The following is a 143228-nucleotide window of genomic DNA, read 5'->3' on the forward strand; positions in this document are numbered from 1 at the left end:
TGGCCCACAGCGGCCAAGGTCCTCAAGTGGCCTTCAGGGGCCCGGGTCTGCCGTGTTCTGCCCCCCACTCCCATTTCTGCACTCTGGTAGCTCCCTCGTTGTTTTGGGGAAATCGTTCCTGCCTCAGGGCTGTGCCTGTGTCCTTCCTTCAGGAAGCCTGTCCAGCCTCCCCTAGACACGGTGTCTGCCCACCCCGCCCCACAGACCGTCTACAGTCCCCTGGGCCGGCACTAGGCCGTGTCCAACCCCCCCACCCTGCCCCACAGTCCCTGAGTGTCACCCGGAGCCCCTCACTCACTGGTCTGTCTCTATGCCAGGGGTCCCTGGGCCCCCGCGGCAGGGTGTCCTGCCCATCCCTGGGACTAGCCCACGGTGGGTGGAGCCACACGAACGCTCTGTCGGGGAGCAAGCTGCGCTCAGCCTGACATGACAGAAACGTAGTCATCTGGTGTCATCGTGGAGGGCTAGCTCTCAGGATCCTGCCAGACAGGCACCTGGACGGGAGGTGGGCTCCTTGCTTTGGGACGTGGGGTCCGTCCATCCCTTCCTCACCCTGGGTCTGCCCTGGGACAGTTGGCATGGGGTCACACACGGGTGGCTGTCCTGGGTTCCCAAGGCCAGCTGGGCAGAGGGTATGGCCAGATTTCCCAGGTGGGAGGTGGAGAGAAGGCCGTGGCGCCGGGACTGCCCAGTTCCCTCTGGGATGCGCGGGCTCTGGCTGGGAGTCTCCCGGATCCCTGGCCTCTGGTGGCTGCTTCTCCAAGGAGTGTCCTCATGTCCAGAAGGCCTTCCCCTTCCTGCCCTAGCTCAGCAGCCCACGGTCACGGGAGTGTTAGGCGGCTTGCCCTCCACAGGGCTCTCGTGGGGCTCAGGACCCGGAGAACGAGCATTCGAGCCTGCAAAGAGGAGACACCGGCTGATGGGAAACAGACAGGGTGCCTCACCCCCTCAGCTGAGCTCGGGGGACATCCCGCGCATGAGGAGCCTTCGTAGGGCTGCAGCCGGTGAACGAGAGCCTTTAAGCGTGTTGTCGCCGAGTCCCCGGCGCAGGTGGGAGTCCGGCCGGGAATGAGAGGAGGAGCCTTGGCGGTCAGGCTCCCTTCAGCCAGCGAGGCTGTTCTCTGGGGCTGGGGACGGCGTATGGGGCCCAGGGTGTCACCCGGGAGTGCTGGTTAAGAGCATCGCCCCAGTAAGCCGGGAAGCCAGACTCGTCCCAGCTGCCCGAAGCGTGATTTGGACAAAAACACACAGTGGAGAGGGTTTCGTGCCGCCGTGTTCACCCAGCCCGCGGAGAAACCTGGCAAAAGGGGAGCTTGAGGGTCTCGGTCGACGTCTGTGCGGACGCACGTACGTCATGTGTATGTGACATTTCCCTGCCCCCGATGGCATTGCCAGATTAATTCAGAAAATCCTATAAAAGGGCTCTATTTCAATTGACTTAGAGATAAGTAAGCATTTACATATAAATTAAATATTCTTAAAATTCCCAGAAATATAGGAACAAACCTAAATGCTTTTCAAGTTTATGGGCTTGGGTAAATCTTGGGTAAATAAGGTTAGTTTAATATTGCTGGTTTAATAAAAATTAAATTGTCTTCTGAGTTATCAGCAGTAAGTACCCTAGGAACACACAGTTTTAGTCGACTTGGGTTTCCTAGTCAAAATAAGGTGATAGAGCCACGATCCACTAGATGGTTAACATTAGAAAAATGATAAATTCCACCTACGAATGAATGTCTGAGAGGCCACGAAAGTGAGCTGCTCGACACCCATTACTTGATACACATCAAAGAGAGCAGAGAAGCAAACACGGAAACCACCCACGTATTTGATGAGATGCTTGCCCGAACGCACCTGCTGTAGAAACAGTTAACAGACCTGGCAGGACGCTGGCTTTGCGGGGAGAGTCAGCCCACGTCTGTCCCACGTGACGTGGCCGGAGGGGAGCCGCAAACGTTCACTCCAAGCCCGAGCTCAAGGTTACTCGATCACGGTTCCTTATATTTACAGGATGGAGAGACACTAAACGCCCTTGCGTCTGTTAATAAGCACGTGCTTTTTGCTAAGTTGTAAAAGCGTACTGTAAAGATTCTGAGAGGCGTGTTCGTGTGACGTGCGGTCCCGCTACGGAAAGCGGGAGTGTGGCAGTCGCCCCCTGCCCGGCTTTCTCTGCGGAAGAAGGTGTGCTGATGGTGAGACGTAATCGATATATGGAAATGAAACTGCCAGAAATAATAAGACACACAACTTTGTGCGCAAAGTACGCAGGGAGAGCAGGGTGTGTGTTCGATGAGGAAAAGCACACGAGGTACAAAGGAAGGGTTTTGCTCAGGGAGAGAAGGAGTCGCTGTGTGCTTCCGAAGAAGAAAGTGGGAAAGCGCAGGTCGGGACCTGCGTGGTATAGGTATTGCAGATTTGCAGAAAAGGAATTGTATGTGTGGTCAGGTCGGCCGGGAGCAAATGGGTTTGTTTATTAAGCTTTTAGAAAATGAGCTTGTTCGTGCACTGATGGAAACCGGGGCTTGGTTTTCTTTCTGTTACAACAATGCGTTCTTGCATTATTGTCTGTTCCTCAGAAGAGACTGTAAAGGTTTTTTTTCTTTACCCTGGAGTTAAACTCCCTAGAAGGTAGATTCTGTGTTTTATCAGAATAATTGTCATGCTCTGTGTGCACCTCGTTAGATCTTTGATTACTTACGGGAGGCTGAGTATGGTTTCACCGTGACCCGCGGTCCTGCTTCAGCAAGTGCTCAAAGCTTTTGACATCTTTGACAACTTCCCCAAATCACATCCGAAGTGGAATTTTGACCTTGAACTGACCTTGAGATTTCCCGGCGGGGAATCTGAAAAATCTCTGAGGATTTGTTCTTTCACTTTGTAAAGGAAGAATTGTAAAAAAAAAAAAAAAAACAAAAAAAACAATAATTTGGTTTACTGACTGTGCTGCATTGCACAGAAAGTGTCATCTCATAAGAACGGAAGCTTGGGGGAACCTGGAAGCCTTTGTCGGTTGAGTGTCTGACTCTTGGTTTTGGCTCAGGCCACAGTCTCAGGGTCATGGGATCGAGCCCCACGTGGGGCTCCGCGCTCAGCGGGGAGTCTGCTGGAGACTGACTTCCTCTGTCTCTCCCTGCTCACACTCTTTCTCTAAAATAAATGAATCTTAAAACAAGAAGAGGAGAGGCTTAGCCTTCTCTACCTGGTCTGTATGTGAACATGTTATCAATGTAGGTATTTCGGAAAGTGCGTCAAGTTCATAGCTATTTGCTGACAGCCTCCCTGTCCTTGATGGACCCGGTTATGTCAATCGGCATATGCCGTGTGCCCCGGAAGTCACCAAACTTTCCTGTCAACGGACTCACAGACATTTCACGTCTCCCGTCACACAGCTAGTCTATTTTACTCTGATTCTGCTCTGACGTGTTTGCAGCCTCCAGGGAGGCAGGCAGGCATTCCCATGAAGGCTTTCCTGAGGTCGGAGGCTGAATGGACCTGGCCTGGACCCATCCCCAGAAACTACAAAGACTATTTATTCTCAGAAAAAGAAGATGACCTTGAGAAAGCATTTAACCTTTCTGGTTCTGGGTCCTGCCCCATGGAAGTTGTGGGGAGGTCAAGCTCAACTCCCCACCAGGAGCCAGACCAGCTAGTGTAAGCTCAGCCAGGTCTGCTGTGGACAGGTGTGCAGGTTGTTCACTGCCCAACTCAAGAAGCACTTTCACATAAAGTACTGTGTGAATCACACCTCTCAGAGCTGAGCAGTACAGGACCTATGCAACTGAGCACAGAGGTCCTGGTGCCTCCATCCATCATAAGCCTTCAGTGGATACTGACTGTGTGTTCTGCTCTTTCCAGGGAACAAACTGGGGACAGGTGTGTGGCCTAAACCTTGCTCTAACAGTCTGGCTGGGATGGCTAGAAGATATCACTGGACACAAGTCATGGTGTAATCATGTGAGGTCCCCCGGATGGGCCAGACAAAGAGAACTAGGTGTCCTTGCTGGCAGCTGCATGGGTGTGGCTCCTACTATGAAAATCTCAGGCTGGTCTCACTGAGCAGCTTGTCCTGGATCATTCAGCAGGTAAAGGCTGAGGCCAAGGAAGCCTTGGGTCTGTTCTTCATTCTTCCAGGCCTTCCTGGTCAATGCCACTCCGAGAGCAGGAAGCTGGGATGAGAGATGTCACTTTCCAGTAGGCCTTTCATGGGCTTATTCAAATCTACAGGCTTGGAAGTGGATTTGTAAGGACTCCAGCTATGCTTATTCCCCCCCAAAATGAAGTTCACATCCAAGGCTAAGTGATGCAAATCTCTCTCTCTCTCAGTCAGTTCAGATGAGAGAGAAGAGTTCACAGGCCGGACTGTTTTCACACGTGCAGGTTACGCGTGTCCCCTGGGGAGCATGTGCTCACACCTGTACACAGAGACGTGGACACGCACGGGCACGGATGGTTATTCCCCCAAGCGCCTGCGCAGGAAAACGCTCACGTGACCAGCGGACGTGGGCCTGTGAGCTCAGAATAAGGCCACACACAAATGTAAGCAGACAGGTGTGCTCCCAGATGCCAGCTTACCTAGGCATTCAGGCCCCGAGTGTCCTCCTGCAAAGAGACACAAGTGGCCCGTGCGTACACAGGCGTGTGCTCACACTGCAGATGGCGTGCTCCTCATGGGAAGTTCCCAGTGGCTACAACTCAGACATTAAAAGCATCAGTAAAAGAAGCTGTCAGAGGTTCAGTTGCAACATTGATTTTCGTGGTTGTCAGAGCTGAGTAAATAAAGCCCAAGTGACATTTAATACTGGGTCTGCCCTCCAAGGACTGGCACTGGCGAGGAAAACCAGTAAACATTTATAGCCTTCTTTAATGTGGAGTGGCCTTCTGTGAGGGTCAGAGATGTCCAGGACTCTCCGGGGACCTTGGGGTCTCCTAGTCTGTGTGTTGACCAGTCTGTGTGGAGCAGATACTGCTTTCTGTTCCTGGGAAGTCATCCAGAGCCGGCTGAGGGCCCCAAGGACTACCCAGGTGCAGGTGGGGTCCACCGGACCTCCACGTGTCCTCCTTCTCCTGCTTCCTAACGTCAGAGATCATCCTGAGTTAATCACCAGCCTGCCTGGGCCCTGACCACCAATGGTTGGGCTGAACGGTGTCCCCAAAACTCAACCATTGAGTCCTAACCCCGAGGACCTTGCTGAAAACCAGCACCTTTAAAGACGTGGTTAAGGTAAAATGAGGACATAGACAGGTCCTTATCCAGTGTGACTAGTGTCTTTGTAATAAGAGGAGACACAGACATGCAGTGGTGATGGCGTGGGAGGACGTGGGGAGGAGAGGTTGTCTACACGCCAGGGAGTGGCCGGAGGACCAGGCTTGCCCATGCCTTGCTCTTGGCTTCTGGCCTCCTGAGCTGTGAGAACACGCATTTCTGTTGCTCAGGCCCACCGGTCTAGGGTGGTCTGTTGCAGCAGCCTGGCGGACTGACACACCATGGAACAACTGTCAACTCTATCATTCTACCCCAGACCGACCTTCAGACACGGGCCCATGTTGGAGGCCTGATGCTGGTCACACCTGAGCCCTTACCCCGAGCCACGTGTGGCCACAACCTTTAAAGGTTGATCCTTTAAGGAGCTCTGAATAGTAACGAAGACGTCCTGTCCATTTACTGACATGGCTCCCTTCGCGTGGGTCCACGTTCACACTTACACCATCTCCTGCCCTCCCGCCTGTGGGTTCTCCTCCAGTGCTCCTGCAGCCCCGGGAGCAGACGGTGGATGTTCACATCTGCATGTCTTCATTCTGCCGTTGCTGCGGAGAGATATGTTTGCTGGGTATAGAATGTTTGATTGGCGCATCTTCTCTCAGGACATCGTAGCATCGTTCCAGGAGAAGCTCGTATGTGTTGTTTCCGGCGAGAAGTCTGCTATCACCCTCACCTCTGTGCCTTTGCACAAAACGCGGCTCTTCCTTTTCCCAGTGTTCTCTTTGCCGCCCTGGCTGTGAGCAGTGCGACTGCCATGTACAGTCTGTAGTACTGTTCTTTTTCTGTGCATGTACAGTTTCTACCAAATTTGGAAAGTTTTCAGCCCTGACTTCTTCAATGATTGTTTTCTGTCCCTGTCTCACTCTCTCTCCCCTCTGTCACTGTCTCTGTCCCTGTCCTCTCTCTCTCTGGCTTTGGATGCCTGGGTCGGGCTGCTGCTCTGGTTCCTGACTCACTTGTGCTCTGTTCACAGGTCTACCCTCCGTATTTCCTTCTGATGGCTTCTGTTGCTGTGCTGTCAAGGTCACTGACTCTTCCTCTGCAGTCTCTCCTCTGTCATGAACCCCGTCCAGCATGCCGCTCCTCTTAGACATGCCAGCTTTCAGCTCTAGGGTGCAGCCCCAGAGGGCAGCTTGGCACCTGGCCTAGCATTGCCATTGGTTTTGGCAGGAGGGGGACGGTGTCAGTTGGATGCCTCTGGCTGTTCAGAGAGATGTCAGGGGTGCAGATGCAGGGAGCCCAACACAGGACTGCAGCATGACCCCAGCAAGAGAGGCCTCAACAGACATGGGACGATTGCTCCAAGTGTCTGTTGTCGAGCGGAGCCAGCCAGATTCTGGGCAGAGGAAGAAGTGGGGTCAGAGAGGAAGACATGGTCTAGCAGGTTCCATGATGGGCTCAGGTCCCAGGAGACCAGGTGGGGCAGCCAAAGGGCTCAGGCTTGGGGGCAAGGCCAAGAGTTGGTCTGACCCACTGAGGTGGGGTCACGTTTATCTAGAAAGTGCTATGGGACTTGATCTGCCCTGAGGCCATCAGTGTGGCCAGGATTCCAAGTGGGCACTTGGCCACCAGCCTCCTGATCATTCCATGAGGCTCAGGCTGCACCTCACCCAGGCAGGAAATCAAAGGGTGATGATGTATAAAGGAGCGTTTGCCTGGTCCTACAGTTTGAGATAGCAGCCCTGGGCTGCAGCCTGAGCTCTGAGCCTTCTCATGTCCCTTATGCTGCAGGAACCCTCCCACCACCATGGAGGCCGGGATGCCCACATTAGGCCACGCACAAAAGCCAAGGAACTCTTTGCAAACTGTCTGTTGGTCGTTGACGATCAGATACGATGTAAGGGTGGTGAGAGGGAGAGTGGCGAGCGGGACAGCATCTCAAGAAGGGTTTGCTTTTCCACCTTGACTCCTGAGAGGAATGAGCGTGACGGCGTGCTGCCAGCATTCGAGAACAGCGGAGAGCAGGGGGCCTTCGGTGTCTCTGGCTGCTCTCCATCATCTGTCCTCTCCGCACACACAGGGGAGAACCAGAACTTCCTTATCTTACGGGCTCAGTTTCCCTGACTCCCCGCCCGTCCTGCCTGGAGGAAGAGGCCCTCCATCCCAGCGCTGTCTGTTGTGGCCAGCTCCAGTCCCGGCATGAAGGTCCGACCTCCAGTCAAGTCACGGCCCGGACAACCTCCATCCATTCACTAAACATTTGCTGAGCACCTACTGTGTGTGTTCTGGGAATTCTACCGTGATCCAGACAGACACACACACAGAGGGCTCACAGGTGTTTTTCCAGGGAGTGAAAGTTGCTGTGAGGAAAACAAAGAGGTTGATGCCCACATGGGCAGAGGGATGGCGGGCAGCAGGAGCCCTCAGCTGAAGGGTCCTAAGCTGGGGCACCTGCAGCCTGAGTGAGAAGGAGGAGCCACTCGGAAGACCCACCCCTGGGGCCCGGCTGCCCTCCATTGCCTGGGCAACTGTCCTCTGTCAGCTACACATCCTAACTCTCTGAGCCCTGGACGTGTTGCCCGATGGATGAGTGAATGACCAGAGTTGATTCCCATGACTGCTATCAGGTGGGGGCTGTTATTATCCCCATAACACCCCTGTTTCTTAGGGGAGGAGACCGTGATCTCAGGGCACGGGTCATGAGTGAGTGCCAAGGGGTCCAGGAGGGCCCGTGCCCATGGACGCCCCAGGGCATGCTTGTGGGTCACCGGAGCTCTGGGAGGACTGGGGCCATACCTGCTCCTGGAGCCCAGACATCTGTCCCGGTGTCTGGCTGGGAGTGAGGCTCTGCTGTTGGGAATGGCGGGCACTGTAGCCCTGCCAGTCGGAGCAGATGGTGCCTGCCCGAGACAGACCCCAAGCCCGAGTGCTGGCATGGGTTTCTGTGAGCCTGGCAGTGGCTGTGGGCGTTGGCCTGGCTCCCGCTGTCCCTCTGAACCATGTCACCTCGTCGCTTTCGGCACTTCACCCCCAGGCCAGGCCATGACCCAGAGGCTTCTCCAGACAACGCGCAGAGGACACAACTGTCATGTCAGGCCCCAGGCCTCCGACAGCCACCAGGAGTGACACCTGGAGAGGCTGCTCTGGGGCATGGTTCTGCCTTTCCTGGGGGTGACGGGGAGCGTGAGGACAGCTGAGCTGGCAGAGGAGGTCCCGCTGCAGATCCAAGGGGCGGAAGCCATGGGCTCTTCATGGGGGACGGGAGGGCAGCTCACAGAACACCACCAAGTCCTGTGTTGTCTGTGGGGTCTCCAGCCCCGGGCAGCAGACCTTGCGGCCTCCCCTAGAGGCGGGGGCTTGGGGCAGTCCTCACTGCGGGGTCTCTGGGGAGAGGCTCCCCATCTGTTTCTTGTGCGCCAGAGCCCATGGGGAGCTGGCGGTGATGGACGCTGGTTGGTGGGAGAGGCTGGGGGTACAGGAGAGGGGGGGTGCCAGTGCAGGGGTGCTTGGAGCTGGGGGAGGGGCCAGAACGGAGGCTGCTAGGAGAGGAGCCTCAGACAGCATGTGTGGAGAGGAAGCACGTCTCCTGTTAGGTCAGACAAGGGGTCGGGATCTTGGTGTGCTCAGGGCTCCGTCAGTACATGAGGGGGCGGCTGGTGGGGGCGGCGGGCATGTAGTCAGGGGGTAGGTGGCAGCAGCGTGACTGGGTAAGCACAGGCGATCTGGCCCTGCCCCCTCCATCACCGTCCCAGCCTCGTGCGGAGCCTGTCCAGCCTGGGCACCACCTTCTGCCGTCCTGGCATGTCCTGTCCCGCCGCCCCCGCCTCACCCCGTGCCCTTCAGCCTCCACACAGTGGCGTGGGGCCTCCTTCCTGGCTGCAGGACTCCATCTGGTCTCTGCTCTGAGTCCCCCGCAATCCTGTATCTCTGTCTTCAGAGCGTGGCCGCCCCCGAAGATGTCACGTGGTTAGAACCTTCCCTCCGGACTCTGAGCACTGCGAATGCAGGACAGACCTTGTAGCTTGGCATTTAGACATGAGTTTGGTGTCCTCGGTCAGTAGTTCTTTGGGGAGGGATTGTCCCAGCTGCCGTCACTCCCTGCCCCTGCCACTGGCTTCGCCTCCTGCTCGGGACCTCCCGTCGGCCCGGGCCCCTGTGTTCGGCAGCCTCCCTCAGCTCCCCCCAAGACAGTCAGGACCAGCGTCCCTCCCTGTCTCCAGAGGGAGGGACGCCCCCTCCTCCGGGCTCCCTGGGGCCCAAGCCCCTAGCCCACGCCCTGCTGGCCCACCTTGAGGATGCCAGGAAGGGAGCCCGCTGTGTGCCAAGAGTGGGGGCGAGCTCAGTGGACTCAAGGCCCATGAGTGCCTCTGGATACATTAGATTTGGACATAGAGCTGCGGGACCAGGTCACACCTGCCCTGTGGCCTGCACCTCACCTGGGCTGACCCTACAAGGGCTTGTCAGCCCAGGTGCACTGAACCGGGACAGGAAGTGCCAAGGACGACTCAGCCAGGGAACCTGGGTGAACAGGGCGACATCCACAGGGAGAGGCCACCCAGGATGACGGGTGGGTGCCCAGAGGAGGAGGAGCTCGGGGTTGGACCCTCGGGGCTGAGAGGCCGATGGCCCCCCGTGGCAAGATGGGGAGGAGGGTGGTCCTGACGACTGAATGAGCAGATGCCCAGAGGCGCGACGGGTCTGTGTCCCCCGTGCATGTTCACATTTGATGCTTGTGAAGAAAGGTCGGCTGGGTACGGTCTGGGGACCACGAAAACGGGGAAGTGCACATGTCCACATGGAAGTGTGCAGGGAGAGGCCGGCCGCCCTGAGGCTGCTGGGCCAGACCGCTGCACACAACGCAGTGTGTGTACCCGTGTACGTGCACGCACACACGCGTAGATGTGCGTGCACACACACGAAGCCCGTGCACACATATGGGATGTGTACACGTGTGTGCACACAGAACCCCTTCAATGCATTCACACGCATAAACACATGTACACACGTGCGTGTAGACACATGGGCGTGTGCACGTAGCACATGCGCACACACCACACACTCACACGTGAGCACACACGTGTGCACGCATGCAAGACCACACACATGGGCCATATTTACACGTGCATACACACACACCCACGATGGCGCGTGCCACTCTGCGCTTCAGGAACGGTGTACACGGCAACTTTGCCTTCACGTCTGGACTCCACCAGCGGGGGTCCTGGAAGCCCAGCCCATGGGAGTCACGTCTGCAGTTGACACGTTAGCTCTGGTCCCCGAGCTGCTTCCCTTCCCCCACGACAGAGGGCCAGCACAGGTCACAGTGGCCACTGCCGACCTGGACTTTCCATTTTGCTTAAAGACCAGGTGCAAGACGCCGGCCCTGGTCTCGCTGAATTATAGGGGCTGCCACGGCATGGCCTGTCTATGCATGCAGGCCTGCGTCGCTCCGAGAGGCTCTCTCTACTCGGCAGAGGCGACCCGCCTGAAGGAGGGACCTGGGATGGGGCCCATCGTCTGTGTCCCCCTCAGTCACACAGGGCGCGGCCTCTGTCACTGTCCCCTGGCTGCTCCTGAGGACAGGTGTGGGGCCGTCCCATGTCCCTCAAGGCCCTGATGCCTTATGAACGCAGAGGACGCTCTCCCCCACTAGCGCCTGAAACGGCACGACGGAACCTTCTCTCCTCTGCATCAAAGGCGACACGTCCTCTCTCTCTTCAATGACAAGTGTCTTGCCACTTTGGCTTTCAGCATACCTCTGAGGAGGGACACGGTCTGGAGCGGAGGTGAGAGGGGCACCCCCCAGGCCAGGACTGACTCCCCACCACTTGCCAGAGCTTGCAAGGGGCTTCTGAAAAGAGAGACCAGAGAGGAGCCCAGACCCACCTCAGGGAAGGCTCAAAAGGGGCCTGACAAAGGGGACAGGAGAAAGGAGTGTCAGCGGCAGGTGCACAGCTCGCCTGCACTGAAGCAGGAAGGCTCAGACCCTGCGTCCTCCCCGGAGCGGGGGATGGGCTCCACCGGAGGCTGACAAAGCCGGAATCCAAGGGCCTTGGAGCTCAGTGATGGCCCCCCAGGCTGCAGGGAGATCAGTAGGTTCGCATGGGGAGGAAGCCACTCTGGAGAGGGTGCCCCGTCAGGGAATTTGCATCTCAAAGAGATGAATGGAAAGCTGGCTGTCAGCAGGTCCCAACACACCAGAAGAACTGTTTGTCCCAGAGGAAGGGCAGAAGAGAACAGAAGCAGATTTCAAAACACCAGGAAGAGAAATTGCAATCATCCAGGAAGTGTGGGGAAGGCGTTTAATGCTGCAAGCTGACCTTCCTAGGGCCCCCCCACCCCGCTTACAGGCAAGCCTTCAGGGGCACCCCGGCCGCCCACCTCCCAGCCCACCTTCCAGGTGCTGAGCTGGTTTCATGGCCAGACGCTTCTGCTCCCTGACCCAGTGGTGGTCGGTGAGAGCTGAGGGCTGGCTGTAACTGGACCCCCTCCCGACTCTCACAGGGCTCCCGCCTCTGTCCCTGCTCTTGGGAGCTCATGGATGGCTCTGCCTGGTGCTCTCCAGAGCAGCCCTCCCTGGTCCCCAGAGCTCCCCAGCTCCCACCTGCTCCTCAGGCCAGAGGGACGCCACTCAGCACAGACTGCATTCTTTGCTTAACAGGTGTCTAAAAGTCTAACTGATGAGATGCCCTTGAATTTGCATGGTAAGTACTTTAGAAATGCCAACGTGGACATACACTCCCGGTGGGCTCAAACAGCCAGGGGGTCCTTGGGGAATTTCCTGAGCCCCGGCCTGAATGGGGCCAGGGAGGGCAGGGTCCAGCGCCCTGACCCTGGCAGGGGGCCCCGCTCAGCTCCCACAGCAGAGGAAGTTCACAGGGGAGGGCGCGTACTGTGGGAGGACAATGGCTATAAGGCTCCCTCCCTTGGAGATGAGAGTCCGACACTGGGTCCCATGGCCTGAGCACGGGGCGGGGGGTGATGGAGACGGGAGAGCTAAGCGTGTCAGCCCTTTAGGGAAATTCACACTCCTTGAAGACAAGCCCAGCATCAGGGCAGACGTGAAGGTGGGGGCCAGCAAGTCCCGGGTCTTTGGTGGTTCCTGCCAGTGTCACAGCTTCCTCTCGTCACTTTGCAAGGATGGGATGAGTGACGCCTGCTCCCTGGGGACAAAGTCAGCAAGGCACCGGTGGTCCAGACCAGGGCGGGCTGAGGTGGGCCGTCCGGGTGTGTAGGGCCAGCCCGGCTCCTGCACAGGGATGGAGATGGACCGGCAGCGGGAGAGTCTGGGGCCACCTGAGGTCCATGGCAGTATTGGAGGGAGGCCTGGGGCAGAGGTCAGTCACGGGGTCTGTAAGAGGAAACATCCTGGATGGAGTCCTGGTGTGGCCTCAAAGCACAGTTCAAATGAGCCGCAACTCTGGCATCTGATGTGACCCTCTTAGTCCCCAGAACAAACATTCACCAACCGTCTACTGGCCCCGGACACCAAGCTCAAGGTCATCTCCAGAACGTCAAGGATCTTCTGTGATTCCCTGGCCTGGTGCTTCTCCGAGTCTGGTATCGGGGGCAGAGGGAGGTCCAGCATCAACCAAGGTCATCCCGGCCACCCCCGCCCTCGATGCATGCCACCGTCAGGGCACGTCCTCTTGCTCTCCACCCCACCCCCAACCGCCCCAGCCTGGCGAGGGGATGGTCACATTGCTCCGGCCCCGATGTCCCTTCCAGTCCACCACCACCTGCCCGGCTCCAGTCCCTCCCGCCTCCCCACTCTTGCCGCATGTGGAGGTTGGCCAGGCCCTCTCCAGACCACGCCAACAATGCTGACCACAGACGCTCCCCTCCATCTGCCGGGCGCGGGCCTGGGCAGGGCTGCCTGAGTCCCTCACATTTGGCCACGTTCCCTGGCTTTCAGCCCCTCAGCGGGCCACGATCCGTGGGTTCTCGTCCTCTGACCTTCATGGCCAGTCCTCCCCTGGGGTCCTTGCACACTTCCCCCAAATCACAAAACCCTCCCACGGAAGTCTGTTGCCTGAGGGCAAGAGGAGACGTAGGCAATGATGGCTCCAGCTGTCATGTCTCCCAGTGTCACCTACCAGCCACACCATCTGGCGGTGACGCCAGCCCGGCCGGCTGCCGGTGTCCCTTCAGCCCTGCAATTGGACATGAGCCTGCTCAGCGGGGTTCAAAGGGGACATCTTGCTCTGGGATTGGGGTTCCCAGACCCAAACACCCCTCAGGGCCCTCCACCCGGGCCTGACCTCCTATCCCCATGTTCAAGAGTGGGGGTGCCCCTGTGGAAAACGAGGGCCCCCTCTGTCCCAGGTGGGGCCTCGTGTGTCTCTGCTGGGACAACAGAGCTGGCAGAGGTGTAGGCCACGGGCCTGACTCTATGAACAGAGGAGAAACTGAGGCCCAGAGAGAGGGGGCCTGTCCACACTGTCACTGAGCAGAGCTGGCTGCGCCATCCTTGGGCATCAGTGGCCTGCAGGAGACACAGAGCAGGCGGGGCCCACAGTTTTGGGCCTTGCTTCCCCCCACCCCCCCGCCAGCTCCAGACGGCTCTGGCTGGCAGGATGAGGCTGGGCGAGCATATGCCTGCCACAGCGGGCGACAGCTGTCCGCCATCCAGAGAGCTGGCAGAGGCAGGCCCGGGGGCGCGGGATCCGCGGCCTGTTGCCATTTATGCTTGGAAATTGGAGACATGCTCCCTGCTAAAGGCCCCCAGGGCGGCAGAGGCGTGCAAGGCTGTTAACTACCTCTGTGTGCACTGGGCCCGGGGGGCGGCGACGCGGGCCACCACGTGCTCTGCCCCCGTCGGGGAGGACGGGGCTCCCTGGTGCCCAGCAGAGGCGGGAGGGGGCATTCCGGGGGGGGAGGACGGCTCAGAGAGGAGGGGCGTCGGTGGGGGCTGGCGGATGTGTACTCAGGTGGCAGCCGCGGAGGGTCTGCAGGTGGCAGGTTCCTGGGCTGGGTGGAGAGGTGGGCACCCCGGGCGCTCGGGCACGGTGCCGGGCTCAGCTCTGTCGCAGCCATGGGCCATGCAACTCGGGGAGGGCGAAGCCAGCTGCTGACTGTTCGTGGCTAGCCCCAGCCTCTTCACCAGCCCTCGGGGTCCGTGCTTCTCCGGGCGGCCCTCTGAGCCCCGAGCCTGTGCTCCCCCTCTTAAGCCCAGGACCCCATGAAGGAGGGAGGAACTCCTTCGTCTCCTTCCCAGATGACCCATCAGAGGCCCAGAGGGGAACCAGACCAGACGCTTGTCCCTGGGACCAGAAGCACAGCCTCCTGACCCTGACCATGACCCAGGCCTACCCTGACAGGAGTCAATCTCTTTGACGTCCGACACTCTCAAGACACTGAGCTGCCCTGTGACCCTGAAACAGGGACAGTGGGGCTTCCTGGCGATTGGGGTGCTTGAAACGAGCCCAGGGCAGGGCACAGGGAGACTTGGTTTAGGCGTGAGCTTTGCTTCTTGCTCTGAGCCCCCGAGAGGCTGCTGCACTTGGAAGCTCAGTTCTGTCCCCCACAAGGGAATCGGGGTGCCCTTCCTTCCAGCTGCTGATTGTGGGACACCCAGGACGTGGGCACCTGCATGTCACCATGCTCAGGAGACGTGGCTGCTGTCCTTTTCGGGGTGCTCCTGGTGGTCGGGGTGCAGAAGGAGACATGTGGTGGACTTGGCCCCATGTGGGGACTGTGGCATTCCTGAGCCTCGTGGGCTGTCCGCCAGCCCCGAGTCCCACACAGGAAGCCCTCCTGGGGCTCGCATCGGCCGGCAAGCCAGCAAAGTTCAGGAAGCAGGGGCCGGCCTGGTGTGCGCAGAAGGAGAGACGCGGCCACAACCCAGGGAACGCCAAGGGTGCCAGAAGCCGCTAGAGGTAAGGGTTTCCTCCCTGCCGCAGTCTCCGGGGGGGCATGGTCCAGCTGCGTCCTGGCTTTGAACATCTGGCCTTCTCCTCTGTGCTAACCTGTGCAGCAGCCGCAGGGAAGGAATGGAGTCTCAGAGAGAGCCCATGGTGTTGGCGGACGCCGGGCCACCTCTCTAGGCAGAGGAAGGCTAAATAGGCCGGCTGAGCCACCAGGTACCAGCAAGATGCTGACCTTGGCTGGGGGGACTGGGGGGGCGGGGGGGCTCCATCAGGAATCACTCAGCATCACCTCAGAGGGCCAGAGGAACTCAGTGTCACACAGGCCTCCCGATCCAGCCCATCCTCCTGTGGTCCCAGGGCCCACACAGGACCTATAGCTGCTCCCTTGGGGAGCAGGGAGCAGGGAGCAAGGGTTGGCAATGTGCGAGGGCTGCATATGTGCAGGGCAGAGCCTGGAGTGGGGTGCTCTTGACATGCAGATTCTAACGTGGGACTGGGGCATTGGCTACCGCTTGGAGCAGCCTGCTCAGAACCTTGTCCTTATTGCTCAGAAGCCCTAGGTTGGGGGAGGGTCAGCTTATTCTAGGAGAGCCCAGAATAGTTGGGACAGACGTTGATGATGGTGATAGAGTGTGACGACCGTGGTGGTTCTGATGACGGCGTGGTGGTGGTGATGGTATTGGTTCTAATGGTATTGATGGGGGTGATGGTGTAGGTGGTGGCGATGGTGATGGTGATGAGGGTGGTGATGGTGTAGATGGTGGTGATGACAATGGTGTTGACGATGATGATGGTGATGATGGGGATGGGGTGATGGTGATGATGGTGTTGACACGATGATGGTGCAGATGGCAGTGATGATGATGATGGTGTGTATGGTGTAGATGGTGGTGATGATGGTGGTGTTGATGGTGTAGATGGTGGTGAGGATGGTGATGATGGTGGTGATTATGATGAGGGTGATGGTGAGGATGGTGTAGATGGTGGTGATGATGGTGGTGATGGTGTTGATGGTGTAGATGTTGGCGATGATGGTAATGGTGATGATGGTGATGATGATAGTGTTGACAATGATGACTGTGTAGATGGTGGTGATGACAATGATGATGGTGTAGATGATGGTGATGATGACGGCATTGATGGTATTGGTCGTGTAGATGGTGGCGAGGATGGTGATGATGATGATGGTGTTGATGGTGTAGATGGTGGCGATGATGATGGTGATGTTGCTGATGGTGGTGATAGTGATGGTGGTGATGGTCCTGATGGCAATGATGACAGCATTGATGGTATTGGTCATGTGGATGGTGGTGAGGATGGTGGTGATGGTGGTGATAGTGATGGGGGAGATGAGGGTAATCCCCAAATCCCTTATATCCAGCAGAGTGTGAGAGATGTATGTATGTGTGAGAGATCCTAGTGCCCCACAAGTCTACACTCTCACTGTGTGCTTGAGCCAGAGCTGGCCTGGAGCAGAGCCCCCTCCTCCACCTGAGCTCCTGCGGACCGCCTGTGAGTGCGTCGTTTCATCTGAAGCTTCACTATTTACTTACGGATTCAAGGTGTTGAACCAGGATGAAGCTCAGATATCAGCCAACCCAATCTCTTATTTTCTCAATGAGGGACAGGCTTGACCAAGTCACACAGCCAATGGGGCTTAATAAGGGCCAGCACTGAGATCCCAGTCAATCCCGCTCTCACCTGCTCTTTCTGCTGTTCTGACACAGCTGGGGAGGGCCAAGGGGACGTGAGGTCCTTCACAGTGCATTTCTCCACATCAAGGGGGGCAGGGAGAGAAGGGGCCAGCTGCAGGCCAGGTGCTGTGGAACCAGCCTCTAGGGTAATGACGTTCTATATATGAACAATGCCTCTGTCCAGCCCCTCTCCCTGCCGGGCATTCACCCCGACACCCCAAGACAGGGGGCAGGTGCAGGGTGTGGGTGGAGCAGAGAAGAAGCTGGCCCAGGGCAGCGCGCTCCTGCCTACTGGGAGGCTGCATGAAGGGGCAGAGGGACTGGGAAAACCTCACCCTGCAGGAGATGGAGTCATGGACCTCAGACTAGGGCTGACTGCGCACCCTGGGCCTCCACTGTTCCATCTGGTGAGCGGGGGCAGGACTGAGAGCACAATGCAAGGACCTGGGCATCAAGGTGCCACAGAGCGTTTGTCATGAGGATTCAGAGAGAGAATGGATGGAGGGGAGGGTTGGGGTCAGAGATACCTGGAGCATGGTGAGGCAGGGATTGGGCTGGAGAGGGTGGCCTGTGGCCGGCTCGGTACGGACAAAGCCAAGGGGACAGACATGGTGGATGCGGGAAGCATTCGGGGTGACACAGATTCCGAGGTTGCACCACAAGCGAAGCAGGGAAGGAGCGGGCAGGAGGAGCGGGTTTGATGGAGATAATGAACTCGGCTTTGGAGCCAGCTGGGACGGGAGCAATTAATCCACGCGGAGAGGGAGGGTGCCTGCTCTGCTGGCTCAGTACCTGCACCGCCGCTTGCTCTGAATGTCCCTCTAATCGGCTTAGAGATTTATGCAAAGCCGGGTGTGCAGGAGCCCTGATTGGGTTGTGAAGGGACTGTCCAGGCTGCCAGCCCTCAGTTTCTCCCCAGCACCCTGGCTCTGAGCTCTTGCTCTCTGATGAAATCCCACAGCCAAAATGGGTGTTTTAAACATCATTACGACTGGAACCAAAGGGGATTTCCACAGGAAAAAGTGCACAGGTCCAGAGGCCAGGCCACCCCGGGGCCAGGACAAGATGCAGAGATCATTCTCAGAGCGGTGGCAAGTAGGGCGCTGGAGGGACGTCATGAGTCCCAGCCACAGCTGAGACGGAGCCCTGATCCCAGGCACATAATGATCCCTGATCAAGGCTACACACTGAGCCCAGATTCCAGAACCTTGCCATAGACTGAGTCCTGACCATGACCAGACATGGGTCTCTGACCCTGGTCACTGGCTGGTCTGTGAGCCCCATCCCAGACCAAACCCTAATCCCACTCACAGTTGGAGAACTGACTCGTTCAAGACAGAACCTTCGTCCTGTTCATGTACTCAGTCTCATGGTGGTTCCAGACTGAGCTCAGACCCTGGTCACATTCTAAGCCCTGACCATGGTCACACACTAAACCCTGACCATGATTGCACACTGAGCCCTGACCCTGGTCACACACTGAGCCCTGATTCTGGTCACAGTCTGACCCCTGACCCCGGTCACACTCTGAGCCCTCACCCTGGTCACACTATGAGCCCTGACCCCAGTCACACTCTGATCCCTGACCCTGGTCACACCCTGAGCCCTGATCTTGATCACACGTCGAGCCCCGATCCTTCAAAATGAGAATAGCATCATGGATGGTACTGTCCCCTCCTGGTCTGGGCATTCTGTGGCCCTCTGGTTTTGTGACAAGGGCTGCTTAGAGTGAAATCTCACACTGTCATTCGAGTGGACAAGTCTAGGTGTCTCTGATCATCACAATTATCACATTTTACCACTGCCGTTCAGTTGTGTGTGATGAACCGAGAGGGCAGGCTCCATGTTCGTCCTGCTCTCAGGGCATCCCCAGGGCCTGGCACTGTACCCCCGCTCGGTACAAGTTGTGGACTGAATGAATGAGTGAATGACTTGATTAAATCCCAAACTTTGGGAAAGAGGAAGTTGTGTCAGATGCTGGAGGAAGCCAATAGTCTCCTCGGGCATCCTGCAGAGGACGGCAAGATCGGGGTGTGGGAGCGCACAGGGGGCGGGTATGTTAGAGTCAAAGCAGCACTTGCTAATGATGTTCGCCAGTGAGGTTAGAACCGGTGTGTGTGTGTGTGCACGTGCGTGCCTGTGTGTGTTTTGTGCCTGGCTTGGGGGTGCCACGCCCCTGTGTGTGCGTGCGTGTGCGTGTGTGTCTGTGTGATGCAGTTGGGGACTAGCATCCAGGAACAAGAGTGGGGAAAAGCCTGGGGGCGGGTCCTACTCACTGAGCCGGGGTTGGAGGGTCACCACCGTGGGTCACTCGTCTCCTGGGGAACCATCTGGGCTCTAGGGTCAGCCTGGATCGTGGGTTCAGTGCACTAGAATCTCTGCCTTCACAGTGTCTGTGGGGGCCTTGAGGCAGATGGCAGAGGGGCACTCAGGGCCCGTGGTCATCCACGTGCTGGGCAGGTGAGATCCTGACCCTCCTCTATCAGAGCAGGAAGCAATGTGAGCCCAGGGGTGCTGGTTTGCTTTCAGTGTTTATTTTTTCTCTGAAAAGAAATTAGCAAGCACATAGGACATAAAGCTTAGAAAATGTTGTGAGCATAAGTAAAAACACAGCAGTGACTCATCATCCGTGCCGCCTTGGAGTTAATATTTTAGGTTGCTCTGTATGGCTGTGCATGTTGTACACTCCTCAAAGGGGCTGGGGGAAGAGACGGTTCCCACTATCCCAGGAGGGCTGTATCCGCCTGGGTGGGATTGTGGGGGTTGGGCGTGGCTCTTTGCGGTTTCCAGGAAGATGCCGCTCTGCTGCTTTCATTTTGGTTCTTCCCTTCCAGACTATCTCCGACCCTAACATCCCGCAGACCCAACGTGTACGCATCCACGTAGCTTCCCGAGTGTAGAGGACGCGCACACTCTACTGCTTGCCGCACCCTCTTCTCACCTCAGGTTGTGCATCGTCTGGCGTAGGCGCCCCGCAGCGTGCTCACCCCTCCCCCGCTGTCAGACATCGCTTTGTTCCCAGGTGCCTGTTCCAGTGACGTCCGTGGTGACCCACATCTCTGCACGGGAGCACTTTCACCTTCCTCACAGTTGCACGGCCAGATGTGGACTCAAAACCTGCCACCCACAGGATGTCGGGGCTGGGGGCGTGTGCTGCTGGGTCCCCGGCTCCTAGGACAGAGGGGCTGTCGAGTCTGGAATCTGCAGGGCAGGCCGGCAGGCTGGGCACTCAGGTGGGGTGTCTATTACAGCCTTGAGGTCGAGTTCCTTCTCCAGGAGACTTCGGTTTTTAGGTTTTGCTTTCAGGACCAGCGGCTGATTAGACAAGACCCACCACAGCACCGAGGGCAATCTGCTTTACTGAAAGTCCACCAGTTGTGGATTTGATCATAACTACAGAATATCCTCACAGCAACGTTGGGTCCGGTGTTCGAGCAAACGTCCAGGCCCTGCAGCCCAGCCCAGCTGACATTGCTGGGACCTTTGCAGTCACTTCGAAGGGCATCTACTACCAGCCCACGCACACACACGAATGTTTGTCCTGACACATCTTCACCAATTAATGAAGTGTCAGGATTTATTAACTTAATATTAGCATCAATATCCCATTTGAAAGCGCATTCATTTGGTTAATAGAGAATTGGAGCTACTTTTCACATATTTCTAGGTCATGAGACATTTGCCAGAGCCCAGCAAGGTCAGACTGCCGTGCAGTCCTGTGCACTGCAGGAGAGAGAGATGCTGTAGGAGAGACAGGCAGGCATGGCTTGGTTGAGGGGGTGCCCTCCGGCGTGCGAGAAGTTGCAGGGATCCGAGAGTGCGGTCAGAGCAAGGACTGCTTCGGCTCGTCTCCCTCCCACTTCCACCACACCCCTCGCAGTCCTGCACCTCCGGGAATTCCAGACCACATGGGCGCTAGCACTGAGTCCTTGTCTCCCCAGGTCGATGGGGGCAGAGAGACGCATGGGGGCCGGTCCTGACTGCAGATCCCATTACCGTTCCTCACCGGTAGTGTCTTATTGGTGCTGCTTCCGAGGACGGATGGCACGGCGGCCAGACGCCCAGCACGTAGTAGGGGCTCCGTGAACCCAGCCCCCTCTCTCTTCCCCTTCATCTCACAGCTTGATTTGCCGTTAGCGTGGTTGAAAAAAATTGGGTCAGTTCCTATAATATCTTCTAACTGATTCCGATCATTCAGGCAATTGCTCTGTCATTAACCCAGATCATCATAGTCTTTGATCAGCCACCGAGAATAGTGACGCGGCAGGCGTTCAGCAGGGAGCCCAGCCCCACGCGGACCATCATCTGGCATTTGCCAAAAGCCCGCTCGAGACATTTGGCATTGGAGGGACAGCCAGTCCAAGGCACGCACTAAGTGCCCGCTTGCCCAGGTCACTCTGTTTTCCAAATTTGTTTAGCCCTGAATTTGGCCTCCTGGTTCCTGTGCTTTGTCCAGATCACTGGTGTGTGTGTGCATGTGTGTGTGTGTGTGTGTGTGTGTGTGTGCGCGCGCGTGGCACGTGTGCACGAGAGACAAGATGTTTCAGTTCCTTTAAGGAAAAAAAAAACTTGTCATGGAGGAAAGGTACAGATTTGAGAGGCCACAGACTTTCCTGGGGTAGGCTCTGTCATCAACAGGGCATGTGACCTTGGAGTGTCCTTGGCTTGTCCGTGCACCAGTGCCCCCTTCTGTAAGCTGGGCTCGGGGCTTCACATCCAGGGCGCTGGCAGGATGAGGTCCAGCATGACGACCACACTCAGCGTGGACCAGGTGTTCCGTCGCCGCTCACTGTGGCGACTTCCCAGCTCATTTCCCGCTACGACGTCACTAACTCATGATCATGTGCATCGCCTGGGAACACACTCTCACTGCACGTAACTCAGTTCCCGGATGAAGCTCAGGACGTCCCGGCCTCAGCCCCTCTCCTTTCTCTCGGGCTCCAATGCTGACACCGATTTCCCCGCTAGAAGTGAGCTCTGATGTCCTTCAGGTGTGTGGGCCCACAGTGCTGGGTTGCTGACAGCACGGAGCGGCGTCCTTTTATCCTCGAGCTCATCCCTGCAGAGCCCTGGACCGGTCTGTTTCCCCCGCACCGCTGGCGGCACCCCAGAAAAGCCAGGCAGTGGGCACCTGGGTCGCCGCTGACTTCTGTGGTTACAGCCGTGCTGCAGACGGTCCCTGCCTGCGCCCCTGGATGCTGGCCGGGCTTCTCTGGGCCTGGTGCTGAGCTGTGTCTCGAGGTCCCGTGGGCCTGTGGTTGGTGTAGCAGCTGCTGTCAACCTGCCTTCCAAAGTCCTCGTCACCAGTCCCCGGAGGGTTGAGGCAGCGTCCGACCGTGGCGTCCCTGTTTCCCAGCGCCCACACAGCAGCCAGCGAGAATTTATCGAATGGGCGAGGGAATGAGCAGACGGGGGCTTCACTCTCCTTTTGATGGGATTGTGTGTGTTCCACAGCCACACAGCGTAAGACGTGTCACCGTACCTGTCCACGCTGTCTGGCAGGGCAGGCCCGGCGAGGGCTGGGTGTGGACTTCGGAGGCTTTCTGGTGCACACCTGAAAGTAACGGAACATTGAGCATTCGTTATTCTTCCATTAGAAAATCATGACAACAAAAAAAGGCTTTCATTTTATTTCAATGTCAAGTAAATGCAGCACTTAGCAAACCAAATCCTGAAGCCCCTGACCTCTCGGTAGAGTTGTGAAACCTCACACGGCTTATGTTTCCGTCCCCGGATCCAGGCATCGCGTGCGGTGCTAATGACGGGGTCCCGGGGTCAGCTGGAGCAGCGGAACGCAATGGGATCATCAGGCCCTCGCTCTCCGGCGCGCCTCCTTCCCAGACCTAGGATTTCATGCTTTGTCCCCAGATTCTATAGAGGAATGTTAATAAGAAAGATCCATCTGAAGGCTGTCCCCTCTATCTTTTGCAAAAATGTACCCTGAAACCTTATCCACGCTGCTGGTCAGAGCTCCTTATGGGAAGGCCAGCAGCATAAGTTCCTCCTCCTCCTCCTCATGTTGTCCCAGATGCCTGTGCCGGGCCCGCTGATGTGGAAAAACACTGGCCTCAGAGCCCAGGCCTGCCCGCACCTGCTGGGACCCCCTGGACTGGTCCAGGCCCCGGAGCGGGGCTGGGGGGAGGGGAGGGCCTGGCTTGTCTGGGCTCAGCCCCAAACAAGAGGCTCCGAGCAGTGACCCCCGAAAGCTACTGATGGAAACGGTTGAGGTCATGTCACCGTTGTTTGAATATCCATGCATCGTGGCCTTGGAAAGACCCTCTTGGAGGCAACGTGTTCTCGGAGCATTTCAGAGGATCTATGGACTTTCTCTACCGACTTGGAGGGTCCACGAGGGATGGAGCCTCATTGAAGGGACTCTGGACGAGCTCTGGTGTGTCGTCACTTCCTTAGTGTCCGGGGCAGGAGGCGGTGAGGGGCGGCCCTCAGCTCCGTTTCAGGATCAGCGTCAGCCTGGGCTTCTCACTCAAGGCCTAGCCCCGCCCTGGTTTCCGGGCCATTCAGGTCAGATGTGAGCTGGCTGGACACTGACCGAGGGCGGAAGGGCAGGAACGGAGACCCCAGGATGGATCCCGTGGACGTGGCCTTGTCTGGAGAAAGCGTCCTGGCAGATGGAATTAGCTTCGAGGTCCTCACGTGGGAACACTCTGGACCACTTGGGCGACCCTCACCCAAGGGCAGGTATCCTTACAGGAGGCGGGAGAGGGGAGGGCTCAGAGAGCAGAGTGGCTCTGTGGACGTGCGGGCAGAGGCGGAGGGACACGGCAGGCCCAGAGCCCCAGAAGCTGCAGGAGCAGGAAGGGCGCCCCCGGCGGTCCTGCGCGGGAACGAGGCCCTGCAGCCCGCGGACCTGGTGCTGAATGGTGACTGCCCTGTCTGGTGTGAGGCTGGCCCGTGGCTGGGTGCTCCGGCGGCTCACCCGGGATGCAAACGCGCCCCGGGAGGTCTCGGCTCGGATTCCCCATGGAGGCTGCAGGAGGGGCCGGCTGCTGTGCCGGGAGGCCTGCCAGCAATGCTGAGGAGCCACCGGCCGGGCTTGGGCCGTGGTGTGGGCGAGAGGCCAGGGAGGGCCCCGGGCGCCCGAAGGGCTCGGAGACACGCTGGTGCACGGGGTGCCCATGGGGTGTCGGGGAGCGTGGGAACGGCCGTGCGAGGCCGGCTGTTGGCCTCACCAGGGTAATGACTGCTTCTCTGGCTGAGTCGGGAACTCTGCAGAGTAAATGCTCCCATTCATCCTCCCTCTGTGAGTCCCGTCACTCCACTCGTCTGCCGCGGGAGAATGGGCTCAGAGAGACCAGTTTGCCGACTTCGGTCACCCAGAGGATGTGCATGGGGCCAGGCTGGAAGGGAAGCTGTGACCGCCTTCCCGAAGGTCCCCGTGCCCTTCTCGCCTCCTGCCGACGCCTGCAGGGGGGTGGACAGGCACGCTGGGCCCCGGAGGGCCGGGCAGACCAGCCACGGGCACTCTGCACTCACACTCGCCAGTGACCAAGGTGCAGGTTAGTTTGCTGCTTGTCAGAGCCTTGGAGAATCAGGCTTTGAGCCCCCCAGCCTGCATCCCACTGCCCCCCAACGTATAGGCCTCCAGCGGGGGTCTGGGAATGGGGCAGAGACTGTGGATACCCCGGGCACATGTGGCTCTGGAGAACGAGCAAATCCCAGGTGACCTCGTTCACACCTGTCGCTGCCCCTCAGGAAGGAGCCGGGGCTCCCAGGTCCCCTAAGAGCTGCGAGTGGAAACCCACTTGTTTCTAACGGACTGGCTGGTTGACAGCAGCACCGTTTGTTAGTAATAGGGATAAAAGCAGAGAATCCTTCTGCGTAATCGGGAGCTCACACAGAGTATAACCACGAAGCCCAAACCCGAGTCCCACAGGCCACACCGAAGTGTGTCATGGGTGCCCCGTGTCCCGGGCTCTGCCCGAACGCTTCTCAGACGGTGAGCCCATGACCGGCCCCCACAGCCTGTCCCTAGTGGACACTCCATTCATGTCCCTGTAACGTGCCCCCTTTTGTCCTGATCCTCCTGGAAGCATCAGCTCTGGCCTTCTCGCCCCTGAGAAGCCCAGTGCGTCTGAGGCCCGTGCCCTGTGCTTGTCGTCAGGGTGCTAGGACAGCGTGTTGTGTTCCAGTCCCCAGACACGGACGCAAGTGGGCAGTTGCAAACATGACCAAGGCGATCCTCCCCCTCCCCACTTTCGAGGCCCAGCTTCCTCGCCTTTCTTCCCTGTACCTTTCCTTACTTGCCGGTCATGCTTCCCGGACCCCGTGGTATTCTGCCCAGTGTCCTCTGAACACCCATTTGTCCCAGAACTGTGGCCTGGGCCGTGTTGGGGTGAGCCAGGCTCTCTAGACTCAGACAGAAAGAGGCGGACACCTCCTCTGGGAAGCCAGCAGGGGTTGAGCCCACAGGAGGTGGACCACGATGATCACCAGGGGTGGAGCCGAGAGCGTGGGCAGAGTGGTGGCAGGGACCACAGCCCCCGGCTCCGGCCCATCCAGAACTGTTGGTGACTTAAAGCCGTCGCCCTGAAAATCAGGTTGGAAGTCAGAAGAACCGTAAGTTCTGTGCAATTTCCCGCTCAGTGGGGCTGACACATGCCCGGGGAATTTGGCATGATGAATGGGCCCTGTGGGTGCTTTTTAAGAGCCATGACTGCAAGAGAGCCAGGGGCCTGGGCCAGCCTTCCTGAGCAGATCGAGGGCCTTTCCAGTTGGGCGGCCGCCACACTGGCCTGGCCCGTTATCACTCACAGATGGTCTGCAGATAGCAAAGGCAGAGGGAGACAGGCGGGTGATGTGTGTGAGTCGGAAATGGATCCCCGGGCAGATCCCGAGCTCCCGCCAGTGCCGGCCTTGATCTGGGTGCTGGAGGCAGAGAGGTGGGCGAGGCTCAGGAGGCCCCGGCAGCCGCCGCTGGTTCAGCCACGCCCACTGCCCATCGTTCGAGGCTGTCTGACGGCTCTCCTGCCTCTGCCATCAGACCATGAACTCACGTGCGCGTGTCGTCTCCAACATTCCACCCGCTATGGCACGCCTCGTCCCTGTCTCCTGGGTCAGCGCCACCAAAGCGCCCTATCGTAGGGAGTCCTCTTTAAACCCTGATCGACCCGAGTTAAACACGGGGTGGGGGTAGCGCATGGGGTTAAACAGTGTCTCCACACTTCATATCCACTTGGAACCTCAAAGTGTGGCCTTCCTTGGAAATAGGATCCTTGCCATCGGTTAAGACGAGGTCAGAGTGGGGTGGGGCGGGCCGCTGTCCCAGTCACCGGCGTCCCTGTGCGAAGAGGAGGGAAGGCTGTGTGAATCCGGGGCAGAGACTGGAGCCATGCGACCATAAACCAAGCACCGCCCAGGACGGCGGGTCACCCCTGAAGCCAGGAGCACCCCCAGAACCCAACCCAGACAACACTGGTTTCAGACTTCTGGCCTCCAGAACTGTGAGAGAACACATTTCTGTGGCTTAAGGCTACCCAGTTTGTGGCCCTCTGGATGGGCAGCACCGTAAGACTAGTATGGAGGGTGAGGAGGGTCAGAAGACCTGCAGACGGCAGGTCGGTCGGGACAGGCCGAGCTCTGCTGTGTAAGAGCTCCCACCCCACAGCTTAACGCCACTGCGGCTTCCTTCTCACGCCCGCATAGGTTGGCAGGTGCTCCGCTCACCACAGGGGCTCCGTACCCCAGTTCTCCGGCTGACAGAATAGCCACTGCCTCTTAGATCCCGCATCCTCCTGATGGGGAGAAGGAAAGGGGGGCATTTCACAGCAGCAGGTGCACCTTCTAGCCTGTACCCACCTGCATGGCTCCAGGCAGCTACTAGGGGATAGGAAAGGCAGATCTCCTCTCCACCCAGCCCCGAAGGAGAGGAGGCCTGGGAATCCGTGATGAGCACCGACATCACCACAGCCCTGGCCAGGGCTGAGGACCATTCAGCCCTGAATCACTGAGCCACTTTCATCTCCACGTCTCAGCTCAGGACTGTGGGAAAATCATGGGACTGGTCAGATGACTTGAATCCCGGTTCTAATGAATTTTGTCACAACGCTTGGTGCAAGGCGGCCTAGGTCTGATCCATTAGTACTGGTGAAGGAATGAAGGAGGGGAAGAAAGATGGATGAAGAGACAGATGGATGTGTGGGGGAGGGACAGATGGATAGACGGTGGGTAGTTTGATAGGCAGGTGGGTGGGTAGCTGGGTGGATATAGGCATGGATGCATATAGATGGTGGATGGTAGATGGTGGATGATGGATGGATGGTGGATGGGTGGGTGCATGGGTGGGTGGGGGATGCATGGATGGTGGATGGTGGATGGATGGTGGATAGAAGGATGTATATATGGATGTATGGTGGATGGTAGATGCATGGTGTGGGTAGTTGGATGTATGTGTGTGGATGGATAGATGGTGGATGGATAGATGGATGGATGATGGATGGATGATGGATGGCTGGTTGGGTGGATGATGGATGGTGAATGGGTGGGTAGATGGGTGGATAATGGGTGGATGGTGGATGGGTGGATGGGTGGATGCTTGGGTGGGTAGGGGGTGGGTGCATAGATGGATGGATGATGGATGGTGGATGGGTGGATAAATGGATAGAAAGATGGTTGTATGGATAAGGATGATGGATGGATGGGTGGATGATGGATGATGGATGGATGGTGGATGTGTGGATAGATGGATGGATCATGGGTGGATGGTGGATGGGTGAATGCTTGGGTGGTTAGGGGGTGGGTGGATTGTGGACAGAAGGATGTATGGATGGATGGTAGATGGATGGTGTGGGTAGTTGGATGTATGTGTGTATGGATGGATGGATGATGGGTGGATGATGGATGGATGGGTATCGTTGGGTATTGTACAGATGGGTGGCTGGGTGGGTGGACAGATGGGCAGAGGGTTGGATGGATGGGTGAGCAGCTGAGTGGATGATGGATAGACAGATTTCCCGACAACTTTTCTTTGAACCAGAAGCTTTATATAAATTAACTGATTTAACCTTTATGCCCCATCTATGTTATTGTGGTTCCTAATTTACAGTTAAGGAAGCTTAGTTGGAGATGCCCAGCAAGTTTCTGGGGTCACACAGCTGATTGGTGACTGAGGTGGGATTTAAACCCCAACAAGGCTGGACCTGTCATTCATGAGTCCCAGGTGACCACCACAAGGGCTGAGAGTGGAAGAGCTGGCCCAGGTGACTGCCCTCTCCAGATCAGGGAGAGCTCCTCCCCCACAGAGCTCCTCCCCCAGGGATGTGCAACCCCCCATGAGAAACTCCTCCCACTGGAGGACCCGCCCACTGGAGACCCTGTCTGTCTGGGGAACCTGTCCACCTCCCTGGAGCGCTGCTCTGGTAGAGCCAGAGCTGGTGGCTGTGGCTGGACTGACTCGGAGAGCTGGTGCTGCTCGGTAGAGCCAGAGCTGGTGGCTGTGGCTGGACTCGGAGAGCTGGTGCTGCTCGGCGGCTCAGGGAGGACAGTAATCCCGACTCAGAGTCAGGGATCTCCGGCAGCCCAGCTTTCACGCAGACTAGGTTCGTCCTCTCGGGGTCTTTGTGTGAGGGAAGCATTCTTCTGATTCCATTCTGTTTTATACGAAGGAAAAGTATCATAAAAGGCCCAAAGCCACAGTGATTTGTCTCCAACTCATTTCAGAGTTTCAATTATCTAAATTATTGCTTTGCTCCGGCACAAAAGGAAGAGGCTCTATTTTTAAAGGCACTGGGAGATAAGTGCCGGTTGCCTCCCTGTCAACAATGCATAATAATTCTGATCAGGCGCTCATCACGTTTCAATAGTAGCAACAATGGCAGCCATCGGGGTCCCCGGGTGTTTTATTTTTAGCCTGAAAATCACAAAGGAGGAGCCAGGAGAAGATTTCATATGGCAGCCTGGGCTTCTAAATGTCGCCTCTGTCAGGCCAGCCAAAAGTCCTGGTTGGCTCCCTGGGAGCTGGGAGAGTCCTGGTGGGAGGGCTGCTTGGCCGGGAGCTGGACAGGCTGTCTGGAGCACGGCTCCGGGCATGCATCCATCCTGGATCCAGCAAACGGCGCGGGAGTCCTACAGGGAAAGGCCGGTTTGGGCGATCTGGCCTCCATTGCCCCGATAAGACATGCCCCCAAATGGGCACCAGCCCTGCAGGAGAGAGACACAGAGTACTTGAGGGGCTTGAGGCGAGAGTGGTTATCAGGGGAGGCTTCATGGAGGAGGTGTGGTCAACCTGAGCTTGGGGAAACGAATGCAGGTAGCCTGCTGGAGATGGGAGAGAGGGTGTGGTAGGAGGTCAGAGGAGCCCCTGCCAAGGAGGCCTGAAGGAGAAGGTAGCACGGGCGGGCAGGGAGCCTGGCACAGAGGGAGGGGCCGGGAGAAGAGACGGGACAGAGTGGGGGTGCTGGACGGAAGAGGCAGGCCGAATCTGAGGACTGCCCAAGCCCGGGTCTGTGTCCTTCCTCCTGACCTGATGGTTTCTCTGTCTCCTGCGCTGACGAGCGCACACCGTGTCTGTACCCGCGTGGGACAGCCTGCCGTGGGTGAAGCCTGCAGCCGCCTCTAGGCCCTTTGACCTGGCCCCGGAGGGATCCTCAGGATGGAGGGCCACTGGGCCACGGTTGGCCACGGGGCTCTGGGCCGGTGGGTGAGGCTGCTGCTCACTCGGACGCCTGTCGGGGCGAGAGCTGTGAGGAAGGGCACTTCGCAGGCCTGTTTTCCTGCTTTACGGGCGTAGACTTGTGACACTGTCGCTTAAGCTGTGGGAGGTGCCAATCGGACACATTTATAAAATCCCAAGGGTCACCGCCAGTATCAGCTGCTCACATCGCTACTGTTTCTTCTTCATGTGCGGTGCTGCGGGCCTGGACTTACTGCCCAGATCAAGTGGAGAGAGGGCGGGAGCCGACGGAGGGACCCCCGGGGCCCAGCGTTGGAGCGAGGGGCTGCAGAAGAGGGGACTTCGTGGAGGTCAGACCTGCGGACTGGTTCTCATGGGTCCAACCAGCAGTTCCAACCCCCTGCCCCAGCCCAGCTGACGAATCCAGGCAGGCCTCGCACCAGACTCTCACTGGGGACACGCCTTGTCCTTATTGGAGTCCTGGATACTGGTCACCTCGCCTCTCTGTCCCCCCTCAGGCTGGCTTTGAACACCTAAGATCCTGGGTGAGAAGTTCAGGACACGGTGCCCTGCCCCGAGGCTGCTCCTTCCGGCAGATTCTGTCCTGCCCTCCTGGGTCTGGCCAGGCAGCTCAGCCCAACCCGGCAGGGCCCCTCCCCTCCCCCAGCCTCTCCTTCCCTGGGACAGTCAAGCCGGAGCAGAGGGAAGGCCTGTCTAGAACACGGCCCAGGGTGCTCTGTATTTGGCCTCCTGTGGACACAGCCAGCAAACATGTGACACATCAGTGCACAAGCATTCAGCTCAAGTCTGGCTGCCCCTGGCGGAGAGGTGGGGCCTGGCTGAGGAAGGGCTGGCATTGGTCAGTGCCCAGAGGAGGGGGCAGGGGACGGGGCATGGTGAGCTGTAGGGGGTGGGGGGCCTTGGGGGGGCAGCTGCCCTGAACTAGACAGATTCATGAGTGAGTGACCCCAGCCCATCTCCAGACCACGATATCCCCTTTCTGCCTCTGCTCATGATAGCAGACAACTCAACAGTCAGACCCAGAAGGGAGCTTGTGCCCAGTTCCCCCTTTACTGAAAAGTGTACTTAGCTTAGTGAAGACTGGGGGTTCAGTATTGAGGTGCCACCTTTCTCTTCATTGTGGGGTCTTAGTTAGGCAAACTCCAGACCAGCCTTGTTGGGCCAGACCCCTCCGGAGGCCCCACCTAGAGGAATACAGAAGGAGATGCTGCCTGCCGCCCTCAGCAGGTGTCAGCAAGCCTTACCACAGCCCCAGACATTAGCACAGACGCAGGACTTGACCTTCTGCCCTCCTGAGTGTCAGGGAAGTCGCTGCCTGTGAGGATGACCAAGCAAAGCTGGACTTTTCTGTAAACAATCGACCGTAGCTTTGACTACGGGTGCTCGATGTGGACTGTGGACAGTCAGTGTGGTCCCCAGATGGTCAGTGGGCCCAGGATGGCCAGTGTGGACTGTGGACAGTCCCTGTGGACCGGTATAGACTATGGATGGCCACTGTGCACCATAGTCTGTCGATATGAAGAAGGAAGTCACAGGGGACATGGTCACTGTCTTCGAACCTCAGAGTCTATCCTTTGTCAGAGAAAAGAGAAGCATCTTATGGCCATCAGGGTAAACCCAGCACTAGAGCATGGGAACCCAGCAAGGCAAGCTTGGTCACAACATATAGGACAGCATTCTAGCACAAAAGCCATCCTGAGTCATAGGTAGTGAGCTCCCCACCCCTGGAGGTGTTCAAGCAGAAACTACATAAGCATGAGGCTGCTGAAGACATTCCTGTACAGAAAGGAAATGTTAGACTAAACTCTACTGCAGCCTCTAAACTCTTCCAATTCAAAGTTTCTAAGATTCTGAAACTGAAAAGATCTCACTCTTTGCAGGACCCTCCCCACTTGCCCACCCCTGTCCTCCCTCCTTCTTCCTTCCCCTCCCTCCCCTGCCCCTTCTGCTCGAGTCTCTCCTCACCATTTTTGCATCGTCTCGTCCGTGGATTCAGTTAGTGCGTTTGTGAAGGATTCTTACCCCGCCGTTTCAGCCTCTCTTCTGAGCCAAGCCCAGCTCAGCCCACAGCCGACGGCCCCCCGGGCATCTTCTCATGGACGTTACAACGGTATCCAAAATTAAAGTGTCCAAGCGGCATTATTAATCCCTCTAAATCTGCTCCTCTCCCAGGTGCACGACCTCAGGAAAGACCCCACGATCATCCCTGCATCTCAGGTCAGAACCTGGTGTCACACTTGGCCCTGGGCTGTGTTTCACCCAGCCACCCCATACAGGGACAATGGTCAGGGTGCGTGTGTCCTTTCTCCTGAACCTGCTCCCCCTCCCTCCTCACTGCCACTCCTTCCTGCTTATGGCCACCCTCACTCTCCTGTGCATTTTTTACACTGCAGAGTGACCCTGCCCCCCAAGCCCACTGGTGCCATCTCCATGCTGCACCTGTTGGGAAGGCCCTCCTGTCTCCGGACCCATCACACCTTGCTTCGAAGGCTGGGACTACACAAGGGCAAGGATGAAGCCCAGCTTCCTGCTTCCAGATCGGGTCTCTGTTTGCCTCTCCTGACAAGCCACCCTCTCTCTCCCATGACTCCCACACACCTTTAACTGTGCGGAACAACCTGCTGTCCCCATGAGCACTGTGGTCTCTCATACCACTGGACTTGGCAGACCCTGTGCTCTCTGCTTTGATGCCATCCCTCCAACTTTTCCCCCTCCTTTAACCCAGAGAAATTACTCCCTCTGCTTCGAAATGTGGCTGAGATGTCAGCTTCTTCCTCTGGAGATAGTCCCGAGTGCGTGCACCAGCACTGTACCTTCTTGGGCTTCCCTCTTTACTATGGGATCTATCACCTTGTTCTACAAACTTCCTAGCTCTCCCTCAAATGTGTCAACTCTTTGAAAGCTCTTTCTATGGCTCATCTCAAAACCTCTTTCATGAACAAATGTTGCCAAGGTTTTGTGTCTGTTTTCTGCTCCTTTCTTGGAGAAAACAAAACTCAGGGGGAAGTTTTCTTTGTTTCTGTACCATAAACATAGTGTCTAAGATGAAGGTCATCAGAAATGAATCTTAGGGCTATTCATCCTGTCCTTCAGAAAGCAGAGCCTGAGGCAGGGGTTAAGTGCTACTCTTTTTTGGGCAGTTGCAATCTTAGGGCAGCAAGGTTAAGGGGAAAAGGGACGTGAGTCAGCAGAGGATGGGAAGGAACACGTGGTGCTGCATTGTCCCCCTGCAACGGCTTCAGGACAAGCTGCAAGGAGGCCAGGAGTGTCGCTCTAGGAGAACACCAGTCAGCCAGGGGCACTTCCAGTCAGCCCGTCTGTGGAAGCCATGAGCCAGGATGCTTGGGAGGAAGGGACGGGGGTGGGGTGTTCTGCCCATCTCTCTCTCATGCCTGGCCTCCCATTGGTTGGTGCACACCTGGAGAGTCATCTCCCCTCATGTCCCTGGCACAGTGTCCTGCCCATTCGCACACTGTGGCATCTCCCCTAAGCCTGGAAGTGTTGGGGGTGCAGGCAGGTGTCTGTGGCTCAGAAGAAAGAAGAGGAGCAGGTGTTGGAGGCGGATGGAGACAAGGGAGGGGGAGCAGCTCTTAAGGTGGGTGTGTGGGCAGGAAGGAGAAGGGCCCGACGCCCCACCCCAGGGAAATGCTGGAACTCCAGGGCCGGAGCTCACCGCGGGCAGGGCTCCCGGAAGGCTCTGGCTTCTCACCGCTTTCTGGTCTGACCATGTCGGTGGCTTGCGTCCTGGTTTGGCCTCTGCACACCTCCAGCACAGAATCCTGTTCTGACCCAGCCTGCCCGAGCCCTGCTCGTTGGAGAAGAGAGACCTGTCTGCTCGCATGGCCATTGTCCCACTGCGTGTGTCCCTAAGGAGGCCTCACAGGGTGGCTGCGGCTTCATCCCCAGATCTTCAAGTCACGTCATTACTGCGTGTGCTGTCGTTACTCCCAGACAGAGGCACCCGGGGCTCCCAGACGAACGCCTGCTTCTCGGGGGTGAGGTTAGAGGACACGGAGAGCAGCGCTCCCTCCATTGTCTGGTGTGTTGGCAGGTTTCCAGAACACTCCCCGTGTCCCAGACAGTGTTGTAGGGGCCCCCATTTCAATCTGCATGCAGCCCTTTCCATCGGGGGACACAGAACAACCGTGACAGAAACTCTCACGATGACAGAGTCTGGTGCAAACTGAGGAGGGCGTGAAGCCTGGATCAGACCAGGACCGGCAGCCTTGGGGTCCCCAACATGCATGGGCTATGGGAGAAGAAGGGCAGAGTGTGTGGGGAAGGGTATGGAAGGGGCAGACGTCCCCATGGGCTGTGGGATCCGTGAAGGGACTGACAACAGCGCAGTATTCTGGCTTCTGGCTTCTGGCTTCCGTGTGGCTCCTGTCGCTTCCGCTGCCTCCCCGCCGCGGGAAAATCACGGGAATGGCTTCCGGTTACTCAGTCGTGGGCTAGGCCTGGGGTAGGACCGGGACTTGGGGCGGCTCACGCAGTCCTTACCAGGCACTGGGCTGGATGCAGGAACCGGCTCTGAAGGTTCTGGGACCTGCCCGCCGTGGCAGTTTGGACCAGGTCAGCGGGATCCTGGAGGCCGCTGGCGGTTTCATCCACACGTGGTAATTGTGGGGTGGGCGCATGTGGCCCGCACATCATTAGCTCACAGAGGCAGGCGCTGTGCCCACCTCCTCATCATCCGTGCCTGCAGGAGAGGCCTGGCATCAGGGAAGAGATGTGCCCAGAGTGAGGGCACCGGCATGAGGCAGAGGCCGGCTCCCTCAGCGCGGAGATGCCCCGATCCGTCCAGCACCTGCTCCCCAGTGAGGCATTTCACAGCTCAAGGTCAGACCTTGAGCTGTGACCTGGCGAGTCACAGGCTCTCAGGGCCTTTGGTGCTCACTCCTTCCGCCCTGGAGGTCTTCACAGATGCCCTGGGCTTTGAGCCTTGCGAGAGCCCCAGGGAGGGACGTGTGATGCTGGCCCAGGACAGAAGTGCAGGCTGAGTGGGGAAGGGCCGTATGCTTGCCCAGAGTCAGCTCACTGCTGGGGGCACGTTAATGAGAGCTCTGGAGGGGGTCCTGCCTCGACCTTCACCCATGTCCTTGGCCTCTCTGGGGAGACCCCTTTGTGTCAAATAGGACTGGAGACCCTGCCTCGAGACCATTCTCCAAGAGGGGTTCTGATACGGTTCTGGGGGACATGAACCTGAAAGCGAGTGACCAGAGTGCTCTGCCACCACCTGTGGCTCCGAAGCCCCAGGGGAGGGACCGGTCATGGTGATGACCAAGGAAGCCTGCGGCCCAGTGGTGATAAACACCCAGGGACTGCTTGCTCCCAGGTTTAATCTCACTCAGAGGTGGACGACAGGGACGAATCAGGCTGACAGGAGCTCCGAGTGCCGTCGCTCCTCACCCCTGCAGAGGGCAGGGCCTGCTGTCAGCCTGGCTCGGTACCACAGGGGCTGAGGACAGAGGGGGCAGGCGGGGTGTGGGTGCCTGGCTGGGGAGCAGCGGTGAGCAGAGCCTTTATTCCCGCTGGCGTCATCCTGGCCAGATGCACAGTGGGCAGCTCTGGTTTCGCGGGAGGTGCAGGGTGTGCGGTCCCGTGGGCTGGGGTCTGACGCCCTGTGTGTGCGCAGCTGTGAGTGACGTCATGAGGCCAACAGCCTGCCCGGGGTTGGACGGCGTCTAGTGTAAGGGTCGATTCTAACGCGCACCATTAATTCTGGCATTACTGACCCGACAAGGAGATCGCCGGCTGTCCTGACAGGCACCGTAGATGGCGAGATGCATCCTGGTTTCGGATCTGCTGAAATGGGGGCAAACATGCCCGTTCGACGTGCTACATCGGGGAACCGACGAGCAATTAGTCTGCAAAACGGCGCTAAAGCTCCTGAGAGTGGGACGGGCCGAGGGGCAAACGTGCTGTGGGGCATGGGGAGGGGCTGAGGGGATGGGGCAGAGCAGCTCGTGTGGAGTAGCAGTGTCCAGCGAGGGAATGAGCTCCCCAAACCCTGGGGGTGTCCAAACTCAGGCTCAGCGGAGTCCAAACAGCTCAACGGCCACACGAGGCTGTGCGGACCGTCCTTCCGGGCTCTTCCCCACCCGGGGCTCAGCTCCCTGGAGAAGCACCTGCCCGACGGCAGGGGTGCGGGGGAGCGGGCAGACCAGATGGCCTCGCAAAGCCCGCCCAGCTGTGAGACCCCAGGGCTCAGAGCTACCTTTCGGCATCCTTTGTTTGTCTCGTTTTTGCTTTGTTTCGTTTCTTTGACTCAGTGAGGGGTGGCGAGTGAAGTGGAGACACGGGGGCTTCCCTGGAGGCCAGAGCCTGCGTCTGTCCAGAGGGCAATGGCTCCCACTGGCTCCTGCTGGCCGCCCGCAGGGTCCACACAGAAGGCAGTCGGAGCCTCCTGGGCTCATGAGGCCCTCACTCCCTGGGGGCCCTGAGAGATGGGCAGGGGAGACCAGACCCCGTTCCCAGCGTCCCATCTGCACGAGCCCGACCTCGGGAGCAGCAGAGCTGTTGGACCCTTCTGACCATCAGCCTGATTCCGTCCCCGCCCTGCACCTGAATGCACCTGGCCTCAGCCGTTCTGCTGGACCGGCCCCTTTCCTCCCCAGCACCCAGCCCCCGTCCTCGCTGCTGAGCGCCCGGCTCTCATCTGATCCCTGTCTACGGCTTCGGTCCCCCCTTTCTGCTGGGCCCTCGTTACCACCCCTTTGGACAGAGAGCTGCCCCCTTTCTACCCTGAATCCCTGCCAGGGCCCGGCTTCGACGAAGGCACCTGGTACATACTCTCACGTAGTCTCTAGCATTGCAATGAAGGGGAAGGGTCATTCTTACGCTGCAAACCCAGAAGCCAGGGCTCAGAGGGGCCTGTAGCCCGTCCCCGAGACCTCCCGGAGCCTGCAGGGGGTCTGGACCTACCTGGGTTCCTGGCTTGGTGACGTGCCGTGCGGCCTCTCCCTGGTCCCGCCAGGGGTCTCTGCTAGCCGCATTGCTGGTGACGGCCGGGCCCTGACCCTGCCAGGCTGCCTCTTCCTGCCCCAGGGGCGGAGCCCTTGCCACTGCCCAGCTCCTTGCGTGAGGCCTGCTGAGCCAGCAGCTGAGTGTGCACACGGACACCCCTGCCCGCTCAGGCCTTGGCCGGGGCACCGCCTGCCGCACACTCCGCCTGGTCCTTCAGGTGCCCTGCCCCACCCACACCTCCGTACCAGGGGTGCCGCCTCCCAGCTCCACCTGCCCTTGGGGCCGGCTGCAGGCACACGCCACGTGTCCCTTTAGCTCCACGGAGCCGGCCTCCTGCGCCGGTCCTCAGGTCTACACTGCAGACCTCAGCAGAGGGGTCAGATCTGAGTGGCCAGAAAGACTCCTCTGGGCCCCACATCTCTTGCTCACCCCAGGGTGCCTGAGGTTCTCCCCTGAAATTGGAGGCAGAGGAAAGAGAAGGACCGCATCCCCTCGGCCTCCTGCATCCTTTCCCGTGCCTGTCGCAGTGAGCTGCTGCGGACTGTGTGGCTTGCAGTGACCACACTGTACTCTGTCGCGGCTCGGGAAGCCAGAGTGTCGGCAGGGCTGGCTGCCCCCGGGACCCACAGGGTGTGTGTAGTGCCTCCCTCGGGGCCCCGCGGCGGCCGTCCTTGGCGTTGCTTGGCCTGTACGCACATCGCTCCAGTCTCTGGCCTCGCCAGCCCGAGGCCCTCCCCCGTGTGTCTTCACGTGGCCTACTTAGGAGGACACCGTCACTGGACCAGGGCCCGCTGGACGCCAGGATGTCCTCTCTCAATTCATCACATCCCTGTTTCCAAATAAGGTCACATTCTGAAGGTCTGAGGGGACGTGAACTTGGGGAGACATTCTCCAGTCCCAGACACCCTCAAATGGCTCAGGAGCTGGAGGGAAGGGCTCTTCCAGCCTCGTAGCAAATCTAGGGCAGCCCCGAGTCTCTTACTGCTTAGTCTGGAACCTTCCAAACCCTAATGACTCCCTCATCCATGTCCTGGCTTCAGAAAGGGGACCCACGGTCCAAAGTAACTTTCTGGTCTGCCGAGGGTGCATGGCGGCCCAGCAGCTCAGGCAAGGTGAGCTCAGGGAGGAGCTGCCTCTCCAACCCTCCACCATGACAGGGAGACGCCTGGAGGACAGAGTCCTACAGGCCATGGGACAGAGCACCGAGGTGAGCGAAACCCTTTACCCTGTTCTCCCAGAGTGAGGCTGCCCTCCTGCGCACGCACCCCCTTCCTCAGGGACCTGTCCTCCTTGTCCCATGGCAGGTGCAACCCCTGGAGAACCCCTTTCCTGTGGCTCCCCTGTCCCTGTTGAGCCCTTGTATGTGCCCTACGCTCACGTGACTGTGCTCGTGTGTGTGGACCCCACACGCTGCAGTCGGGTCGTCTCTTGGCTTTAACTCAAGTATCTGAGCCTGGGGTCCCCACAAGCTCTGCTCGGGAGAGCACTGTGGACGCCAGCCTGGACAGCCAGGCCAGCCCAGCCCGCACATGCTCCCGGCTGCCGGTCCAGTTACGAGCCCACGAGCCCTCCGAGGGCCCCAACCGGGCCCGCCTCCCAGCCCTGCCTCCCTCCCCCCACCAGCCCTCTCCAGCAGTCAGCAAGGTGGCCCACATCTGAGGCCCCCGAGAAGCCCTGCCTCATCTGTGTGCACCAGGCGGCTTGGAGAGGGGGCGGACTCTCTTGGGCTCCCCGGAGAGAAGGGCAAGTCAGACAACAGGCAGGAGGCAGGGGCCACGTGAGGACGGTGAGGAGCCGCTGGGCACTGGACCGCCCTGCACACTCCGCCCACGTGCAGGATGCCTGGCAGGTGGCCGAGCGGATGGAGCCTCCCTTTATCCACCTGCCAAATGGGGGAACTCATCTTTCTCAACTCCTGTCCCTCCCTGTTCCAAAAGCCTCTTTGGGCACTGGACCACGGGTCCTCAGAGCGCGGTGGCCATGGCCCATGTGGCCGCTGGTGTGGGTAATTGGCCGTGGAGGTTGTGGCTGGCAGAGACCAGCCTGCATCACAAGTGGCCCTTCGCAGTTTTCTAGTGTGAGAACGCCCAGAGTCAGCGCGGAGTCTTGGGACGTGCCAGGGACCTCCACTGCTCTCTGCTCATTCGCCTCAGCGCAGGTCTGTGATGGAGGAATCTGGCCAGGCGGGGTGGCTCTGTCCTCTCCCAGAAGCCTGAGAACTTGCTCCCCCAGCCTTGCTGTGGGCAGGCCCCCCCCAACGCATCACCCCACACCCAGGCTGGGGGAAGGTAGGCCAAGCAGGCTGGGGCGTGGGGTGTCCCGGAGGAGCAGTCCGGCTCCTACAGGGGGGCTGCCTCCTTTGGCTCTCCTCCTGAGCAGTCGACACCCCCCCATCTGAATGAAACAGGGGCCCTGAATCCCAGAGCCAGTCACCCCAGCTCACACGCTGCCACATGTGGCCACAGACCCCGAATCCTTCCTTTTGCCACAAGGGATGCTGAGGAGGGAGGAGGGAAATCAGGCATCTCGGGGAAGTAGTGTAGCTTTTCCAGGTAATTACCTGCACCTTGAATGATCTAATGAGCCGTCCCAGGCCCTGGTGGAGCGGCCCGGGGGAGTTGCTGAATGTGTCCCTACTGTTCACACGGCGGGAGGAGTTCCTGATTTTCAGGACGGAAGTGGGTGTGTGCGTGTGTGTGTGCGCATGTGCACACATGTATGTCTTCTTGATTTTTCCCGGTGTGAAGGAGGGGCCCGGGGACTGTGTGCAGGGCTGGGCAGGGATGGTGGGAGCGTGTCAGGGGCTCGGGTGGAAAGCTGAGAACCATCCAGAGGGTCCCGGGTGCGCGTGTGTGAGGTCACCCATGAACATCGTCTCTTCGACCCCAGCCAGCCCCTCGTGCTGCTCAAACGTCAAGCCACATCTCAGTGAGCACTGCTGAATCCAGACCCTAGTGGCATTCACATTCGCTTTTCATTCTCACGGAAATTAAGTGTGTAAAGATACCATATTTACTTTAAAAATCTATAAAGTTGGGACGCCTGGGTGGCTCAGTTGGTTAAGCAGCTGCCTTCGGCTCAGGTCATGATCCCAGCGTCCTGGGATCGAGTCCCACATCGGGCTCCTTGCTCATCAGGGAGCCTGCTTCTCCCTCTGCCTCTGCCTGCCATTCTGTCTGCCTGTGCTCGCTCTCTCTCCCTCTCTCTCTGACAAATAAATAAATAAAATCTTTAAAAAAAATCTATAAAGTCTTAGATGGGATAGGACGGCTCTATTAATACACATTAAAATGGTTGTGTAAGTGTTCACTGAAACAGGTGAACTTGTCCCCCTCGACCCTTCAGATGCTGGGGACAGGACAGGACAGCATCGGGACACAGGAGGCACAGCGGGGCAGCCAGGAGCTCCTGGGGCAGAGATACCGGTCTGGGGGGCTGTCCCGGCCGGTCCAGCTCTGAGCCTGGTCCTTCTGGCCCTGCTGAGTGGTATCCCTGCACCTTCCTCCTTTTCTTTCTTTTGTTTTTTATTTATTAAAGATTTTATTTATTTGTTTTAGAGGGAGAGAGAGTGTGAGGAGGGGCGGGGGTGGGGAGCTGACTCTGAGCTGAGCGCGGAGCCCAACACGGGGCTCGATCTCACGATCCCGAGATCATGTCCTGAGCCGAAATCAAGAGTCAGATGCTTAACCCACTGAGCCACCCAGATGCCCCTCAGCTTGCTCATTTTAAAATCTCCCAGATTCCATTCCATGGAGACACGGACTCCTGCCCCTGCTGGAGGTTTCTGGGGAGCCCCTCCACTCTCCCGCATGAAGACATGCACCTGAGCGCCAGCTGCCCCTCCTGCCACCCTGAGGGTCAGGAAAACCCACCTACCGCTCAAGCAGTGGGCGGGGTGCTCTCCCGTGCTGGGGGAGGTGGGCCTGTGACTGTGGCCCGAGGACACACCTTCCCGGCTCCATGCCTGCCGGTTCCGGGGCCTTCGAAGGCCAAGCAAGGGTTGCATTAGACAGCCAGGGCCCTCTGCCCTGGCCTGGCCTCCACTGCCACGTTAGAGGCCACGTTAGAGGCCACGGCGGCATGGGAGGGACGGCACGGGAGAGGTCTTCTCCCACCCGCGTCCCGTGCCCCCTCCCAGCAGCCCTGGAGAGCTCTCGGCCCCGCGCGGGAACTGTTGCTGCTTCCAGATGCCAGCTGCGGTGGCCACCTTCCTCCTGCCTCCGGGGACGGCCCTTCCAGAGAGGGGGAGCAGGCGGCACAGTGCGTGGAGAGGCCACACACCCAGACAGGCTGGAGCCTGCACTGCCTGCCACTTCCTCTTGCGTGTCGGCCTCAGTTTCCTCCCGGACACCCTTCCAGAGAAGTGAAGGAGTCACCGAGAGGGAAACCCTCACGGCAGCTTCCCCGGATCCTGGAGCCCTGCTCCGCCTGGCTGGGAACCACGGTCACGCGGCAGGTTCCGGCGCTCCTCCACCCTCTGCCAGACGGGCCTGCCTTCCCCCTCACACACACCTGACCGCCTGGACCTGTCCGCTCCGCCTCCCCACTCCCCGGCCCCTGGCTACTTGGGCCCCTCCTCTCAGTTGGCAGATTAAATGAAGGGAGATTTGCATAGCAATAAAAAGGTAATTAAAATCACCAACACATGAAAAGCCCATTATAAGATTCCCTGGGAAGGAGGCCTGCACTGGTCAGGAAGACGCAGTGAGAGGCGGGGCTGTCACGCCAATTAAGGAGCCTGTTCTCGGCGCTGGGGATTGCAAACAGAGATTCTAATCGCCCCGGGGCCAAGCTGTTCAGCCCCGAGGGAACTCGTAAACATCCAGCTCACCATTAACGGTGACCGAAGGTGTCTCTGTGGCCCAGCGTCGCAGGCTGAGTGCAGACCCGCCGAGGCGGAGGCCGCCGCTCGCGCTTCTCGAATTCGGTGACCCTTCCCCGCGTCTGACTGCATTTCAAGGTCGGAATCACGTGTGTCCACGTGTGGGTCTATTTGTTGTTCACGGCCACTTGGAAAGAATGTGTGTGTGTGTGCGTGTGTGTGTCCGTGTGTAACCACACTGATAAAGCCAACACAGCATCCAGTTACGTCCAGTGATAATTACGTTAGAGCTCTCTGGGAACTTCATGACCGGCGGGAATTCCAGCAGCTTCTGTGTAACGACTTGCATACATGACACCCCGTCGGCCGTGATGGCATCCAGAGCTCAGACTCACGGGCCCCAGAGGGCATCTCACGGATCAGGCACCCGCAGGAATCCGAGCGGGGGATGCAACGGCCCCCACCCCGTGATTCTGCTGTGGGAAGCCGATGGAGAAGCCTCGGCCTCCGCCAAGGACCCCTTGTGTCCTACACACTCGTTCCTTGCGGAGGAGAACCTGTCAGGCTGAATGAGACCTGGCCTGCGGCGTACTGGCTCTGCCCTCTCTCCCCCTCCCCAGATGCTGTTCCCGGCCAGGGGGAACGTGCAGAGGCCCAGGGACCCCGAAACATCAGCGCTCTTCTGCTGGAACCTGGACCCATGGCATGTCCATCACCCAGGCCGTGCTCCCTGACCTCCTTTTTGATCTTGACAGGGACTGAAGCTAGACCCCTGCCCCAGCCTGGGCTGCTTGGGTCGGCCGTCCACTCACCCATCCATCCACCCATTCATTCATTCCATGGTCTGCTCACGGAGCAAACATCTCTCAAGCCCCTGCTGTGTGTCATGGGCTGGGTCCTGAGGGGTTGAAAACGAGTCAGAACTGGTGTCTGGTTTCCACGTGTTCGATACCAAATATGGGAGACGGCCTGCGCCAGCATTCATTTATTCCTTTTCTTTCCCTCCTCCCTCCCTCCCTCCTTCTTCCTTCCTCTTTCCCTCCCTCCCTTCCTTCCTCCCTGTCTCCTTCCCCCTTCCTTCCTTCCTTCCTTTCCTGATTCCTCCCTTCCTCCCTCCCTCCCTTCCCTCCCTTTCTTCCCTCCCTCCCTCCCCCTTCCTTCCTTCCTCTCCTTCAGCAAGTGTTATGGACCAAGTGCGGACCACAGGATAGTGAGCACGGAAGACAGTCTTTGCTCTCACGGAGCTTACATTTTAGTGGGGAAAGCAAAAGGTAAGTAAGGGACATGCAGAGTGGCAAACACTAGAAGGTGAAGAGAATGATTGTGGAAGGTGCTGTGTTATAATACAGTATTTGAGCAAGGCATTTGATGAGATGATATTTGAATATTGTCTCTAAAGATGAAGAGGGAGCCATGGCTGTATCGGGGAAGGGCGTTCGAGATAGAGGGTAGCAAAGAAAAGACCCCAAGGTGGGAGTGTGATTGGAGAGGGGAGGGCAATAGAAAGAAGGGTAGGATAGGATTTTAGAGAAACTGTGTATGTGTGAGAAGGTACTTCAGACCATGGAGAACTTTCTAGGCCATTGTAAGGACTTGGGATCTTATTCTGAGTGAAAGGGAAGCCCCTGGAGGGTTTGAACAGAGCGAAAGGAGACATGACTTGTACATTAGCAGGATCGTCCTAGGCTCTACGTAGAAAACAAACTGATGGGGGAAGGCGACAGAGGGGACAGGTGAGGGAAGAAGCTGGGAGAGGGAGGGGAGGGAAGCAATGCCATGACCCCCGTGAAATGATGGTGGAGGCACGAATGTGCCAGCAGACGAGTAACGGGCAGTGATTGGACGCTTCCGATAGATCTTAAAAGTAAGGTGAAAGCATTTTCTTCTGAGTTGGATGTAAGGTGTGACGTGAAGAGAGAAATCAAAACCGTCTCCAAGCTCTTTCACATAAGAAAATGTTGGAAGTAGCTGTCCTTTACTAAGATGCGGAAGAATGCAGGAGAGCAGATATTTGGGGGATGGAGACGCAATGCTGGTTACGGTCATGTTAAGTTTGACTGACTTTTAGACATTTACGTGTTAGACATTTAGACATAGGAATCACGCTCAGAGAAAAAAAAATCAGGCTGGGGTAATGGTTTCACTTCAGAAGTGAGTTTGGAGAAAAGAGCTGGCCTGGTGGTGAATCCCAGGAGAACTCCAATACCGAGAGGCAGGTCGGCAGAGGGAAAGCAGCAAAGGACACAAAGAGGGACCGGCAAAGCAGGAGAGGACGTCTGTGCAAGCCGGGTGGGGAGGGTGCGCAGAACGGTGGGAGGAGGCCCCTTGCACGCAGCAGGTGCATGACGCAGGGGGGTGACGCATGACCATTGCGTCTAGCAACGTGAAGACACCACAGGCGCTGTTCTGGTCGAAGGGTGGGAGCAAACTTTGCAGGGATTCAGGGGATAACGGAGGGAGGAAAAGTGGGAACAAGTGGAGAGGATCAATGAGGGGCTCACTGTACATGTGGGGGTAGGGCTGATCTCTGCGTGCACACACACAGGTGTGTCTGTGCATTCCACACTCACACCCATTTCATGCGTATGAGAGACATTTGTAACAGAATCCTGTGATTCAGTGGAGTGCAGAAATCCGATGACGGGGGGATAGAGGCAAGATATGGTCCACTGACCCCAAGAAACAGGCAGACAGTGGTCCACCACGTTACATGTGGGCCTGCCCCGGAGGGACACACCCCAAAGTCTCCGGCACCCGGGATGCTGTCCGTGGTGCTGAACACGGCTTGGGTCTGGCCAAGATCACACTCCACACTTGCGTGCCCAGAGGAGGTGTTCAACACATGATTTATGGTTTGGCATTTAACTACATCAGTCTGTATATTTAATTGCTATTTTATCACCCATTAAATCATGAACATCACATAATTTATTGGATGTCATCGATACTGGAGGGAATGGAATACAGGGGAAAGGAGAATGGGAGGACGGAAGGGGTTAGTTCTTCACGTAGAGGCCATGACATACCAGGCACAGCACTGGGCAGCACTCGCAGATCATCTCCTGTGGTTACCATGGCCATGCTGAGAGGTGAGTGCTTGGAACCCCATTCTTTCCGTGTGGTTCAGGGGAGTTCAGTGTGTGTGTGTGTGTGTGTGTGGACAGCAAGTGAGGGGGAGGCACTGAGTCTGGATTAGAATCCAGGTCTGTCTCCATGTCCCTGTGCACATCATGACCTTACTACCCCCGTGGGAAGATCGCTGCTCCCATCCCCTTCCTTAATGGCTTTCCTGAGGTCGGCAGGGCACAGGACAAAGACAGGGGTCAGTCTGCGCAGCCAGAAAAAACTTGGGGAGGCTCCATCTTGTGTTAATGACAGGTATCATGGAAGGAGCTTCATGCAAAGTCTCAAATTCATCTCAGATGAGTAAATTTTCATAAAGTGCAAATGTCCTCAGTCTGCTCCCACATTAAACGTCATCAATAGCTTCCCCCCAGCGGAATTACTTTCCTTCAGTGCAGTCATTCACATCCTCTGTGGTGACCAGTGGAACTTCTTCAGGGGAGATGGGATGTTGGCCGTAAGACGGGTGGCTCAGATGTCCTGCTGCAGGAAGCATGACTGATGGACCCAGCAGTTTCCCTTCTGAACCCACAACTGCGTTTGCAACAAGGCATCCAATCCTTCTTCTTCCACCTCCCCTTTTTTATAGGCAACAAATGTACAAAAGAGCCGAGGTGTCTGTGTGCCTTCACCTTCTCTAGCCTGTCCTTGATCCCACAGATGTTTCCCCACTAAGTGTCCTGCACATCTAACCCCCTCCTGGCACTCATTTCTTAATGGATCCAGACGAGCTCAGACAGGTAGAGCTAACCTATAAACAGGGCTGCTACACCAGAGCTGCTTCTTACCAAGGTCTCAGTGGCCATTGCTCTGTGTACAATGGTGTGTGTGTGTGCATGTGCATGTGTGTGCACACGGCCCTGATCAATCAGGGATCCTCATTCTAGATCAAGGTTCTTTCAACACCTGTGTTGCAAGGATTCCACTAATTACCAGAATGGACCTCACCATTATATGGCACCAATAATTGACTGATTATAAGGAAAAGGACGGCTTACCACCATCCCACCTCTTCGTAACTGCCTCTCGTTTCTCACAAAATGTCCCTCATAGGTCCCCACTTCTTAGGGTTGGGTCTAACATGGGTTGAAGGTCATCTGACCAGCTCCCTCTCTTTGCAAGCGTTCTGTGCCATGTGTCTGGACAGAGAGGGATGAGGCCCCAAGGGCTTACAGGGAAAAGGAGTCTGGCATCAGCATGCGGCCCTACGTGATGTCCTACGTCTATCTTTCACCAGAGAATCTGCAGCGGCCTCAGCTAATTATAAAATAACACTTTGTTTTGGCTGCAGTCCATGAAATTGTCATTTTTGTGGTTCAAGAACATCGAATGTCAGTGATTTGCTGTGGCTCACTGTGGGATCTTCCTTGAGAATCTTGTTGGGGGAATGAACTGAGGAGGTGGTTGGCATGGCGAGATTCAGACCCTCTTGGGTCCCTGGCCCTAATACCAGCAAATATCATCCAAATCTCTTCCCAACCAGGTCTGCACAAATCCTGCCCACCCGCTGGGGTGAAGATGCAGCATTAACTGTATTCCTAAATTCCAATCACAAAAAAGAGCAGATGTTTTCTAAAATAAAAGGGCATTTATGATGCTCCTGAGGACTTTCTTAACTATGCCAGAAGGTAGTACCCAAAGGGACAAAAGTAAACCTCAATTCAGAGGAATAAAAGGGCGGAGCCTGGGCGAGTGTGGGAAGGACTGACTGCAGAGACACGTCCCTCATCCCGGGAACCCGGGATTGCTCACCTAATCCACAGCTCATGTCGTCCACCAGGTCCCCAACACCCACCGTCTCCGTTCTTTATCCCGAATCCCAATCTCCTCCCCTCCCACCCACTTAGTTTCCAAATCGAAACCTGGGGCTCTTCCTTCTCCCTCATCCCACGTCAGCCCCTCACCAACTTCCGTCCCATCTGCCTTTGAACTCTGGATGGAATCCGTCTGCTTGCCTCCACCCGCTGTCTCCACTCCGGTCAGGGTCGCCACTGATCCCCATCCCGACGACGGTGATGGAACCCTCACCGTGCAGGCCTCACATTCTATTCCCAAGAAGTTTACCCCCACCCCAAAGCCAATGCAGCCTTGAAGGAGTAAAGCCAACCGTGCCTGAGCATCAGTAACACCCACAGTTTTTCCTGCTTCCAGAACAAAATCGAAGTCACAGAGCTCATCCCCCGCTCTCTGGCCTCTCATCTCACCCAGCCCACTGTCTCCCGGGCACGCAGAGCTGTCCCCTGATTCTTTGCCTTCAGGGGGCTGCCGATCATCTCCCCAAAGAACTCCTTCTCTCCCTCTCTTTCCCTGCCCACTTCCACCCATCCTTCAGGACTTCCTGCGTCGGTCTTTGTGCTCCCCTGTCTCAAACTGAATTCGACACCATCTGTCATCGCTGTGTCTGTGTGACTGCCTCCTCTCTTGACCAAACTCTCTGAGGGCCAGGGCTGCCCTTACATGCCTTTGTGCTCCTAGAAGCTCCTTCGGTGGCTGAAGCACAGACCGGCTCTCCTGGAAATTATGCTGTGCATGAACATCGCTGCTGTCGCCAAGCCCCGTCCCTGAGACCGCCGCCCCCGGGCTGTGCACCCCAGCATGGCAGAGCCAGGCTCCATTTCCCAGCACAGCCCTTCCACGGACATGTGGGTCCTGATAGGAGAGGGACGTGACAGGAGTCGATGACGGAGGCAGTGTCGGGCCTCATGTGTCGGCTGCAAGAGGGATTTTTAGGGGCTCTGAACCCTCTGCAGCACCGTAAATCTGGTAACCGAGGGTGAGGTTGGGCCGACCGCGTGGTGGGATCGCGCTCCTGCTGCTTCCCAACTGCGGTCGGAATCAGTCTTTACGGAGAGATGGGAGGGGTCCGTGTGCGCGTGCGCGTGTCTGCATGTGTGTGTGCGTGTGTTTGTCCATACCCCACACAGAGAGGGGGAGGAATGTGTACACATACCCTATTTATAGGGAGAAGACAGCATCCTCAAGCAGAAAGAACCACACCGGGGGCTCCCGTGATAAGGGTTTGCGTCCCCTCCCCCAGCCCTGTGACTCCGTGGGGCGTCACGTCATGGAGCTGGGGCTTTGGTTTGAGCAGATTCAAATTCTACCTCTGCTCTCTGGCCGCGAGGGTCCTGTGTGCCGCCTGAACTCTGAGCGCTGGGTTCTCTGTGTGGAAAATGGGGTTCGCTGCGAGTTGCTAGGGAGACTGAGTCTAGGTCCCTAAATTCAGAGGGTCCCCATGTCCCTCGTGGGGGCTGGGGGATGCCGGGCACACTTACCCACGCTGGTGCACGTTGCGTGCAGACGGTAAGCTGGGCGTCACCGGTTAGACCACGTCAGTCTCCGTCTCCGGCTGGCACCTCGCGAGGCAGTGAGGCCCCCATGTGTTCACTGAATCTGTCCCTACGGGCTGATTTATCTCCGATGCACCACATCCTCCTGGCGTCCCTGGGCTGCAGAACCTCAGACGGGGGACCTGCTGACGGCCTTCTCCTCTGATTAGCTCCGCACGTCAGATTGCAAATTGGCAAAACTGTCAGACAAGCAGCAACAGAAAAAAAAAAGTTTTTAATTAGTTCTTCCTAAAGATCAGAAGACGCGGTAAAAGAAAAGTGCTTGAATCCACACGTGGTTCTTTGAACTATAATTAGTCCGTGGGGTGTAAGAGCCCAGTAGCTCCCCTGCGGGCTGCTGAGAAGTTGGGAGGAAGAGGGGAGTCCAGGGGAGGCGGGGGAAGGTCCAGTGTCCAGGCGGAGTTGAAGGGTTGGGGTCTCACGTGCGTGGGCTCATCCCGCACTTCAGGGGGCCCCAGCGAGGTGGGAGGCCACACCTGGCGAGAGACAGTGTCTGCTCCCAGACAGTCCCGTCTGACGGAGGAAAGCTCTCTCCAGGCACCAGCGTCTGTCCGGGCGGGGAGCGGGAGGCTGGCCCTGCGTCCAGGTGCTCGGGGAGCGGAGAAGGAGTGACCCCAGGCGGGTGTGTCTCAGCCCCTCCTGGAACCCCGAAGAGTTAGGGTTGGACTCTGCCTGGGTCTCTGAATCTCCTCACAGGGGGTCCTCGTTAGGTAGCAGAGTTGGGGAGAGACGGGGAGAAAGGGCTGTTTGCAAGTCGGCCTGATGCCCACCTTCCGAGAACCTTCCCACAAGCCTGCCCCTTGTCACGGCCTTTTCCTTCTCCAGATTTGGCATCAGACACTAACCGGACACACCAACACGCCATGAACACACACACGGCACAGCCACGGGCTACATCGTAACCAACTTACTTCTCACCCCCGGAGCCTCGGTTTACAGAGGAGGAAACAGAGGGATCGAGCCTCAAAGGAGCTGGTCCAGGTCACCAGAGTGAGGGGCAGAGCTTGACCTACAGCTCCCGCTGTGGCCCCAGAGCCCGCAGGCTCCCCAACACCCAGCGCCCCGTTCCCGTGGCCTGTCCGCTCTCCGCCGGCCTTCGGGGCAACGCTGAAGGTTGTCTAGCAACCCTCGAACCGCCTCACAGCGGGGCAGGAAGATGGGGCCCCTGACGCTGAGGATGCCTGCAGGGCTCCCCCCGGTGCGGGGCTGGCGATCGAAGAGCTGCGATCTGAACTCAGCTCTCCGGACGGCGGTACCCGGCCCGGGTGCGGCCCCAGCACTGCCCAGACTGGACTCCCCGGTCATCTACTCCACACAACTACTGGGCATTTTAGGTAAGTGGGATACACATTCAGAAAAAATCATGAATCGTAAGCGAACAGGTGGTGAGACTTTACGAAGTAAACTCAGCCGCGTAGCCGCCAGGCAGGGGGAGAGATCGAGGTCTTCCTGGCCTGGAAGCCTCCGTTCCCATCACCAGCCCAAGGGCAGCCACCGCGCCCGCGTCACATACTAGGTTAGAACTTCAGATCTTTATATAAATTGGATCATATACCCTGTAGCCTTCTGCACAGGCTTCTTCCTCCCGAAATTATGTTAATGAGTCACCCATGTTGCTGTAAGTAGCAACACGCCCTTCCTTGTTTCCCTGTGTTACTCACACATGACTACACAGAGAGTTACTTAGCCGGCCTCCAGCTGCACAATATTATCCTTTCTATCTTTTGGTTATTATAATTAGATCTGCTCTAGATCTGCCCGCGCATGTCTGCCGATAAACACACACCGGTTCTGGTGGGGCGCATCCAGGAGTGGCAGTCTGGTCCCAGACGATGTGCGCTCAGCCGTCCTGGGCTCCGGTGAACCTTTCTTCACGGGGCTTGCTCTGATGTACCCTCCAATGGGCTGCGTATTTTTAGTTACTTCCCGTCTTAGCCAACATTTAGGATTTAAAAATTTGGCCATGCTCGGGGCGCCTGGGTGGCTCAGTTGGTTAAGCGTCTGTCTTTGGCTCAGGTCGTGATCCCGGGGTCCTGGGCGTCAGGCTCCCTGCACAACGGGGAATCAGCTTCTCTTTCTTCCCCCGCCCCTCGCTCGTGCTCTCTCTGTCTTTCTCTCTCTCTCAAATAGTCTTTTATTTATTTGTTTATTTGTTCATCTTTAAAAGATTTTATTTATTTGACAGAGAGACACAGCGAGTGAGATCACAAGCAGGGGGAGCAGGAGAGGGGGAAGCAGGCTCCCGCTGAGCAGAGAGCCCTACGCGGGGCTTGATCCCAGGACCCTGAGATCATGACCTGAGCTGAAGGCAGAGGCTTAACGACTGAGCCCCCCAGGCGCCCCCCAAATAAATAAAGTCTTTAAAAAAACTTGGCCATTCTGTGCAGTGGTACTGTTTTGTGATTTTTAATGTACGTTTTCTTGACAACTAAGGAGATCGAGGACACTTGCTCATTGTCCGGTTCGACACCATCCCTGGAAAGTTCCTGTTCGAGCTACTTGTGCCGTTTTTTAAAAAAAAAAATTGAGTTGTTTGTGTTTTTCTTCTTGATTTATAGAAGCTCTCTTTTAAATATATTCTGAGTAGGAGTCCCCTGATTGGACGTAAATCCTTCATTCTAACAAAGTATAATGCATTCGTCTTCTCTTTTATGGTTAGTGGCTACCTCGGGGTCATGAGGAAAGTGCCCTTTGTTACTTTCCGGAAATTTTACTGCTTCCCTCTTCACATTTAAGTCTCAGAAATCACGGAGCTGGGGTTCTGATGTGGTTTGTAAACAGCTTTCAAAGGGCGCTGGGTGAGGGCCGGCTTCCCCCACACGCATGTCCGTTGCCCCACGTCATTTCTTGAAAAGACTGTTATTGCCCGCAGAAGGGCGGAGGCGCTTTGTCAGAAACGGTGAGCTTTCTTTGTGGGAGAATTTTCAACTGCAGGTTCGTTTATTTTTAAAGAGATAAAGGGCGATGCCAGTGTCTCTTCTGAGAACTCTGGTTACTTGTGTACTTAAAGAATTGGTGAATTTTGTCCGAGTTGTCAGATTTATGGGTGTCAAGGTCACATTCTTTACCATCCTTCAATGTCCCCGAGATCTGTAGTGATGTCGTCTTTCTCACTTTGCGTATTGATAGTTGTCTCCTCTCTTTTTCTGATCAGTCTGGTTAGAGGCGTGCCGATTTTAGTAATCTTCGGAGCAAATTGGGTTTGGCCCCATGGGCCTCCTGGACCTCTTCCCAGTCCCTGCTTGGCTGACTTCCTCCTTGCCTTCCTGCCTGCCTCCTGCCTACTTCCCATCTCCTCCGCTCTCAACCGCTGGCTCTCCCGGGTGAAAGCGGTGAGCTTTGACTGGAAAGCCTGCTCCTCTGCTAATGCTGGTCTGTAAGCTATAAATTTCCCTCCTCCTAACATTTCAGTGGCATTTTACAAATTCTGATGTGCTCTCTTCTAGCTTTCATTCAGTTCCAAATACTTCCTAATTTCCCTTTGGGTTTCTCTGCTGATGCAATGGGTTATTTGCAAGTGCGTTATTTGGCTTCCAAATATTTGGGCACTTTCCAGAAATCTTTTTACTATCGATTTCTCATTTAAGTTCATTGTGGTACAGCACATACTTTATACAACCTGAATCGTCTTAAGGCATCGACATCCTGTTTCAACGGCCCGGAATGGGGTCTGTCCTGGTGAACGTTCCACATGCGCTTAGAGAGAGCATATGTTACAAATCTCACTCAGGCCACGTCGGTGACCAGCGTGTCCAGGTCCTCGGAGCCCTGCCCGGCTCCCTGCACCCGTTCCACCTGCAATGGAAAGACGGGGGTTGAAATCGCAGTGTTCTTGCGGATTTGTCTGTTTTCCCTGCGTTTCTAGTGGTCTCTGCTCCGTGCGCTCTGGACCTCCGTTATAAAGTGCATAAACACGCAGGATTGTTATGTCCTCCTGATGAGCCGACCCTTCATCATTAGAAATGAGCTTTTAAATCTCTGGTGACGCTCTTTGCTCCGAAATCTACTCCGTCTGACACGGCAGCTCGCTCGCTCGGACGGACGCCAGCACGGCACGCGGCTCTCCATCACGCGCGCGTCCTTCCCCATCTTCCTCTCCAGACCTTCCTCTCCAGCACCGGCTTGAGTCTGTTCGTCGAATATGAAAGCCTCTGCCTTTACTGGGGTGTTGGGAGCACTTAATTATTGATAATATTTGGTTTAATCTACCTTTTGACGGATACCTTCTCAGTTTTATCTTCTCAGCTGTCCATGTCCCCCTTCCCGTCCTCACGCGACGAAGCAGTTGGCGCCCCGGAGGCCCCGTTTGGTGCTCCCACACCCGCCACAGCGATGCCTGACGTGTTCGTCTTCTCTCTGTCGTACTGTGGATTTCACCTGTCGGTGCTGGATCTTCTTGTGTTCCTACGAGCATTTTTGAGCTTTGTTCTGGGATCCTGTTGCATTACTCAGAAATCGTTTCATCCCCTTGGGTTTTCTGTTTTGTTGGTCTGGACCCGTCGGTCACATCTGGTCTAGAAATAGTTATTCCCCATGACCGAGGCCAAATTTCTGGATAACCGTGAGCTCTCGCAGGCTGACTGTTGGGACGAAAAATATGCCCGACGTCCCCTGCCCTGGGTGAGCCCTGGGAGCCCTTCTAATGCCCTTTCTTCCCTCAGCCTGCCCTGCACTGTCCCCACATGCGTGCCATCTTACTCCTAGTAAGTCGGTCCTTCAAACCGACACCAGATTGTTATCAATTTTGCTTTAAAGTGTCACCTTAATTTTTTTTAAAAAAAGATTTTATTTATTTATTTGTCAGAGAGACAGCAAGAGAAGGAACACAAGAAGGGGAGTGGAGAGGGAGAAGCAGGCTTCCCGCTGAGCAGGGAGCCCGATGCGGGGCTCGATCCCAGGATCCCAGGACCATGACCTGAGCCAAAGGCAGATGCTTAATGACTGAGCCACGCGGGCCCCCCATAAAGTGTCACCTTAACTTTGTAAAAACCTTTTCATTGTTAGACAAAATACAGATACAGACCGTGACACAAAGAAACGCGTAGCTTACATTTCCCGGGCAAGCGTTCTGGTCACCACTGCCAGTGTGAGAAATAGAACATGGTCCCCAGCAGGGAGCCCCACCCCCAGCCTCGCCTCAGCTGAGCATCCCCCTCCCTCCACGCACACCCCTGCAGGGAACCGCTACTCTGATTTTCATAGTGATGACATCTTTCGTTAGAAACAGCTTTATGATTCACAGGCCGAGTCCCTGGATGTTACAGCGTAGCCTTGCCCAATTTTTAAAATGTGACATGCCCTTTCCATTTCTTTTATTCTGTAAGTCCCTCCTATTTTCCTGATTCCCTGCCATGATCCGCAGGGCAGCCCGATTCCCTTGCCTTCCAGACTCTCCTCAGTCTGGACTTTGCTGATAGCATCCTCAGCACGTTCCCTGCCCTTTGTACTTTCTGCATTTTGACTGCTCGATCCAGATTCTGGGTCAGACTCGGGCTTAATCCCTTTCTGAAGACATTATTTGGTCTTTGGCCAGACAGACGGAGGTGTACGATTGCTGATTGTATCTCCCTTTGCTATGTGAGCAGCCGCACATTTTTAATGCCTGTGCCCACTAATTCATTTGGAGTTGCAAAGGGGGACTATCCTAATTCTGTCGTCTCTTTTCCTATTTGTCACCTGACTTTTCAAGAATTTAAGGGAAAAGTCATCTTATGTACCTACATGCTGACCCCTTGCAGGATTACCTCCTTTCCTGTCACTGCAGGAGAGTTTCTCTGTCCGGCTTCAGGGGTGCCCGTGATGGAGACGCTCAGCCTTCATCTCCATAAAAACGTCTTTTTCTGGAACGCATTTTCCTGGTTATTGAATTCTCGGTCACCATTTAAAGATGGCCTCAGTGTTTCTGCTGAGACACCAGCTGGCATTTTTGTCTTTGCCTTTGTTTCTAGAGTCCCCTCCGCGGTCCACGCTCCTTCCCCACCTTCCCTCTGGCTGTAAAGCTCCGCGTTGGGCTACGATGTGCCCAACGGCCTTTTCCTTTGTGTTTATTTTGCTCTGTTTTGCTGAGTTTCTTGATGTGATAGACCAGTGTTTTAATCACATTGATGAAATTTCAGATTCTATAGACTCAATGTTTCCTTCCCCTTCTCAGTCACGCCGGCTGTGTCACTTCCTGCTGTCCGGTACGTAATGCTGCTCAGTTTTTTATTGTGCCTCGTTTTCTCCATGCTCGGGTGTATTCACGTCCACAGCAATTCTGAACGACAACAACAAAATTCAAAATAGAAACCTGTCCTCAAGTTTACTGGGCTTGCCCTGCTTTTCTTCGGAGTCAGGTGAGTTTTCCCATCCGCTTCTAGAGCTTTGATAGCTCTCCTAAAGTTTCCCAGCCTCTTCCCTCCCCATGTCCACTTCCACCTACAGATACATGAGCAGTTATCGCAGACACTCATCATCAGGGAAATGCAAATCGAAACCACAATGTGTTACCACTCATTTTGGCTAGTACCAGGAAGATAAGAAATAACACGTTTGGGTGAGGCTGTGGAGGAAAGGACGGTCGTTCACGGCTGGCGGGAACAGAAATGGCAGAACTCCAGTGGAAAAAGGTATGGAGGCTCCTCAAAAAATTAAAAACAGAAATACCCCATGACCGTGTAAATCCACTTCTGTCTGCCTACCCGTAGCAAACAAAGATGCCAAATTTGAAAAGATATATGAACCCCGAAGTTCACTGCCATGTGATTATAGTAGCCAAGCTATGGAAGCAACCTGTGTCCGTCAATGTATGAGTAAATAAAAAAGCAATATATAATTTAAAAAAAAAACAGTTATCGCAGTCATTTTAAAGCTCTTGCCTTCTAATTTCAACATATGGACCACATGCGGATCTGTTTTTATTAACCGTTTTTTTCCTTTTGACCTTGTACGACAGATCGCTGCTTCATGTCATGTTGATCTCTTTTGTTTTCTTTTAACTGAAATATAATTAACATGTAACTTTGTGTCTGTTGAAGGTGTGCAGCTCTCTGGTTTGATGCATTTGTACATTGCGACATGATTACTACCGTAGCATTAGCTAACACCTCTATCGTGTCACATAATTATCATTTCTTTTTCCTGCTGGAAAAAATTAAGATCTAGTCTCTTAGCAACTTGGAAGCTTAGAACACAGTGTCATTGACTGCGACCCCTGTGCTCCGCATTAGCGCTCCAACACTACCCCTCTACCAGCTCCAGCTGTGTGCCCTTAGGCAACACCTCCCCCATTTCCGTGGTCCCCCTCCCCCGCCCGCCCCATGGTAACTTTCGTTTTCGTAATGGACGCTGTGGACGGGGAGTCATACATTCTCCAAATTCTGTTATCTTGTCTAAGAGTGTTAAATTTTGTTCTGGAAGATAATTAAATTACTGGTATATCATCTTGGGCCTGTGGTTGTGCTGTGGGGCTCAGCTGTCAGTCTAAGACTCGGGTCTGAACCCCAAGCCCCTGCTGGGGTCCCAGGCGAGTGCCCAAGGTGCTCATCAAGGCCCTCTGACCGTGCTTCTCCGACACTGGGCACTTGGCCCACTCGGTCTCCTGGCTGTGCTTTGGGGAAAGCTCCTTCCATGGGCAGTGTGGGAGCCAAGGATTTGATAGGACTTTGCATACAGATTTAGGGTATCATCCTCCAACCCAGGATTTTTCTCCTTTAATTTCTAGCCTCCTTTTCAGTCCTAAATGTTGATGTCTGACTTCCCAGCAGTAAGACTGCGGATTTCCTTTCGAGGTCTAACTCGACTGTGCTGGGAGGACTGGGCATTCAGTCCCTCAGGAGAAAAGCCAGAGGGACATCAAGCCTGACTGGACTGATTCCCTTACTTATGGGCAGTGGCATATCCGTGTCTGTTTCTGATGCCTCTCCAAAGCCTTCCAACAGTGGTTTTTGTATTTTCCCTGGATTTAATAATTGCCGTGGACCCATCCCGTTGGTCTATATGTCTGTCTTTATGCCCAGACCACATGATTTTTGATTACTGTAGCTTCGCAGCAAGATTTGAAATCAGGAAGTGCATTTTGTTCTTCCTTCTCAGGATTATTTTGGCTGTTTGAGGTCCCTTCAGATTCTGTATGAACTTTGGGATGGGATTTCCTATTTCTGCAAAAAGAAGTCACTGGGATTTTGATAGGCTTTGCATGGGATCGTAGATACTGACATTTTGGCCATAGTAAGACTTGTGACCCATGAGCACGGGGTGTGTCTACACTCATCTGGATCTTCTCTCATTCCGCTGGGCAGTTTTGACCTTTTCACGGTACCTGCCTTCCTCCTCCTCGCTTGTCCATCCCCAAGTGTTTATTCCTTGATGCTGTCAAAAGTAGGACTGTCCCAGCGATTTCCTTTTCAGATCACTCTTCGTATGGAAAGGAAACGGAGCTTCATGTGTTGACTTTACTTATTTACTTACTTTCATAAGAGAACTTGTTTATCTATTTTCTCTAAGACTCACAACTGTTATGACGAAACACTCAGTCAAGTTGGGCTGACCTTGTCTTATATCATGTTCGTTCGAAGCGCCGTTTTCAGGATTATCCCCACATACTTCCTCCTCGTTACTCTATTTCCCTTCCTGAGTTACGATGCTCCCACTTCAGATCCTTTCCTCCTGAGTTCAGATCTCGCGGGTGGCTGCGGGCAGCGTGCAGGGCTGGTGGCCGTGGCCCCTCTGTGGACGTTTGCACCTAGCAGGGGCCTCGGTCATGGCTTCTCCATGGAGCTTGGGGCCATGGGCTGGGGGGCCACTCCAGGCGTGAGGCCGGGTCTCAGGGGTTGCAGAAGGCTGACCTCGTATCGTTTGGTCTTTGCCCCCAGTCTGCACTGTGGGGGCCTCTCCTGAAAGCCCGGCGTGCTTGGAAAGCTCTATCTTTCCAGTTTTTCCTTCTATTCTTTTCTTGGCTTCCTGGCCCTGAGCCACTGCTTTGTGCCTCTTACGACCCCGTGAGGCTTGGGATTTGGCAAATTCCCCAAGGGAACCATTTGTTCAAAATGGTGGGCTCACTTCTGTGAGCTTCTCTTTCCTCAGGGACCTTGGCCCCTCCAGAGCTGACTGCCTGGAAAGTCCTGAACTCCTCTCTGGTCCTTCCAGACCCACAAGACCCCCTTACTCGACTCTCTGCTTGGACTCCCCATCCTGCAAATCACAAATGTCCCCAGAGGAGCTGCTTTACCTCATCTCTCTGTTACCTCCTCTCGGGGACATGAGGATTGTGGCCATCTTGGTCCTACCCCAGCTCCTTCAAACGGCGGTTTATCCTGCCTCTGGTCCTGCCCTCACAGCCGTCGTCTGCGGGGGTTGGTCTGGCGTAACGTACGCTGTGAGTGGAGGGCATCTGTTTCCTCTAACTGACTTTTCCCTATAACCAGCGTACACGCTTCCGTGGTCTGGTTTTTCCCATATTTTCAATTTCACACAAACTAGTTTGGTCCTGAGCATACTCTCGGGGTCCAGCAAACACAATTTTACGTAGAAAACAAAAACGAGAGCAATTACTTGGATAATTTCAGTAGAAATCATCTGGGTTGTGTTTACCCAGGCTGCCTGGGCCAAGTTCAAAGAAAATGAGGACTAATTGGGCAGCGTTCTAGAGTGGGGACAACAGACATGTTTTCAGTCTCCATCATGACCAACCGCACATGTGCCCCGTGGCACTGGCTTTGTTGTTCCCAGAAAGATGGGGGTCCCCGTGTGCGGACACACTGGCCTCTCCCAACTCGGAAACCTCCCATGCTGGAAGATCCAGGGGCAGCCGTGAGGAGAAGCAGGTGTGTCCCCTCCAAGGTGAGGGAGCTCACGAGGCTCCCGAGGGCCCCTGACATCACGTGACGGCTCTGTCCTTCCAGCATCCTCACGGCTTTCAGGGGCTGGTATGGAGGTCAGACTGACCTGGTTTGAGTTCTTGTTCTAACCTGAGTGGCTTTGCAGAAGCCACCAAACTTCTCCAGGCTCCCATGTATACATTCCTTGAAGGAGAAGGGCCGTCCCATCTGGCCGTCCCCAGATGCTAGTCATGAAGGTCAAAGGGACCGTAAGCCAAGCACAGGCCATGACCAGCACAGCCGGGAGGCCATGTCCCTCCCCTTCTCTCTCTCCTAAACTATGCTCTGCCCCTCGTGGACCCCCGTGGCAGGCTGCTTTCACAGGCCTGTCCATGTCTTGCCAACAGAGACTAGGGCCACTCCACCCCGGGCAGAGGGCCTGGCACGAGGAGGGACTCCGCTGGCTGGGAGGGGACTTGCTCACGTGCATGGGCCACAGGGGCAGTCCGTGGGCACCTTCTCTGTGCGGGGCTGTGAGCATGCAAAGGAGGTGACAGACACGGGCCTGTGAGTCCTCCCAGGGAAATGTGGTTACCAGGGAAACGTGAAGAGTGCTCTGCAGGCACTGACCGCCAGGCTGTGGGGGGGATATCCCCCTGCAGAAACCGGCCTCCACGTGGAGAGTGTGCGAGGGGGCCCAGTGGAAAGCCAGGGAAGGGGGCACGGGGTAGGACGCCGACGGGTTCCTGAGCCACTGGTTGTCCAGAACAACATAATCCTCCCCCCAGGCCCTGACAGCTTCCCCTGTCCGGAGGGGTTTCTGGGAGACTCAGGAGAAGACATGAGCACAAGTTGTGGGTAAGCAAAGACCCCCATGAGCATCAGGTGTGAAGGACGGTGTCCCAGGCAAGCCTCCCGAGGGCGCTCGCTTCTCTTCTGTCTCCCACACAGCTCTGGCCTCTTGACGATAATCATGGGATCTTGAGCCGCAGAATTCATGTCTTCCCCTCCGGGCTCTTGGGGAGAACACGGGGACAGCATGAGCGCACACTTCTGAGAGTTGCCAAGGGACCCTAAGGGTACTCGGCGCACACGCTTCTAGGAACGATGCTGGACACCGCAGGAACAATCATTATCTTCTTATTTTCATCATTGCCGCCTCAGATGCTCCGGGCCTCTTCCGTCTCCCTGGGTCCCCAGCTCAGCACTCACCCATAGCCCAATGGCTCCCATCACTCAGTCCACGGCATGGCCCACAGCCTTCCCACTCCCAAGGAGGAGGGGCTCAGGAACCCTTCAGGGACAGGAGGGGGTCCTCCAGGCCATGCCTGTGCATGGGTCCCCTTGACCAGAAGCAGGCACAGAGCTCTCCGGGGGGCCAGGTGGGGTCCTCCGTGTCACTCGGGCCGTTGTTCTGATCGGGCCACCTTAGCTCCGTCAGTCTGAAGAGAGGGCCATGACCTGACTCCCCCTCCCCAAATTCCCGAGCCAACACCCCAGTAGCTGGGGCTGGTCATGAGACCCAGGGCACGAGACCCCGCCATTCCCAGGGGGCAGCACCACCAGTCCGTGCTCTGGAGGGACACCCTGCCAACAGGGCTCCTTGTGCCGGAGCGTTTAGAACCAGCGAGCACGTTTCTCCCAACTCTCTGTGGTTTCCTACTGGAGACAGCCGGCTGCACTCTGAACCAGGCTCACGGGCTGCTTGTGCCCAGAGCCCAGGCACCTGAACCGGCTTTGCTCCCTCTGCCCTGCCCTTCCCACTGGGAGGAGGCAGAGCCAGGAGGAGACATACTTGGGAGGCGCGGTCGCTGCTCACTGGGCAGGGGGCTGGTCGGTGTCCCACCCCACACTCGAAGCCTGTGTCTTGGTTTGGGTCCCCAGAAGCAGACCCTGCGTGGAGGAGCCCGAGCCGACACTGCTTGTTTGGGAGACACTCTCGGGAACCAGCTTCGGCGTGGAGAGGAGAGACAGGGAAGGAAGTGGCAGCCAAGGGTGCATTTCCAAGCAGGCGGCTAAGGCAGGCAGCCGGGGCTCTGGGCACGGCCAACAAGAGAGTTGGGGTATTTATATGCTAAGTGATCAGTAGCCAAGGGCTGCTCCTGGGGCGGATTCCAGGCTCCTGTGGCCTGTGCACGTGGGAGAGCCCTGGCAGCCAGAGGTGGCTCAGGCGGTGGAGCTCCCGCAGCTGCAACAGTGAGGTCCAGCGGAGCTGGCTGTGGGGCGTGACTGCATGGCCCGAACTCCCCTGCTCAAATGACCCTTAGAAGATCCCACTCCCCAGCTCACTGAGCTGCCTGCTCAGGGCATGGCGAGGCAGGGGAGCCAAGGAGAGCGAGGGAAGCCACAGGGAACCAGAGTGCTAGGAGGACAATGGCTCCATCCCAGCCCCCATCCAGCATCACCCCCCCATCAGCTCCAGCCCACTGTCTGCAGCTCTGCCCCACCCCCTAGCAGCAGACCCTCGAGCTGGGTAAGTTGGACCCAGATGGTATCCAAGACACGGAACTGCCCTGGGGTGGGGTCTTAGAACACATGGCCTGCAGGCTTTAGGGAAAGGGCTTCTCTCTTCCCTCCCCTTACTTCCGCCTCTTGCTGTCGCATCCTCTGATCACCTGGGAAGCTGGCCTCGTGCATTCCGGGTGTGTCCAGACACAGAGCTCCTTGGCTGCCTTCAAGTCCCAGGCCAGACGGAGAGGCCCAGATCCAAGAACCAAGCAAGGGCTTGAGTGGCAGGAAGGTCTTCGCTTTCCACCCCCGCTGCCCACCTGGGCTCCCCAAGCTTCCCTCCGTAGCACGTAGACCAGGAGCCCCTCGAGGCAGACTGTGCTGGGGAACCTGACATTCAGGCATCCGGGACACAGGATCCCTCAGGCTGACCGTGCCGCATGGCCCCTCTGGTGGGGGTTGGGGGTGCATTCAAGGAGAGAAAGGGTAAGATAAGGCACAGGGATGTCCTCTGTTGCTGGGGATAAAAGCAGAATCACCCAAGGGCTCCGGGTGGCTCACCCAATGAAGCTTCTGCCTTCGGCTCAGGTCATGATCCTGGGGTCCTGAGATCGAGTCCTGCCACGGGCTCCCTGCTCAGCGGGGAGTCTGCTTTTCCCTCTCCCTCTGCCTGCTGCTCCCCTGCTTGCGTGCTCTCTCTCTGTCAAATACATAAATACAATCTTAAAAACAAACAAACAAACAGAATAAGAGTCACCCAGAGGGAGCATTTAGTCCCACGACCAGTCCTACGGCTCAGAGCCGGCGTAGCTGCGTCCCTGGCCTGCCCGGAGCCCGTCCCAGCCAGAGCAGCGCGACGAGGGAGGCCGGTTCCTTATTGGGAAGCTCCGGCGGGAGAAGCCACTGCCGGATCAGGCTGGCGCCTATCCCTGTGTCTTCCGGACACGGGTTCCAGGTTCTGACGCTTCCAGCCACGGACGACTGTTCTGCTCTCCCTGCCCCATTGCTTCTCTTGAGAAGGTGGACAGGGTGAGCATCCTGCCCGACCGCCTGCCCCGGACACACACACACACACACAGGCACACACACCCCTTCCCCGAATGCATCACCGGCTCCCACTGGCCCCGTCTCCGCACAGCCCCCCTCCCCCAGCGGCCGCGGCTTTTCTCTCTCGGGCATCCTGTCACTCTTCTTCAGACGAATCAGAAATGACAGACTCAGGAAGTGTCCTTGATTTGGGACAGGTCTTGGAAGGCACCAGACCCCGTGCTGGCTCTTACGTGCAGGAGAGCTGGAGGCCCAGGGGTCACGTGGGACGGGCCTGAACCCATGGCCCAGCAGCAGCCACGTCAGACCTGGAGAGGACACGGCCTGACTCCGGGCCGAGCCCTGGAGGCCAGTGCACACCCCATTCTAACCTGTCCACATCGTGGTCCCAAAACCATGGCCCCGAGCTGATGGAGTGATACAGAGAGCGGCGCTTCCCTTCCCTGTGTACGAGGAGCGGCCTCGGGGCCGCTGGGAACAGGGAACAGACGGCTTTTCGGTCCACCTGCCTGGCCTGGGGAAGCCATTTGAGCGGCGGGCAGGGTCTGGGGGCAGAAGACCCTGGCAGCTCTGCTGACTGACTTGCAAGCAGATCTGGATAAATAGGGAGGTGAGCCCGTGCAGATTAATGACTGTTTTCACGTCCTGACTCCCTGCAGTGGGTTTGAACGCAGCCTTCGGCCAAGCGTGGAGCGGCCCCCGTTGCCTCCCCTTCCAGCTGGTGGTGGGCGGGGCACTTGGCCGGCTGGCGGGATGTGGGGGAAGGAGGAGGCCGGCAGAGCAGGGGTTCACCTGCTGAACGGAGGCCTCGAGAGGCAAGGCAGGTTTCCTGCTCCTTCTCCATCCTCCTCCCAGCCCCAGGAGGGTCCACGGGTCCAGAGAGAACAAAGACCGGTGAACAGCTCTGAGCCCGGGCGGCCAGGCCCAGGCTACCCAGGCAGGATGAGCCCAGCACGTGGGCACGACGTGAAGTGCTGGTTTTCGTGAGCCATGGGTGCTGCTTGTCACGCACACCTGTCCCGGCCTTTGCTGACCGAGACAGCTCTTCTTGGGAGTGGGATAGCCGGAGAGTGTACAGATGCCGACTTTTCCTAAATTCATTTATGAATTCAACACATTATCTGATCAGACTCTCAATAGGAATTTTTGGAACTTGAAAAATGGATTCTAAATTACATTTAGAAAAATAAGCTCTATGAATAGCTTCACACGTTTTGAAAAGGATGAGCAAAGTTTGGCGCGTGAGGCGAGCTCGCTCCTGGCGTTCGGGATGCAGAGCAGGAGCGGGGCGCGCGGGCCCGTGTGCCTGCAGTGAGCTGGGCGTGGGGGCTGTGGAGGACACCCCTGCGTGGGCGAGAAGCTGGCAGACGGCAACAAATATTTGGGGAAGGGGAGGTTAGTTATTAAATAGCGTGAGAAATTTGGCAGTTCTTCACGGAGAAACATAAACTAGGTCTCCCACTTGCCACCATATTAACTGAATTAACTCCAGATGGATTCAGTACATACGTAAGAGCAGTAAAATGACAATTTTTAAAATACAGGAGAATATCTTTGTGGCCTTGGGGGGCAGAAGCGTCCTCTTAATCAAGACCGCCCAGCAGAAGCTGTGAGGGAAGCGACTGATGAGCCTCTCACAGCAGAAAGAATTTTCTCCTCCCCTGAAAGACGCTGGGACAGAAGGTGCCCCCGGGGAGGCCGGCTGCAGGGCGCGTGCCTCACACGGGGCGGGGGCCGGGAGGGCAACAGTGCTTTGCAACGTGCTCACGGGCGAGAGGCAAAGGATGGGAAACACAGTGGAATCTGGGCATCAAATAGGGAGACAGTTCGTGGAAGGGAGTCCCGCCGGGCCACCAGGGCATGGACAGTGAACACCACCGACCAGGAAAGTCAGAGAGAAGGCCACTGTGTGGCCATCAGGGTGACAGAGTCAGAGACCCTGTGGAGGCTGAGGCTGCGTGGAGGCGGGCGGACCCTGGGGACCCACATGCAAGTCCTCAGTGAAATCACTCGTCCACGTGTGCGGAATCTTCAAGGGGCTTTAGTCTCTGGAGAAGGGTTTTCCTCAGTGACCCCAGGGAGGAGGTGGTTCCCCATTTGCCCACACCCTTCCTTGGTCTTTCAGTCCAGACCTGGGTCTAGTGCTCCCGGCCCCTTGTTGATGCACAGCCAGGACCAGCCCAGGTTTTGGGGACCCTCCCTGGACCAGCCTGCAGCCTGGACGGGGGTCAGGGAGAGGGGCTGGGGGAGGCCTGCCTCTCCCCCACCTGCTCAGTGTGTTTCAGAGCTGTGCTGGCCCAGCAAGAGGAGTCCTGCCTCAGTTTCCTCACAGTGCATGGTCAGGATCCGGGCAGGTGAGCCCCAGCCAGCTTGTCTGGGGACCTGTTTATGGCCGGGCTACTTAGCCCCAGCACTGGCTGTACAGGCCAACATAGCCATCGGAGCCTGCCCGTCTGACCTCCAGGCTGTCCCTGGCTACACTCCCATGCCGTGCCTGACAGTGGATCTTCTCACACCAGACCTGCCCAAGCCGGGTCCCCAGGCAATGCGGGGCTTTCCTCACTGAATGGGACCATCTGGGGACCTCAGCGGACCAGCCCTACTTCGGACCTCCAGCAAGAGGCAAGGCCACGAGGCCCCGTCACGGAGTGTTCATGGTTGGAGATGCAACGTGACACCAGCTGGGTTGGTGACATCTGATACGTGGCTGAAGGCTTCACGAGCGTGGATTTACCATCCTGTCTCCCCTACCTGCCGTCAACACTGGTGTGTGCAGGGCCCCGAACTGACACCGAGGCTACGCTGGGCTGATGGCACCGTGCCTCCTCCCCCGTCCTTCTGCCAAGAGCCCCCGCTTCACATCTGCTACTTTGCCTCACCTGTAGCCCACACCAGGGCACCACGGGTGACAAGACCAAGCCCTGACTTCATCCTACTGCTGCTTCAGCGATGGGACAGGTGCCCTGGACCAGTGGGGTAGGCTCAGGACTCACACTTTTCAGAGGAGAGACCCTTAATTTCGTGTTGAACTGGGACCTGAAGTGGTGGGAGCTTGGAGCTGCTGGGGCCACATGTAGAGCCTACAGTGCCGCCGACGTGGAGGGAGGACCGAACCGAACACCAGGTGGGACGGGCTTGGAGGACATTCTCTGAGCTCCTGGATCCAGCTACGCCTGAAGCAGGAACATCCTTGACTATTTTCAGCTACTGTCTGAGCCAGTTTTCCCTCCTGCTTCCCTCCTCCCCGCCTCCCTCCTGCCTTTCACCCTTTCCCTCCTCCCTACCTTCACCTGTGTGTGTGACATCTGTTTGACTTTGGTCACCTTCATTTACAGCAGATGGAGTCCTAACTGATTCATCTGCAAATACACAGTTGTTTCCGTGACCCACATGGGCTCCTGGGTGAGGTTCCGACCAGGCCTCCCCTCCTTGGGTCAAGCATTTCCTGGCTGCGCTTGGGTGTCCAGGGCCCCCATGCAGACCCCCTCCACTTTGTCCTCCTTATTTTATCTGGATGGGCCTGGCAGAGAGGGCAGGTCTGTGCTGAGTGGAACGCTGTCGGCAGAATGTCGGCTCAGTGGAGGAAGGATGTTTGAAAGCCCTGGAATCCAGAGCTGCTGCCGCTGGGAGAGGCAGTTGGGTTCCTGCCCTTGGGAGGGCTCCAGCAAAGCAGGCTGCCTTGTGCTGGGATACGGATGTGGAGCTGCTGCTCTGGGAGAGAGGGGATGAGGTGGCCCCTGGGCCGTTCCTAACTTGTGTGTTCTCAAAAACCTTGGCTTTTGGGAACTTTGCATGTCCTTCTGTGTTTTCTGGATTCTTCTACACCAGGCTCACGCTGGCGGGAATATGTCAAAATCCGATGGTTGGCAGCAATGACAGCCCACAAGGGCCCCCCACTCGGAGCTGGCATTTTACAAAATGCTGATGTGACCGCACGTCTGAATGTGTGGCCAGCAGGCTTGGAGGAAGACAGATGGACCCAGGCCAGGCCCGGGCTGTCTCTGGCTGCCCGGGCCCCTCTTGCCGTCTGGCGCGGTGGCTATTCCAGGGCTCCTGGAGGCAGGGTCTGCGGGCCCCGGGGGAGCAGGGATGTGTGTGGGGGAGGGGGACATCCATTACAGCCTTGACCGATGCACAGCACCTCCTGGCGAGCCTGCGTCTGCTTCTCCTGCGAAAGCATATTGTCACCCTGTTTCCAAGATGATAAATGTCACAGAAAGAAGTGGAGAAGCCAGGACTCTGGTCCAGAACTTTCTAAGATCCCCCCGTCCGCTTTGGATGGATGCCCGTGGCACCTGTGCTCCCCCGGCCTGGGTGGGGCCCGCCGCAGGTGCTGCCGCTCTAGAAGGTGGGGCTGAGTGAGCGTCTTGGGGAGCAGAAGCCGCCAGAGTGTCCCGGTCTGCGCAGTTGGAAACGGGTCTGAGAGGAGGGATGGGGAGTGGCCCCGAGTGTGCAGCCGGGTTTTAACGCCAGAAGAATCCTGGGTGTAGCAGGGAGACCCCAGGCCCCGGGGTGAGGTGAGCACATGTGAGGGAGTCTCTGCACGTGTGCCGGGGTGAGCCTGTGCGTGGTCGTTGATAACCACACGTGTGCATGTGTGCGGTACATGTGTGCATGCGCCTGTGTACACTTGTGTGCATGCATGTGCATGTGGGTACACATGTGTGCTCACTCATGTGTGTTCGTGTGCATGTGGGGCACACACGTGTGCATGCATGCTCGTGCCTGTAGGAGTGCCGTGTGCACATGTGTTTGCACACGTACGGGCCTGTGTGTGCATGTTAGCACATGTGTTGAGAAGGAGGCCGGAGCCTCAGTGTCCTAGCGGTTGGACAGGCCAGGGAAGTCTGGCCTCCGTCCCTCCCACGTGGAGTCAGAGCTGCCGGCCTCCAGGCAGGAGACGCTGCGAGGTGAGTCACCCCCGACAGGCCAGGTGCAGGGCACGGGACAGAACTCGAGCTCACGGGGTTGGGAGCTGCTTCTGGGCGCGAGGTCAGTGCACTCTTGCCTTCCCCACACCACCCCTGGGCAGTCGGAGCCCTCTGGGGGTTCAGCACTCTCACAACAGGACAGATGTCCCAGGGGCTCACGACGTCAAGTGCTGCCGCCTCCAGAAGGCCGACCCGAGGCTGGCTGTATCTCCGGGAGTGCAGGGTTGTGGGAAGGGCTAGACTCCGAGACTGTCCCTGAGTTGCCCTGTGCTCTCCGGCACGTTGCTCCCTGGTCTCAGTTTCCCCATCCTCACAGCAAGGGAGGAGAGATTGGCCTTGTTGGCCAATCTGCAGTGAGTCCCAAGGGCTGGGCAGGTCTCCAGCCAGTGCCCCGGAGGTGCCCCAAACCTCGCAGGGGGGGGGGCGGGATGCTGCATTGCCTGCCCCTGAGTGGCACAGCCTGGGCGCAGTGAGTGTGCACACCCAGTCCTGCTATCTCTGTAGCACCTTGGAGCCGACCAGCTGCTCCCAGCATCAGGTGCCAGGTTGCAGAACCTTCTGGTCTTTCCTGTACTGCTCTGGACAGGGTGAGCTTGCAGACACTAAGACAATGGGGGTCTTGAGGCCGAAAATGTCCCCCTGGACAGGGAGCCCATGACCTTGTCCTCCCGCTAGCTGGGTCAGACTGCTGCAGACCCCTGAGTCAATCCCATCAGTGGGCTGGGGTTCTTGGCCCAGGGTAGCACAGGCTTCCCCTGGGGTGGCGCTTAGACCTGGGGTGGTCTGGGCAGAGCCTCAGGGCTTGGCTCCTAGCCTGGTGCTCACATCCGCAGCCTCTGATGCTGGATATTCAACCAACACTCCAGTTTCTTCAGCATGATTTTAATGACTTGACGCTCTAGGGGAAAATGTTCCCTAGTTAGAAGCACAGGTGTCTTTCTAGGAGGCCAGTGTCCAGGCTCCAGGGAAAGAGGCCTGTGCTTCCCAGAAACATAGTTTCTACGGTGCACCCTACAGGACGGGCTTTATCGTGGGGACGCAGGTCCACCCATGAGGACTCTGAGGGCCCCGGGAAGTGTGGGCAGGGCTGGGGGGGGGGGTCACATCTCTCCACCCTTCCCACTTCTGATGCTCTCCGCTGTCATCCGCCTGGGGACCTGAGGGCTGGGAGTGTCTGTGCCCCTCCCACGGCCCAGCACTCTGACCCCGACTCCTTGCCTCTGGCCAAGGTCAGCGTCTGCAGAGTTGACCTGGCTGTCCTGACCTGGAGAGCGCTGGTGGACCCAGGAGTCCCAGCCATGGCTGGTGCCACGAGCCCCGGGGGGCCGCAGATGGTGGGGTCAGAAGCAAGCGTGTGGCCCTACTCTGCCTTCCATCCACACATCTCCGAGCCTCGTTCATTCACATCCGTTCGTTCCTTTGTTCATCCCTTGCTGGTCTCTGAACCCTGCCCCTGACCCAGAGCCATTCTTCGTAAGCTTTGGGGTCAGACTGACGGGCTTCACAGTTTCGCTGGGCAGTTTTCGGGCTGTGTGACCTTGGGCTACCACTCAACGGCTGAGAGCCTTGGTTCCCTAACTCGCGACGCGGGACAGCTCAGCTCCTGCCTGAGGCCTTCACCCCGACCCAGGGGGAATCCCCACAGATGCCAGCTGGTCCTTGTGTCTGGGGCTGCGTCCAGCTGGAGGGATGATGTGGGAGAGGGGCCCATCCAGCCCAGGGGGGCGTGAGGCAGGGAGTGGACGTGCCTGGGCAGAGCCGGGCCGTGAGCCCAGGGAGCAGGCGCAGGAGGAATCAGGCACAGACTCAGGACCCAGAAGGAGGGGCCCCTGGTCCTCCAGCCCCGCCACATACTTGGACCCCCTCCCCCACACGCAAATAAGGGCCTCAGGTCTGAGTCCTCTGCGCGGGCAGGGGGTGGGGAGCAGCGAGGACAGTAGAGGTGGACCCCGCCCGTCCACCTGGCGCTGGGTGTGGCGCCCTCCCTCCACGGGCTGTGACTGGCTGGTCCCATCAAGAGGACAGAGGAGAGCCAGAGTGGGTGTTTTGGGTAGAGAAAAAGGAAGAGAAAAATCTGTGCTCCCATTCCCCTGACATGGCCTCTTTCTCAGGCTCCATGTGATGGAAAGGCAGGGTGGGGGGTGCCTTTCCCCCATCCTGTGCTCTACTGGCCAGACACCTTGGCCTCACGGGGCCGCTTCATGGTCTATCCATCCTGTCCAAGCACGGGGACTCTACGGATGGAACCGTGTCCCCAGATTCCTACGTTGGTGGCCTCACCCCAGGGCCTCAGAGGGTCACCGTGCTTGGAGATGGGTCTTTGTGCAGGTGATTGGGGTAAGGAAGATCATCGGGGTCCTGATGCAAGCCGACTGGTGTCCTTACAAGAAGATGAGAGCAGGACACAAACGCACCAGACGACCATGTGAGGACACGAGGAGGGAACAGTCAACCACACACCAGGGGACCAGCCCTGCCCGCCCCTGGATCCTGGACGTTCTGCCTCCAGGACCAGGAGGAAACCCATTTCTGTTGTCTCGCCCAGTCTGTGGTGTGTGTTGTCGTGGTCCCTGCAGGAGAGCCCAGAGACTGAGGCTCACAGAGCAGGGGACGGCTGGGCCCACCTGGGCTCAGCGCGGCCGCCACAGACTTCCTGCTCCGGGACCCTCACCATGCGCCGTGCAGCGGGAAGACAGATGAGGATGGCAGGGGGGGCTCGGGACCCCACAGGTGGTCCTCACTGGTCCGGCCCCAGAAAGAGTGTGTGTGTGCGCGTGCCAGCGTGTGAACACATCTGAGCCTGTGCACGTGTGCGAGCGCCTGTGCATGCCTGTGTGCGCGTTGTCAGGGTGACCGAGCTGGGGGAGTCCCACGCCTCCCTCGAGGAGCGCGGGGCGCAGGGAGGGTCAGGACCTGGAGCCACAGCCGCCGAAAGCTCTTGCGCTGGGACGGGGCCCGGGGAGGTGGTCGTGGGTTCCGCTTCAGTGAAACAGCAAAAGCAGAAAAATGGAATCCAAATACACAGACACTTTGCCGTGTTTGGGATTAAAGAAAGTCAAGCCAGACAGGTCACTACTGGGACACAACAGGGCTGGGGGGCGGGTGCGGAGGAATTCAGGTTTTCCGCACACATGCCTGGATTCTCGGGATTCTTAAGCGTTCAAATGACATTTGTCATAGAGAAGCCAATAAAGGGGTGAGAACAGCCATTGCTCATGAGGGGGACATCGGGGATGGGGCGGGGTGTGGGGACAGGAGGGCTGGGGACTCGGGGGGCTGCTTGGCTGGGCCCTGGGCGGGGAGGGGCACATCGTGGCAGTGGCCAGTGTCCCCAGCTGTCCTTCCTCATTCCAGAAGCGCGAGCGCTGAGGAGGCTGGGAAGGGGGAACTGGGACTCCCTGGAAAGTGGTGTCAAGCGGGACTCCTGGGCGACGTGGAGGGAGGATCCTAGCACAGACCACGTAGGCCCCTGGGCGGGAGCTGCCTGGGGCCAGGAGGCTGCCTCCGGGCTGTGAGCCCACTGCTGGGCGCACCAGGGCTCCACACGCAGGGTCTTTCGTGTGGACCCCTCACTGCCAGACTCTTTCCGTGGCCTGTGAGGGAGCTGGAGGCACCCACACCACCCACAGCCGCTCTGCCCACAGCTCCCAGCAGCCCCCAGGCCAGCCCCTCCCCCTGCCTGGCTCCCCGCCCCCCCCTCAGCGCTCTGGGCGTCCCCCAGCACAGCCTTCCTGAGGGGCCCCGAGAAGACCCAGCCCCTGCTCCAGGCTGCCATGAGAGGCTAGCCTTGCTGTGGCCCCGGAGTCAGAAGGGGGTCATCAGCTCGTTCTCCCCTTGCTTCAGGACACACAGGCAGAACTCCAGGCAAAGGCCCTTCAGTGGACGTTGGAAAACCACTGAGCTGCTTCCTCCACAAGTCACCAGGGGCTCGGCAACATCTCCAGAGGAAGGGGCTGGGGTCCAGCTGGGGCAGGAACAGGGGTCCAGCTGCGTGCGGAAGGGGCTGGGATCCAGCTGACCTGTGCACAGTGGGACACTGAGAGACATTCCTGACTCTCCCCCAACCCTGTGAGATGCCAGTAGCTCCTCTGTTTCCCAGCTGGGACAGCCACACTTGCCTCCAAACGTTGCCACATGTCCACTGGCGGCCACGTCGCCACTGGCTGAGAACGCCCACACCAGGACGCTCCTGGTCTTGACTTAGGCCCCCATGTGCCCTGGATCTGTGTGTAAACCCTGTGCGTACGTGCACTCTGGAGAGAAGGTTACCAGCGGTTATGAGACCCTGAAAGGGGAGTGTGTGCCTTGGCTGAGGGTGGCGGGGTGTGTGCCAGCGGAAGGCCCCCTGCGATGCAGCCGCCGTGGTCCTTGCAAGGAGAGGTCCGCGGTCAGTCTTTTGTTCCTTATGCGTGAGCTCTTCCGCAGGGCTTGGCCATGTTTCTCGACCCCAGAAAGTCTCCCGGACTACCCCCTGCCACCCCCACCATCCCTCATCCTGTGTAAAGAAGTCTCTTCCACAAATTGCCACTTTATCTGGCGTTCCTGTCGGGTCTCCGTGCCCTGCTGGTGGAAGAGGGCCGTTCCGTGTGCAATTGTCTGCATTTATTTACTTATCAGTGGGGGGGGGCTGGGTTTTCATCTGGGGGACACAGCTGCACTTGTGAAATGGGCGTCTATTAAAAAGGCCGTCGCTCAGTACAAGCTGCAGCATCTAATTGGCTTCTCAGGGACTTTTTTTTATTATTATTATTTGCTCTGGGAACTGTTCATTTGAGCAAACGATATTAAATGCCTATTGTCTCCGTCTTTAAGGAATTACCAGCTGAAAACCGGCACAGGGATGTCAGCGTCCTGTGACAATGGCTCGGGCACCGTCTGCCTGTCGACCGGGCTCCGTCAAGTCGTGATGGATAATAAGCTGGTTTTGGTGACTGCACGCTCCAACGCTGCTTTCGCTGAACCTACAATTAGCAGAAATAGATTTTCCCTCCCCTTCACGACGACCACGAGGAGAGGAAACCACGCGGGGAAGCAGTGCTGGTAGCGAGGTCTATTTAAGGCACGTCTGAGTTCGAGCGTCCCTGGAGACAAAGGACCGGGCCAGGGCCAGCAGAATGGGGTGGGGCCCTTCAGCCCAGGCTTTACAGTGAGCTCCGCACCCTCCCCTCCGATGGGGACTCTCAGGGCGGGGGTGCGCATCCCTGCGGTGAGGCTCGGCTCCCGGGCCCCTCCCGGAGCCCGTGAAGCAGGACGGCCGGGCGCGGGGCTGGCAGAGCTCAGGAGTTACGGTCACGAAGCACACGGCATTGCTCCTGTGAAGTGGGACGAGGGTCCCCCCAGCCCCAGCAGGGCTGTGACAGCTCACACAGGAGCAGAGCTCGGGAGAGGGTTCGGGTCACGTGACGGGCCGTGTGCTGCTGTCTTTTATCATCAGCTGGTGGGTGGGCGCCCCACGCCTGATTCTGTGAGAGTGTGGGGAGCACCTGCTTACCCCCAGGACCGTGAGGGCAAGCCGGGGTTCCCGATGGCCTGGCTGTCCCCCGGGGGAACACGGGGCCGTATCCAGAGACACTTTGGTGGGCCCTGTCCTGGGACTGTCACTGGTGTCTAGTGGGCTGGGGGGCAGGGACAATGCTGCTCCGCACCGGCCCTGCTGGGATGGCCCCAAGAGACAGTGGTCCGGGACAAGAACCTCAGAGGTGGGAAACGGCAGGTAACGGGACAGAAGCAGGGGTTGTCGCAGAGTCGGGGAGCCAGAGAGACGCAAGGACCTGGGGCAGCTGGTGCCTTTCCTGTCCCTGCTCAGCGTCACCCCGTTGGCTGCGTGACTCCTACGGGAACCCTATGAGACCGACGTCTGGACTTCATGTGAGGGTGGGACACGCGGGTCCCTGGGAACCAGAAAGGTCAACCGGGTCAGCTGGGGGCCCAGCGCCGCCCTTTGTCCACGGCCTCCTTCCCCCACCCAGTCCCCCTCGCTGGCTGAGCCCATCAGGGACGCGGACATAGGGGCCTGGCACTGGGTCGGAAAGGGGGACAGCAACTCTGCATGGAGATGGGAACAGGGGCGCCCTCAGGGGACAGGTGCTCCCGGAGAGGGACTATGGCCGCAGGGACACCCTGACCCTCATGCACTAGGCACGGCGTGCACTTGGCAGAGATCCTGTCCTCCTGGAGCCTGGACGTGTAAGGACCTCACTGCACTTAGAAAACCAGGAAGCCGGTGCATCCCACCCGCTGACCGTCTCCCCATGAGCCAGGACTGACGAAGCCCGGTGGGTCAGCCAAGCCTGTGGGCTTCGGTCGCTTGTCCCTGCCCTGGGTGTTGACACGGGACCAGGGCTCAGAGCCATGGCCAGGCCCACAGAGCCTGTGCTGCAGTCGCCTCTTGGAGCAATGCAGCCGGGAGGGCTGTGGGGGGAGCTGAGGATGCTCGGGATGGAGGGGCTGGGGTAGGAGGGGGCGCACGCCCGCGGACAGATGAGGGGCTGTTCTCGCTCCCTCCTGCTCACCGTTCAGGCCTGAACCCGGAGAAGCCTAGTCGGGCTTTCCTCTCGTCCCCCGTCCCAGCCTCCCTGACTCCCGAACTTCTGGGGCTGTCAGCAGAGCTCTAATTAGAGACGCACAGGTGACACACACAGCAGCTGTGACTTCTCTGCCACCGACGCCTTTGTGAGCCCTGGAGAGCCTCGGGGTGGTTTCCATCATGCTCCTGAGGCCGAGCTGCCTCTGGGGAGAAAGTCTGACATGTGGGGTCACGTGGGAGGCACTGACAGGCGGCAGGCTTGGGGCCTGCTAGAAGGGGCAGGGGTGGGAAGGGTGCGGAGGCGTCACTTGCAGGGGGGTGGGGATGCGAGGCAGGTGTCGTCCATGGTGTGCTCACGGAGGGCCACGCTTCCCCCGCCGCCGCCGCCCACCTTGACAGCTCCAGCCAGAAAGGGGTGCTCAGGTCGGAAATCATGGAGAAACTTCCAGAACCATGGACAGGTGCACACAGGCTGCCTTGTAGGTTATGACGTTCAAGGAAGAACGGAGCTGAAATGAGTCTCCCAGAATGACAACGACTTTTCAGAGGAATTGCATAAAAGGAGCAATAAAGGAGCCTCCACGTAGTTTAACTGTGGGGCCTGAAAAACCTTGGCTCTGGCGCACAGGAAACTGTGGAGGCCGCCCGCTTCCAAAGAAAGGGCCGAACTCTTACAGACATGGCTGTCTCCGAGCCAACCAGAAGCCTCTTGGGAGTGGGGCGACACAGAGGGAACAAACACCGCAATTTGAGGTCCCAGGAAAACAGAGTCCAGGGGCATCTCCTAGGGTGGAGGTGCCCGGGACACCCGTGAGCCCATCCGTGTTGGTCAGCGATCACTGAGCACCTGGTCTGAGCCAGCCCCCGGGGTGGACTCTGGATGCTGGAAGACAGGTTAGGAAGAGTCTGCTCCATGAGAAGGAGCCCAGGCTAGCCCAGAGATGAGTGGGAAATGGGGACCTGCCATTCAGTTCTCCACCCGTCCATCCCTGGCAATGCCCCTGGGGACCCCGTGGGTATACCCAACAGACAGGACCACGATGGCCATCAAATCTGCCAGCACCTGCACAGCACCTGTTGGCCTGTTTTGGAGTCGAATTCCTGCTAATAAAACTGCCCTTGCAAGCCGTGTCTCTGCTGCTGGAGGTGGCCCCAGACCAGCTGGGAAGGCCAGGGGTGGCTGGCCTGTTCTGTCCTGGCCTTATAGAGATTCACCACTTCTCCAAGAAGAAATCCCCCTTTGGCTCACATTCTCGCTGCTGGCTCTCCATCTGATAGAGAGGCCTGAGGCCACGGGCCGGGACCATACCCGGGGGAAGTGTTGGGAATCCCCAAGGCTGCTTTCACGGAGGTCGTTCAGGCAGGGATAGAACAGGGCTCACAGAGTGTCCTTGAAGGTGACCCTCCCAGAACCCAGGGGACAAGAGTCCACTGGTCACCTTGAGTCTGATCCCAGCTGGACACATGCTTTGGCCACCCGCCCCAAGGGACCCTCTGCTGCGTGAGTCTGCGGGGGACTGTGGTGGGTGGTGGGCACGATGCGGAGCTACGGATCCAGAGCCCCAGCCGTCTCGCTGTCTCCTTCTACGGGGAGAGAGAGTGAGTGAATAAAGGAGCCCCACGAGAGGGAATTAATGCACGGGGAACCGAGTAGGAAAGATAAGGAATAGACAACAGCACGAGTAGACCCTTAACCAGTCAGCTCACCAAGCGGCTTGTCCTACGCTTTAATTGCACAGGACCTCAGTGCCTCGAAGGTGCGGGCCGCTGCACCACGGGGCGCAGCAGGGCGAAGGGGGCTCATCGTGCTCTCCCCCTGCAGACGCGCCGTGGAAGCAGGGAGCTATGAATCCTGTGTGGGGTACTGGGCCACACCCCCTAGCTCCCTGTCTTCACGACCACACCAGAACCTGGGCTCTGGGCACCTGGAGGCTGGTCACAGGACCCCGTGAGGTTAATGCCTTTCCCATGGGCCACTCTATTTCACATACAGGCTAGAGGGAGTCTCAGGCTCCAGATCCCACCCTCCAGGGTTCCTGGGACCTGCAGGGGGGCACTTGGGGCCCCTCCCATTCTGGGCAGTGTGCTTCAGGCCCTGCCTGAGGAGCACCAGGCACGGTTCAGTGAGCGCAAGCCCGTGGAGCTGTAGAGCGCTTTGCGTGGACGCTGCAGAAATCATGATTTCTGATGGGAAAACGCATCACCACGTGGGGTGGGAGAGGAAGGGAGCGTCTGGGAGCACCACGCCAGGAGTGGGAGGAAAAGAAAGAGACCGCAGCGCAAGAACACACACACTCCGTGAGGGAAAGTGTGCAGAGATGTGGACCCGTGTAAGGAAATGAAATGAAGTTCTTAAATAAACAAGTTAATCATCTTAAAGGCTTTATAGAGGGAAGAAATTAGGGCAAATCCTGAGCCTAAGATGTGTTTGCTGAAACAAACGAACAAAAAAAGGTTTTATTTCTGACAGTATTTTCTAACATTATTTCCTTCTGCGCCAAGTGGCACTGGGCCCTGGGTGTGAGCCCCGGGAGGCCTACGGAGTGTTCACACGCTGGGACATTACGACGGCGTCCGAGTTCTTTTATTTTATTGCGTCTGATACACCAAGAGTCGAGCTTTCTGTCTCCGGACACCCAGCTCCCTGAACTAGGCTTTGACTTGTGCTGCTCCTAGGGGCGTCTTGAGACAGTCCCCTTATCACAGAGCCACGGTGGTCCCAAGAGCCACGAACAGGGGACAAGACAGGTCCCTGGCTGCGTCCTGGCTCCTTTCCATGGGTCTGGACCTCAGTTAATAGTTAAAGAAATAATGATACTTTACTAAAAAATAAAACATTTGAATTAATATTATTGAGTATTAAACCCTTGAAATATTTATTAAATATGATTTGGGAACAAAGTCTCGGAGCCTGCCTGTCTGCTGGGCTGTGAGTCAGCAAAGGCTCGTGTCCACGCTCTCCTCCTAACCTTGGGCACAGGTAAATGTCCGTGATCGTCCCCATTTGCGGACACAAGGACTCTCCGAGGGAAAGGACCCGCATCCACTGCTTTCGCTGTGACCAGGACAGCCTGGAGTGGCACTGAGCCCGGTACGTGGACATGGCTGGGCTCCCTCCCACCCTCCGCTAATCCCACAGCCAGAGACTTGGCTCACTTGGACCATTTGCCTTGTTAAATCTGGCTCCGAAGCAAAGAGCTTAATTATTCCCCAGGGGAAATTGGTGCTCCCCTCCCCACCTCACCCCTGCAGAGGGCAGGTGGAAAATAAAGTAAAATAGAAGAAAATAGAACATCACCAATCCATCAGCCTCGCAATGAAGACAGAATGCTGACACCAAGAGGGGCTTGGTGTGGGGAGTTATTAAGCGTGGAATGGGCTGGTTCAAATTAATTGGTTCAGCTGTGACCTCTGGCCCCCGGAAAAGGTTGGGAGTGTTAACTGCACAGGACAGGAAAGCCAGCCAAGCAGACGCAGTAATTGGTGGTGAACTCAGCACCAGCTGGGTGGTCCGTGAGCAGAGCCCTTTCCTGCCTGCCCAGGCTGTGCTGTGATGTCTGTCTGCTGCTGCCCATCTGGGGAGGGAGCCTGGGAAATCAGCCCAAAGGGCTCCAGCCAAGGGGGGCTGCTGGGAATAAGGGTGGGAGCCATGGAGCACTGTGGTAATCACTGGAGGGCTGGTCGGAAAAGTCACGGGGGGTGTGAGAGCTGTAGAGGGGCTGGGAACAATGGGGTGCTGTGGGTGCTATGGGGGTTTGTGTGGAAGCCATGGGGGACTGTGGGAACAATGAGGGGCTATGGGACTTATGGGGCAGGTTGTGGGAACAATGAGGGGCTGTGGGATCCATGGGGGACTATGGGAGCCGGGGGCATGGTGGGGGCACTGGGAGCCCAGAGCTGGAGAGACACAGCACCAGCTGGGGGCAGGGAGCACCTGGGTTTGCACATGGGTTGGGCCCATGACCCAGGGTGTCCCCTATACAAGCCCCAGGCTCTGCTATGATGACATGAGAGCCTGGTCACTTGGATGACACCCCGTGCTGCTCTGGTCATTTAAACAGCTCTTGGGTGGCACTTGGTCTGAGGAGAAGTGCTCCCTCTCCTGGGACGTGGCTCCTCTGATTTTAGGGCAAGAGAGAGAAGGACTTCTTGCCCCACAGCTGAGTCCCAGTCCTGGCTAGGGGTGACACGGGGGGCTCCTCTGAGTCACGGGGACGTGGGTTCTGCCGGCATCTTCCCTGTACCCGCTGCCTACTCAGCACCTCCCGAATCCCACCCACAAGCTGGCTGGGTCCCGAGTCCATGCCTCTGTGAAGGGCCCACACCCACCCCGGTGCTCTGCAGGGACACGGGGTCCTGCCCACCTCTCCTCTTCCCCAGAGTCCATGGGTGGATTCTGTGGCTGCGTCCTCCAAGCACGTGGGAAAGCTGGTTCCCAGCCTGCCCCCTCCCATCTCCTGTGGGAGCCTCTGCTAGTCCCTCCTGGTCATCTGGCTCTGGCGAGCTGGACCCCCACCCCTACTCTGTCCCCCCAGACCCTGCATGGACTGTCTGGTTCCCCTGACCTCACCTCCTCAGTCCGACCCCATTCTCTCCCCTGGGGGACCCCTCCCTGGACCCCCCCTACTGCCCCGAGTATCCGTTGGCCCCACGCACCCCCACATGGCTCAGCTCACTCTCCCCGGGGCCCTGGCTGAAGTAGCTGGGCTCCCGTCCTCAAAGCCTGCCGTCCTGCTCTTCAGGGCTCCGCAAGCCATGGGGCCACCTTGCTGTCCCCTGTAATGGACAGCTGGAGAGTGACATGCCCTTTGCGAAGGGTCACCTCCCGGCCCCCTCCACGGATCATGAAGGCCACACCTGACTCTGGAGCAGGATAGCCTAAGTCGCTGCTGAAGGTCTGTGTCCAAAGTAGGACGTGGCCCGACGAGGAAAGCCATGGTCTTGCTGTTGTCTGTCCCCCTGTTGAGTTGGGCGTGGCCACTGAGCCCCACGCCCAGGAGAAGGGTGCTGCATCGGGCCTTGGGGAAGCACCTATCTCTGTCCACTGGCAGGGCTGGATGCCAACACAGCAGGTTGACTGCTGCCACGTGTCTCACATCCTTTCTCTTGGCCCTGGGCCAGTGGCCGGAGCTGTCCTCAGGCCTCTCGGGGTTGGGGCCGGCCCCCCACAGCTCGGGCTCTCACCAGGAGGTGTCAGGGCTAACATCTTGGATTGACAAGAGCCTTTCCTGGCAGGGTCCCCTCAACACCCCACTTGCGTGGCCCAAATAGTGGAGATGGCTGCAGGGTCAAGCCCTCCTGAATGCTGATCTGAGATTTCTTCCCTCTGTCCCCGGGGCTCCTGGAGCTTGGGGACACACCTATGGCTCCTATGCCCACCTCACAGTCTCAAGCCGCTGTACGCTTTGGAGCTTTCCAGGGTGTTCTTTCTGCCCAGAACACCTGCTCTCACTTGTCTGTGGTTATCAGCCTTTGTTCATCCCCCTGGAATCCTTTCCTGAACCCAGACCTCAATTTCCTTCAAATGCCTGTGCACTTGCCCCCGTATCTTCTCTATGTATTACTGCTGCGGAGAAATCGAGGACGACCCCATTTCTGTTCCTGGGGAGTGTCATTTTTTCCCCGCCAGAATGCCCAAAGATGACATATTCAGTCTCGAAATGCAATAAACAGAAACGTAACCACCAGGCCTGTAGCCGTGTCTCTGATCTTGTTTAGGAAAGTCAGACCTTCTGACCTTCCTGCTCTGTTTTTATTCCATCCCGTCAAGCTTTCTCCGGCGGGTTTGTGTTTGTCGATTAGGCTCCATGCCCAGCGCAGAGCCCGATGTGGGCATCGAACTCACAACCATGAGGTCAAGCCCTGAGCCGAGATCAAGAGATGGACCCCTCGCTGACCAAGCCCCCCAGGAACCCCTTCAGTGAGGTTTTTGACCATCGCTCTTATTCTAGGTTCTCCAGCTTCTTCCTTAGAAGCATCTCCGTGATTCTCCGCTCTGAGATTCTACTTCTCCGTCTACTCTAGCTCTTCTCACATAAGACTCGACGGTTAGGATTTCTCTTTACATTTTGGGGAGGCACCTCGAGGTTGTCGCTGGTGTGATCCTCTGCCGGGCCACACCTGTCTGTCCCCGAGCCCTCACGGGAGGTGGAGCGGACGGCGTGTGCGGTGCTCCCGCAAGCTCGCTCCCCCTCAGCTCACTGACGTCTCGTGGAGGCTGCGCCCTGATTTTGAGAACAATGTGGCATTTTCCAACCAACCCAGGATGCCCATTTTCTAGTGTGTTCTGGTTTGAGTGGTAATTCTTTTCCAAAATTCATCTGATACCTTCACGAGGATGCTGTTTATTCTTTTGCTAGCACGACCACAGAATAGATGCACAGAGATGGGTGAGACACGCGGGTGTAGGGGTCGTGACAAAGCAGGTGTCCCTGACATGACTGCCTCGGTGCTGTGGGGGCTCCCTCCTCCACCCCAGCCTCCCCCGTCCCCGAGGGAGCCACTACCTAGTTCCTGCGATCATTTCCTGTCGCCCCTTCTTGAGTTCAGCATCGACACAAACATCCTCTTGCCTGCTTTGGGGTTTGTGTAAACAGAAGCACACACGAGCATTCTTCAGGGACATGCTTTTTCACTCCACATGTATGTGGGATTTAACTCGGGGTTGTGAGTGGCTGTGGCCCCCGCTGAGAGCGGGGTGTGATCCCTGGTGTGAACGTACCACTCTCTGTGTATCCACTTTATTTTGATGGGAACGTGGGGTTTTCAGGGTTGGGGCTGTTAGAAACAAGGCTGCAGGGGACATTCTGGTGCAGGTGTCCCATGTTCTGAGTTTAGAGATCCAAGCGTGGAATTGCCAAACCGTATGGTAGGTTTGGGCATGTTCCGATTTCTCGGGAAGGCTGGGTTATGTTTCAAAAGACTTGCTTTCCAAAACGGGGGGAGATTTTCATGGCTTCTCATCCTTGCCATCATTTAATGTCGTCTGTCTTTCAATTTTTGCCCATCTAGGGATGCACACTGCTTCTTGTGATTTCAATTTGCGTTTTCCTGATGATGAGGGCAAGCTGTCATACTTAACGAGACGTTCTGGGGTTCGGTTGTGTGTGTGTGAGCTGTCTCCTGGAGTCTTCTGTCTGACTTTTCTGTTTCAGAGGAGTTTTTCATATGTGTAGAACAATGACTGTTGGATTAACAATGACGCAAGTCTCTGCTCGTCGTTTGTGGCTTATTATTTTATTTTTGATGATTTGACTCAATAAATAAGGGTTCTTTAATTTTATGCAAGCAGATTAATAAATCTTTTCCTTTGGGTTTGTATGCTTTCTCCTTATATAAAATTTCTCTCCTTCTTAACATTTCCTAATGGCATTATAGCTTTGCATTTCCTGTCTTAAATCCATATAGAATTATTTTTGTACGTGGTATGAAATAAGGATTCAATCTCATTTGTTTTCTGCTCAGGCACCCAATTTCCCAGCATGATTTCTTGGAAAGCTCAATTTTTGCCCTCTGACCTTCAATAAAAGCGGTGATACGTAGAAATGTCTATACATTTGCAGGTCTGTTTCTGGCCTCATTCTGTTCTCCATGTGCAACTGTCCAGATTGTGCACCATAATCATGTGTCGTAACCTAGCCCATAAAAGCTTTGTTGACCAAAACGACAGGTCCATCTCTGTTATTAGCTTTCAGACTCACTGGTGTTTCCTGGCCCCTTGCATTTTCATAAGTATTTTAGAACTCGTTTGTCATGCTTCACACCCAAACTTTATTAGGAATTATCATGGCACTGAGTCATTAAATCAGTTTTGGGTCATCTATTTTCCATACTCAAGCTTCTAATCCATAAAAATGGAAAAGTATTTACTTAGATTTTCTTTAAAGATTCTCAATAAGCTTATTTGATGTTCTCCAAAGTATAGATATTTGTCCAAAAGTTCTACATCAGAAAGTTCTCACAAGTCTCTTGTTGCTGCTAGGTAGGGATACAATCGATTTTGATATCTGATTTGTGTCAAGCAGTGCTGTCACGAGAGCATACTGATTCTGATGACACCTCTACAGATTCTTTTGGACCTCTTCTATGCACCAACTTGGTGTGCTCTCCCCTGCTCGACCTCACACATTTCACTTCCTCTCTTGGCTACTGCAATGGGCCTCAACCTCCAGTGTAACCTTGAGTGATACCAGAATGTGTTAATGTCTTTTCTCTTGATCTCAAAAGGAATGCTCTCTCCACTTAACCCTCAAATGTGTTTCTGTTGTTTGCTAGTTGTTGTGAATGTTAATGACAAATGAATGTTGAATATTCAACTGTTTTTACCAGTTGCCGGCTCCAGTGACCTCCGCTTTGGGACTCTGCACTCACCCAACTCAGTGACTCAGTTTTGGGGGTTGTGGTCTGTCCTGTGACATCAGTTTTCTGGTGAATCTAAGAAAAGTCATTGATTTTCTGTGGGTTCGGGGATTTTTTTCTTGGGGTGCAAATGGGAGCAACGACTTCCAAGCTCTTACATCTCAGAGCAGGAACTGAAAGTCTTGCCTTCACTTTTGAAAGATATTTTCGCTGGGTATAAAATTTTATTTTGATCTTTCTTATCAGCAGCTAAAATGTTGCTTCACGCTTTCATTGCTTGCATTATTTCCAAAAAGTCTGCTGCCATCCTTACCTTTGCTCTTCTGTATGTGATGTGTCCTTTTTCTCTGACTACTTTTAAGATTTTTTAAATTAAATATAATGTATTATTTGCCCCAGGGTACAGGTCTGTGAATCGTCAGTCTTACACAATTCACAGCACTCACCATAGCACATACCCTCCCCAATGTCCATCACCCAACCACCCTATCCCTACCCCCCACCCCCCAAGCAACCCTCAGTTTGTTTCTAGAGATTAAGATTCTCTTGTGGTTTGCCTCCCTCCCCGGTCCCATCTTGTTTCATTTTTTCCCTCCCTATCCTCCCACAAACCCCTGCCCTGCCTCTCAAATTCCTCATATCTGAGAGATCATATGATAATTGTCTTTCTCCAATTGACTTATTTCCCTCAGCATAATACACTCTAGTTCCATCCACATAATTGCAAATGGCAAAATTTCAGGTTTTGATGGCTGCATAGTATTCCATTGTGTATATGTACCACATCTTCTTTATCCATTCATCTGTTGGTGGACATCTAGGTTCTTTCCATAGTTTGGCTATTGTGGACATTGCTGCTCTAAACATTCGGGTGCACGTGCCCCTTCGGATCACTACGTTTGTATCTTTAAGTAGTAATGCCCAGTAGTGTGATTGTTGGGTCGTAGGGTAGCTATATTTTCAACTTTCTGAGGAAACTCCACACTGTTTTCCAGAGTAGCTGCACTAGCTTGCATTCCCACCAACAGTGCAGGAGGCTCCCCTTTCTCCACATCCTCACCAACAACTGGCATTTCCTGACTGGTTAATTTTAGCCATTCTGACTGGTGTGAGGTGGGATCTCACTGTGGTTTTGATTTATTTCCCTGATGCTGAGTGATTTGGAGCACTTTTTCATGTGTCTGTTGGCCATCTGGATGTCTTCCTTTCAGAAATGTCTGTTCATGTCTTCTACCTATTTCTTGATGGGATTATTTGTTCTTTGGGTGTTGAGTTTGATAAGTTCTTTATAGATTTTGGATACTAGCCCTTTATCTGATATGTCACTTGCAAATATCTTCTCCAATTCTGTCAGTTGTCTTTTGGTTCCTTTGCTGTGCAAAAACTTTTGATCTTGATGAAGTCCCAATATAGTTCATTTTTGCCCTTGCTTCCCTTGCTTTTGGCAATGTTTCTAGGAAGAAGTTGCTGCGCCAGAGGTCGAAGACGTTGATGCCTATGTTCTCCTCAAGGACTTTGATGGATTCCTGTCTCACATTGAGATCTTTCATCCATTTTGAGTCTATTTTTGTGTGTGGTGTAAGGAAACAGTCCAGTTTCATTCTTCTGCATGTGGCTGTCCAATTTTCACAACACCATTTGTTGAAGAGACTTTTTTTCCACTGGGCATTCTTTCCTGCTTTGCTGAAGATTAGTTGACCATAGAGTTGAGGGTCCATTTCTGGGCTCTCTATTCTGTTCCATTGATCTATGTGTCTGTTTTTGTGCCAGTACCATTCTGTCCTGATGATAACAGTTAGAGCTTGAAGTCTGGAATTGTGATGCCGCCCACTTTGGCTTTCTTTTTCAACATTCCTCTGGCTATTTGGGGTCTTTTCTGGTTCCATATAAATTTTAGGATTATTTGTTCCATTTCTTTGAAAAACATTGATGGTATTTTGATAGGGATTACATTCAATGTGTAGACTGCTTTAGGTAGCACAGACATTTTCACAATATTTGTTCTTCCAATCCAGGAGCATGGAACATTTTTCCATTTCTTTGTGTCCCCCTCAGTTTCTTTCCTGAGTACTTTATAGTTTTCTGAGTACAGATTCTTTGCCTCTTTGGTTAGGTTTGTTCCTAGGTATCTTATGGTTTTGGGTGCAGTTGTAAATGGGATCAACTCCTTAATTTCTCTTTCTTCTGTCTTGCTGTTAGTGTTAAGAAATGCAACTGATTTCTGTGCATTAATTTTATATCCTGACACTTTACTGAATTCCTCTATGAGTTCTAGCAGTTTTGGAGTGGAGTCTTTTGGGTTTTCCACATAAAGTATCATATCGTCTGCAAAGAATGAGAGTTTGACTTCTTTGCTGATTCAGATGCCTTTTATTTCTTTTTGTTGTCTGGCTGCCAAGGCTAGGACTTCTAGTACTATGTTGAATAGCAGTGGTGATAGTGGACAACCTGCTGTGTTCCTGACCTTAGGGGAAAAGCTCTCAGTTTTCCCCATTCAGAATGATATTCACTGTGGGATTTTCACAGATGGCTTTGATGATACTGAGGTATGTACCCTCTATCCCTACACTGTGAAGAGTTTTGATCAAACAAGGATGCTGTACTTTGTCAAATGCTTTTTCAGCATCTATTGAGAGTATCATATGGTTCTTGTTCTTTCTTTTATTAATGTATTGTATCACTTTGATTGATTTACAGATGTTGAACCATCCTTGGAGCCCAGGAATAAATCTCACTTGGTCGTGGTGAATAATACTTTTAATGTATTGTTAGATTCAATTGGCTAGTATTTTGGTGAGAATTTTTGCATCTGTGTTCATTAGGTATATTGGTCTATAATTCTCCTTTTTGATGGGGTCTTGTTTGGTTTCGGGATCAAGGTAATGCTGGCCTCATAAAATCAGTTTGGAAGTTTTCCTTCCATGTCTATTTTTTGGAACAGTTTCAGGAGAATAGATATTAGTGCCACCTTAAATGTTTGGTAGAATTCCCCTGGGAAGCTGTTTGGCCCTGGGCTCTTGTTTTTTGGGAGATTTTTGATGACTGCTTCAATCTCCTTACTGATTATGGGTCTGTTCAGATTTTCTATTTCTTCCTGGTTCAGTTTTGGTAGTTTTTACGTCTCTAGGAATGCATCCATTTCTTCCCAGATTGTCAAATTTTCTGGCCTATAGTTGCTCATAAAATGTTCTTATCATTGTTTGTATTTGGTTGTGATCTCTCCTCTTTCATTCATGATTTTATTAATCTGGTCCTTTCTCTTTTCTTTTTGATAAGTCTGGTCAGGGGTTTATCAATCTTATTAATTCTTTCAAAAAACCAGTTCCTAGTTTTGTTGATTTGTTCTAATGTTCTTTTGGTTTCTATTTCATTGATTTCAGCTCTGATCCTTATTCTTTCTCTTCTCCTGCTGGGTTTAGGCTTTCTCTCTGGATCTGCCACCTGTAGTGTCCTTGCTTGAAGAGCAGTGGCCCGACGTTTCAGGGATAATGGTTTAAGGTAACTCCAAACTGAGAGCCCACCCCCCAAGGTCTATCATCCCATATATTGCCTCAGATTCACTTCTCTGCATGTCCTACCTTCCAGAAATGGTCCCTTTAATGTTCCTAGAATTGCTGCTCTTCTTCCCTTCAATCTCCCGTTGAGCTTGTAGGTGTTCAGAATGGTTTAGTAACTGTCTAGCTGAACTCCTGGGACCTGATAATATTTAGGTCTCCAGTTCCACTGCTATCTCGCTCCTCCCCCTATTTTTAAGATTTTTCTCTTAATGGCAGGTTTTGAGCAATTTGATTATACCTTGCCTTTGTGTTGTTGTTGTTGTTTCATGCATCTTGTTGAAATTCAGTGAGTCTCTAGGACCTATGGGTTTTACAACTTCATCAAATTTGTAAAAACTCTAGGCATTAGTTTTACAAATGCTCACCTATCTTTCTTCTTCAGGGACTCCTGTTATGCATGCATCAGGCTGCTCAATATTATCTCAGAACTCACTGAGGCTTTGTGAAATTTTTCAGTCTTAAAAAAAAAAACCCTCTGTGTTTTATTTTGCATCATTTCTTTTGCTTTGTCTTCCAGTTCACTAATCTCCACTTCTGCAGTGTCTTATCTACTGTTCAGCCCATACAGTGTATGTTTCATCTCAAACACTTTTCGTGTCTAGAGTGTGACTTGGATCTTTTTTCATACCTTTCATGTCTTTGTTGACATGCTCAGTACTTTCTCTAGCTTCTGGAATACATTGGATACATTTATAATAGTTGTTCCAACATCCTTATTAGCTTTTTTCCAAAAGATTTTTTTTATTTATTTGAGAGAGAGAGACAGATAGTGAGAGAGAGAGTACAAGCTGGGGGGAGAAGCAGAGGGTGAAGGAAAAGCAGGCTCCCTGCTGAGCAGGGACCCTGACTCGGGGCTCGATCCGAAGACCCTGGGATCATCACCTGAGCTGAAGGGAGACATTTTACCAACTGAGCCACCCAGGAACCCCTTTATCAGCTTTTTTCTAACATCTGTATAAGTTTTGGTTCAGCCAACTGATTAATTTTCTCCTCCATTATTGGCCATACTTTTCTGCCTCGCAATTTTTGGTCAAATTTGCTACCTTGTGAGTTTTACCTTGCTGGATGCTAGCTACGTTTGTATTCCTGTGGATATTCTTAAGTTTATTCTGGGACTCCAGTTATGAGGAAACAGGTTCAGCTATTCCTTCTAAGACTTTGTTAAAGATCAGCAGAGCAGCATTTAATCTAGTGTTAATCAATGTACACTCCTGAGACAAGACCAGTCATGAGTGCTCTACCCAGCTTGTAAGAATCATGGGGTTTTCTGGGGCTTTCCCTCTGGCTGGTGGCAATAGCTGTTCTTTGTCCTGGTGCATTTGTTGCTGCAACCCCTGATCCTGTCTGGGTTTTTTTTTTTTCCCAGACTTGGACTGTTTCCTTTCATGCACACTATGACCAGTGTGTGCAAAAGGAACTTCCCTGTACATCTCCAGAGCTCGTTCTGCGTGTGGCTCTCTCTTCTCTTCCTCATGGCACTCTGAGCTGTGAGCACCAGCTACTTGGTCTTCTTCACAGCTCTTCAACCCAGAGAGTCTTCTGGCTTCTCCTGGGTCCCTTCCCTGTGCCATGACCTGAGCACTGACCCCAGGGAGTAAGCTGGAGAAATCAGGGGGCTCTCTTTGTTTCTCTCCACCTCTCAGAGGTCCCTGTCCCTATCTGATGTCCAGTCTCGTAGAAACCAGATGCCATATATCTTATCCACTTTTTAAGCCATTTTTCAAGTGAGACGGTTCATGCAACTCTATCCCGCACCTGCAGCTCTGTCCCCTCTTCCTTCCTGTTATGGCTTATTTGTGTCCTTTCTCTTCAAGGTCAGTTTCACCAAAGATTTGTTATTTTTAGTGGTGTTTTCTGAGGGTAAAATTCTACATTGTTGACCCCTTTTTATCTGCTTCTTTCCTATTTCATCAATTTACCTCCTTATTTTTATTATTGATTTCATTGTTCTATTGTTCTACGTTGGGTTTATTTTGTTAGCTTCCCCCCAACTTCTAATGATAGATGCTCGCTCTCTCTCTCTCTCTCTCTCTCTCTCTATACACACACACACACACACACACACACACACGTTATCTCATGGTGAAAATAGGTTCCAGGGAGAGTTGAATTTGTTACTCCAGGATCCAGGGACCCTACCAGTCCTTAAATTAAGTTATTGTCTTGAGGTTTTTAAGACCATGGAGGTAGTATGAATTCAGACCATAAACACGCTTATGGGCTACTTGTGGTTCAAGTGATTTACTTTTTACACCAAAGTCTGAGTCAGCTGACATTGCAATATGCCAGGGAGAGGTCCCGGGTTTGTGTCTGCCTCACCTTGATATTGAATGGATAGTAGGGGTAGCTCCTGGCCAGGTCCTTGTCCTGGATGGACCTGAGCCTCGCTTCCTGTCCCCCAAGACCTTGAGGTCTAAAGCATAAGGTCACACAGGTTGGCAAATGCCATCGGGCAGGGGTCTGCACCCTTTGCTCACCTCTCCACATCCCTGAACATATTTTGTGTCTCAGCTGAGGGTTTCTATGTGCCCACCCAAACACAGATGTTCTCAAGAAGGCTTTTCTTTCTTTTTTTTTCCCACAGATATTTTTAAATATTTAAACAGCTACCAAATTTGCCATTTTACAAGGTTACTACATTTCTTTTCCGTGAGCATTTTCATGTCATTTTATGTCTTCTCGACTCGGCCTCAAATGGTAAAAACCTACTTTTTCTGCTGTGTCTAGAATCTGCTTTCTTTGATATCTGCATTTAACAAGCAAACGTGCTCCCTCTTGCAGAGTAAGGCAAGCCTGCTCTGCGCCCCAGAGTGCCTGAGACCTCGTGCCCCATCTCCCTCCTCGCTCTGCCGCCAGCCTTCCCTGCAGCGCCCCCCACTCTGCGCTGTGACTTCATTGACCGTCCGCCCTGAATTCACTGTAATCTCGCTTCTTCCTGCAGAGCTCCCTGAAGCTCCTGGGTCAGACCCCAGGAGACCCCTTGCTGAATTGCTGAATCCAGGAGACTTTTCAGTTTCTGCCTCGGCTCTTGGCAGCTCTGGCTTCTTCTCTCTCACTCCCCTCCCCCCAATGCCACGGCTCTCTCCCTTCTCCTGGTTCCCCTCCTACCTCTCCTGGTGGCTCCCCCTCAGGCTCTTCCTCTGCTAGGCTTCTCTGTGAGTCCCTCCCTACTGGCCTTTTGGAGCTGGACCTGCCATTCCCCCAGGGTCCCACCAGCCATCTCCAGGGCTGCAGCCCCACTGGACCTCTGTCTTGTATGACTCATGGACAGCCAAATCCCCAGGGATCCCAGGATTCTCACCTGCAGCAGAGCGAGCCTGTCCATTAGCGAGAGCCTCACATATTCTCTATCACTGCCTGAACTGTCCGTCCAATTACATTCCCCTTCTCAACAGTTGGCCCCCTATCCCCAGGCAGAGCCTGCCGGGAGCCCCTGGGCACTTCCTCACTCTCCAGCCCATGTCCCTCCATCGCCATCAATGCCGCCCACTCCCCATCTGGCCGCCCCTCCTTGGATGTGGGTAGCATCAAGCCCGCAGCCTCCTGAGCTTCTCGCTGTCTGGCTGACTGCACGGATCCATTTTCCACGGGCAGCTCTGCACGTGGCAGCCACAGGACCATGAGTCCCAGAGATCTCCGGGTCCCGGGCATCCAGGCTGTGGCTGTGAAGCTCATCGCCCTGGGCAGTTTTCAGACACATGTGTCCTTGGCAACCTGCTGTCTTCGGTCTTGACCTTTTCCTCTGTTTTCTACCTTTCGCTCCTTGTTTATAGACCCTGGTCACCACCATCTTGGGCTACCTCCAAACAGAGCCCTGAATGCAGCTGTGACATTTGCCCATATCCTTGTCTTTCCTGAGAGTGGGGAGGGTTGGGGTCCTTTCCCCCAGCAGGAAGCACAATTCTTGGTCCCTAAGAGCTTCTTGCATGAGTGAACGACCCAGACCTCCCCTGGAGCCAGGGGTGCACCATGCTGATACCCTTCCTCCCTCAGGTCCCCGGGCCTCCTCCCAGCTCACGACCCGCTCGACACCTGTTGGAAGAACACCAGCAACATTGTTGATTACAGCCCCGCAAAGAGTCAGACTCACCCGCACACGCAGTGATTCATCTAATGATTTCTAACAGCCTGAGAGGAAGATACCTCGTGCTCGAACAGGCCAAGCCAACTGCTCATGGTCCCACAGCATCAAGCCTAAGTGTGTGCCCCGTCCCGCCCTCCCCCACACTCTGCACATGCATCTGTCCTGGGGCAGGGGCAGGACACACCCCTGCGCAGCCACTGGCTGTGAGAGCATTTGGGTTCCTGTTTGCCTCTTGGGCTGGTCAGAGAGTTTCACCCAATCCTCCGTGTGGGTTGGGATCCCAGCACCATGATGACACACAGGAGACCCCGAAACGTCCATCATGAAACAAACAAGGGAACATTTTATATGGTTTCGGGACTGGCTCAGGGAGGGCAAAGAGAGAGCAGCAGGTGCACGGCACAGAGCATGTCTAGCAAGCCCAAGAAATCGCCTTGTGTCTATTGAGTTGCTAGAGTGTAATCCACACAGTACATTCATTTGTAAAATAGGCACCAGTAGACGACATCAGCGTCTGGTAAAAACAGCTGCCCTCTGCCTCTCTCCTGTCCTTGCCCACCTTCGTCGACCTCCTGCAACCCCGTTGGTTGGCTCTTCCAGTAATTGCATTTATATTTCAAATAGAATTCTTCGACCCCTGTTTGTAACTTCTGTTCTCAGTTCCAGGCATTATCTGTTGACCTTCTACAGGAAGAGAAGAGGCTTCAGCTCCCATCCCCTTGTTCCCCGAACAGAGCATCAGGATTTAATTTGTGACTTTACATAATGCAGTTAGGCTTTGCGTCTTTCTCCATCGGACACAGAAGGTGCCGGCTGACTCTCGCGGCAGAGAAAGGAGGTCCTGGCATGCAAGCCCCTGGCGTCCCTTAGGGCTGAGGGCGGGGATACCGCCCCAGCTCACAGAGCTGCACACTGTGCTGTGTCCCGGCTTGATTCTCAAACTGGAAGCCAGTGAACTCTCCCACCACTACCGCACTTAGAAGCCACCTACAGCGGCATCTAAGTCCTGCAGGACTCCACATGGGGCACGCTAATTGTGTCTCCCCACCCCTGGCCCCAGGAGCTTTTCTGTTCTTCCCAGAATTTTTATCCTTTTCTTCACATTTCCCTCTTTTCCCCCAAATCTTCATCTGTGAAAGACTCCCATGGAGTTCCCCTTCTCCGTCTTGCAGACAGCCAGCTGTGGACGTCCAGTGGTGGTACTGCTGTCCTGGGGTCTGCCCTCTGGTGCCCCCTCCTGTTGCTGGGACCCCCTGTCTCTGGCGCCTCTGCCGTTTCCTGGAGAACATCCTTGAAATGCAGTTGAGTGTGCAGGATGTCCATCGTCAGGATTTTCATCACCTGAATATTGCAGGAAAGCAAAAGTTCATTGCCCACTTCCCTAACCCCAGGAGAGAGCGGGCTTCTGGTTGCCCAGGGCCACTCCCCACTCGGCACCTGCTCTTTGGGGAACGTGTCCCTGGAGCAGAGCTGCGCCCACTGGCTAGTCTCTTGCCTGGGACCTCTCTGCTCTGCAGAGGTACCGTTGAGTTGTGACCGTCTATAGGGGCTGCAAAGCCTAAAATATAAACTACTTTGTCCAATATCCAACAAAACTTTCTAGAAGATGGTGATGCTCTCTGTGTTGTCCGGGATGGGAGCCACTGGCCACAACAGGCCACTGACCAACGGCAATGGGTCTAGTGCAACCAAGGAACTGAATTTTTAGTTGCATCTAATTTTAATTAATTTTAGTTCGAACAAACCCCACATCTAGCTAAAGGTTGCTGTGCGGGATGGGTCGCTGGTTGCTTGAGACCAGAGGTGGGCCTTGGAGGTGCTGGGCCACAGTGTGGTGGGCATGGAAGCAGGCTAGGAGGGTCCCTGCAAGCAGGGTCTGGGTCACCCCTCTAGGTGTGCAGCCCAGAGAGTCTGCGTGTTATCCAGAGGAGTGCGGAGGACGGGGTCCTCACGGCCCGAGCCCGATGGGGACAAAAGTCAGGGAGCCATCAGATGGCAGAGGTGGTACCTGGCCTGGAGAGCCGGTCATGCGAAATTCTGGGGAGGAATTCTGTCCACCACCCATGAGCAGAGTGATGGGCAGAGGCCACGTCTGTGACCAACAGAGTCCTCCTGGACAAGATCCTGGGGTTCTGGGAGGCTTGAGAGGATGTTGGGTGCGTCCTGGGGGCACAGTAGGTTTATGACAAATTGGGAGTTCATAGGCTGAATTTTCCAGGATTCAAGGCTGGTGAGTTACCTGTTAATGTTGTTGTAAAGGTCAGGAATGGTCACAAGGCTGGGGCAGTGGTGGGAAAGGTGAGCGGAGCAGGATGCTCGGGCGGCAGCGCTCAATGGGGATGCATGTGGGGAGCGTCTGGTTACAGAAGCAGGTGTTTCCCGCCTTCCCACTTACAGAGCGTTGATGCCCTGGTGCCGTGTGGCCTTGGGAGGCTTCCAACCCCATGGCTGGCAGCGGCCCGGTGTCTGTGTGCACACGCGTGCACACACACACACACATGCACGCATGCACAGCCGGGGAAAGGGTGCCCACCCTTTGGGCTCTGCGGACCCTCTCTGAACACAGCCTCTCTCCCTCACCGTCCGCACAGCTTCCTCCTCTCCGTCCCACCCCCCGACCAAGCTGCGCGGCTTCCCTTCCCCACGTCCCAACCACGGGTCTCTATCCCCTTTGTCCTTTTCTGTCTCTCCAGATGAGCACAAAGGTGAGTGACAAGCATTTTGCTTTCCACTTCCAAGAAGTGGGGAAACAGGAACCCACAGGCAGCGCAACTGACAAGGCGCCTGTCCCTGGCGGGTCCGTCTGTAATTAACAATCACCCAATCTGAGTTCGGCCCGCGCAGCTGCCTGCCCCCCAAAACTTTCATGGAGTGCCTGTGCACTAATGAGGATGCCAGCTAATTACTTGCAAAATGATTAAGAAATCACACTGGGAGAGTTGACGGGTCTCAGCAGGGAGCCAGTCAGACTCCGCTCAGGCCTCTCGTCCTCGGATGGCAGCTTCCCTTCTGAAGGATGGCGCCGACTTTGCAGGCAGACAGGGAGCAAGGACCCTGGCCCAGCCCAGCCCAGGCATGAGGCCTCGACAGGCGGCGTGGTCAGAGGCACAGCTGGGATCCCCCTGATCTCCCCACCCATGCAGACACTCATGGACCCCCAACCCCAGCAGATCCGTGCTCCCTCGACAAGACCATCTCTGCTGATTGCATTTCTGGCAAGTTCCAGAGCTGCCACGAGGCTGACGGTTAGCCTTGCCAGGAAGCCACTTCCTGCTCCGGTGGCCACTCCCACATCCAGGCCAGGCTGTCAGGCAAGGTAGGGGAGGGCTGGCAGCAGCTGGGCTCTTGTCCTGGGCCTGCGTGCAGGGGCTCTGGGCGGTGGGCAGAGCCAGCTCCCGGGGGTCAGCCGGTGCAGCTCCGTGGGGCTGCCCAGCCTGAGGTGGGGCTGCACTGTGGGCCATCCAGGGGCAGAGCGGGGGCCAGGGCTGGCTCCTAGGAGGGGAGCTGGTACAGGGGAGCTGGTCGGTTTGTGATGTTTAATTGTGTTCAGGCCTGTGCAGTTTGCTTGACTTTGTCCGTTCATAGAGGAGGAAACAATTTCTTCTCTGCTTCCTGCTGCTGCTGAACTCCCAGGTGGCCTGAAGTCTGTCTCCGGGCTTAGCCCGCCTGACGCACCCCTGCTTTCCAGAAGGAGCTCCTTGATGCTTGGAGCAGTGCTAGGTCTTGGGCTGCCCAGAAGGGCCCTCTCCACCCTGACCCAGTTCTGCAGCACGTGGCTGGGGGAGCAGGGCCTGGCGATCCCACTGCTCCCACCATCGTGTCCCGGGACCCCGTCCTGCCGCTCAAGGCCAGCAGCTTGACCCGCCTGCCAGACACAGGGAGCTGAGTCTGCTTCCGGATCCTCTGGGCAGAGCCTCCCGGATCCTGAGCCGCCAGTCTGCGCACCAGGCCATAATGCTGGGAAAATGCCAGGGACCTTCCTAGGAAAATAAAAGCACACTTGCCCTCGCAAGCAGGCGTCAAGCAGGCGGGCACACACGCACACACCTGGCACACCACACACACTCACACACGCACCACACGTGCCACACAGAGTCACTCACAGGCACGCACACGCACATCCCCATCGTCCTCGCACACGTGCAGACTCACACGCTCACATACACCTTTCTTTCCAGTCGGCGCCCCATCTGACAAGTCCTGGCACTGTTTCCAGAACAGCCCTGCTTGAAGCTGTCACTGGCTGGGTTTTCTTTGATTTTATTTCTAATTATGAAACCTCTCAGTGGGAAGCCTCCAGCTGTCCTGTGCGCCCTTCCCGGCTCTGAAAGGCTGCACTGTCCCCCCACCCCATGACAGTGCCATTCCCAGGGCCCTCCAGGAGCAGAGTAGGGACACTCCTCACTCCCCTCCCCCATCTGCCTCCAGGTTCCCTAGGATCCCCGGCGGGCCCCGGCGGCCTCTGCCTCGGGGGCTGTGGTGTGTGTAGACTCGGCTCCTCTCGAACGAAGCCTGTGACCTCGCTGAGCCCACCTGCTGGTTCCAGGAGCTAATCCCTCCTTCCTCTGCGAGCCAGCAGCGTCTGGTGGAAGCCGTGTGCACACGTGTGTTACTGCACACGGGTCCGGTGTCCGGACTGCTTCCCGGGCTGCAAGCCTTCTGTCGTCCTCCCTGTCCGCCTGCTCGGCCACACCTCCAGGGTGGGCGGTTGGCGGTGGCGAGCTGGCCTCTGCCCGTGGCAGCCACCCCGTGAGGCCCTCACTCCGTCACCGCTGACGACGAGGCCAGCTGTGCAGGTGTCAGAGTTTGTGTGGGGCCCTTCGTCAAACCAGGCCGTTTTCTAAAGGTTTTGCCGTGAGCGAGTGCTAGAGTTTGTCCAAAGGGGCAAACCCAGGTTGTGCTTCTCGGGACGGCGCAGCTCCCACTGGGAGAGCAGAGGAAGGGCTCGGCGGGGTTACTGGAGCGCAGACCCGAGGCGAGGGTGGAAGGGGGCGCAGGGGTGCAGGAGGGAGGCCAGCGGGAGAGCCAGAGGCCACAGGAGGGCTCAGGGTCTGTCCAGCAGCACCGGGCAGAGGGGCAGGGCGAGGCTCAGAGACCCCCATGCCCAAGCTCAAAGGCAGAGATGGTTCAGGGTGGAGACAGAGTGGGTGTAGGACGTCTGCGGTTCAACCCCGCTGGCTCACTGGCGGATCCCACATCGGGGCAGCCAGGGAGCTGTCAGGAGTCAGGTGGAGGCACCATCTCAACTCAAGGGAAGGCTCCAAGGAGTCTGACAGCCCCGTGACCTCCTCGTGCCCCGAACCCAGCACACTCAGCCCCGCAGGACCCTCACAGCTTACAGAGCATGGAGAGTTTCCATTACCTCGACCCCCCTGGTCGCTGTCGTCAGTGGCTCCCCAGCAGCAGGGTGTGGCCCCTGGCCACAGCCCTGACCTTGTTGGGCTGAGCTGTCCCTGCCTCAACCCATCCAACTGTGGCTTTGGGTAGTCTGGGCTTCAGCTGTGCTGGGGACCCGCGGTTCCACGTGGGGCATAGAATACACTCGTTGGTTCTCACTTGTCTTCAGGATGAGTCTGATGTCCCTGGGAGGTAAGGACCATCATATTCTTTTCTGTGTCCCTGCCCCAGGGGACCTGGCTCTGCAGCTGAGCCGCGGGAATGCATTTTTGCTAAACCAGATCTTATGGACTTGAACATTTGTGGTTCCATGGAGCATCAGGCCCACGAAAGGTGGAGGGAAGAAGCTGAGCTGAACCCGGGCTGTTGGGGGTGGGTGGGCTCACGGGAGCCCAGCAGGGGCACAGGAAGGAGAGCTGCGAGGCTGACCAAGCCAGAACATGCCATCAGCTGGGATCCCGCAGAGTTGGCCTGGGAGGGCTGTCCTGGGTGCTGGGAGCCAGGGCAGCAGACAGAGGGGGTGGGAGTTGACTCAGGCCACACGAGTGACAGGGGACAGCATGTCCCAAAGCTGGTGACCCTGCAGCTCTCAGGAGCTCAGGGTGAGCCCGCGAGGCTGGCGTTGGGGGTCTCCCGGGGCAGCTCTGAGAGCTGCTGTAGGGTACTGGGCAGACAGGAGCATGCCCTGGAGTCCCTTCTCCCCAGCCTGCCTTCTGGCCAACCACTGGGAGAAACTGAAAGCTGTCAGATGGTGGAGTGTGTGTGTGTGTGTGTGTGTGTGTCTGTCTGTCTGTCTGGAGGGACAAGACTCGGCAGCCCCAACCCCAGGCGCAGAGCAGGGGAAGTGAGTGTGGGCTTGAGGCCGAGAGGCACAGGGAAAACCAGCTCTGGGCTAATTGATAGTTTTTTTGTTTTTTTTTTTTTTTTTTTGCAATGAATTAAAAACAAACACCCACATCCACTCACCCAAATTAACATTTTGCCATTTGTGCTCCCAATTTTTTTTTTAATTTTATTTATTTATTTGACAGAGAGAGATCACAAGTAGATGGAGAGGCAGGCAGAGAGAGAGAGAGAGAGAGAGAGGGAAGCAGGCTCTCCGCTGAGCAGAGAGCCCGATACGGGACTCGATCCCAGGACCCTGAGTTCATGACCTGAGCCGAAGGCAGCAGCCTAACCCACTGAGCCACCCAGGCGCCCTGTGCTCCCAATTTTTAAAATATAAACGAAATGAGTGATTCCGATAAGTTGAGATCTGCTGGGTTGCGTTGGGCCCAGAGAAAACGGACTATCTTCCTTGTGGCAGCAGGAGGGAAGCGTAGATCGGGACTCACTAAGAACCTGTGATAATTACACTCTCACTGGGCTCATTCCACTCTTACCTTTTCCAGTCAAAATATGCTTTTGAAGTCTGGCCACATCATCCGTCACATACGTAGTTCACTCACACCTGCCTGTAGCTGTAACAGATTTCCAAGGCTTCCAATACACACGTCGCCACCGTGAACATTTCTTGGCTTTTCCTTCAGATTTCTCCAAGATCCTCCATTCCTCTAAGGAGCTACAATGGGGCAAATACTTGACCGTCTGCATCCTTATTTGCTTACGTGTGCTAACATTCGCTCTTTCCAGTACGCAGGTGATCAGGTCTGACAAATGCTCAGAGTCACAGTAGGGAACAGAAGGGTTCAGGGTCCAGCTTTCCTGGTCCCGCCTCTCTGTGGCCCACCCCTTGCCCCACTGCCGACTCCTGGCAACACCTGATCTCTTCTCTGTCTCTTTCCCGCACAAGGGATTGTAGATCATGTGGCGTTTGGGTCCGGCCTCTGAGACACGTGTGTGCTTCTGCGTGCTTCAAGTTTTCTCCTGCACGTTGCCAAGGGACATCCCAGCTGCCCGGGTACGGAGGGACCCACGACGCTCATCCCTCCACCCGCTGGAGGGCATCTGAGGGCTCCACAATAAACCTTCACATACAGGGTTAGTGGAGACACAGGCTTGCCCTCCTCTTGGGAAAATACCTAGGGGAGTGGTCGCCGGGGCATACCAGGGGCGCACATTTGACTTCTAGGAAAATGCCTCATTGTGTCCCCGAAGATACTGCTGCATCATTCCGCATTCCTGCCAGCACAGCGAGGGTGCAGGATGCTCTGACCCTTCCCGGCACTCGGTACATGTGTGCACGCACATACGTGTGCATAGGTGTTCCCACCACACACACACGCACACGTATTCGTTTATATTCACATTTTAATAGATAAGTATTTAATAGGTAAGTATCGCTAACTCGTGTGGTTTGACTTTCATCTCCCTGCTGGTGAATAATGTTCAGCAGATTCTCATCTGCTCATTTGTCACCAGTATACTTTCTTGGGTAAAATGTATGTTCAGATATCTTGCCCACTTCTTACTGTTTTTGTTTTTTTTTTAGTTTTCTTTTTATTAAATTACGATAGTTCTTCATAAATTCTGGATACAAGTTATTTGTCGGGTATGTGATCATTTGCAAATACTTTCCCCCAGACGCAAATACATCTCTCATGAAAACATCTTTGCGTCCCTTTCTCGTGTCTGTCACAGAGCAGAAGTTTTAATTTTGATAAAACCCAGCTTGTCAATGTTTTTCCTTCGTGTATCGTGCTTTCGCTGTCATCTGAAGAAAACTCTGCCGAACCCAGGATCGGCGAACTCTGTCTGAAAAGGACCAGATGATAAATCTTAGAGTCTGTGTGGACATGTGGTCCGAGCTCGTCCGAGGGTTCTCAGTGCCTGCTTTGTCATGGGGTGTGTGTCTTCCCTCCCTCTCTCATCCCCTCACAAGTCTTTAAGAACACGAAGCCATTTGTAACCAGGGGCCATGTGAATCCAGCCTCGGGCTGGATTTGGTCCACGGGTCATGGTTTGGTGAGTCCTGGTCTAACCCAAGGTCACAAAGATGTCCTCTGTTTTTTCTAGAAGTTTTGTACTGTTGCATTTCACTTTCAGGTGTGCAACTCAGTTTGAGTTACTCTCTGAGTAACATGTAGCTGCGGGTCAGGATTTCGTTGTTGATGGCCCGTTGGCTGAGCACCGTTTGTTGGGAAGACCGCCCTGCTCCATGGCAAAGGCCATTGCCCTTGAATTGCCTGACGGTGTTCTTGTGGGTCCATTTCTAGACTCTATCCTACCCCACTGTTCAGCGATTCTCAGAGGCTGTTTTTAGCAGTAGAACTAGTTTGAGCTGAAAAGTTGGTCGTAACTCCTGAGTCCACCATTACTAGTATCAGAAGTCCCCTAAGTTCACCGATTTTAACCACTGGCTGGTAGTCCATCACACGTGGTCATTTCCTGTACATTCAGCGTCACAAACACTAGCCTGAGCAACTGTGTGGAAGGCCCCCAGTGCACGTGCCTGAGGGTGGTCCCCAGGCCCCTGTGCCTAGTGGAGGGTTGCCATCCCTGCCATCACCTACTGCGGGAGGGCTCAGTGCTTTCCCAGTGCTTGGGGCCATAGTCCTGGCATTGGGAGGTCGGAGGGCGTGAGTCTAGACATCCTACAGTGTGTGAGTCAATGCGCCCAGGAAGAATTGCCCTGAATCGTTCATAACTGTCACAGGCCCTAACTGAGCATTCATGCTGGCAAATCTGTTTACCTCATTTAATGTATAAATAAAGATATCTTTGCATGGATTTAATATAAACTGAACTCTATATGCAGAATCTGGAGATGCCACTACCATGTAATAGCGGCTAGATTGAGCTGTGTTTTGTTCAGACCTTTCCTGAGATCCCGGCACCATTTCAGATTATCACGTCAACAACGGTGTCTGAGCATTGCCCCGGTAGCAGACAGCCCAGGGGCTCATCCTGCCATATGTAAATGTCCCCTCCATGGGTTGTACAGCATGTAATCTGCTCCAGGCACACACGGTTGCATCTCTGTTAGTCTGCACTGCCTTGACGATTACCAATGGTTACACACACACAGAAGTATTTCTAAAAAAGTAATCTTATTTCAAAATACAGTGTGTCGAGGACAGTGGAGAGAATACTCAGCTAGATATTTCAAATACAAACTAACTCATCAAGAAAGTATAAGCACCGGACACTTTACTGAGTCTCCCATTTAGCCGAGCCTAAGCATTTATGTACTGAGTTACATAGCGTTTACTATAAATTGCTCTCCTTCTGTTTCTACTCTACATTATAGATGCGGCATAATATTGATTTTAAAAAAACAGTGTGGACAAGGGGAGATGGAGAGGAGAAGGGAGTTGAGGGAAACTGGAAGGGGAGAGGAACCATGAGAGACTATGGACTTGGAAAAACAACCTGAGGGTTTTGAAGGGCAGGGGGTGGGAGGTTGGGGGAGCCAGGTGGTGGGTGTTAAGGAGGGCATGGATTGCATGGAGCACTGGGTGTGGTGCAAAAAAACAATGAATACTGTTACGCTGAAAAGAAATTTAAAAAAAAAAGAGCAATAAACTTCAACCAAAAGTAAACAAACAAAAAACCAAAAAACAACAACAGTGTGTGCTAGTTAGGTTATATTGCCTATGATTTTCACGTCAGAGGGTAGAGAGGTGCGCCACAGGGTCAGCAGTGGGAAAGGTTTGCTGGGCGAGCTGCTGTCCACGGTGCTGGAACAATGAGGCCTTCCTGCTGCACAGAAAGACATTTTTCCCAGCGTCCATATCCTCCTCAACCCCCACGCTGCTGGACCTGTGAATCTGCTCTTGTGTTGGGTGTGAAACGGTATCAATTGTTTAATTTGCATCTCCCTGAGACATCTTTCTCCTCTGTTGCCACTTGGGAATCCTCTTTGATGAATCAAAGTTCACGTCCTTTGTCCACATTTCTATTGTATTATTTATTCCATTCTTATCGATGGGTAAAACTTATTTGTATATTCTGGACACTAGTGTTTTGCTGTATGTACTGCAAATGATTTCTTCCCTGTTGTTGCATTTCCAGTAATCGTGCTTATGGGTTTTGGGTTTTGTGTGTGTGTGTGTGCATGCCAAAGGTTTTCATTTGTCGTAGTTACACTCATCAGTCTTTTGCTTTGGGTGTTGTTCTTTTCGAGTCTTGCTTAAGAAACTTTCTTACTTTTAGGTTGTAATGAAAATTTCCTATAATTATTTTGAGAAGATGTAAAGACTTTTCAAAATTCTCATTTATGCCTTAATCGTAGAATCCATTATATTGAGTACGGTGAGGGAGGGAATCTAATTAATTTTTTTCTGAAGGAAAGTCCCCATATTAAGTCATCCGTCCATTATTCACTGATCTGAGTGCTATCTCTGTAATTCATCAAGCTGCCATATACATGTCATTCTGTTTCAAGAGCCATTCTGCATTCCGTTTCTGTTCCACTGACCCACTGGTAATCCCCTGCACTAGCGTATTCTAGATGTACGTACCACGCCTTCATATACTGCTTATGTTGTAGTACGAAAGTACCCCTCCCTAAACTCATTTTCTTCAAATTTATTCTTGAACTTTAGCCCCCACCCCATGAATTTTGGGATTGGTGTGCCAATTTTCACATAACAGTACTGTTGGGATTTTTTACTAGGATAACATTGAGTTTATTAATTAATTTGGAGAGAATTGTAATCTTTATGATATTACATCTACCCATCATTGAAATCTCTTCATTTATCCAGATCTTTTTGTACTGTCTTCCAATAAGTTTTATAATTTTGTCATTTTCTTCATAACAATTCTTATGCATATTTTATTACATTTATTCTGAGGTAACAGTTTTTGTTGCTATCACAAATGGATTTTTTTCCTCTATTATATTTCTTATTTGCTATTTTATGGTATAAGGGAAAGCTATTGATTTTTTAAATGCTTATTCTATATTCAACTACTCTGTTTTTATACATTGATCACCATATCCAGGAACTCTGCTGATTCTCTCAGCTCTAATCACTTGTCCAGATTTTCCCAGACAATGGTATAAGTTGCAAATAACCACATTTTTGGTTCTTTCTATTGTCTTACTTCCCTTCGTTATGGCACAGATTTCAGCCTCCAGTGAAATGTAGTGCTGATTGCGAGCAATCATGTCTTATTCCTAACTTAATTGGAAATGCTTCTCCTGTTCAACCATTAACTTTCTTAAATTCAATTTCACATGATATCAATATTGCTAGCTTTATTACGATTAGTATTCTATACTTTTATTTTAACCTTTCCCTATACATACATATAAATTCCATTTATATTTCAATTTTGTAATCTTTTTAATACATTTGCATTTATTGTGATTAATTAGACTTATTTCTATCATCTTTTGATTTTACTCTTCTTTCTGTTTTTCATCCTTTCTTGCCTTCTATTAGATTGATACCTTTCTCTTTTATATCTCAGCAGGTTTGGCAATGATGAATTACATTTCTCACATTTTAGTGGTTACTTAAAATTATGACACAGAGAATTAACTTTAAAAATTTCCAGAAATTATAGAGACATTCAGAATCTCCCTCTTCCTGCTGAGCATGATTAAGACCTTCCTGTGCCTTAAACATTAAACATACTTTCTCACCATGAATTATTATGTGAAATTTTATTTTAGCTTCTTTTTATAAGCATGGGAAGTTACTGAGATATTTTTAATAGTAGTGAATTATATTTGCAAATATATTATATCAATCAATGCAACCTTTTTGTTTCCTAAATTTTAACTCTTCTCCCTGGGGTTTTCTCCTTGCTGAATTATATAATTTGTTCTTTCAGTGAGAATTCAGAATCCGTAATCTCTTTCAATCCTTATATATTTGAAAAGTATTGATTTTGTCCTCCTTGAATGTTAGTCTTGCTGGGTATAAAATTATAGGTAAGACATTATTTTTTCTCAGCAATTTGGATGTATTATTGTTTTGTTACTCAGTATAACGTGTGACTGGTCATAAATACACCTTCTTCTCTTCTCCTTCCTGGCTTTTAAGGTTTTTCTCTTTGATATTTACCAATTTCATTAACATATGTCTTATTCCTACTTGGAACAAATTATACTCCTTTTAGTTGAAGATTTCTATCTTTGTCTCTAGAATGTTCATAATCATGATCTTCAGGAATATTTTTCTCTCTCCAATTCACTCTGCAACTCACATGATATTGTGTTGGACCTTCTCAACAGAACTTCCAAGGCTCACCCTCTTTTTCATATGTTATACATTTCTTTAAAATGATCGCTTGGTTTTAAGCTTTGTGATACAGTTATAACTAGGGGGAGAGTCTCCATTTAAAAAATATATTTATTTATTTATTTGAGAGAGAGAGAGTGGGGGAGGGGCAGAAGGAGAGGGTTGGAGAGAATCTCAAGCAGACTCCCCACTGAGTGTGGAGCCCAGTGCAGGTCTGGATCTCAGGACCCTGAGATCATGACCCAAATTGAAACCAAGAGTTGGAGGCTTGACCAACTGAGGCAGCCAAGTGCCCCAAGCCTCCATTTTTATCAGCCATTTCTGTGTTTGGAATGAAAGGTATGATTCCCTATGTGAGTCCAGACCACCATATGGAATCTCGGTTCTTCCTCCGTACTTTGAATCTCATGACCAGGTTTTCTCCATCGTTTTTTGATACTGATGTTGTAGGCTCAGGACATGAAATCTGTTCTTTTCTCTGGAGGCCTATCAATTCATACACTCCATCCTGGGAGCACCTGTACTGGTACTACCAAGAGTAGTAGTAATAGTAGTAACACAAATAATAGTAGTAGCGGTGTGGTGCAGTCATAGTTCCCATCTGTATGGCCAGCTCCAGGATGCTAGAGGCCCTTAATCAGTATTCTTCAAAAAGCAAGCTTTTGGGAGACTGATGAATCACAGACCTGTACCCCTGAAACAAATAATACATTATATGTTGATGGGGAAAAAAAAAGCAAGCCCATGTCTGTCACTGTGCAGAGCATTTTCTATACATCATCTCATCCTCTCTTCACAATGGCCTATGGGATGGCATGGTTATTTGTCCTTTTCTAATAATAATCAACTGAGCACAGAGAGGCTCTCACAATAAGCCAGGTCACAGAGATAGCAAGTGGCCAACTTGGGACTTGAACCATGACTGCAGATTCCACGATTTAAGCGCATGACCACAGTGCCTCTTGAGCATCCCCAGAAAGGACCAGACAGCAAGGGAAAATCATACATATAGACTCCTGAATACATTAACTCAGCTTCTTTTCATGTTCTGATAATAGAGCATGGTGGATGGGAACCTGCCTTTGAGAGGTTCTCCTTCTAATTGGAAATGGATATAGAAATGTAATTAGAGCATGTCAAAGCAAACAATATCCTGAATCTCCTGGTACCTGAACCAAGTCATGGACATGGGAAGAATTATCCAGGTAAAGGGAAAAAGCGTGGGTTCCCAGTATTGCGTGAGTATGAGCCACTGCAAAGTGCTGGTGCTGTGGGTGGGGAAGGATTGAGAGGCAGTGGCCAGGATGAGCCTGGGCAAGTGGGCAGGGAGGGCCTTTTGTTGTCATGTCAAGGACAGAACACTCAGGCCCCCAGTAAAGGTAGGGGGAGACAAGGAGGAGTGTCAAGTATGCAGAGAGACCTTCGTGCCTTGCTAATGATTAAGGGAGTCGTTTTTGCAGATGTCTGGGTCATTGAAATTCTGGAAAAACATGTTGAGAAAGGACCATGAATATCCCACACGAACATTCTGCATATCTGACTGTTCTGATTTTGGTAACTGTTGCATGGAAACCTCTGAACTGAAAGAAAAGGCACCAGTTCTGAGGCGTCAGCTCTTTGCAGGGTCCACAGCGCCTCCCGAGGATGCAGGCAGGGTGTCCTTTCATTTGTGGGCCACGTCCTAATTCGTGGGGAGGGGAGAGAAGGCGCCATCAGCAGCAGCAGCTCCTCCAATGCGACGAGGAACAATATGAATGAGGGACTTAATTTGAAAAGAGCTGTGGCTGTGATTTAATTTAAGCCACCAGGTTAATGCATTTTTTTCCCTAATTTCAACCTTGGGTGCACTGCATTCATTTGCGCTGGCCCGCATGGTTCTCAGTCAATGTTCTCAAGTCACTTTCATGCATAAAGTTGTTTCTCCTTAACTAGATTATGGGCTGCAGAAGGCAGAGGCTGTGCCCTTTCTTTAGGACACAGCTGTTTCCAGCACAAGGGCTGCATCTCGCCATCAGTTTAGGGGCTCCTCAGGATGGAGGTGTCCCCTGGATGCCTGCTGTGTACCAGGCATGGACAGGAGTGGGGATTCTGGGCTGAATGTGATGTGATCCCGCCTTTGGGTATATGGGCAAGGGCACAGGCAGTGGTGGGGCAGAGGGGTTATGAGCTCAATGTAACACGTGGGGAGGATGTAAAGGGTTGTCAAGCTATTTACTGGGACACCTGGAGGGTTCTGGGGAGAGGTGGTGAGTCTCAGAAGGCATGAAGCGTGCAGAGTTCTCCCAAAGCATGACTTAGCTGAGACAGACAGATGGCACAGGGTGGTGGCTGGGCTATGGTCCTCAGTGAGGGAGTCTACAGACTTCACTTCGGAGGGGACAGGGGCCCATGGGTGGGGGTGGGGGTGGGAGGTGGTTCAATCCCAAGACTCAGTGGGAGAAGAGCTGGGGGGATGGGGAACCGCTGTTACCATGGGCTCTGGAGGGGCCGCTGGCACAACTCTGACCCTCTGAACAGACCGTGAGGGCTGGATTCCCAGGGAGGGTCTCCAGAAGCGTTAACGAGGCCAGCGTGCCCTTCGGAACAGCATTCTAACGGCTTCACGGTGCACAACTCAATAACGGAGGAAGAGTCTACCAGACCCAATATGATTTGAAGTTAAAGAAAAATGGACTGTATTAAAAATGGATTGCAGTGTTAATGGAAGATGTCAGGCTGATGGCCCCGAACGGCACTTGCTGTGCTGGGATCAGAGAATGGGCTCCAGGGCCGAGGCTCCTCTCCGGCCGCTCGCTCCCACCCCAGGGCTCCAAATGGCAGACAGAATGGAGTCTCGGCTGAAACCTCCACTGGCCCCTCCCCAGGGTCCCTTGCCCCTTCCCACGTCCCGGGGCCTGTCAGTCACCCTCCCAGAGACACAGCCCCGTGGGGAGCAGGTCCTCCTGGCACGTGTGCCCCCTGCGTGCGCCCTTCCTTCCATAGCCAGGTCCCCTGGTTCCCACTTCCAGACCTGTTTCCAGGCGGCTCAGACTGAGTTCATCAAGGGCCTCTGTGGGCCGCATTTCACTTTCCCGGGAAGGACACCCAGGTTTGTAGGAGGAACATGGGAACCTTGACAAGGCCCTAAGGGGCGGCCCCGGAAGGCGGGGGGGCTGTGTGGGTGGTTCACAGGCTCCAGACCAGCAGTGCACGTGGAATCCTTGAGGGGACCTCAGTGGCTGTCCCTCCACCGCCATGCAGGCTTCCTCCCATAGCCCATCCTCCAGCCTGCCCCCTGGAGAAGCCATTCCTCCCCCTCTCTGCCCTGTGGTGTCAGGTCGGGGGGGTGCTCCCTGACTCCAGGAATAAGCATTGATATGGCCCAGCCAGTCCCAGATCTGCATCTACCCTGCAATTCAAGCGACTCAGGAATGAGCATGGGACTCGAGCTGGCCCCACGGTGTGGGTGCTGGCCCTGCACTCTGGGGGCCTCGCGTGCTCCTCTCTGAGGGGTGTGAGGCTGCAGCCATTCTGGGACCATGAGGGATCAGGAGGCAGAACCGAGAGATGGGGAGACTCCCCTCCCCTGAGACCTGAACCCCACAAGACTCTGTTCCATGCTCATGGAATCACACACGTCCACACACACGCACCCCGTCTTCTCTTAGGCCAGACTGAGTTCGTCACTGTCCCTGACCCCACTGACCCCACTCTCACTGAGGTGGAGCAAGGAGGATGTCCTGGGGACTGACGGCCAGATGGAGAGAAGAGAGAGGGGCAGTGCTGGGGCCCCATGGGGGGGCACTGGGGCGCTCGAGTGGAGGTGGGTGTCCGGAGGAATAAGAGGGAAGGAGGTGGGGCCCAGCGGGGGGCTCACGAGAGACCACCATGGGGGGACTGGCACCCTGTCAGTGTGGTGCGGGTGGCAGCAACGGTGAGGACCCTTGGGCAGGGGCTCTGGCAGAGGGGAGCCAGGCCACCTCCAGACTCTGAGCCTAGGGTGGCTTCACCTGCTCACAGATCCTGACACCCCTCAGAGGCCGGCCCCTCCCCCGCCATGAGCGTGGCTGCACTTGGCCCTTATTTCCAACAGAGAGAAGCACGAGTGGAGTTTGCAACAAGACAGCCTCAGCTCCAAGGCTCTGCGGCTTCCTCCTCCCTCTGCATCCCCTCCTGCCCCTGCCTCTCTCTCTCTCGCTCTGTCTCTCTCAGGAAGCCGGCTGCCACACTAGAGATACCCACGCAGCTATACGGGGGACCCCGTGGACACTCCTGGTCAAACCTCCAGATGATGCAGCCCCCTTTCCCCCAAGAGCTTCCGCTAGCATCGCCCAGCTGAGCCATTCTGCATTCCCGAGCTCAGAAACAGTGTGGGGTCCGAAATCCATGTTGTTTTCAGCCCGAGCATCTGGAAGAAAACAGACACGGACCCTTAGTGGCCACCCCTCCAGCAGGCGGCTGACTTCTCTGGGTTCATGGTCTCCGGATACGTGAGCAAAGCTGAAAGCCAACCACCGCGTTGTTGAAGGGACTGGGAAGAAAGACCTCCCCCGCCTTTCGTAGGCCCCGCACCGCCCTGCACCACCCACATGGGGCCTGGCCTGGAGGGGGTTCGGCAGGTGACATGGCTCTGTCGCTGTTACTTCACGAGCTTACAAGATGCACAGTGTCTTTGCTCAGGTCAGCGGACAGAACGACGCCCAGGGCACCCCAAAGCAGCTGCTGTGCCAGGATCCGACACTGGGATGAGCACGTGGCCAGCAGCCGGGGACAGTCAGCTCTGCTGCCTCCTAGGTGACCGCAGGTAAGCATCGCGCTCAGCCCTGGGTTCTGCAGCCTTCAAAGAGCACCGGCAACCATGGGGTGTGCTGGGGCTTCCTCAGAACCGGGGGTGCCCCTCCGTGGCACCTAGCCAGGACAAGGGAGCTCTGTGGACCCCCATAGTGGAGGGCGGGCTGGCGGGGGCACAGCTCTCCTCCGTGGGACAGGGATGTGGGAGGGGGCCAGCCGCTGGTACGGCTTTCCTTTGCTGAACTGAGATGTGTTTTTTTGGTTTTGCTTTTTTCCTGTTTTCACTTCTGGCCAATTAGTATATTTCAGGCTGGTAAAACCAAGAAGCAAGAAAGAGCATCAGGAGAGCACAGGAGGCTTCGGGCTCAGCTCTGGAGCAGCCGGCATCCTGCCAAACATGGTTTTACATCATCTTTGTGGCTTCCTACTTCTTTCTCACTGTTCTGCTCCAATACCAGTGATCGGGAGCCCTCAATCCTAGCCCGGCCAGCAGTCCTTCATCTTGTGGTCTTGGTCCGGCCCTGGGAGCTGGGGGCAAGGCAGACTGTTCCCTCCAACAGTCTCCAATCCAGGTGGTTTCATGGGGCACCCCGGAGAGGGGAGGACCCTCACCGTGCCCCAGGGCCGGGGGCAGGCTGGAATCTTCTGGACACCCACCTTCCAGCCTTGGCCGCAGCCCACCGCACCCAGGGCCATCTCCTGAGCAGGGACGAGAGGCCATGGAAAGAGGCCATCTGGGGAAGTCGAGAGGGCACCTTGTCGGCCCTGCAGTGACCTCTGGGGTCTGCATCTACTCAGCGCTGGGTGCATCTCTTCGGCTCCCTAGACCTCAGTTGCCACAAGTACTAAATGGGGACAATGAAGTCTTGAGGAATTACACAGCATGGGAAGAACCTTCTTGTTCCGAGGAAGCGTTCTGAACTAGCCTTCGGTTTCCTTCCCTTCCCTCCCTCTTGGGCCCAGTCCTGATGCCAAGAGGAGGGAGGGCGAGCTGAGCCCTGACTGTGGAGGAGGGGCAGGCGCCTGGAGGGTGTGTGCAGAGGGCTGGGGGGAGGATATGATGGGGGACAGTGTTGACCAACAGCTGGGTGCAGGCTCTGCCCGGGAAGAGAGCTCAGGGGGCGGAGCTGGGTCTGCGAGGGCCACTGACCTGCCCCGTGCAGGTGCACTGTGCTGAGTCCTGCCCAGCGGCCCCCAGCCGTCCCTCCCGCCTCCAGCCTCTCCACCTGTGACAGCAATCTGCACCCTCACCACCCCTACCTGTCCCCGGCTGCGGACACATGGGCTGCCGTGATGGCCGGTGGGCCAGGTGTTACCGAAGCAGGGCCCTAATCTCAGCAGGGTGCCACCCTCTCTGGGGTCATTCTTCTCATTTGCACGCAGGTGCCTGACAGCCACCATCCCACAGTAGGCTGTGAGCCCCAGGGCCGTGTTACTCACCTTCTCAGAGTGGCCGTTCCATTAAAGGGCAGCACTAGCATCATCTAGACAGTCTGCCACACTCAGTCTTGCACACCACACAGCTTAGTCCAAGGCCTGACCGAGCCCCTTGTCCACAAACTGGGTGCCTTGCCTGTTTTCCCAGCTGTCGAGCAGAGAGGACAGCAGGTGCCTGCCTCCCCTCCCAGGGGGGGCCCCAGGGGCCATGAGGTCAGGCAGGTGGAGGTCTGCTGTGGAGCAGCCCGCTGTCCCTGCCCTGCTGCCCTGTTTCCTTCCAGCCTTGCAACCATTCTTGTTCCTTGCAGGGTGCCCCGTGAAAAGATACAGGAGACCTCAGACATCCTGCTTGACTATAGCCTTGGGCGGTTCCTGCCCTGGGTGCCAAGTCAAAGCAGAGTGTTTTCTCTCCAGGCAGGTGCCCGAGGCTCTCCTGTGATGCATTTGAAGACGAGAGCTCTGTCTGGAGGAAGGCACATCTTCTGCCAATGCCCTGGCTACGGGGACAGCCTCCCAGGGCCTCCAGGCTTCTCTTCCTGAAACTGCTACATGACATTCCTCTTGTCACCAAGGTGGGGATGACACAGGGCCTTATTGGATCTGACTCCCCACTCAGCCCCGTGCTGCTCGTTAAGGGCTGCAGCCAGCACAGAGAACTGTAAGGAAGCACTTCCAGCTCCTGGGAATGACGGCGACCTCCAGTCTCGCGCCCCCACCTCTGAAGGTCAAGTGGACTGGCCCTTGGGACCAGGTCTGTGGTGAGGGCCTTCCGGGGGGAGGGACATGCCCGTTGGAGCCGGGGTCTCTTCTTTTCTTCTTCTTCGGTGTCGTGTGTCTTAGATGACTCTCTGGTATCCTCGAGGTTCGTGAACACTTTGCTGCTGGAATCCAGAGCTCTGCGGTGCAAGAAGGTGGCTGAGGGACGGGAGCACCACCCGGCCTGTGGTCCCGGCGAGCCAGCTGGTGAGGTGGTACCAAGCTCCTGCCCATACAGCAGCAAATGGAAGGATGTGTCAGATTTGGAACGTTGAAGGGGAAGAGAGGGTGGGAAGCCAAAACCTGGCCCCCAGAAGATGTCCACCTCAAATCCCTGGAACCTGTGGACCTGATCTTTTTTGGAAAAAGGGTGTCTGCTGGTGTGATGTAGGGTCTTGAGGTGGAGAGATCGAGGACCACCGTGGGTTATCCAGGTGGGCCCTAATCCAATGCCAGGGGTCCTCATAAGCCAGGGAAGAGGGAGATGAGAGACAGAGGAGAGAGGCCTTGTGACCATGGAGACAGAGCCCCGGAGGGACGTGGCCACCTGCCAAGGGCTGCTGGAGCTCCCGAAGCGGCAAGAGGCAGGAATGTGCGGAGGGAGAGCCGCCTTTCAGCACCTTGATGCTGGACAGCAGCCCTGCAGACCTGTGGCACCGAGCGTTTCCGCTCTCTGTGTGTGAGTCTGGGGCCCTTTGTCGCGGCAGCACCGGGAACCGGAGCTGAGAGCAGTGACCACGCAAACGTCAGAGCGTCTGTCGACAGCACTGTCGCTCCAAGCACAGACCCTGCACAGACGCTCCATCTGCGACCAGGGGCTCTCCGATCTCCAGCCCGGGGACTCCGTGAGAGATGGACTCCGCCCTGGCATGGGGAGGTCAGGCAAGGCTGGAGAACACCGGTCCTTCCATGTCTGTCCTGGGGCTGGGATGGATGAAGCCCCAGGCCCGAGCTGGTGCACTGTCCTCACTCTCCCCGAGGTTTGTGCTCTTCCTGTGGTCTTTGCACACAGGGTGGAGGCACAGGTTCTTGCTGCAGAATATTAAACTGGATGGAAGGAGAGAGAGCAACGCCGAAATTTCCCTTTGAACGCCCCTCTCTGACTGCTTCCTGCCCACGTCGAGGATGGGGATGGGACTTGCCAGGTTGGGGCACCTTCCGTGTGGTGCTGGCCTGTCCACACAAAGGCACACACACACACACACTGTGGATGTTTTTGCAAATCATTTGCTATAACTCAATAGATCTCAGATATATCTACAGATATGGGTCTACCCCCTTTTTCCCAGCTGTTTCCCCACATTCCAGGACCTCTGTCCACTGATGAGCATTTGGGTGGTTTCTGATTCTCATGAATAACTCAGCACTAGCCCCTATCCCCTCACATGCTGTGGTGTGCACTCATGAGTGTTTCTTCTTGATAGGCAACTAGATAGGGATGCCTGTCAGTCCCATTTTGACAGATTCTGCCAACTGTCTTTCAAGAGGCTTTGATAATTTATGCTCTCACCAACAGTATGTGAGTGCATCTCCTATGTGCTCACCCTTTGGCACCTGATATCATCAGTCTCATGTTTCCCACCCCACTGGGCAAAAAAAAAAAAAAAAAAAAAAAAAAAAAAATCTTAGTGTTGCTTTACTTAAACTTTCCCCAATTTCTGTGAAGTTGGGCATCTCTGATCACATAGAGTTTGGGTTCTTCTACCCTGAGCTGACCCCACCCTGTGTGTCATTGACCTTTTCTTGTTGATTCATGGGTGCTCTTTACATATAAAGGATATTGATCCTTTCTAATTAAAGACCCAACAAATATTTTTTCCAAGTTTCTCTCTTTACAACCTTGTTTCTGGTGCCTTTTTATCACATACAGAAAAAATTTTCTATGGCCTCAAATATTTCAATATTTTCCTTTATGTTTTATGAGCTGTATCTTTCTTAGAGGTATTCCTGAATTCTAAAATTTTAAGACTATACTATATTTTAAGATCTTATGCTTTTTTTTCTAAAAATAAGTTTAGTTTTATAAACTGGCCTAGAATTTATTTTTGAGCATGACATGATATACACATTTAACTTAATGTTTTTCTCCAAATGCATTGCCAATCATCTAAACTTTTGAAGAACTCCTCCTGCCCTTGCATTGAAGAGAATATCTCCTGTTGTAAAGTGAATTCTCATGAGCACAGGGGCCTGCTTTTGGATTTTTATCCTGTCTTCTTCATCCATTATCCATTTCTGTACCCATGCTTTGTCATGCTTTGATTCCTACAGCATGAAATTCTTGCATACCCTTGCCCCTATCCCAAATTCTCTAGAATCTCTTGGCCCTTCCTGTCTCCAGCTGTGTCAGTGTCACTTGTGTGGTCCCCCTGGAGGGCCCAGGGCCACTCCACCTTGGTGCCACCTGCAGAGCCAGGACCCCATAAATGGCGGGCACACCACACCTGAGATTAAAGAGTAGCAGCGCAGGCGGTTTTTCTCCTGACCTTGTGACTAGGGCTCAGTGTTTTCTCTAGATCACATCAGTTGTCCTGATGCTGGCTCCGGGCCCCAATGTCTCCGCAGCAGGCCATCAGCAGTCCACGGCCCAGTGCAGGCCTCCTCTAGGACACTTGCAGCCACATCAGCCTGAGGCTTGTTCTAGCTTAATCCCCATTTTACAGATGAGGCACCTGAGGCTCAGAGTGGCTTGTGGAGGGTCAACTGGAAAACAATGAACTCGGATTCCAACCTGCATCTGTCCAATGTTTGGGGCTATTTCTTAACCATGAAACAGCTCTTCTCTCTAATAGCAAGTCAAGGCCCAGGAAGGTCATCAGCCCTTAATCCCAACCTGGTCTGGTAAACAGAGCAAAGTGAAGTTCTGAATAAAAAGACATGGAAGGGAAACCCAAGGGGCTCACAGGTCACCAAGTCCAGCTGTCTACTTGAGGAGAAATGAAGCCCAGAGTAGGGGATGTTGTCAGGAGCTCTTCCAAAGTGACAGACTCCATTGCCAAAGTAGGACCTTCACCTTTGTCTACAGAATCCATCTGGTCTTGGACCAGGATGCCTGCAGCACTGCCTTTGAACAAGGAGGGCCAAGGGTCAGGTGTGGCAGTGCTCCCCATCCATGTGGGTTCTGGGTGGGTGTGGGGCAGTGTCCCTGATGCAGAGAGAGAGCGTGTGTCTGTCCATTCCCCTGAGGGAAGAAGCAGGTCTATGTGGCCCATGTGGTTGGCAGGGAACAGGGCCAGCCCAGGAGACGCTCCTCATCTCCTCACCTCAGCATCTGGGCTCCTTGACAACCACAGACAACAGCCAGGTGTGATGCTTGGGGCCAAATCCAATGCAAACCCCATTTCCTTTCTGCCAGAGAAGATGTCTCCCTCCTGCCCCGATGAAGGTGTCTGCTCCTGAAATAAATTTGTCGGCACCTGCACAGCCCTGAGCCCAAATGACAGCACTTTTATTGAATCATGCCTTTGGTATCATGCTTATTGGATAATTGGGACGAAACAACCTTCCCTGTCTTCTCTCTTCTCCTGTGGGGCTCAAGTTCAGATATCACACAAACAATAGCCACAAAGGGTATAGCTGTGTCCACTGGCCAGCCTCCCAGAGTGATCTCAGGATGGCAGAGATGGCTCAGATAGTCACTAATGTCTGTGCTCAAACAGGTGTTACCATCCCTGACATCTCAGTCTGACCAAGGCCACACCACCACCACCCTCACCTGCCCATGGTGTCACCACCATGACAGGTATGTGGCCTTGGAAAAACCACAACCATCTTTAGCCCTACATTTGCAAATTAGCTCCACTATCCCCCCCTTTGTTCCTTATTGCTTTGTTATGATATAATATATTATTTTGCCACATCCATTAACTAAAGAATAACTAATCAAAATTGTGATATATTCATACAGTGGAATGCTACTCAACAAGAACAGAAAATGAACTCTTGATATATTCAACAATAATAATGAATCCCCAAAAATGTTGAATGGAAAGGTCGGATACAACTGAGAGCATTTTGTATAATTTCACTTATATGAAGTTCCAGAACAGTTCCAATTAACATATGGCAGTAGAAATCATAACAGTGACTTCTTCTGAAGGAGGAGAAATAAATGATATGACAGGAAATGATATGACAGGAACGTTGGGATACAAGAAATGTTCTGTATATAATTGTCAAATATCATCAAACTGGACTCTTAAGACTTTTGCATTTTACTTAATAGACTTTATATCCTGATGATGATGATAATAATAATAATAAAACTCATGAGTGCTGTCCTAAAACTTCCATGGATGGGAGGGACTTGCACATCTGCCCAGGATGGAGCAGGTGGTAAGGATGGCCCTCCTCACCATCAACAACCATAAAACTTGTCAATAAAGAGGAAGCATGTCTTTTTATCAGTGGGCACCAAGTAGTGCAAGAATGCAATCCATGAGACAAAGAGATCTTCTACAGTGAGGTCTAAGATTGCCCAGCAATCTGCCTGGGGACAATTTCCAGCCATGGCCAAGAAGGCTGGGTTTGAATAGACATGGGTGCCCCTCTGAGCTCTCAAGGCAGAACTCAACTGTGGGCCACCTGGAGTTGCTGGAATCTGTGGGGCAGGGATACAGAGAACAGGGACTTGAACAAAGAAGGGACACCAAAAATGCTGAAACTCTGGAGCAAGGGCCAAAATCTAGAGGAGGATCTATTTTGAACCCCCCCCCCATCAAAGCCTAGAATGAGCTCTTGGCCAAAGCTGCAGGGCACACAGAAGTTGTGGATTGTATCCCTCTGGGTCAGAAGGGTTTGTGAAACCCCCCTGTACTTGCTTGGATCTGCCAACGATGGGAACAACCAAGCTTCCATGGACTTCAGGTCTTCAGCCTGGGGTGAATGGCCCATCAAAGGAGAGCCAAGACTCATCAGAGGAAGAAAGCAGAATCCAGAGTCATTACCACCAACTATGCACAGTGGCTATAATTCAATAAGAAAAGTAATGATTAAACAAAACAAAGGAGTAGAAAAATGTGATTCTTGCTCAAGAAAGATGAAGCACTCATTAAGAATTGATCTTGAGATGGCTCAGGAGCTAGATGCACAGATAAAGACTTTAAAGCAATTCTTGTAAACCTATGCAGAAAGATAGCTTCAAAGATTTAAAGGAAATGTAATCTTATGAGTGAACAGATAGGCAATCTCAGCAGACAAATGAAAACGGTGAAGAGCAACTGAGAGCAATTCTGGAACTGAAAGTTACAATTGCTGAAATTAAAAATTAACTGAATGACTTTATAGAAATTCGGAGATGTCAGAAAAGTCAGTGAACTGGAGAACAGATCAATAGAAATTATCCAGTCTGGAGAACAAAGAGGGAAAATGGAGAAAAATGAACAGGACTTCACGGTGAAAAATACTTGAAGAAATAATGACTGAAACTTCCAAGAGTTGATGAAATTATCATGAGTTTAAAAAAAACCAGCTGGGGAGTTTAAAAATATTTAAAAGTAGGGGTGCCTGGGTGACTCAGTTGGTTTAGTGTCTGACTCTAGGCTTTTGGCTCAGGTCATGACCTCAGGATTGTGAGATGGAGCCCCGTATCAGGCTCTGCACTGGGCATGGAGCTGGTTTATGATTCTTTCCCCCTCCTTCTACCCAACCCAAGCCCCCATCACACATATGTGCTGTCTTTCTTTCTCTCGCTCTCTCTAAAATGAATAAATAAATAAAATCTCTTTAAAATTTTCAACGTAAGTGATTTTTAAAGCATACTAATATTTGGGAGTAAATCTTAACTTTAAATGCACTTAGCAAACAACAGAAAGTAATAAAAGCAGGGTAAATTTTCAGCAAAAGAAGCTAAAAGAACAATGGCACAACCAAAAAAAAAAAAAAAAGAGGAAGAAAAGAAAAAAAGGAAGAGAATAAAAAGGGATAAAAGCAGACACTTAAAAACAGAAAACAAAGGAGCCAGATCACAGTTGGATTTGTTTTGTTTTCTTTTCTTTTGTAAAGAATAACATGAGAGGACGATCTCCAATGGGCTGGATGGAGAGAACACACAAATAAACAGACTGGAGGGCAGAAGAGGAAACACTTTGAGTTCCTTTACGTTATTAGATTTGAAAGCTCAGAAGAAGTGAGTAATTTCACAGAAACAAAGCAAAAAACTGTGTACAAATACACAATGATAAGCTGTCTTCTGGGAGGAGGCACTTTTAATGCATATAATCAACAAAATATTAGTATTCATAATATACAAAGAATCCCCATGCATCAAGGAAAAGACAAAATAGCCCAAAGAAAAATATGTAAAAATACATCAATATGGATTTCACAGAAAACAGATACACAAATGGCCAATAAACTACACCAAGCAATCAGGGAAATGCAAATTACAGCCCTGAGACGGCGTCTCAGCCCCAGCAGACGGGCAAGATTCAGCACATCCAGCAGGAGCAGAGGCTAGCAAGGATGCGGGGGCTGGCAAAGGTCATGGGCTGCAGTCTGAGCGTAAGTTGGTGCAATCCTTGGGAGGAGCAGTGCTATGGACTTAATGCGGATGTCCCCAGATCCGTATGGAGCCCTGACCCACTGTGATGAGGTCGTGAGGGCAGAGCCCCCATGATGGGATCCGTACCCTTACAAGAAGAGATGGAGAGACCTCTCTCTCTGCCACTGGAGGACACAGTGAGAAGGATCTGCAGGCACCTCGACAGCCGACGCCCACCCTGGGTGGTGAGAAAGGAGAGCCAGCCGTGGGAGCTCCCAGTCCGGGGTGTTCTGTTATGCGGCACGAGCTGACTGAGACATGTACGCAAGGAGAACGTCATCGTGTTGCACGCACACCTGGCCCCAGACCCAGCAACTCCACACCCAAGTAAGAACCAGAGACTCACGTGTGTGTGCACAAGGAGGCGTGCCCCCATGCTGTCCACCGCCTCAGAAGGTGTGGTACGGCTGACCTGGGCAGGCTCCTGAAGCTGCACATGAGCCAGGAGCCGAGGGGGCACTGCAGCCGCACGCGGACAGGGATCAGCCCCCCAAGGGCGAGGTGCGGTGGGAAGGGCAGACAGCAGATGGGGGAACAGAGCGCAAAATCGCATACAGTAAGGGCACAGTCCCCAAACCCAAGTGGCACTGTGGGGGTCCTGGCAGGTGGGGTGATGGGAACATCACCTGTGGGAGGAGCCACTCGGACTGCTCACGGACTGCTCCTGGAGGCCCCGAGGGCAGAGGAGAGTCACTTGGTGATGCTCAAGTGCGCGGTGTGGGCTCATTCCATGCCATGCTCAGCGTGTTTCCTTTTTTGTTGTTTGTTTGTTTTTTAAGATTTTATTTATTTTTTGACACACACAGAAAGAGATCACAAGTAGGCAGACAGGCAGATGGAGAGGAGGAAGCAGGCTCCCTGCTAGCAGAGAGTCGGATGTGGGGCTCGATCCCAGGACCCTGGGATCATGACCTGAGCCAAAGGCAGAGACTTAACCCACTGAGCCCCCCAGGCACTGCTTCAGCGTGTTTCTGAGCGAGATCACTTGTCTCATCTGCAGCAGCCCAGGCGTCCCTCGGGGACATGACTGGGAGCAAAAGCAGCCAGACCAGAGAGGAGAGAGCGGCCCTGGCTCCAGTCAGCAGGTGGTCCCCTCGTGGGGCAGCGCTGGCTGCCTGGGTGGCAGGGGGCCTGGGGGTGCAGGGGCGCAGGGGAGCTCACCTCCTGGCACACACCACCATGTAAACGGCTCTCAGGCAAACACGTGAGGTTGCATGTCAAGGGAAAACAGTAGGAAACACTGAGACTAAATGTGGCAGGGTGTCCCGGATGGGGTCTGAGCAGAACAACAAAGGATGGACCTTAGGAGCTCACCGCGGTCGGGACTGGCCCCTTAACTGGGTAAGTGCACCACGCTAACGTCAGAGGTGGTGGGGGTGGTTGGGGGTGGCGTCCCCAGGAAGCCTCTGCAAATGATTCTGCAAATCAAAAACTGGTCTAAAATAAAACTTATTTGAAAAGTAAGAGAAAGGTAAGCAGATGCCCCTTCTTGTCACATAACCCCCCTTCCTGTAGGCAGAAACCCCAGGTGTCAGAGGGACATGGAAATCCCACGTGAGCTCCCCAGCCAGCCCCAGGATCCCAGCCGCGGTGCTCCCAGCTGCCCTGACAAAGCGTGTGGGCTTGCGGTGCAGAGTCACCAAGGCCCCACAGCGGCCACGCTGGGCCAGCTCCCTGCCAGGAGTCGGCGCCCACAGGAACCACCACTCTGCACCAATGGCTCTCTGCCTGGCCGCCGCTCCTCAAGCTTGGAGAACCCCCAAAGCAGTTCCTGGTGTGGCAGAGCTCTGGAGAGCCACGGTGGGGCCGGGGGGGGCACACCCCAAACCCCGCATGCCAGAGACAGGCCTGGCACTCCCCAGCGGCCCACCCCGGGCTCAGGGCTGGTGCTGGCAGTGGCCGGATGCCAGGACAAGTCACCATGGCCTGTGGTCCCAAGGGAATGCTCCATCCCCTCTCCGCGCCACCCTTCACCCCCAGTGGGCATCCTTCTCAGGGGGACTGAGGGTGGGGTCTGAGAGTCAGGACCCTTCCCACGCCCACTCTGCATCCCCGGCCATCCGGGCAGAGGGGTGCCACTCCAGGGGGCTGGGTGAGGTAGCCTGGCTGCCCAAGGGAGACCCTCAGAGGCCCCCCCCCCGCTGCCTCCTGGGGTGTGCCTCCAACAGGGGTGGACAGGTAACTGCCCCCACTACCTGTTCCCAGCCTCACCGTGATGCCTGACACCCGGTCCCTGAGACCCAGGGCTCCTGCTGTCTCTGGGGAAGGCCATGCACCAGAGTTTTAATTAACACCAGACAGGAGTCATTTGTATTCTTTAGAAGACCTGGAATTTTCTCCATGGAAATTTTCTCCCCTCTGGGACAGACACATAACTGGCTAATATTTTTATTAATAGACGTGAATGGCTGTTAAAAATAAAGTTCTCTCCCACTAACTAGCGTAAGCAACGCAGGACGGGCGTCTGTCCAGGCTTCAGCAGACGTCCGCCCCCCTACCCTGTGCATTCTGCGTCCTTCCTGTGTGTCCCCCTGCAGCCCCCCAGCGGTCAACCAATGACGCCAGCAGGAGGCCTGAGAGAGAAGGTTGACTGTCCCTGGCGGGGATCTGCTCCTCAGTCACCAGTACCTGCAGACTGTCACCGAGGGCCACGTGCGAGCTGAGAGCAGCTTTGGGGGAGGTGCCAGATCCCGCGGGGGCCAGAGGAACTCCAGCAAGGCAGCAGGGCCCACCCCTGGGCCTGCAGCATCATAGACGGGGGCCTGTGCTAAGCCCCGGGGTCGTGTGCGGGATTTTACACAAACCTACGGGGCCACACTTGGCTTACACATCGTTTCCTTGACACAGATCCTGGCTGGAGCCACTTTCCAGGAGACTCCCCGCCCAACCCCGGAGCCGCCATCCCCTGCACTGACCTTCCACCCCGTGATCGTGTGTGCCCCAGGAAGCCGCGAGCCCCCGGGCACACTCTGGTGTCGCCCTTGAGATTGGCCGGGCCCGGCCAGCCACTCCCGGCACGCGCCCCAGCGAGGACTCGGAACAGCTGGGCGGGCTCAGCGGGAACCTGCAGCTTGTGCAGCACCTGAGCCTGAACACGGAGGGGCCCGCGGCCCCCGTCCCGCTCTCCGCCGGCTTACTGGGCACTCGGCGTCCGGCACGTGCCCTAGAGCTCAGCTTGTGCATCTTGGTATTGAGTATTTTCCTCATTAAGTCTCGGTGGCCTGAGCGCGGTTGGGTCGGTGCTCTCTCCTGGCAGGGGCCCGAAGGGTCGCGGGCAGCATCCTGTGCACGACGGGGCCAGTGCAGCCTGAGCACTGGCGATGGCTTCGCCCCCCCAGAGCAGCGCCACCAGCCCCAGCTGGTTCTGCTTTGCCTCTGCCATGCTGACCGGCAACAGTGGGGTGCTGGGTGCGAAGCCCGCCTGGGTCCCTGAGTGTCAGCATGAGCCCTCGGGATGCGCTCGGGCATGAGTCACCGGAAGGCTGGACGGCTTGGCCTGGCCTGGCCTGTGGACACGCTCGGGAGGCACGAGCTTGTTTCTTCTCTCTGATCGCGTGCAGGTCCTGGGGGCCCCAGCCTCTTGTGAACAAGCTAGAGCATCAGCACGGCCCCCCCCGGGGAAGTGGGTGAGTGCCTTCCTTGCCTGTGCCTGCCCCCCACCGCCGGCCTCCAGGTCCCCCACCTCTTCCAGGCCCCGACTCAGGCCACATCCCCTCCTCCCCCAGGACTCCCCCTGGAGACACCACATGCAAGTGCTCCCTCCTTCCTCGGAGCCCTGGGGGCTGAGTGTGCAAAGCATAGACACTTGCTGCATACATCCTTTCTGCGCCTGTTTATGACAATACCCCTGCTGAGTGCTTGCTGTATGCATTTCCTTTAGTAGGCGCCGGGGCACCCGTTCTGCCTTTGTGGAGCAGGCAGGTGGTGAGATTTGCTCCCGGAGCTGGGAGTCCGACCCGCAGAGGTGGGGCTGGGGCTGGGGGCTGGGATGAAAAGGAGGAGGGGTCGACTGGTCTTGCCGTGGGGGAGGGGCTAGGGCGGTCTTCTTGGAGGGGCTGCTTGGAAGTCACCAAGGGGCAAACCCGCACTTGGGCCCAGGTTTCTCGGTCTCTGCCCAGAGCTCTCCCCACCTGCTCGGGAGGTGAGGCAAGGCCAGCGCGCAGCCCCAGGGAGGGAGGGACCCCTGACCATGAGGTCTTGAGCCCCCTTAGAGTCAGGCTTCTCCTGGGCTGGGAGGGACTTCAAGCAGACACCAGGGAGAAGAAGGTGAGCCCTGACCCTGCCGAGGAGAGTTCGCTGACCCCGCTCAGGGCTGCCAGTCCTGCCCCTTGGGCATCTCGGCCTGGCTGCCTATTGTCTTCTGAGTCCAGTGTGGTCTCTGGAATGTCCTAGGCGAGGGCAGCTGAGCCACGGCCAAGAAGGTGACTTTTCCCGTTACTGCAGATTCCCGGTGAGTAACGGTCCCGGTGATCATCAGTGTGGTTCTCGCCTCCACAAGCCACGCAGGCTCGCCTCCCCTCTGGAGGCCCCGGCTGGGCTGTGCGTGCTGGTCACGGCTCGATCCACGTCTCCCCGCTCTGTCTCTCAGAGGCCTCACCCAGCCTTCCAGGTGAGCACTTAGGAGCCACAGAGACCTCGACCGGAGCCCCGAGGTTCCAACTGGCTCAAGGGTTCCCAGGGACAGACAACCTCCCACCTGGGCCTCCCCCCATCATCGGTGGGTGGACTGGGGTTCTGGTGAGGAGGACGCATGGGTGTTTGGGCTCCCGTGGGGAAGTCATCTGCCTCCCACCTCCACTCCAGTCCACCACAGCCCCTTGCTGCCCTGGGCTCCTCTCCTAGTTGTCCCCCTGGCCTGGCTGGGTCCTATCTGGCGACCTGAGCTACCCAGGGGAGAGGATGGACCCAGGCAGAGAACAGCCTGGGTGGGGCCAGGAGTCAGAAATGGGGCTGGGGGCAGCAGCAGGCCCCCCAGGCCGCATCCCCACCACTGCCACACAAAGCAACCCTGAGGCCCATGTGGAGGTCACTGCGGGGGACATAACCGCCCTGTTCCTGGGCACCTGGAATATTGCTCTTCCCGGAGGAGGCCCAGTCTTTCTTCCTGACCCCCCCCCCCCCCGCCGCAGCCTCTCTGAGGTCATGACCAGGGCACAAGGCCTCACCCTTCAGCCTGGCAGCAGCAGTGACAGCAATGCTCCCATGGGGCTGCTCTCCGCTCTGGCAGCCCTGAGGCCCAAATGAGCCAGCAAACGGAGACGGATGGCCAGGCATTCTGGTGCTTAAATTGGCCCTCCACCCGGCGCCGGCCGTGCCTCCTCTCCCAGTGATCATTGAAAAACACTTTTCCTCCACATAATGGCCCAATTCATGAGCTTCCTGATAGGAAGCAAAAACGTATATCTAATAACAGATTACTGGGGACAGAGGGGAGAAGCAGAGGGTCAGCCCAGCAGGAAGGAGGGGGAGTGCCCTGCTACGGAGCACCCCCCCAACCCCTGCAGCCCTGGCTCCTCCCAGGAGAGGTCATCAGGGCCACGGGGACATGGACCTCATCATGCTTAAGCAGCAAATGGACAATGGATTGACAGGGCTTATCCATTTTCCTCCCAGCTCTGCCCCTACAGAAATAGAGGGACAAACAGGAGAAACCTTTCCAAGGTCATATAATAGGTGAGGCAGGGCATGGTGTTGGGTCCCGCACCTTGTTGATGATGATGGTGATGATGGTGTTGGTGGTGATGGTGGTGATGACAATGGCGGTGGAACTAATAACGACAGTGTTCACTGAGCCACACACTGCTGCTCCATGACGCTGTGCAAGTCCTGTGTCCTCTAGTCCTCTTTGTCCTCACCATGGAGTGGATGGACTCTAAGGTCTCACATGCAGTGTGTCTCTGTGTGCACTTATTTCTAGAAGACCTGGGGCTTGCATAGCTCCCAGGATTAAAACAACAATGATAGCATCATAAGATGATGGTGATGATGATGGTGACAGTGATGGCAGTGACAGTGATGTAATGATGGCGTAGGAGGTGATGGTTATGACAGTGTGGGGGTGGTATCAATGATGATGGTGATGGTTGTCATGGTGGTGGCGATGGTGGTGACGATGATGATGGAGGTGATGATGGTCATGGTGGTGGTGATGGCAATGGTGATGACGATGGGTGATAATGGTTGTGGTGATGACGATGATGGAAGTGGTGATGGTCGTGGCGATGATGGTGGTGATGATGGTTGTGGCGGTGATGGTGGTCATGGTGGTCATGGTCATTGTGGAGACGACAATGATGGTGGTATTAACAAGGAGAGCACTGATGGAGAACTTGGGCCGGGCAGTGTCCTGAATGCTCAACACTTCACCTCATGTCATCCACACCGCCACTCTCTGAGGCGTGTGCTATTAGTAACTCCATTCTATAGGTGAAGGAAATGAACACACTGAGTCACACAGCCCTTGGTCCCGAGCGAGAGCCACGATTTATGCCCGTCTGGAGCCTGCCTCCTCAGAGCTCCCCTTCCCACCCCCAAGTCAGCAAGGGCTCTCAGCAGCCCCCATGAGCTCCCCACCAGTCTTGGTGGTGTTTCCGTGCCTCTCATCACAGTCCCTGGCAGCCAGCGCTGTGCATCTGCTAATTACATGTTTTATTGTCTCGTTTGCCGTTAAATATTGTCTGCACCCACCATTAAGCAAATCCACCTCCTTCCCGGATCTACCCCCTCCCGAATGCCTGCACGCAGCCCTTGGGGTTTGCAGTTAGCCCGCCAGCCAGGCTCTCAGACTGGGAGCCGCCTTCTCCTCCATCCTCCCAGCTGAGTCCTCAGCAGCCCCCGATACCGGCCCCGCTACCCTCCCCGCCCATCACCAGGGGGATCTTCCACAGAAGCCTGCTCCATTATTTCCCTGCGCACGTCCTCAGGTTTTCTCGGGGTGCGCATGACATCAGCCACAGGCTGGGCACGACATTCCAAACTCTTCCTGCACGCAGGTGCCAAGCAGGGTTGCCATCAGCACAGCTCCATCCCTGGCAAGGCCAGCAGCTCGCCCACTAGAATCCCTGCACTTGATGCCTCGGGGACCCAAGGCCAGACCCAGACAGAGCCCATGCGTCCTGTCACTGCCTGTGGGTTGCCCCCGAAATGTCAGCCCTTTCTCCCCTGAATGCTGTCACTAGACCGTGCTCCCTTTCTACCCCAGAGGCCCCTGTCCTTGGTCACAGGCCTCCCTGGGTGGGCCTTCATTATCCTCCCCTCCCACAAATCACAGGGCCAGATACAGTCCACCCCCCCTAAGGACCGCGCTCTGTTCCCCCATCACAATACTCCGCTGCTCCCTGAGGACCACACGCTGCTGCACAGCCTTGCTGCCCCCCATCACTCAGTATAACCTCAGTATTTAACTGGAATGGTCTTTGTCACCGGCACCACCTCCAAAACCTCCGCTGCAGATACCACCCTCCCCCCGGGCTCCCAACTGCCAGCCCGGAGGACTGTCGCTCCAAGGCTCCTTCCTGGGCCACCAGCCTCCTCCAGTCTCTTGACCCTTCAACTGTCTGCAGGTCCCCCAGCCCCGGGTTTGCCCCCTTCCCTCCCACACCGGGGCTTTCCAGGCATTCTGGCCCAAATCTGATCTTGGCCATTGTTCTCCTTCGGTCCAGCCTTCCATCGCACCTGGTGGGAAGCCTGGACCAGACTCATCTGGTGTCCTGCTTCTCCGCACCTGTCTGGCCCTGTCTGGTCTGCTTCCTGTCCAGGAAGAGGTGGCAGCTCTGACCAGGGGCCAGCTCTGACTACTGTGGCAGCTCTGACCAGGGGCCAGCTCTCCCACCCCATGGAGCCCTCCTCCCTCCCCAACACATCTCCTGTCCCCCTCTCCTGCCTAGAGGAGCAATTCTGAATTCCTACCTAATGCCAAACTTTTAGCACCTTCCATCTGAGACTTGCATCCAACAGCACGTCCCCCTTCCCAGAGGCAACAGGAATGGGCACGTCCCTAGATGTCTGCCCAGACACGACCTTGCCATGGAAGGTCATTGTGTCCTCTGGGTGCTGGTCTTAGGTCCTAGCCACAGTTTTTTAAAGTGCTAATGTCTGCTTTAGCGAAGAGTCGCTGCCCAGGGTGACAGTGGCACCTTGCACAGATGGAGATGTTTTGTGCCTCGGGCCCTCCCTCTTGGGAGAAGCTGGGGTTCAAACCGCACACACTGCTCCTCACCTAACGAGCTCTGAGGTCGCAGCAGTGGGCAAGTGAGCGGCATCTCCCCTGTAGCTTTGCTGCGGGACATGCCACCCCTCCTTGGTCAGCAGGACCAGGGCCCCTCCACACCTCCTGCAGCCCGTGGGGACAGACAGGCAGCACCAGTGACATCAGTGCCCCTATTCCAGGATCCCAGCACCGCCCTGCAAAGCTGGAGCTCTCATCCTCGAGACAACAAGGCCTCATGCTTGGGACCCAAAGGCCTTTGCTATCTGGTCCCAATGCCCTGCCCCCACACCAGCATCCTACTCACGGAGCCCCATATACGCCTTTCCTCCCAGGCCACCGGGCCCTGGCCAGACTCTCCCCCGCCAGGATGCTCAGCTCCCCTTCCCAGCTCTTCCCCATGACGCACCTTACCTCTCACGTCTTACCGACACCCTCAGACCTCTGCGCACCCACCCGGGATGCCAGGGAGTGCTGCTGGTCTGAGCCCCTGCAGCCCATGGCCTCACCTTGCCTGACCCGCCCCGCAACCTGAGCTTCCCAGCGTTTCAGACCCGCAGCTCCTCGGGGATCCCTGGGCAGGCCTGGGCTCGTCCTCACTGGGCTCCGACAGGCCTACAAGAGTGCACAGCTGTGCAGTGTGTGGTCAGGTCAGCAGTGTCCCCACGGGAGTCCCAGCAGGGTCGGCACACCTGGTGGACAGGTGGAATGACACCTACCCCCTCCTCCCCAGGGACACCCAGGAAGCTGGAGTTTAGACCCAGCCAAGTGGGGAACGGGAGCCTTTGTGAGTAGCTTTAATCTTGCTCATTGCACATTTTAAAAAATTACTAAGTCAATATTTGTTCAATGCAGAACACTCGGGAAACAAACAATGTAACGGAAAAAACTGCCCATAATTGCACAGCACAGAGGTAAACCCCACTAGCAGTGGAGTAGGCTTCCTTCACTCGTCCTCCTCCCCTCCCGTCTTTCTTCTCTCACTGCACCCAGAACAGGTACATGCATGCACACACACGTGCTCGTGGGCACACACAGGAGCACGCACAGCCAGGCACATGTAAACACGCGTGTGCACATGTACACACACACACGAACACACATGCATGAGTGTGCACACAGGAACACACACAAACGTGCCCACATGTGTGCACATGCACGCATGAGAATGCACAGTATGCCCAAGCATGCACACGTGCACACGTATGAGCATGTGGGAACACGCGTGTGCACGCGTGAACATACACAAACATGCACACACGTGTGCACACACGAATAAACACACACTAACATGCACAAGCATGCACACGTGTGTGTGCATATGCACGTGCACACACAAGAAGGCATGCGTGTGCCCAAGCATGCACACACGGACACGTGTGAGTGTGCGTGGACATACACGTGTATACGCATGAGTGTATGCACACATGTTCACAGTTGTGTCTCGTGGCTGGGGCGTGGGATTCCTACTGATCCGTGTCTCCAGCTGCTTGGCAGTTCTGCTCTGCCTGCTGCTCCTGGTCTCCACCGCGCGCTGGCTGCCCTCGTCTGCTGCGCCTCAACCCTGAAGACCCTTAACTGTCTTCTGCTTCCAGCTGGTGCCCCTGAGACCCGCCCTCCTTGTGGAGGGACCAAGACCACCAATACCGTCCAGCAGCCTCTCATTGCTCCTACAGTGAAGACAGGCGCGTGAGCGGCCCCCCCTCCTCCCTCCATCGGGCTCGCCCCCTCCCCAGGCCCCAACTTTGCCGATGGGCACATGTGGCCCAGACCGGACCTGCGCCACTCCTCCACCGTCCCACCTAGACCATTTCCACGTCCCTGAGGCGCTCTGATCTAGCACCTTAGGTCAGGGCCAGCCCCGCTGTCGGCGCACACCTGAGCTGTCACCGTGTTTCCCAAGTGAGTAACCAGAGCACGCAGGCACGAATGAGGGCGCCACGACACAGGCCTCTGAACACACAGCCCCATGCGGGGCCTCGTCCGCCTCTGAGGCTAAATCCATCCACAAGGAATCACGGGATAAAACAGTGTGCGTAGCCCACGGGCAGGCCAATAGGTCTTCCACTATTAATGAATGCAAACCTTCACCCGCGCTGACCGTCCGTACAAGTTCACCCGTAATTTTCTGGCTCAGACCCTATGTTGGTGTCTGCTTGGCACTCTTCAAATTATTCACTCACGATAATAGTTTATGTCGTTAGCTCGTGTCAGACCTTTGCCTAAACAGAGGCAGTACAATACTCTCCCGGCTCTGTGTTCACTTGTAATTGTACTTAAGTTCTGGTTTGACTAATGAAGTTTTTATCTTAATGTAGTTGCGTCCACTAACAATTCGTGGCATCCTTGATGGGTTCCACCACGTGGCTCTGTGAGACTCTCGCTTGGAGGGGAGGTGGACGCCCTCTCTGGTTGATAACAGGCAGGACCAAGCCAGCGTCTGGGCGAACACAAGGACCGGGGACCCCATACACGCACAACGATTTGTCCAAACTCTGGGCAGTCCGACTTTCATCTGTATCTTTACAAGTTTTCTCAAACAGTGAAAACACTCTCCCTTCTAACTCCGGTTTACTTGTGTTTTTCCCCCTTTGGAAAAGCCAAGAGGCAGACGTTCCAATTCATTAAACCTCCCACATGTGCTTTAAATTTCATTTTCAAGATAAAATCCAAAAGGCGACACACAAAAGCAGAGCACACACGATTAAAACATACTTTCCCGTCCACTCCTGACTGCAGCTTCCCGGATTTTTAACTCCTCCCGTCCCGGAGATTTTTGGAGTCACTAATTCTCCCAGCCACACACACTTGTTCTCGGAGCCCCCCACAAAGCATCACAGACCCACATCTCCAACAGTGGAAATGCATTTTGCACCATCCTGGGGACTGGAAGTCCAAGACGCAGGTGCGGGCGGGCAGGGCTGGTTCCTCTGAGGCCACCCGTTGGCATGTGGACGGCCCTCCTCCCTGTGTCCTCCCCAGGGCGTCCCTCTGTGCACGTGGGTCTCAATCGCCTCTTCTTATAAGGACACGGGTCACATGGGATCAGAACCCAGTGACCTCATTCTACCTTATTCTCCATTTACAGGTGCATCTCCTCATACAGTCCCTCCTGGCACTCTGGGAGCTGGGACCCCAACATGTGGTCTTTAGGGCATACAAGCCAGCCATGACAGCACGACTGACATTTTCAGATGGAAGAAATCCCCCTGTAACTTGACTGCAGTCATGTCTAGAATTTGTCTTACTATATGTAAACATAAACCTGGAAAGTTTCACGTGTTCTGTTTTCCCATTAAACAACGAGGAGCCGATGGGTGAAGCGTCTCCCAGTTTCCGGGGCACAGCAGAAGGAAGAGTGGCTTCTGGCTGTGGCTAGGACCCGCCCTGTCCTTTGGGGAGAGTTGCTTTGCCTCTAGGGCCCGGCGTCCGCGTCCATAACGCGGGGAGCTGGCGATGCCGAGGGCGGGGGCTGCCGTGGAATCAGGGAGCTAGACACGAGCCCACTCGTTTGCCAGGGTTATTCCCATTGTTAAAGGAGCCCAACCGACTCCTGGAACCGTTTCCTAGCACCTTCTGCTCTGCAACGTCCCTTCTCTACGGGACACATCTGTGTCTTGCTCTGCGTACCCCATACAGTTGGTGCCATTCGTGAGAAATAATGGCTCCAAAACACACGTGTCGGTGACAGAAAACAGATGGTCCGTCGCACGATGGCCAGAGCCTCGGGGTTCCAGGGCACAGACCAAGAGAGCCGTCCCAGCGCTAATTAGGGATGCGGACGTGGGAGGGAGGCCCAGAGTGTTCTCGGCTTTTCAAAGGGTTGTGCACACTCTGTGGGCTTTGGTCCTTGGTTCTCTCCTTCTGTTGTACCTTTCGCGTCCTCGGTGTTTCTTTGTAGTTCCTGTTTGGTCTTTCCCTCCGATGTTTCCTGGAGCGCATCCTCACATCGCCGCCCAAGGAGGTCAAGAGGAAGATGGACCCCGTGTGCAGAGCCGCATGTGCGTTCCCCGCCGCCCCTCACCGCCGTGTGTGAGAGGAGGCTTGCGGGGCAACCCACACGGTGTAAGCCATCGCCGACAGCGGGGCACCCGCCAGCCCGTTTCCCTTCTCTGAGGATGAGTGTTTTCCTTCTCTCTGAAAGTTTCAGGATTCCTTTTTATCCGAGGTGTTATGAGTTTTTATGGTAATTTGCCTTCTGTGAATATTCTAACTCGTTCTGCCTCGTCCTTGCAGGAGGCCCGTGTGCGGAGGCCCGTCTTCCCTCCGTGCTCCGAGACGCCCCTGCGAGGGGCAATCTGCTGGCCCTCCCGTCCCCGCGCTCTGGCTTTGCCCCTGCTCTCGCCTCCTGCAGGCCGTCTGCCCGGCCCTCCTCTCGCTGCTCCTGACTCCGACCTCTGCCCTCCGCTCTGTGTTCTCAGACATCGCCGGACTCCAATGCCTCAGCCCGCACGGTTTTCCTGGGGGTGACTCGTATTTCAGACTCTCGCTGCTCATCTTGTCTGACCGCTCCCTTTCAAAGCTGCTGCTTTCTTATTTTATGGATATAATATCCTCTCAGACATCCCTACGTATGTTAATTGGAATATTTTTAGAGTACTTTTCACTTAATTTGCTCTGTTTCCTCTGGATTTTTTTTTTTCTTGGTGCATTTGTCTCCATCTTTCTTTTCCAAACTGCTGGCTTTCCTCGGGGACCTGGCAGTCCCCGGCCATCCACTCACATGACGAAAGCACAGGGGAAGGGGCTGGCGTGCCTTCCTCAGTTGCTGGTCAGCAGGACTGGCTTTTCCGCTCACCCTTCCCGGGGGCATACTTCTGACCTTGGGCTCTGAGCGCGGTGGGGAGAAACGTGGCAGTTGGGAGATGCTCCTGGGGTGAGGAGGCTGGGCCCACTGTGTCGAAACAGAAGGGGTTTCATTCTGGGGCCTGACCCAGCTCTGGCTTTTCCCGTGGGGCCGATCCCACGGATTCCGTGACACGTTGCCAGGCTGAGTCTGTGGTTGGCATCTCCACCTGTGCTCTGACCCCGTTGGTGGGAAGGCGAGGGACTGCCTGGTGGGACGGCCCCAGCTGCAGCTCCCCACAGCCTCTGTTTTCAGCCTGGATCCTGGCCCGAGACTACCCACGCCGGCTGCGTCTGGGCCCCAGGCCCCTGGAGCTCCTGTGGGCAGGATCTGGGCTGCAGGCCTCCTGCCAGGATCCAGACTCCCAGCTTCCTCCCGTTCCTCCTGTTTTATAGGTCAGCGCACATCCCTCTGCTTTCTGTCTCCTGGAATTTATTAAAATCTCTTAGTCATTGTTGTGGGGATTAAAATGCAATTATGTATGCGCAGCACATCTGACGGTACCTGGCACGTAAGGAGCGCTGGATAAATGTTAGCAATTATCATCACAGCTGGTTACACGGTTTCCCCGAGATGGCAGGACTCTCCCTTCAAGGAGGCCACGGGGTAGACAAAGACAAAAGCACCACCAGTGATGACTGCCCCTCCCTCCACCTGGCCCTGGTGTGCTCGTGTGGGCTCGGCCATTCCTCACAACCCCGGGAGAGTAGGGAATGCAATCTCACCTTTCCATCTACCTTTGGGACCCTCAGACTTGACTTGCTTCCAGATGGGGTCAAAGGAGAGGGACCTCATGCCTGCCACAGGCATGGGAGAGAGAATTTCAGCCTCAGAGACTCACGGAGAGGTTCCTGGACAGGCTTCCGGCAGGCAAGGCAGGTGGGGCAGAGGCACCGTCGGGAGCACCTCTCGGCTGCGGCTGTCTTCAGTTGTCTCAAAGTCTGGGGGCACTAGCAGCATTCAGAGGGTGTGGCAGCGTCCAAGAGGGTCCCACAGTCTGCATCACGGCGCTCTTGCCTTTGTGCACTGTCCTGCCCTGAGGATGCGCAGAAACATGACTCGCTTCTCATGGGTACAGTACAGCAGAGGGCATGGGATGTCATGCCTGTCCCCAAAGCCCCTTCCTATCTTGGTGCAGGAAGCAGCCTTGTGGGGAGAGCCACACGGCCAGGAACTGTCAGCATTTTCTAGAAACTGAGGGTGGCCTTTGGAAACCGGGGGCGGCCTTCAGGAAATAGCCAGCAGGAAGCCGGGGTCATACGGCCATAGCGAATGGACTCTACCAACATCCTAAGTGAGCGTGGAAGGGGGTTCTTCCCAGGTCGAGCCCCCAGATGAGACCATGGCTTGGCCAACCCTGCGACAGCAGCCTATGAGACCTGGAACAGAGGGACCAGCTAAGCTGTGTGGCTGTACTCCGTCCTGACCCCCAGGAACTCTGGTAATACATGTGTGTTGTGTGAAGCTGCTAAATTTGTGGTCATTCATTACCCAGCCAAAGACAACTAACACTGTGCATCTTGGAACGTGCTGGACGTGTGGGGTGCCACCGTGCCCACGGAGGGACGTGGACCCTGCAGGAGCAGCAGGAAACTAGGGAGGTGGATATCCCGGGCGGGGACGTAGGCACCAGCCTCTGACGAGGGCTGCTTCCATCCCAAGGGTGCAGAAGTTCCTCCAGGCCGACGTGCTGGCCCTGCTCTCCCATGGGGGAGTCATTGAGCCACACTGGCAGTGGCCCATTCAGGTGGCCAAGGGAGGGGGGACAGCACCCACTAACTGCCCTTCAGAACAGTTTCCTTTCGCCCCACCAGAGCAGACTGGGGACTGTGCTCCCAGGAGGACCCTAGTTTGCACACAGGGCCATTGGAGCTGATACACCCGAGTTCAGAGATGAGTAAATGTGTTCTGCTCGTCCCATCTCGTGGACCACAAGAAGGGCTCTGGCTCCCACTGGGCACTCAGCCCAGGCCCAGGCTGTGGGCTCATCACTGAAAACCACATGTTCAAAGACCCTGTGTGAACTTCACAATAACCTTGTGAAGTAGGAACTGATGGGGAAACACAATTGGAACCCTGGCTCCAGAGCCTGGAAGCTGAACCCTGCCCTTTGCTCCTCTTGGACTGGGCACCACCCGGACCTGGGCCCACACCAGCTGTGTGACTCTGGGAAAGTCCTAACCACTTTGAGCCTCAGCCTACAAATCCAGTGAGTGAGTGTTGTACTAATATCTACTCCACTCCATGATGAAGAGAAACATGGTGCCTGGTGCTGTTTGATCAGTGTGAACCCCCATCACGCACCCCTCTGGTGGGGAGGTAGCAGGAGGCAGTGTTCCGAGTGCTCCCAGAAAACATGCTCCTGTCCACGGGGTTGGCAGAGAGCTGCTCCTGCAGCAGGAATATAAGCATAGACACACAGGAAAGAGAAAGGGCTAGACTAGAGAGACACAAATCAGTTTTACACCCAGTGGCACGGTGACCTTGGGAAGGAAACTCTCACCATCCGCTGATTCAGTCCTACAGTGAAAATACTGTAATCCACTGCATGTGATTGCTAGGGCCATCCATGGAACACTGTTTCTTGGGCACTCAGATCAAGGCCTGGCCCAAGGGAAGGTCATTCTTAAGGGCGGCTAAGCTCTCAGGCTTCTGTGCCTTGGGGAGACAGCATCGGCCTCCAGGGACCCCGAGTGGCCCTACCATTGCCCTCTTCTCTGACATTCAGTTGTCTGGTCCATTCATGCCACCAGATTTTTCTGTGCTCTTATTATGTTTCAGGCCAACATTGATGTTTGTGAGGGAAACAGAGAATTGAGGCATCAGCCTACAGTCCCATCCTCGGGGAGCTCAGAGTGCAACAGAGGGAGGGATGGAGAGGGTGAGGACCAACCCTCACTGTGCACACACCACATGTCAGAAAATTTGCTGTTTTTTTCTTCGTGGCAACACATTGATGTGTGTAAAATTAACTGTGTTTTGTAGAAGATGAAATTGAAGTTCAATGAACTTAAGGAATTTGCTCAAGGTCACACAGACGGAGAATCATCTCCCCATAGACTACGTTCAAATAACCATAAATCAGGGAGAAAACGATAATTATCACAGCTATTTAAATAAGACAAGTCACTTGGACTCTGAGTCTTTTATCTTTATTGGCTAAGTGCCTTGAGTAAAACCTACTTTTCAGAGCTTTTGCGAAAATCCAACGATCCATCAAATGTGAGTGCTTGTAGCATGCTTAAGGGCACATAGTAGGTACTTAGGAAATGTTTGTGAATCATAATCCTAATGAGGGCAGATGAAAAAACATGTTTGAGACTATGAAAGAGGAATATGATGATTTTACCTAAGGAGCAGGGATCAGGGGGTTCTGAAAGAGGTGCAGGGTAGGGGTGCGGGACTCAGGCAGGTTTGCAAGCAAGAAAGCAGTGTGAGAGGTTCTCTGAACCAGAGATCGTGGAGGAGCTGGAGGTGCAGCTCGTAGAGAGCTTCAGGAATGCTGTCCTGAGGTGTTCACAGGCAAAGGAAACCGAAAGGGTCTTTGAACCGGGATGGCATTGGGATTGCGTTCTGGCTGAGACCACATGTATGCACTAGAACTCTCTTATATTCAGCCTCCAGTTGCTTGCAACTCAGATGATTTCATAATGACCACAACGACATAATAAACTTCATCTTGAACAATGCATTTTTGTAACAGTCAGAGCCCCACATAGAATAGGCTCTTCTCAAGCACCAGGATTTAACCAGGTTGATCTTAATGGAACACAGCTGTTGCAGACATAAGATCTGGAAACCCTCACACCCAGCTGGCCAACGCTAATTCATCCACCTGGTACAGGTGCCTCTCAGGGATGAGAGCTCAGAGTGTGACGGTCATTCCAGTCTTCAGAGGACACTATGAAAGGTCTGTGATAAAGAACAACCTCCTCTTTACACCTCCAGTCATGAGGGAGGCATAAGGCCTGGAACTACCCTCTTGTCATCACAAAAATAAACCGGAAATAGCACTAATAAACGGAAAACCGTTTACAGATTTTGAGCCTTGGGCCGTGAAGGACTGTGATCCCAGTGGGAAGGGAACCGAACACATGAGACCTGCCACTCTGCATAACATTTGCCTGGAGCAACATCTGGACTGCAACACCAGAGGGGCATTTCAGCACAGCCAAGGTGAATAGAAAGAGACCAGAGTCAAGAAAGGCCAAAGCAGCTGGAATTTATAGGACAAGTTACAGAAAGAAAGGAAATAAAAAGAGAAACGATTCTAAATATTCCACAAGTTTCCCTAGAGTCTGGCGAAATACTAGAAAGCATATGTGTAGAGCAAGGAGGCATAAGTGAAATAATGCCCAAAGCTCACAGAGCTCGGAATTACTTCCTCCATAAGGGAGAGATTCCACTGAATGCACAGGACATTTAGCGCAGCACCCAGAAGAATCTGTGGTGGCCAAATTGACTCTGAATTAAAGGCTACTCTGGACCCACCAAAAAGAGTCAAAAAACTAAAACTAGACCAACAAAAAAAGAGTCAAAAAACTAAAACTAAAATCACCAAAATAATCCACAGGTAACAGAACTGACAGCCAAGAAAGCCCAAAAATCTTTAAAGGAACACAACAAAATCTAGCACACAAGAAGTCAAATTCACACCGCTGAGATTCACTGTTTAAGTAAACTTTCACAAAAATAAGAAATTTGATCCATACCCAGAAAGAAAATCAGTTCAGTGAAGTGGGCCTGGAAATAGAAGAATTATAATAATGGAATTATAGGGAGGCCATTAAAAGGTATTATAAAACATGATCTATATGCTCAAGGAAATAAAGAAAAACATGGGAATGATGAGGAAAGAAATGAGGATACAAAAAGAATCCAATGGGACCTCTAGAGATGAAGAATATGATCAGTATCTGAAACCAATAACATCAAGAATGGAATTAATAAACAGGTTAGACACCAAGTAAAGAATACTGGTAAACTTGAAGGCATAGAAATATGTCCAACTTGGAATGAAGAGAATAAAAGAACTAAATAAATAATCAGAGCCTCAGCGACTGTGGGTTAATACAAAGGGGTCCGATATCTGATCATTGCAACTCTAAAACACGGAGGTGTGGTTCTGGGGGCAAATAGAAAACATTTTGAAGAATAATAGCAAAATTTTCTTTTCAAGTCTCATTTAAAATTTTTTGCAAATCCAAGAATCTTTTTAAACCCAAAGCAGAATAACACACAATCACCATCATCACCACCATCACTACCTCCATCACCAAGACACAAGATTAAGGAAAAACTAAAATCAGCTAGAGAAAAAGACCATAATGTATAGAGAATGTAGATAAGGATACCGCCCACTTCTTGTCATAATTTAAGCAATCTGGAAGACAATAGAGCATCTTCCAAGTGCTGGGAAAAACTCCTGTCAATTTAGAATTCTATATGAAGTAAAAATATCCTTCAAAAACAAACCCAACATAAAACTCTTTAGACAAACAAAAGCTGAGAAAATACATTGCCAGAAGAACAGCCCTATAAAATTACTAAAGGAAATTCTTCAGGTAGAACAAAATGATGCCAGATGGAAACTTCAATCTGCACGGACATGAGGAGTGCTGGAAATTGTAAATAAGTGTGTAAGAAAAAAGTCTTTTTTTTCTAATTTTAAATTGTACTTAAAAGACCATTTACAGTGAAAGTATTAACAACGTAATGCGGGGTCATAAGATACGTAGATGTAAAATGTATAAGAACTACCACTCAAAGAATGGGGCAGGTTAATAACATCTGTAAGGGTTTTATATTATATGTGAATGGATATAATATTATTTGAAGGTAGATTGTGATTAAACTAAGCATATATATTATGAACACCAGCTCAATTACAGGAAGAAACACCAAGAGATAGAACTAAGAGGCCAATTGTGGAGATAGAAAATGAAAGCCTAAAAAATACCCAGTATAAAAGAAAGCAGGCTAAGAGGAAAGAGGGAGCAAAGAACAGATGGAACATACATAAAACACATACCAAGAGAATAGATTTGAAGCTAACCACAGCGATAATTACATTAAGTGTAAAGGATATAAACTCCCCAATTAAAAGACAGAAAATGTTAGACTGGACAAAAAAAGCAAGATTTGACTATCTGTTACTTACTAGAAACCAACTTTAAATATAAAGACACATACAATTTAAGAATAGAAATATCTATTCCATCCAAACTCTAACCTAAAGAAAGCTGGAGTGGCTATGTTAATATCAGAAAAAGTAAAACTTCAGGAAAAAAATATACCATCAGGGAAAATAAGACATATCGTATAATACAGGGCTACATTAATCAGGAAGACAATAATCCTAAGGGTTCATGTCCCAAATTATATGAGCTAATCTTGAAGAAAATACTAGCAAATCAAATCACAATGCATAAAAAGGAGAATATACCTTGACTGAATGGGGTTTATTGCAGGAATCTAAGGTCAATTAATATTTAAAAAAAAAAGTTAACACTTGGGAATCAATTAATTTGCTGTGTTGTAAGAATAAATGAAGAGAACATTATTTTTAGTAGATGCAGAAAAAAGCATTTGATGAAAATTAATAGCAATCCATAATAAAAATTCTCAACAGACTTGATGTATAAATAAAATTCCCCCTTCTGACAAAGTATATATATGAAAAGTCTACAGCTAATATCATCTCCTGCAATTGGTCATGGGTGACCACGTCGTGACTATTCAGTAATGTCCTGAGAGTCCCAGCAAGCATAAGAAGGCACAAAAGAAAAACGAAAACATACAGATTGGGAAGGAAGAAATAAAACTGTCTTTATTTGCAAATGGCATGATTGTGAACAGAAAACATCCAAAGTAATACATTAGAAATCTTCTGAGAGCAGTTAGTGACTTTAACAAAATCAAAGACTATAAGGTCACTACACAAAAGTCTATTGTAGTTGTACATACTAGCAACAAGTAAGTGGAAACTGAAGTTTTTAAAAAGCAATGTCAATTGAAATTGCATCAAAACCATCACGTATATAGGAATAAAGTTAACAAGATACATCTGAAGTAAATGAAAGGAAACCCAGATAAAAGGAGAGATGCACAATTAAGGGATATGACACTTAAGAAATGGGACACTTGATATAAGTCATTGATTATCCCGAAGCTGATCTATAGCTCTAATACGTTCTCAATCAAAAATGGTTTCATTCATATGTGGAACATAAAGAATAACATGGAGGACCATAGGGGAAGGAAGGCAAAACTGAAGGTGGCAGGGAGTCAGAGGAGGAGACAAACTACAAGAGACTGTGGACTTCGGGAAACAAATGGAGAGTTTTAGAAGGGAAGGGGTGTGAGGGGATGGGTAAACCCGGTGATGGGCTACTAAGGAGGGCATGGGTTGCACGGTAGCACTGGTTGTGACATACAATGAATCATGGGACACGCCATCCAAAACTAATGATGAAAAAAAAATCCTTTTTTTTAGAAATTACCAAGCTGACTCTAAAATGAACAGCAAATTTAACGAGTTTACCCTACTCAAAACAATTTTGAAAAACAGAATAAGTTGGGAGACATATACCATCTTAATTCCTGATTGAAACCATCAAAAGAGGGTTTTTGTGGTGTTTGATGTAACAATAGAGATTACATTGAACAGGATGGGGAATCTCGAAACAGAGCCATATGTATATGTTCAGTTGTGTTTTTTACAAAGATGCCAACATAATGTAATGGAAGGAAGAGTAATCTTTTCAACAAATGGTGTTGAAAAAACTAGATACACATATGGAAGAAAACAAGACTTGACCCCCAGCTTCAAGCTTTTAAAAAAAAACTTACTTGAAATGGATCTTCAACCTAAATGGAACCCTAATGCTGCAAAACCTCCAGACAAAATCATAGTATAAAATATTTACCATCTTGGATAAGCAGAGATTTCTCAAGTAGGGTCTAAATAAGCCCAAAGTATAAAAAAATTGATAAATTGGACTTCATCAAAACTAAAACCTCCTTTTTCAAAGACATTGTTAAGAAAATAAAAAGGTGCACCTGAGCGGCTCAGTGGGTTAAGCCTCTGCCTTCGTCTCAGGTCATGATCTCAGGGTCCTGGGATCGAGCCCCGCATCGGGCTCTCTGCTCAGCGGGGAGCCTGCTTCCTCCTCTCTCTGCTGCCTGCCTCTCTGCCTGCTTGTGATCTCTGTCTGTCAAATAAATAAATAAAATCTTTAAAAAAAAAAAAGAAAAAGACAAGAAACAGAAGAGGAGGAAGTATTTATAGTACATAAATCTGACAGAGCTCTTGTAATCAAGATAAACAAAGCTCAACATGAGAAGATAAGAGACCCAACGGTCAATGAACAAATGAGCAAAAGAGTTGAACACATTACAAAGCAAGGCATAGAAATGCCAATAAACATGTGAAAAGATGTCCAACGTCACTAGATGTCAGGAAAGTGTCCATGAAACCACAGTGGGAGACTAGTGTGCACCCAGCAGAACCGTTAAATCCAAACAGACTGACAATTTGAGACATTTATGAGGATGGGAGCATCTAGGGGTCTCCTCATACATCACCCAGGGGATTCTAAAATGTTACAACAATTCGGAAAACAGTTTGGCCATTTCTGAAAAGTTAAACAGATACTTACCAAGCAATTCAGAAATTTTACTCCTAGATATTTACCAAACATAAATGAATACAGATATTCATGTGAAAGCTCACATATTAATATTGGTAATAGTCTCAAACTGGAAACAACCAGCTACCCATCAAGGGATAAGCACAAACAACCAAAGAGGACCGTAGCCAGGCTGGACCCATCCGAATTTTAAGCTCTTGTGTTTCAACGGATATTTTCAAGAGAATGAAAAGAACCTGCCCAATGTGAGAAGTTTTTTTCCTTCCGTGTATCTGTCAGGGTCTGGCATCAGCATACATACAGAACACTTACGACTCAGCGATAAAAAGACAAACAGCACAATTTAAACATGGGCCAAGGACTTGAATCGACAAGTCTGTAAAGATGATCAATAAGTACACAAAAAAGTCACATCGTGTCATCAGTCACTGGATGTGTCAGTCCAGTCCCCTCCACTCCCCCCGGGACGGCCACGATTCAGCAGAATGGACGACCGCAAGTGTGGGGTGCGGAGCCCTGGGCGCCTCACACACGGCCAGTGGGGGTGCTCAGTGACGGAGGCTCTTTGGAACAGTCTGGCTGCTCTTCAAGAAGTTAAATATAGAGCCACCATCCAACTCGACACTTCTAATTCTAGACATACACGCAAGCAAACTGAAAAACATGTTCATCCAAACACTTGCACAGAATGTTCATTGCAGCATTATTCATAAAAACCCCAAATGTAGAAACCTAGTGTCCAGTGATGGTGGATGGATAAACAGAATGTGGTCCTGTCCACACAACGGAATATTACTCAGCCCCCAACAGGAACGAAGTGAGGACACCTGTTACCCCAAAGGCAGACCTTGAAAACACTGTGCCGTGAGATGAGCCAGGCATGAAAGAAAGACTGAATTCTGTCTGATTTCTTCTATATTAAATCTCCAGAGTTGGTCAGTCCTAAGAGACAGGGGTTGGGGGATAGAGGAACGGGAGTTGACTGCTAATGGGTTTCTGTGGAGGTCATAAACATTTTCTAAATTTAGTCCGAGAAACAACATGAGGGTTTCCGAGGGGAGGAGGGTAGGTGATGGGTGAGCCTGGTGGTGGGTACTAAGGGGGGCACGGGTTGCATGGAGCACTGGGGTTACATGCAAAAATATAATGGTGTTGGCTATGCCATTCTGTAAATATACTAAACCATTTAATACACATTTTAAAAGGGTGAGTCTTATGGTATATGACCTGTATCTCAAGAAAGTTTTATCAAACTGGAAAAAGATGAATAGGTAAACAAAGTACAGTATATTCATACCACGGCAATGTTACTTAATAAGAATGAACAAGCAGTGAAATGTATAAATACACGCATGAGCCCCAGGGCACACAGAGCTTACTAACCCAGACATGGCGGTGCCCACACCAGTGGTCCATTTATACAAGAGCCTAGAAAGCGAATGTAATGTGAGGTTGAAGACAGCAGCTGCTGGGGCTGGGGCGGGAGGGGTGGACCGGGATGGGGCACAGGGCACTTGTGGGACCGATGGAAATGTCTTCCATCATTTTTGTGGTGGCGGACGCACAGGTGTATAAATCTGCCAAAATTCACCCAATGCATGCTCACACGGGTGCATTTTGTCATATGTATGTAATCTGCACCTCAATACAGTTGACTTTTGAAAAAGATGAAAGCCTCCTTGAACGTGAATGAATCACGTGGTTTATAACATTTAGCCCAAGAAGCATGTACATGTGTATTAAAACATTTCATCCAAATGCGGTTCCGTGTGGTTCTTACGGCAACCCGGTTCCCCTCCATGAGGGAATTTATAATGCTCACCTGCGCTGGACGGCAGGAATAAAGAGGTCAGGAAGACAGCGTCCTGACACCCCTGGTTTACATCCTCATCCTGGAGCCAGATGCACAGACAGTATTCACATGAGTAGCTGTGCAGCTGCGTTTGAAAAGAGCCTCCAGAGTTAAAGAGCCACTAGCAAATCCAGGAGCTCGCCAAGTCCTGACGCCTGGTGGGGCTGACAGCCTCAGGGAGGGGCTCCTGGAGGACAGAGGACGCGCAGCATTTAGAGAACAGGAGGAGAAAGGTCAGATGCTGACAGGGCGGTAAGAGAGTCTGACACAGCTGTGGTCGGAGGCCCTCTGCGGGGACATCTTCTCCATTTCTTTATCCAGACCTTGAGCATTAGTCAGAAGACGCTGGACTGTGCTGCAGTGACAAGTAGACCTCCGTACCCAATGGCTCGCACACATGCATTTCTTCGTTCAGCTGCAGCTCCTTCCACCACACACTCTGCCGTCTGGGGCCAGCCTCCCTGTCTCTGTGAGCTGAGTCATCGTGAGAGCTATTTGTGGCCCACGCGTGGCTGGCATCACTTCTGCCCACGTTCCACGGCCCTGGCCTCTGTTGCGTGCTGAAAACCTCACTGCAAGGCACGATGGGAAACATAGTCCTCCCTCGTGCCATGCAGAGAACACGGGGTGCTGGACATGCCACAACCAATGCTGCAAACCCACAGATCATGTGTCATTGGGCAACTTCTGGCCATTCTTCAGCTCAGCCAGGGTGGTTTCTGCTGCTGGTGTCTTCCTAAAGCTACAGCAACAGCAAGCCCTATACAGCATGCCCTGTTACAAGCACTCTCCCTGCCTTTCAGAAGGCTGGTGGCCATCAGGGTCGGTTTTCAAGGGGATGATAAGACGATGTTTGCTTCCAGACACACGGGCTTTGCCAGCGCACAATGCTCAGACCATGCTGCCCATCAGTAGCTACCAGCACGGCAAGGTGGAAATTGCAGTGGATATGGGATTGGAGAGAATGCTTTCAGTCCCGCTGCTGCTTCTTGTTCACCTTTCTGAAACTCAAGTTCATCCTCCTGGAGAGTGGGCACAACAGCAAACCAGGGTCTAGCTGTTTTCTGTCTCCTCTTACTCTCCTTTCCTCTTGTATGAGGGGACTGCTCATCCCACCATCTCTATGGGGCCGTGATGAGGCTGAATGGGACAATAGCTGGATGGACACTTTAACGCTTCAAGGCCGTTGCTCTGTTACTATTATCGCTCTTGTTGTCATCGGTGCTTTGAAGCTCCTGTAGGAAGTCATGTCCTCCTTTGGCCCCGGCACAGTTCTTGAGGTTTCTGTTTGGCTCACTCAGCTTGAACAGATACTTCCCTCCCCTCCTCTTAATGAGGAAAATATAAGTTAATGAGCTTGCAAATGGGCACCAAGACCATATCTGGGAGTAAGACACAGCGCAGCCTGCGTGGAGCACGGTGAAGACGGGTCTTTAATAGGGAAGATGGAAAGGACGTCGTGCTGTCCTGAGCACACGGCTGTCACCAAAGCCATAAAGCTATAAACTGGGATTATCTTTAGAATTGAACTTTTCCCCTCTCTCCAGTGGCTATTAAATATTTGCAGGGAAATTACTCTGAAGGAAAGGTGTTTAGCTTTCACTTAGAGAGCTGACTTGTGGGGGCCTGACCTCACGTGAAGGCCTGTAGGAAGCACCAGGAAACCTGGCCTCTAGCCCTGCCTTCATTGTTCCCACTGTTGCTTCTGATGAGACGCCTGGCACTCCCAGACCCCTCACCTCTTGTAGAATGGGTATAACAGGATGAGCAGTGGCATTTACTGCTCTTTGTATAAGCTGAGTCTTCTTACATTTATTATCTTCTTTAATTATCAAAAATAATTCACAAGGTAGTCATCGTACCCATTTTGCAGGAACAAAAATCAAGATTTAGGTCATTTGTGCAGCTGGTATCGCAAACCAGGCCAGGATGAGTCATGATCATTGTAATACACCCTGTTGTCTCCCAAAGGCAGGAAACCAAGCTATGATGTGGCCTAGGATATTTGCCTGTCTTACATGGCTTATGCCTCTACGGCAGAAGAGCTCGTAATTAGGCAGAAGAGGTGTAATTAGAGTCCAATTTAACTAATGTTAATGACACCTCGGCAAGTGTTAAGGGAAACAAGGGGAATGAATGAGAGGTGTGAACTTGACCATCAGGAGCTATTGATTTAATTGGGCAAGGTGTGGGGTAGACATTCCTTGGTAACAATCACAGCATGTATATACGAATGGGCCATAGAATGTCTTATAGGGACTTGAGTAAACATGGTAGTTAGAACCCATGACTGCACTCTGGCCCTCAGATGGCCCTGCTAAAATAATGGGGAAAGGAGTGATTGGGCACAAAACCACTGGCATGAAGAGAACACCAGGGACAAGATAACAAAATGTCAGCACAGTTGCCAAAGGTGGAAAAGCAAAGGATAAGCGCACCTGAGTTAAAGCCAATGGAGTCAGGTGAACTCAGAGTCTGTTGGTGGGGAGAGGGAAGGATAAGCTGAACTATTCCATTGAAACCTAGTAGGTCTCCAGAATCAGAAACCCAGCTAACTCGGAAGGAAACAGTGAGAGTATAGGTGAGGCTGAGAAAAAAGAAAGTTGTTTTAAGGTCTTTATAAACAGAAGACAGATTGTTGTCTTCCTCTCATTACTACTAAGCACCAGGCAAGAGTACCTATCCATCTCCAGGAGAAAGCTTGAGGTTTGCTATCTGACGCTGTCCACGCTGGATGGTTCCTGATTGGACACTAGAAAAAAATGAGGTTAAGTTTCTCACTGAAAACAGGAGGGTGGTTAGCTGAAGAGATTTGTATTAATTATGTAAACTCGACCCCTCTTCCACACTCAAGTCTTAGGCTCTGGGAGCCAGGCTCCTGCTCCCAAGAGAAAAAGGCATTTTCTCTAGGTATGCCCACTGGCTGAAGGAGAGAGACCCACATATGCTGGCAGTTGAGGGTTCCCCAATAACAAAGGCATTGTGTCTCCTTATCACTATACACCAGACCCCCTCCAGAACAAGCACACCGAGTATTCAATTAACTCTTCATGATCTACTCACAAAAAGTGAATAGATTTCCATGGCTACTTAATCTTAGGAAGAATTTCAAATGTGAGAGAAATCAAAACCAGCCAAAAAGAGTGAACCAAAACAAACTAAATGAAACCGAAGATAGAAATAAATGGATGGAAGTGAAAACAGAAACAACACAAAGTTCGTATCTCCAGCAATAATGGAAGGTATTACCTCATTTCAGTACTAGGATGTTATGGGGGGGGAATCAGAACACACAAAAAAATCTCTTCTAAATTATAAATCAGAGAATAGAAAATTATTTAACTCAAAATAATATTTTGAAGATAAAATTAAAGGAATTTTCCAGAAAGCAAAACAAAATAAGGAAGAGATAGAAAATAATAAGGACAATATAGAAAGTGAGTGACCAGCTCAGGAGTTCCATGTCTAAATAATGGCACTTCCAGAAAAAAAAAAAAAAAAAAAAAGAGCAGAAAATAGAGAGGAAAGAAGGTTATCTGAGAAATAATTCCAGAAAGCTGGCTAGTTGAATGGGTGCACATCCTGGGAATATTTCAGACTCTCAGGAGTAAAGAGAAAACCCTGAAGACTTTGGAGAAAGCCAAAATGTAGAAACAGACAATCAACCATAATAATGGTGTCAGTCTTCTCAAAACTGCACTAGAAGCTAGAAGACAGAATCTCTGAATATTCTTAAGAAAAATGAATTTACATTTGGCTGGTGTACAAAACAGAATTTGTAGACCCAGCCAAAGTACAAAGCATTTTGATGATGGAGTGAAGACTTCTTCAAGCTCTCAAATACTTTTCTCTTGCATGTGTTCTTGGAAGCTCCTGGAGAATATGTTCCACATGAATAAAACACAAACGTGAAAGAGTAGCCATGGAAATCTAGCTAAGGGGTCCTGTGTGGAAAGCAGATGGAGAGTTCCCCAAGCTGACAGAGGAGGGGAGGCTCAGGACAGCAGTCCAGGGAGCAGTCCTTTCATAGGGAGTCAAGGGGATGAAAGGGCCAAGGAGGAAAGACTCCAAGAAAGCTCAGAAGCTGATGGATTACCTGCCATGGTTCAAACATGTCAAGAGGAACTCATTTTGGCCAGAATGTCTAGCTAAATTAGGATATGCACATGGATAAATTAAATAATTTAGTGATTATTAACTCCAGGAAAAATAAAAATGCAGAAGAATAGGCATGACTCAGTGCCGCACAGTCACAGCGGTCTAAGCCTTGAATGGTGATTAACCACACTGAGAGGATGGGGGAGGGCAAGTGTGCATGAAGGCTCATGAGTCAGGGGAGCCACATTCTTACTGCCTAGCATTAGAAGTCAATAGACTTTATCTGAACCTGGAAAGTCAAGAAGTGGCAGTTTAGTGTGTGAGTCAGAAATGGAGCTAAGTGCTGGCAGAGACAGATGTATGTGAAGACGGTGGTTTCTTTGGGGAAAATGGAAATGGTAAAGACTTGAATGAGGCCAGTAACCCATTATCCTCTTCCTCAGTCAAAGTCCTGAATCAATGGGGAACATGACCAAGGAGCCAGTGGGTACTACTAACAAGGGCTAAGTTGAAGGAGTCATTGGTGCAAGAGCTCAAATGGTTGAGCTCACTTCCTTTCCATGGACCTACCCATCACCATAGACTCACAAAATGTGTCAGAGGGTTAGTTCAAGTCTACACAGCAAGACCCCTCCAGTCACTCTCTCCCACTGGTCCCAGGGAAGAAGCGAGGGTATAAGACCAAATCTTGGCCTACTTAAGACCTCTAATGGAGTGATTAAATCTCTTCTACATTATAGGCCAGGACCAATGACTGTTTGCCACCAATAAGGTGTCTCTCTTGATCTTTTGGAGTGAACAAGGGCCAGGAGTATTTGGGGGGATAGCATTTCTCTTGGAAACCAGAGAAGTGGGGCCCAGGTATCCCCTCCATCGAGGGCCAGGAGCAGGCAGGAGCATAAACCAAGCAAATGGCTTATTTTCATTATAAGTTTTGTAAACTATATGCAAGTACAAAAAATAATATACTTTGATAAGATAAAATTAAATGCTAAAGATTGGTTTGGAGAAAAGCATTCAAAAATTGGAGAACAATTTCAGTTGGTTAAGGGATAAGCAGGAATTCTTCAAACCAAGATGTAGGGAAAGGTGTTCCTTTTCTCCGAAGAGCCTGTGT

The sequence above is a fragment of the Lutra lutra genome, chromosome 4 (assembly GCF_902655055.1).
Source record: "Lutra lutra chromosome 4, mLutLut1.2, whole genome shotgun sequence".
Classification (NCBI taxonomy): domain Eukaryota; kingdom Metazoa; phylum Chordata; class Mammalia; order Carnivora; family Mustelidae; genus Lutra; species Lutra lutra.